At 42.9% G+C, this 125550-nt stretch overlaps 1 protein-coding gene across 1 annotated transcript; it reads left to right on the forward strand.

The window, feature by feature from the left end:
• Positions 1 to 8861: 8861 nt before the first annotated feature.
• LOC307143783 (uncharacterized protein) lies at positions 8862 to 93427 on the forward strand (the record flags this gene model as incomplete). The annotated part of the gene is made up of 16 exons (XM_079845544.1): positions 8862 to 9012; positions 11144 to 11227; positions 11439 to 11579; positions 66637 to 67050; positions 67841 to 68227; positions 78866 to 79258; positions 79385 to 79786; positions 79879 to 79968; positions 80247 to 80627; positions 88496 to 88615; positions 88708 to 88892; positions 89906 to 90063; positions 90626 to 90871; positions 91127 to 91289; positions 93117 to 93219; positions 93324 to 93427. 16 exons carry the CDS (start codon positions 8862 to 8864, stop codon positions 93425 to 93427), a joined length of 3522 nt encoding a protein of 1173 aa, XP_079701670.1.
• Between the last annotated feature and the right edge of the window lie 32123 nt (positions 93428 to 125550).

Consider the following 125550-nt stretch of genomic DNA (forward strand, 5'->3'; position numbering starts at 1 on the left):
AGCCTCCCTCGGGATCCGATCGAAGCTCTGCCGGAGGCAGGAGTTGAAGATCTCTCTGACAGGAGACTCGGCCAAACGTTCCCAGCAGACCCTCACAGTACGTTTGGGTCTACCGAGTCTATCCAGCTTCCTCCCCCGCCATCGGATCCAACTCACCACCAGGTGGTGATCAGTTGACAGCTCCGCCCCTCTCTTCACCCGAGTGTCCAAGACATACGGCCGCAGATCAGATGAAACGACCACAAAGTCGATCAATGACCTACGACCTAGGGTGTCCTGGTGCCATGTGCACTGATGGACACCCTTATGCTTGAACATGGTGTTCGTTAAGGACAAACTGTAACTAGCACAGAAGTCCAATAACTGAACACCACTCGGGTTCAGATCAGGGGGGCCGTTCCTCCCAATCACGCCCCTCCAGGTTTCACTGTCATTGCCCACGTGGGCGTTGAAGTCCCCCAGTAGAACGACGGAGTCCCCAGTCGGAGCACTCTCCAGCACCCCTCCCAGAGACTCCAAGAAGGTCGGGTACTCTGCACTGCCGTTCGGCCCGTAGGCACACACAACAGTGAGAGACCTATCCCCGAGCCGAAGCCGCAGGGAAACGACCCTCTCGTTCACCGGGGTATAACTGGTTTGTAAATAATGTAATACTTCATTTAGAAATGATAAATTGATCATTTATATTTATAAATATGAAAATACAATTATTAAACACATTACAGATATGCTTATAAATCAAGAATAAAGCATTTATAACTGCCTATTAATGTATGTTAATGCTTTATAAATGATGAATTAAATGTTTACTAATGCTTAACTAATGCTGCATAGCGTGCATTTATTATAAAGTGTCACCAAATACGGTAGTCATGACAATGCTTATGCCTCAAATTGCATGAAACTCAACACACACATCACACACATAGGCAAAGCCTTAGAAAATATAAGGGTTTCACTAACTTTATTAATTATTTTATTTTTTTACTGAACTGTACCATAAATGTGTCCTATGGTGTGACATAGTCAAAACTAAGAAAGAAAAAACTCCTAATAATATACAAATATAACAAATATAGCATTAGAGAGATGTATCTGCATTGCTAGATACTTATTTTCAAATATTGAAAATAATATATGAAATATATGGGTTGTGAGCGCGTTGTTTGTGTTTGAGCTCAGTCAAATTGATTCATAATCCTTGATTTTCTTCTTAATACTCGCTTACAAACGAATACTTTCTATTATTTACAGCGTGTGAACATATCTCCGATACGATTCTCTATAAAAAACAATCGGATTGCTTTGATATCGCTACTTATATCCGAACTTCCGCTACTAGCCGTAGCCCGCTAGCCTTGCACGCGTGGTAACTTGTTTAACGTTACACCCGGTAAACACTGATAGCTACAATTCGCCATCGTAACACTTCTGCTACAATGGCGAATAACTCGGATGTGTGTCTAATGTTACCTTTGAGTGCAGGTGAGGACACGTTCGAGCTGCATTCGGTGCAGTTGGAGTTGGAGTCGTTGGAGAAGCAGATTCGCGGCCTTCTAGACAGACAAGCTGTGCTGAGAGAGCGGCGAACGGCGCTTGAAACATCACACGCCGATGCGCACAAGTCAGTGGATACTAACATTTTGACTCCGACCTCGTCTACTCCGTGTGTTTCTCTGCACAGGACCCAAGCACCCAGGACGCGATCATCATCCCTGGTTTCGTTCACTCCGGCACCGACACAGCACCATGGACCCTGGGTGTTTCCACAGCGGAGCTGCGCAGGTTCCCGAGATCCTGAACAATGACGAGCACAACGGAGCTGTCGTGCTGCACGCGGGAACGAACAACACCAGACTGCGACAGACGGAGGTTCTGAAGAGGGACTACAGGAGCCTGATCGAGACGGTGCGCAGAACATCGCCTGAAGCAACAATCGTCGTTTCTGGACCGCTTCCCACGTACCGACTAGGACATGAAAAGTTCAGTAGATTATTTGCTCTAAATGAATGGTTAATGTCATGGTGTAATGAACAGAAGCTGCTCTTTGTAAATAATTGGAATCTGTTTTGGGAGCGACCTAGGCCCTTCCGTCCTGATGGCCTTCACCCCAGCAGAATCGGAGCGGCTCTTCTGTCGGACAACATCTCCAGAGCGCTGCACACCATCATATGACTAGTAAGTCAAAGTCCAAATCACAGTATTTGCTGTCCTAACTTAATTGACATAAGTACCAATGTAGAACATTATATAGAAACTGTGTCTATTCCTCGTTTAGTGAGATCAAACATTAAATCTACTGTAGGATCTAGGAAAAATCTAATTGTGATTAAACCAGAAAATCGCAATATTAGTGAACAAAAACAATTTCTAAAACTAGGTCTTCTAAACATTAGATCGCTCACACCTAAGGCGGTTATTGTAAATGAAATGGTCACAGATAATAGTTTCGATGTACTTTGCCTTACTGAAACCTGGCTTAAACCAAATGATTATTTCGGTCTTAATGAGTCCACTCCACCAGGATACTGTTATAAGCATGAGCCCCGTCTGATTGGTCGTGGCGGGGGTGTTGCAACAATCTATAGAGATATTCTAAATGTTACCCAGAAAACAGGTCAAAGGTTTAATTCATTTGAAGTACTAGTGCTAAATGTTACGCTCTTAGATGTAAGAAAGAAATCCGTATTATCTCTAGCCCCGGCTACTGTATATAGACCTCCAGGGCCCTATGCTGATTTCCTAAAAGAGTTTGCAGACTTTCTCTCAGATCTATTGGTCAACGTCGATAAAGCATTAATTGTTGGAGATTTTAACATACACGTAGATAACACAAATGATGCGTTACAGGCTGCGTTTACAGATCTATTAAATTCCTTTGGGGTCAAGCAAAACGTCACTGGTCCCACTCATCGTCTTAATCACACACTAGATTTAATTATATCACATGGAACGAACCCAACCGATATAGATATTATACCGCAAAGTGATGATGTCACTGACCATTACAACGTAACTTGCATACTGCGTACTGCTGAAATCTGTCATGTTGCGCCACGTTATCGACCAGGCAGAACAATCCTTCCAACCACTATAGATAGATTCTCAAATAGCTTACCTGATCTGTCTCAGCTGCTAAGTGAACCCAAACAAACAGATGAACTAGAGGAAATGACTAGCAGTATGAGCACCATTTTCTCTAGTACATTAGAAATTGTAGCACCAATTAGATTAAAAAAGGTTAGAGAGAAAACTAAAGCACCATGGTACAACAGTGCTACACATGTTATCAAGAGAGAAACTCGTAACTTAGAGCGTAAATGGAAACAAACTAATTTTAGAGGTCTTTAGAATCGCGTTGAAAGATAGTATGTCACGTTATAAAAAGGCCCTAAAAGCAGCCAGGGCTGAGCATCTCCGCAAACTAATAGAAAATAACCAAAATAATCCAAGGTTTTTATTTAACACTGTGGCTACACTAACAAATAAACAAGCATCGCCTGAACAAAATATTCCGTTACAGTTTAGTAGTAATGATTTTATGAACTTCTTCGCTGACAAAATAGAAAGCATCAGAAACAAAATGGTAAATGTACAATCATTAATAATGTCTTATGATTCAACCGCAATTATCGCCCCTCAAGAACTACTACACCGCTTTACAACTATAGGACAGGAAGAGCTAAATAAACTTATCATTGCATCTAAACCAACAACAACTTTATTAGATCCAATACCCACTAAACTAGTGAAAGAGTTGTTACCTGTAGTGGAAGAGCCTCTTCTCAATATTATTAACTCGTCTTTATCTTTAGGTCATGTTCCAAGAATATTCAAGTTGGCAGTCATAAAACCTCTCATTAAGAAGCCACAATTAGATCATAATAACCTAGCAAATTACAGACCAATTTCAAATCTTCCATTCATGTCTAAAATACTAGAAAAAGTTGTGTCCGCTCAATTGTGCTCTTTCTTGCAAGAAAATGATATCTATGAAAAATTTCAATCAGGATTCAGGCCGCATCACAGCACAGAAACCGCGCTCGTTAAAATCACAAATGATTTACTTCTAGCTTCTGACCAAGGCTGTATCTCAATACTAGTTCTACTCGATCTTAGTGCTGCGTTCGATACTATAGATCATAAAATACTATTAGATCGACTTCAAAATTGCACTGGTGTTCAGGGACAGGCATTAAACTGGTTTAGATCGTATTTATCAGGCCGCTACCATTTTGTCTGTCTAAATGGGGAAAAATCAAAGATAACATCAGTAGACTATGGGGTGCCGCAAGGATCCGTGCTAGGCCCTCTGCTATTCTCTATATATATGCTGCCACTTGGTAATATTATAAGAAAACATGGAATTAATTTCCACTGTTATGCTGATGACACTCAATTATATATTTCATCACGACCAGATTACTTATTGGTCCTAAAAAACTGCCCACAAAACCTCTCACAATACAACTTTAACTTGGAAGGATATCTTGTCACTTTATCCACTACAGTAAAAGACCTGGGTGTTATATAAGACCGCAACTTGTCTTTCGAAAATCATATTTCATATGTTACAAGAACGGCATTTTTCCACCTTAGAAACATTGCTAAGCTACGTAACATGCAATCTATCTCTGATGCAGAAAAGTTAGTTCATGCATTCATGACCTCGAGACTAGATTACTGTAATACTTTATTAGCTGGTTGTCCTGCATCATCAATAAACAAGCTACAGTTAGTCCAAAACGCAGCTGCTAGAGTTCTTACTAGGTCAAGAAAATATGATCATATAACACAAATTTTATCATCTCTACACTGGTTACCTATTAAGTTCCATATCAATTACAAAGTATTGCTACTGACCTATAAAGCCCTAAATGGTTTAGCTCCAGTGTATTTAACGGATCTTTTATCGCCCTACAATCCATCGCGCTCTTTAAGATCACTAAACTCGAGGCTTCTGGTCATTCCTAGGATATCTAAGTCCACTAAAGGAGGGAGGGCATTTTCACATTTAGCTCCTAAACTCTGGAATAGTCTTCCTGATATTGTTCGAGGTTCAGACTCGCTGTCCCAGTTTAAAACTAGATTAAAGACGCATCTCTTTAGCCAAGCATTCACATTATAAATACGTTTTATGCTACAGTTAAATCGCACCAACAGCATTAATATTCTGAACAGCAGCTATGCTAATAATTTCCCATCTGCTTTTCTGTTGTTATCTCCAGAGCCGGATTAACGCAAAGGCAAACTAGGCACGTGCCTAGGGCCCGATTGGCGGGATGGGGCCCAGACAGAGGGACAAAAAAAAAAAAAAATTAAAATGTACAAATGTCCTATCTACAATTTATTTCAATATTTATTAATTAACTAAAAATAGTGACGATGTTTATCTTAACCATAGACTGTTACATTACGTCACATTAACGCCAGCCCATGACTGTATTTATTATAATCAGGTCAGAGCAGGACAACAAAGCTAGCAGGCAGGTGTTTTGAGTAGGCTAACATTCAAGATGCTTTCGGTGCGGCAAAACGTAAAAAGAAAAAAATGAAGAGGAACAAAAGAAGAGACAGCGGGGGGCTTTATAGAAGTTTCCGTCCGCCATCTGTGAACCTGCTCGAGTCAGCAGAGCCAAATGCCGAGCCATGCCCGGAGACACGGCCCGAAGACGCGGTGGAAGATGCGGCGGAAAATAAGTAAAACAACATTTCCGTGTCAAGTTTTATGCTGCGTTCACACCAAACGCGAATAGAGCGTCTGGCGCGAGTGATTTCAATGTTAAGTCAATGGAAAGGCGCGTTTATGCGCGTCTGGAGGTCCCGCGGCGCGGAAGGCGCGTTTCGCGCGGAACGCAGCATTAAGTTACAAGAAAATCTAATTCAAAATGATAATAAAAGATAAAAACAAATGTAAAAAAAGAAATAAATCATTAAAAGAATAATGGCATGGCCCTACTTTACATATGATATAATAATCATGTATGGCTCCCATAATTGTACAAAGTCCTTTATTTTACTCTTGGAGATATAAGTCAGCCTTTCCAGTCCAATGCACTCTGAAAGTTCTTTTATCCATTGTTTTATAGAAGGTGCTTCCATGCTCTTCCAGTTCAGCAATGGCTCTTCTGGCAAGTAACAATCCAAAGTCCAATAGTCTAGTGTGTTTCTTTGTTTGTGAGAAACCTGTAGGATATATTCCCAGTACACAAAGTTTGGCACAATGTGGTATTTTAAGATTAAACCGTTCTGACAAACAGTTTATGACATCCTTCCAGAACTTCTGTATATCAGAACATTCCCATAGACAGTGAATTAGAGTTCCTTTATAATTTTGGCATTTTGTACATATATCAGGAATATTGCTAGACATATGATTGAGTTTTTCAGATGTTATATAAACCCTTGTCAACCATTTATACTGTAATAATTTAAGCCGCGTGTTTATGATTTGTTTTTGCGCTTTTAAACATGCTTCAGTCCATTCAAATTCCTCTATTTATTCTTGAATGGCTTTCCTCCATGCGTTTAATTTGTCTACAGCAGACTCTATATAGTTAGACATTATTAAATTATAATATTTTGACAATTGGCCCTTTTCACCTCTTTTTTCAATTATTTCCTTAATTAATGACAGTTTGGGAATGTACATAATATCTGTAGACCTGGAAGACATAAAACTTTTAAGCTGTGAATATTTTTTTTTTAAAATGTTTTGAGGGAATCTGGTGTTTATCACACAATTCTTGAAATGTAAGAAGTATACCATCCATATACAAGTCTTTAATAGTCTGAATACCTTTAGTTTTCCATAGTTTAAATCCTCCATCCTTATATTTATTATTATTTATTGTTAGACAGTTTCTAAATGGTCTTGATGAATGTGAAGGGGTCATGTTTGCCTTCTTGTTCTTAATTACAACATTTATAAATGTTGTAAGCTATTGCATTTTGCAGAAAATCTTAATTAAATGTGTTGATTAAATGTAAACAGAGCAAATAAGATAAACTTATATGCTCTGTTTACATAGTTTACTGATACCTATTGTTTATTTACTGGTACTACTGCCTTAACAATGACACCCCCAATGGATGAGGATAATTTAATAGCATTTAATAGAGCCATGTAATGACGTATAAATAATGAATATCAAAAAATAGTCTGATGGACTGTTTAATATACAACAATTTGTAACCAAAGACTAGGCTATGTAAAATGTGAATTCACTTTTATTAGTAACTTTGGTAAGTTTCAGATTTCAATTCATAAATAACATCGATGGAGGGGGGCCCAAAAAATGCAGCCTGCCTAGTGTAGTCCATTTATTTAATCCGGCTCTGGTTATCTCGGGACACTAGTCCCGAGGTAACTAGTTCGTCAGCTCCAGTTTGTATCCAGCCTCTCATGGAGACTTCAGATGCCCCAACACCTGTGATGAGACGACTCGACACCTGTGAAGAGACGACTCAACGCCAGCGTTGTTATGGCCTAAAATAATACATGATTGATTAACTTATCCTAACATTTTTCTTTAACATTCTCTTTCTAACATTTTTCAATGTACATTTATGAAATGCACTTTCTGTGAAGCTGCTTTGAAACAATGTGTATTGTGAAAAGCGCTATACAAATAAATTTGAATTCAATTGAATTCAATTGAATATACTGCTACTATTTATTTAATTTGAAATTATGAATAACATTATTTTTACCATGACTTGTTAGACATTTCCATTAAATACGAGACAAACATCGTGCCTCCTTCATTAGAGTTCCTCATCCTCACAGTTTGACTGTCAGCATATTCTTTAAGGCAGGGGTCCTCGAGGGCCACTGTCCTGCAGAGTTTAGCTCCAACCTTGTTCAAACTCACCTGCCTGTAGCTTTCTAGTAATCCCTACGAGTTTAATTAACTGCAGGTGTGCTTGATTAGGTTTGAAGCTAAAACAGGACCAGGTTTGAGGTGTTTTCTTTTGAGGAGGTTAAAAAGATTTGTAGTGTTGTCATCTGACGTGCAAATCTCATCATTGCAACATTTGCAAGTAACTGTTGCTTGCGCCGTGTCTGTTGTGGAAGATCCAAATCCTTTCCATATTAGCGATGTTGATTTTTTTTGTGTGTGTGTCACTGTGTTGCTAAAGCTCACCAGGAATGTATACGATCCTGTTAACACGCCGACATCTAGCGTGCCCCACCAGCCAATTTTTCATGTACTTGCATTGCATGTTGGGACGTAGGTGAAAGCCATAGAATAGCAATTGATAGAACGTCCTCTATAGCACGATACAACAATATTTCTCAAAACATGGATCTTGGAGACATTTTAAGCATTCATGATCAAATGTCGTCATATCGCACACCCAGAGTTCCAAAAGATCTGGTGGATGAATAAGCTGTCTGAATGATTCACAATCATGAACTGATTTGGATCTAACCCTTTAACTGATTTTTCTAAACTGATAGAAAAGAATGACAATTTAAAAACTTGATTAATTCACAAATTGTACATTGCTAGCTGTTAATAGAATCGCAAAAAAATCGCAGTACTACCATTAAGCTATATTTTGCAATGCTACTGCCCAACACTTCATGTCACAATGATCCAGCAGTATCTATATTGAACTTGACCGCAAATCATGGGTAAAAAGTATTTGTTGCTGCACATTTCATATGAAAATTAAATTACTAATTTAATTCACTAGAAAAAAATTGTTTATTACCTTGAGGAATACAGAGCAATAATCATTCAGGGGCCAGAATGTTAAGCTCTGGCTCTGTTAAAGCACAAGGTTCCATTTTGAACATGCAATTCAAATGTGTGATGGTTTACAGGAGATCACGTTTGTGTTGAATGTTTCAAATGAAAGAATTTGTCATTATTGATATTCTCAGGTGTCCCAATCCAAATGACGACACAGTGGAGCTGCTGCAGAACGGCGTCTCCACATCCAGCCGTTTCTCCTTCAGGATGTTTATCTTCACTGCAAACTCCACTAAGCTTTACCTGCACTGTGCTGTTCACCTTTGCCTTCTGTCAAGCAATCGATGCCCAACAGTCAGTTTACAAAATCTCTCATTATTTATAAATTGGTTATGTTACATATTCAAGATGCTTTAGTACTTTAGTTGGGAAAAAAATGGTCAATGTATGTGTTAAATATCAGTCTAATTTATCAATTATATTAGCCAGTGTCCCTTTCTGTGTGTTTTTCTGTCTGTGTATATGGAGTATCTATAGTAAAATATGATGGGTAAATGTAAAGGTTTACGAATCTGCAGTGTATAAACCCTTGTTGATCAAACACTAATATAACATACCTGCAAACTCACAAGTGGTGAAAAAGGTGACATGTTTCCGAATTAAATACTTGTAGGGGGATCTGGGGCATTGCCCACAGTAGAACGTTTTTGTGGTTTTAACATGTAAACGAAGCATTCTGGTGCACTTTGACAAGAACGTAAAGGGAAAAGACAACATTTGCATTAAAAAACAAACAAACAAAAAAAACGTTTACACTATTAAATTTTACGCTGGGCATTTAAACTAATTTCACAATTTGATTTGATATTGATTAACATGGGGCCTATCAGGTACAGTACATATCAAATTGTATGTACTGTACAATGTGTGGATTTTTGGTGGTGTAATTCTCATCAGTGTTATATTAGCGTTTACATGCTTAAATCTGCATATTTGTGATATTTACCCCAGGGAGTTATTTACTTTATAAACGCCATTTTTTTAACCTTATTAAATGTATGCATCATCTTTCATGTCAAATTCTTACATTTGATCAATAAATTCAGTTATAAAAATAAGACTCTATAGGGCTGTTTCCAATCAAATTAAATAATTTACACTGAAAAATGACACCGACAATGAATTATGTTATGAGATTGATGTTTTAAACGTTTGAATATATACAAATAAGAAAACATGCAATTATATTTTAAACTTGAAACTAAACCGCCAATAGGTGGCAGCAAGTGACCGTCTGAGAGAGTCATTGAGTCATTCATTCAAATGATTCATTCAAACCCTGAATCATTCAGTAACAAAACACCGCGCTGTGTGTTGCTTCCCTTTGGAACCATTTTCCTCAGTGAAATAGAACAAAAAAGTCAATGTTGCAAAACAGCTCCGTAAGGCCCTGATCACACAGAACGCGTTTTTGCAGCGAGAGGCGCCTCTTTGAATAGATTTCTGTTGGCAGAGAGCGTTATTCAAATAAATGACATATTTTGATTTAAAACGGCGCATTTCGCCGAACAGCGACTAGTTTGCAGGTATGATATAAGTAAAATTGGTATGTTTTAAGATTTAGGGCCAGATTTAGTAAATAGGACTAAATAGTGTGTGACAAATTGAAGAACACAGACGCAGCCAGATCATTTTCATAATGATCAACACAATCCATTAAGAGCAAATCTGTGTAGGGCCGCAAACAAGCAGAGCCGTTGATAATCGGGTGTGTGTGGTCTAACAACACTGGTGCAAAATGGGTTAAGAAGACATTTTTTGGAGCTGTAAATAATGACAAAAATACCAGTTAAGTGATTGACGCAAACCTCAGTAAATCACATTACATGCTTCATCTCATCAATTTTGCATCTAAATGACAAAATCCTACAAATGCATATGCAATTAAAGCTGCAAGCAGCCTCACGGGGCCAAGCCGTTTCAATGGTTCCATGGGTTCAAAAACTTTAAAAGTAACTTTAAAAACCAAAGTATTCTTACTAAGTATTCTGACTTTTTTAATGTAAGACACAAAGTTGGTCAGATTAATATTCATTACCATCACTACAAGTGTGTCGACTTTCATCATTTTCCTACTTACGGTTCATAGGGCTGCCATAGACTCCCACTGGGGAGGAATAATAAAAAAAAACTAACAATTAAGATTTTGTATATAAATGAAAGGCATGTTATATTTAATAGGAACAAAAATTAGTAATGCTTACCTGAATAATAAAGGAATTGAAATTACACATTATTACACAAAATGTATAAAGTTGCCGCTCACGGGACTTGAGCCCACGAGCCCTCTGGGTCAGATGACTGAAAATTAAGATTTTGTATATAAATGCAGAGCATGTTATATTCATATTTACATTTTATTCAGATATCATGACCTGTAGGTGGTGCTGTTCCCAAATTTGGCATGGACCCTCAGATCATGGATCCAATGAAGCGTACCAATTTCTGTGCGGTTCAGTCCAAAGGTAATTTGAGCCAAATTTTGAAGGATTAGTAGCAAAAAAAATGTATAATGTACTTTTCAAAATGGCCACTATTGTTATAGGCGGAGTCTTAATGTCAGATGTTTACTGTGATCAGCATGATGAGAGGAATCTGGTGTACCCTTAATGTTCAAGGCTGTCCTCTGCTGGAGACTTTGTGCACTCCTTTATCTTGTTCAGTGATATTTAACAGGGATTCACACAGCTGGATTTTGCTCTTTTCTCTATCAGGACTGTGACTCTGGACACCAGCGGAGAGAGGGCAGGTCTCTGGACTTCCATGACAGTGCTTCCATATCCATGGGTCCTCTGGTGTGGTCTGAAGGGAACACAGGTGAACATTTAATTTATTATAATCACTTGTAATAAAGGTGTATGATGATTTCTATTGTGAATACATGACATTTCAATGCATTGCATTATATTCCCTGTTCACAGATGAGTGGGTCCCAGACCAAGTGAAGGTATCTAAGGCTTCTTGTCTGTGTGCTTCTCTGATGCTGTTACTTGTTCCTCTGATGAGTGTCCTGACACACTTTTAGTTTAGCACCACAACATTTGACATGCATATTGTCTGATGCCATTTTAATTGGCCACAGTGGTTTGGGGTTTCTAAATGTTTCTTTTTTTCATAAATGTTATTTTATGTAGCATAATTCAAAGTGTTTTTCTTCTTTTTAAAGCAGAGGGTCTGTTCTTTCCTTTGATATATTGTATGTTCAGACATTCATACAACAACATATTCTTGGTGTGAGTCTATTTTACATACAAATGCATTACAACTTCTTTGTCAATAATAACACAATAAAGTTTCATTAACATATTTACATTGTGATCCTTGATTTTAGAGTTATTTTAATTTATTTTCTTTAAAAAAAAAAAAAATGTGTTTACTATTTAGGAATTTTTTATAAATGATGTATAAAAAAGGGATTTTAATTATCCAAAAGGTAAATATAGTACTTTCAGCAAAAGTATGAGAATGTTTTATGATCATAGTTATCTATACTCTGATTTGCAGTCGTTTTGCTTCTTTTCCCTAGTGATGTTATGATAATCTGCATGAGAAGAGTCTCGCTATTTTACTTCTAATTGTAAAGGTTTTGTTCTTTCTTAGAACACAAGATGAGGTTCAGTCAGTGGTCAGATTACCAAAAAGTATTCTTGTATCGTTCTGTTTTAGTTATTTGAAGGTGAAGAGAAACTGAAGTAAATGGACTGCATTCATGAAGTTGAAGAGCCAGTAGGACAGAGAGCATTCATTGTGACAGATATTTGCACAAGTTCAAATTCAGTCAATCCTCTGACACTGTCCTCGACTGAGAGCTTAAAATTAATAATTTAAGTTATTATTATTATTACCATATTGTTGAATGTTGTGTGAAAGTGATTTTATTACTAAAATGTACGACAAAATTTAACAGATCAAATACTTAGACAATTTCTACATTTGATCATAAATAATCAGCAATATGTCAGGACATAATGAGCATATTGTGTGATTTAGATTGCAAATTCCTGTCAAATGTGTTAAATTATGATAATTAGAAAGTAAGAATGCAAACGCTTTTGTATGTAGTTTTAACCTATAAAAGGTATTGATTGTGTTTCGGTTGGTCTCTAAGGGTTAACATGCTGAACATGTGAAAGACTCTTTGGCCTGGTATGTCATGTCTTAGTATAGCTGATATTCAGTATATTCAGGTTTTTGAATGACAGATTTACATGATCTTATTTTTCTTTGCACATCCATTTACCTTAGACACACATCAGCAAGCCTATGATGAACATTTGGGTCAAAGTTGTCTCCATTTCAATGCAATGAGACATTAATAAGAGTTTGTTTAGTGAATAATTAAGAATATTCATCTGTGTCTCTATAACACCTTTATACATGAGGTTTGAGCTTCACTGAGAGCCAATAGATACGATCAGCTCATAATAATGCTCAGGTTTCATGCTGTTTGTTCATAAAGGAGTGTCTGTTTGTCTCTATCGATCATTAGATAATCTCAACATAATTTTCAACCCTTTTACTATTAATCACATGATCATGATCTGCTGAATTCTTTATGACTGGTTTTAACATGATTATTTTGCCAATTTTTAATAATATTCAGAAACTGCAATCATCATATTTGCTATTGTGTGATGCTAAATAAAATAAAGGCTGTTAATGCAGTAATGACAGTTATGTAAGCAGTTCTGGGGAATCTTGATCAACTGCATTTTGCAAAACTGCACTTTGGTGACTTTTTTTCTTGTCTGGAATCCGTTCTTGTGGTTTTCCAAAAGCTCTGGAATGTGTTAGCAGTAATCCTGTAAATCTGGTTTGACTGCACAAACAATGAAACACACAGTACTTCACATGAGATCCTCAAACCAATTCAGAGGATGAAATGTAAACAATATTTAAAATATATCATAATACATCAACTAATGCTCATTTAATCAGCTTCTTAATATAAAAATAAATGTTAGTATTTCTACAGTTTAATACTAACCTGGATTTTCTGTAAAAATGCTGTAACTGATGATTCTCAGTTCATGTTCACATAATGCTTTAACCTCTTCCCTTTTTTACCAGGGAGAATGTAAAAGACATATTACAGTTTTTCCCCATTGCTAACACACTATGACTGATTCATTGGGCTCAATTTCCCACACCATTCATTCAGAGACAACACATTTCAATGTATTTTTCACAAAAATGCCCTAATTTTCCACGGGGTTAACCATGTTCTCATTCATAAGACACAAGTACAAACTATAATTAACTTAATCTGCCACAATGTGAACTCAAATAACACAAATGTAGCCATGCATAAACATTATAGCAAAACTGATGACATTAATCAGAATCTCAGGATAATATAAATATGGCCACATCTCATTATGTGCTTTGGAGCATTCACTGGTGGGAGTGTCACTGAACATTTGGCACTATTTTCTTTTTAGAGCTGCTTTACAGCAGAATTGATCTCTGTTTGCATCATTGAAACTGTAGGGTTCTGCCCTGGCAGCCTTGTCTGTGTTGTCATTGTTTCATGTGGCTATGTTTGTGTGTCAGCACATGGCTTTGTTTGTGTTTGCCATGTGCTCCTCTTGTCCAGTCTCCATGTTTCTGTTACCACGCCCCCTTGTTTAGTCATTGCCCAGTCCTCCTTTACTTAATTGTGTTCACCTGATCCTTTTGTGCTTTTCCCTTTATAATGAGCTCCTTTCCCTTTTCTTGGTTCGTTGTGTGCATTTGTTGTATGCATTGTGTCTGGCTAAGCTTACCCTGGTGATAGTGGTTTATTTTGTCTGGCTATAATTTTCATAGCCTTATTTTTGGACTTCTCTAGCTTTTTTTTTAGTTTTAAGTTGCTTCTCTCTCTAGGGAGCGAGGGTCTGTCCATGTAAACATACGTTGAAATGGTGGCAGGGATTCTCCAGAGGGGATAGGCTTGGGAAGTTTTCAAGTGCGTGTCTAAAAGTCAAGTCTGGTTCCCTGTGTCTGGGTCCTCCATCTTAGAGTCCTGACAGAATCATTATTTTCCTGTTTACCACTGTAAAGCTGGAGGAGAGAGGAAGAGGAAAATAAAGGGCAGGAGACTCAAAGAACATTTGTCAGTACAGTACTTTAGATGAGAGAATTTTAACTGTAGAATGTTCTACACACTCAAACTCATAACTGTAAAATTGATTTGTAGCCGTGTATTATGTGTTTTTGTAGCACTGAGAGGCGACTGCCTAGGACAAGAATAGACAATATCATTTTTGTTAGAGGACCAATGAACTGCTAATGTAAAATAAAATACCAATATTGCAATGCATTATGGCTGTGCCGACTGGAGTATTTTGTGTATCTGTTAGGTTTGTGTGTCATCTGAGGCCAAAGTTTTTGGCTGAAATATCTGAGTTTGATATGGTAGAGGTTTGTACAAAGTGGCATCCATCCAATCAATCTAATCAATCCAAGTCCCAGATTATTTACTTCAAATGGAATTATCAACCCATGGAATATTGTGTTGATTGAAACTATATACAGAATATATAATGTATTTATGACAATTATGACATGTTCTCGCTTTAGGGAAGTACCAACATTGTTTGGCCTTATTTTATGTGGTCTTTGTAAATTAGGTTCCATGATTAGTATTTCTTGCTGTTTCTTTTAGTTTTCATTTTCCCTTCCCTTCATTGTCGATATTCAAATATTAGACACCCATTTGTCGAATGTTAATCTGTAAACTAGCATGCCATTTCCCAGCCATTTTAAAATACATTTGAGTTTACTTCAGGGTTTAGGTTTGAGGTGTTGCATTTAAAAAAAAAAAAAAAAAAAAAAACATTTGATATGTATTTCTGCATTCCTGTTATGATCTTGCTAGTTTGCACATCTCACAAACCCGGTCTTATTTGCCACTGCCTGCATCCTTCAAGGTGTCTTATGAACTCTAAAGCTACTAATGTGACCTGTATTTAAACTAATAATGAATTACCATTGTTACATTAATTAACATGATTCCAGTGACACTTGAGTCACTCACTGGGTGTTTTAAAGTACTGTTTTTGTACATTTTTGGAAAAAGTGCTTAATAAATCAAACTGACCCGCCGACATTCCATCTAGATTCACATCTATTCAAGCACAGAGAGTTGATGTCTTTCTGAATGCAGGTATACACAAGGAAACTATCAGTTCAAATACCAAATATCTCGATGTCACATGAAAGATTAACACATCTCAATCTTGATGTCACATGAAAGCTTACTGCCTTAAGCTATTGTTGAGAAATTACTTATTTTTCCAGTAAAGATCACCCACAGTTAATAAAGGAACATGAGATTGTGAGAGCTGCAGTTCAGCATCACTGTATTGAGAATCTCCCTGAGTTTGCTCTGATCTCAGCATCTGACCTCAGGTAAATTTAATTCTGTTTCACCAGATTTTGATGGAGCTAAATCATTTAGTAAAGCTTGGCTGTTTCTTACATTTTGTAAAATGTGAATTTTATTTATTTATTTATTTTATTATTATCTGTGAATGTTATAGTTGTTTTAACAAATGTGCACAACAAAGAAAGAATAAAAATATGACAAAATGTAAGAAACATGTCTTGTGGGTGTATGTTGTATATGTGTGTGTGCAGGTGCCGTTCATCACAATGGGGTGTTGTGTGTCGCTGTGTGTGTCGGTACTGCTGATTATTGGTGAGTGTTTTATAACAATGTAAAATGATGTATTTATAATGTAAAATGACTGAATTTCAATCATGACAACTCTCGGAGTGAAATAGAATCAACCAGCATTTTATTAGCATAAAGCATAGAATTTACATAGGCTTGATTTTGGCGGACGAGATCTGCTACGCTGCTGCTGCTGCTGAGCAAATACATAATGTTCAGCTTAGTCAAAATAACAACAAGGAAGGCTGCTACAGAATGATGTAACCCCGAGCAGATCTCTACAGGTGGCGCTGGGGAGGAGGTGGGATTATCGGAGTTCTCATAATTGCGCAGCGTGCGGATAGCTGCTAGGATACGGAATAAGTAAACCACGATAATGAGGAAGTACCTCCGATTGGTTGGTGTCGTAGAACTGAAAGAACCAATCGGCGATTAACAGAGTTTCATGACTGAACCTTGTATATATTCACAATGAGAATAATCAATGGACAAACAACAGGTACAATCATTCTCTCACTTCATCTAATCTTCAATTAATCTTGAAATAATTCATATGGTGAAAGAGTTTACCTTAATATAAACCTACACTTTCAAATCCGTTAGTGATTCTACCTAACACTTTTTAGTTAACTTTACTTAATGTCTTAACTTAATTGTAAAAATCTAGTAATCTGTACTATGCAAACACTGTTCCTTGTTCACTCCAAAGTTAAGATTAATTGATTGGTTTGAGTGCCATTTTGTCAAGCAAAAAAAAAACCCTCACCATTATGGTGATTAGTGTTCACTTTGGTTGGGCACTTGAAACATTCATATTATTATAACTTTGTTCCTATTGATGCAGAGATGCAACAAGAAATCAGTTATTTGGATTCAAATACATAGGTTGCTTTTAAAAGTTGACCTAGCTTCTGACTGAATTAACTATATAGTTAAGGATTTAGTCAGAAATTAAGACACCTTTTAAAATTAACATGTGATATTTCCCTTTATGTCATATAATGATTGTTTACAATTGTATTGCTAACACTTGCGTCATAAACACCTTGTGAAATTTTTAATTGGGTTGATATAATCCCTCTATATTTTTGACAATATCTTGCAGTTAATAATGCTTGAGTCACACACAGACTTCAACATTCAGCATCAAAACACAACAATGGTAGCTATTCTAAGTCAAAAGTAAATATAAAGAAAAAGATCAAGTACTCTCTACAGTTCTTTTTTAATTTCTAGAACTCTTGTGTGAGTGAATTATAGTAACTAAGTTTTTTTAGCACAACATACTATTCCTATTTCACTATAGGCAATCGGTTTGCATGCTTTTTTTTAAGTAAGTCGAACTAATTCGATTTTACAATGTATTATATATGATATATACCTATTGCTATAAAACCTTACCATAATATTTTAGCACAAATAAATATTAGTGTAAAAAAATTGTCATTTTACAGATAAGAGATGTAAATATGTCACAGTAAAAATTTTCCTGTACTATATACAGGGAAAATGTTAGATCCAACCTTACATTTCAGTAAATACTGTTAAATATATACTATTTTTGGAAATAAAAATAACAAATCTTCATATAATTGACAGTTAACAACTGTAAACTATGATTCCCAGAATTCCCTCCATAGCAATTCACATTTTATGGTTTTTCATTTTAATAATAAATTTCCTTTTTCGTTTTTACAGTTTTATGTTACGTATGTTGTTAAATGAATGTCTATTGCATTATTTTAGTTTTCTGTGTTACCATGAAGGGGTTTTGTGTTTGACACGTGTGCGTCTTCTTTATATTAGTATTTACCAGTTAACGAGTTTGTTTGCCCATATAATCTTTAAGATATTAGATTAAACTTATTTGGCTTGCTGTCCACTGATGAGGGGCTCTATTCTGGCCTCTGCATGCGTGTGCGTTGGGCATGCATAAACAGATAGCTGCGTCAATGACCACACGGATGAAGTAGTACATTTTCCTCTTTACTTGACTTTCTTGAGTGCTATCATGTTGTTTCATCTCTGTTACATTATTTTTGTGAAACTGAAAAAGAAATACAAATATGCTTATGTAAATATAAATAAACAAAATACAATGACCAACATGACATCATGACTTTGCGTAAACATACACGCCACTTTCTAAAGCCAAATGACGTGTTATCTGTACGCATTTTGAGCTATCCACGTGTATGTGTACGCCAAAACGAACCATCATCTCCGCGTGTATGTCTACGCCGTGTGATTCCACGTGTATGTCTACGCGTGAATGTAAATGGATTTATAAACATACTAAATTATGTTTTATTGAAAATGTACAAATGCAGAATGTTTCTTGTGATGGGTAGGTTTAGGGGCAGGGGCAGTGTGTGTGTGTGTGTGTGTGTGTGTGTGTGTGTGTGTGTGTGTGTGTGTGTGTGTGTGTGTGTGTGTGTGTGTGCTTGTTTATGTGATTTATGAGGACACAAATTTGTATAATGACATGGGTATTACACTGGTATTACAACATCAAGGTGGTTTATGAGGACATTTCAAATGTCCCCGTAAATCAAATCGCTTTAAAAACATATTAAACAATGTTTTATTAAAAATGTAAAAATGCAGAATGTCTCCTGTGAGGGTTAGGTTTAGGGGCAGGGGCAGTGTAGGGGGATAGAATATACAGTTTATACAGTATAAAAACCATTACGCCTATGGAGAGTCCTCATAATGCTGTTGCACCAACATGTGTGTGTGTGTGTGTGTGTGATGGGTAGGTTTAGGGGTAGGGGCAGTGTAGGGGGATAGAATGAAACGGCATTGATAAACACGCTAAAAAGTGATTATGCGTCTTGATAGCACGCCAAAATGGCATAGCGAATTGGCGTGTCATGCACCATTTCATGAGATCAGTCTGTTAATACAATATTTACATTAACATCTGTAAATCACGGTAGTCATTACGTGATCACATGGCGATCTTTTGAAATGTCTGAATAACGCATGTGGAACCGATAACATGCTTCCAATATATACATCTCAAGTATGTAAAATAACAATAATAAGGGATAAATTGTTTGTGAAAATGCATACCTCTATTTACGTCTACTAACTATCATTACGTGCATTTATAACATCACATGCCTGCACGTTGAACGCGATTTTTCTCCAATGAGGGGGAGGAGGAGGCGGGATGTATGAGGACTAATTACTACAGCACTTGTATCGTTGCACTGAATGGCTATTAGCTGTTAGACGACAGTGTCAGCCAATGTATGGAACAAAACAGCAACCATAAATGTAAAGAAACAAAGTTGCTAATTATATTTTCCTAACAAGCAACCACGTTTTAAAAATAAGCTAAAAAAACGCAACCCGCGACTTTTTTTACTCAACTGTTGCCAAAAAAAGAAGCCCAAAGTTGCGTGTTATACATAGACTTGCAGAGGTGGACAGTAACTAAGTACATTTACTTGAGTACTGTACTTAAGTACACTTTTTGAGTATCTGTACTTTCCTTGAGTAGTATTTTTTCTGGAAACTTTTACTTTTACTTCACTACATTAGAAAGAGAAATATCATACTTTTTACTCCACTACATTTCTATCCAGGCCCTCGAAGTAGAAAGTCGTAGCCGCTTTGAAAGTCAGTGGATGATTTGTTTTCTTCTTTAAAACGTGATGCGTTTTTTGGGGTTTTTTTGCAGACAGCCCATCAGTAATCACTCTTGTAGGATCACATGAAGTTCAATGATTTCCAAGTATTTTTTGAACACCTATCAATTGATGGCAAAATAGAAGGCGGCAGTTCCCAGACGCTGTGCGTGCAAACATAGTCATACTGAGAAGTTACAATTCAGAAGAGCAGACGTGGATAAGTCTAAAAAAGTGCAACGACATGGGTAACACTTTATTTTAAGGGTCCAGAATAATGCATTAGTTAAGCATTAATTAAGGGTTAACTTGTGCACAACTAAGCATTAGTTAAGCACAAACACACTAGTAATTAATGATTAACTTTACATTTTAAGGGTCCGTAATTATGCATTAGTTAAACTAGTAATTAATGATTTGCTTGTTCACAATTATGCATTAGTTAAGCATGGACACAATAGTTATTAATGATTAACTTAACATTACAGTAAGGGCATATTAGACATTATTTACAACTTAATAAGCCATATATTATTTTTCTGTAGCTGTGTAATTATATGTCTGTATTTTCTGTTATGTTAACTGAACAATAAGCTAGTAATTATGTTTAATTACTGCTGATTTTGCCGTTATAAATTGCTAAAATAGAGTAATAAAGACAATTTGAGCCCCTATTCTGAAGTGAAAGTTTTATTCTCATTAATTATGGCACTTATTAAATGATACTTAAGTTTATTAACCAGAATAAGCCAATAATTAAGCCTAACTACCATTAATACAGTACTAATAAAGGCAATTTGACCCTCTATTCTAAAGTGAAAGTTTAATCCTCATTAATTATGGCACTTATTCAGTGATATTTAAGTTTATTAACCAGAATAAGCCAATAATAATTAAGCCTAACTACCATTAATACAGTACTAATAAAGGCAATTTGACCCCCTATTCTAAAGTGAAAGTTTAATCCTCATTAATTATGGCAATTATTCAGTGATATTTAAGTTTATTAACCAGAATAAGCCAATAATTAAGCCTAACTACCATTAATACAGTTCTAATAAAGGCAATTTGACCCCCTATTCTAAAGTGAAAGTTTAATCCTCATTAATTATGGCACTTATTCAGTGATATTTAAGTTTATTAACCAGAATAAGCGAATAATTAAGCCTAAATACCATTAACTGCCGTTTCCTCGCGTGTAGATCTGTTATTCTCTCACGGGGGTGATTTACTACGCATCAGTTGTGCGCTTGGTTATTATTGCCATTATAATGCCGCCATAGTTAATCCTCATCGGGACTTTCAAGCTACAAAAATTACTCAAAAAGGTCCATATGACTCCACATCTTCTGAAATTATGCAATAGCTTTGTGTAAGGAGCTTGACAATGTAAGGATTCTTGATTCATGATTTAATCATTCAGATCAGTTTTGTGAACTGGGTTCTTTGGAAAGATCCAACTCAATAGAGCACATCGGTCATCATTTCTTCTCTACTGAGCTCTGATAAACACACTAAAGAGAGCATAGTGCGGATTTCAAAATTGTCAGTGAATAATGTTGAAAAAATTGTCAACATTTTGAGTCAACTAATCCTTTAAGTGGAAGAATAAATGTGTAAACAAGAATATTTATGGTTTTCTCCTAAAGCAGAATTTTACCCATAGTTTTAACACAGATCTATCTATTATTTCTTCAGCCTTGTGCACAAGATCCTCCCCGATCCAGATGACGACACAGTGGAGCTGCTGCAGAACGGCGTCTCCACATCCAGCCGTTTCTCCTTCAGGATGTTTATCGTCACTGCAAACTCCACTAAGCTTTACCTGCACTGTGCTGTTCACCTTTGCCTTCTGTCAACCAATCGCTGCCCAACGGTCAGTTTACAAAACCTCTCACAATTTATATATTGGTGATGTTACATATTCAAGATGCGTTAGTACTGTAGTTGCGGGAAAAAATCAATGGATGCTTTAAATTTCGCGGTGGTCCCTCTTTTTAAGAAGGGGGACCGGAGGGTGTGTTCCAACTATAGGGGGATCACACTTCTCAGCCTCCCCGGGAAAGTCTATGCCAGGGTACTGGAGAGGAGAATTCGGCCGATAGTGGAACCTCGGATTCAGGAGGAACAGTGTGGTTTTCGTCCTGGTCGTGGAACACTGGACCAGCTCTATACCCTCTACAGGGTGCTGGAGGGTTCATGGGAGTTTGCCCAACCAGTCCACATTTGTTTTGTGGATTTGGAGAAGGCATTCGACTGTGTCCCTCGCGGCGTCCTGTGGAGGGTGCTGGGGGAATATGGGGTCCGGGGTCCTTTGCTGAGGGCTGTCCGGTCCCTGTATGACCGAAGCAGGAGTTTGGTCCGCATTGCCGGCAGTAAGTCAGACTTGTTCCCGGTGCATGTTGGACTCCGGCAGGGCTGCCCTTTGTCGCCGGTTCTGTTCATAATTTTTATGGACAGAATTTCTAGGCGCAGCCAAGGGCCGGAGGGTGTCAGGTTTGGGGACCACACGGTTTCGTCTCTGCTCTTTGCGGATGACGTTGTCGTGTTGGCCCCTTCTAACCAGGACCTTCAGCATGCACTGGGACGGTTTGCAGCCGAGTGTGAAGCGGCTGGGATGGGGATCAGCACCTCCAAATCCGAGGCCATGGTCCTCAGTCGGAAAAGGGTGGCTTGCCCACTTCAGGTTGGTGGAGAGTTCCTGCCCCAAGTGGAGGAGTTCAAGTATCTAGGGGTCTTGTTCACGAGTGAGGGGAGGATGGAACGGGAGATTGACAGACGGATCGGTGCAGCTTCTGCAGTAATGCGGTCGATGTACCGGTCTGTCGTGGTGAAGAAAGAGCTAAGCCGTAAGGCGAAGCTCTCGATTTACCGGTCAATCTACGTTCCTACTCTCACCTATGGTCATGAGCTTTGGGTCATGACCGAAAGGACAAGATCCCGGATACAGGCGGCCGAAATGAGCTTTCTCCGCAGGGTGGCTGGGCGCTCCCTTAGAGATAGGGTGAGAAGCTCAGTCACCCGGGAGGAACTCGGAGTAGAGCCGCTGCTCCTCCACATCGAGAGGGGACAGCTGAGGTGGCTCGGGCATCTGTTCCGGATGCCTCCTGAACGCCTTCCCGGGAAGTTTTTCGGGCATGTCCAACCGGGAGGAGGCCCCGGGGAAGACCAAGGACACGCTGGAGGGACTATGTCTCCCGGCTGGCCTTGGAACGCCTCGGTGTCCCCCCGGAAGAGCTAGAGGAAGTGTCTAGGGAAAGGGAAGTCTGGGCATCTCTGCTTAGACTGCTGCCCCCGCGACCCGGCCCCGGATAAGCGGAAGAAGATGGATGGATGGATGGATGGATGGATGAGATCATTCTCATGTCTGAATCAGGAGCAGCTTTTTCACCACTTCATGCGATCTGGGCACGTGCCACACAGGATTCAAACCCACGACCTAAGTGGTTCAGGGCTCGTGGCACAATGTTTTAGTGATTGTGCCACTCCATTGACGCAGACTCAACAAATAACTTCAGAGGAGAGCTTTCAGTGTGAGTGTGAGCAGACAAAAGCCTTATTTAGCATTTTAACCAGATTAGCATGCTAGATTAATGTAGCTTATCGTGAACCTGATAGCCGAAGAGCCACATTACAAAGAATGGCACTTGGTTAGCATGATAAGCAATTTGCGTACTAAGCTAACTAGCATAAGATTCAGATCTTATGACCTGTAGGTGGCGCTGTTCCCAAATTTGGCATGGACCCTTAGATCATGGATGCGATGAGGCGCACCAATTTCTGTGCGGTTCAGTCTAAAGCAGTTTTTAATAGTTTTTTTATCAACTGTGTTAGCAAATTAGGGAAAAAAATTGTTTCCGATTGATGTCGGGAGTAAAAGTTTTAATATTACCAAGACTAATGACATGCAAGTTAACAAAATTATTAGTTTATTAAAAAATTCAAAATGTAGAGATGTTCATCAATTGGACACCATGGGCCCTATCTTGCACCCAGCGCAATTGACTTTGTACACCGACGCATGTGTCATTCCTATTTTGCACCCGCGCAAAGCGCGCTTTTCCCTCCACAGAAGCACGTCGCTAAACTAGTGAATGAACTTGCGCTACCTGGGCGGTTCAGCGCAAAAAAGGAGGCGTGTTCCGGCGCAAACAATCCCTGGTGCTATTTTGCTGTTCCATTAAACAATTGCGCCACTGACCAGAAAAAACCTAGTCTAAAGTCAGTGGCGCGTTGCGCGTTGTTCATTATGCTATTTTAAGGGCGCATGCTTGACCATAATGTATAGCGTGCACAACGCGCATACACTTTGCTCATGTAATCTACACAGATGCAACAGTTATTTTTGCAAATCATAAATTGTTACACAAAAAAATATTAACACATGAGATGACGGAAATCATTGTGGTGTGCCACGAAGATGTGAAAAAATAGGCATAAATCTAGCTTACAAATGATTCAGGCTAATTGTAATAATTAAGGATAAGACCTGTTTGCCCAATAGTGGCAAGACATATATGTATATAAGGACATCTGACAAATTGGTTTGTCCGTCAAGAACCAGGAAAAAAAATCGACTGAAAAACTGAAAAAACTGAAAGACTGAAAAAAAAAAAGACTGTGAAATCACCTTTACCATAATGTACAACATTACAACTTCACTTCTCTGTCTTTCACTGCTCTTACAAGCATATCAGTCTCCTCGGCTGTGAACCGCTCCTGGCGTGCGCCTGGTAAATACGCCATAATAATAGCAATCCATAATGGAACTTGCGCACCTGCTTTTAAAGGGAATGTTGGATGACGCTCGGATTGGTTTATTCACGTTACGCCCAAACCACACCTATGAATAATGAAGCTACTTCAGACCAACCCATTTTAGATTTGCGCCGGGCGCAAGAGCCTTTTATCCCGCCGGGAGAATAGCAACAGCGCCGAGACCCGCCCACAAAGTTACTTGCGCTTCGCACTTTGACAGTTGCGTTTCAGATCGTTAAAATAGGGCCCCATGTTTGTAAAAACTCAAAGATATTTTAACCCTTGTTATTACTCATTTAATTAATTTGTCATTTGAATATAGTGTTTTTCCTAATGCATGGAAACAAGCTGTTGTTACTCCTTTTTTTAAATCTGGAGATCATTATGAAGTTAGCAATTATAGACCCATACACATATTGCCAGTACTCTCAAAGGTTGCAGAGAAGATTGTTTTTGAACAACTGACATCCTATCTGAAAACAGCTAAGTCTGGTTTACACTGTATGCAGTTTGGAGTTAATTATTCTGCTGAAACAGCTACTTTACATTTAATAGAGTAAATAAAATCTAAAGTTGACAAAGCAGGATTCGTTGGTGCTATATTTTTAGGTCTGCGTAAAGCCTTTGATACAGTTAACCATGAAGTTCTCCTTTCTAAATTGTCTAACTTCCAGTTTTCATCTGACGCTCTAGCGTGGATATCCTCATATTTATCAAATAGAGAACAATGTGTAACAATTAAAGGGGTTAAGTCATGTAACTTGCATTATACAATGGGTGTACCCCAAGGATCAGTGTTGGGCCCCTTATTATTCAGTCTTTATGTTAATGATCTCCCGAATCAGTGTGATGGGATACAACTGCAAATATATGCTGATGATTCTGTCATCTTTACACATTACACAAAAGCTACATGTTGCTATGGAAAGAATTACACAGTGGCTGCAGCAATCATGTCTTAGCTTGAATATTGGTAAAACAAAAGGAATGTTTATCTCAAAAACAAAGGTTCAATCTCCTGTTGATATTTTTATAAATGGTGAAAAGATAGAAATAGTCAATGAGTTCAATTATCTTGGTGTAATATTGGACTCAAATCTTAGTTTTAAAAAAAAATGTAAAGAAAATGGTGAGGAATATTAAATATAATTTAGCGAATTTTAGACAAATTAGACAATGGGCCCTATTTTAACGATCTGAAACGCAAGTGTCAAAGCGCGAAACGCAAGTAACTTTGTGGGCGGGTCTCGGCGCTGTTGCTATTTTCCCGGCGGGATAAATGGCTCTTGCGCCCGGCGCAAATCTAAAATGGGTTGGTCTGAAGTAGCTTCATTATTCATAGGTGTGGCTTGGGCGTAACGTGAATAAACCAATCAGAGCGTCATCCAACATTCCCTGTAAAAGCAGGTGCGCAAGTTCCATTATGGATTGCTATTATTATGGCGTATTTACCAGGCGCACGCCAGGAGCGGTTCACAGCCGAGGAGACTGATGTGCTTTTAAGAGCAGTGAAAGACAGAGAAGTTGTGTTGTATGGGGATGGGAGAAACCCACCCAAAATAGCTTCGGTTAAACAGGCGTGGGAGGAAATAGCCACAATTGTTTCATCAGCTGGCATCCCCAGGACGTCGCACCAGTGCCGCAAGCGCTACAATGACATCAGAAGACGGGGAAAGCATCAATCGGGCACGTCGTGTAACGGGAGGTGGATCTGCCTCTACTCAGGACCTGACGCCAGCAGAGGACATCGCTGCGTCCACCCTCACCGATTTTTTTTCCTGGTTCTTGACGGACAAACCAATTTGTTAGATGTCCTTATATACATATATGTCTTGCCAGAAGTTGCCACTATTGGGCAAACAGGTCTCCTTAATTATTAGACTACAATTAGCCTGAATAATTTGTAAGCTAGATTTTTTTTCACATCTTCGTGGCACACCACAATGATTTCCGTCATCTCATGTGTTAATATTTTTTTAGTGTAACAATTTATGATTTGCAAAAATAACTGTTGCATCTGTGTAGATTACATGAGCAAAGTGTATGCGCGTTGTGCACGCTATACATTATGGTCAAGCATGCGCCCTTAAAATAGCATAATGAACAACGCGCAACGCGCCACTGACTTTAGACTAGGTTTTTTCTGGTCAGTGGCGCAATTGTTTAATGGAACAGCAAAATAGCACCAGGGATTGTTTGCGCCGGAACACGCCTCCTTTTTTGCGCTGAACCGCCCAGGTAGCGCAAGTTCATTCACTAGTTTAGCGACGTGCTTCTGTGGAGGGAAAAGCGCGCTTTGCGCGGGTGCAAAATAGGAATGACACATGCGTCGGTGTACAAAGTCAATTGCGCTGGGTGCAAGATAGGGCCCAGAGTCTCTCTGTCGATGTAGCCAATACCTTTATGCATGCTACAATTCTTTACATGTAGGATCTTGGAGAAACATAAATTATTGAGTTTTGACAATTATGTGCTTTATTCAAATTTCTGTCAGGTCCATTAAGTCAAGAACACACATGACAATAAAATGATTTAGAATTTTTTATTGAATTGCAATCAGGTGATGAATTCTGAATTAAATTTGTTTTTGGCGGTATGGCTCTGTTCAGGGAGTCCTCTGACCTTTCATGAGCACCATGAAATAGCAGCATTAGGGAACGCTCACACAGTTTAGGACTGTGAGAGCTTAACTATTCCCCCTATGAACAGAGCAGCAACGATGACATAAACAAATGCCACGTTATACACGACAAGAGGAGGTGGGGAGGTGGCGGGTTGCAAAGCAGCGAGCAGCAAGTAGTAAGAGCGAACTGGATCTGCTTTAAATAGGCGCCCTGCTTTTAGCATAGCCATTAGCAGCGAGGGGAGTTGAAACAGCTGATGTAAATCAGCTGATGAGACAGTGTTGTTACCAATAGCGTTAGCAGCGTCTTGACTACTTGGCCTGCCAGAACTGACGCTGACGCTCAATTTGTGTATGGTTTATAAAATTTTAAATAGGCTGGCTCCTTCTGTACTCTGTGACTTTGTTAGTTTTCATCCTAATAATTCTGTGAGATCTACCGGATCATCTATAAATAATTATGTTTTTCCTTTTCACCGTTCTGTCTTTTACTGTAAAAGCTACGACTCACTGGAATGCTTTGCCACAGTTGATTTTAAATTGAATGAACTCTGTAGACATTGACATGGTTGCTGTTTAATTGTGTTGTTTTTTTGTTTTTTGATAGTATGTGTATCTTTTATTGTATATATGTATTGTGTATGTTACTTTATTGTTTATGTCGACCTGCCAGGGGACTGCGGGTGAAAATTAGCTTTTAACTAAATCCGGTAAAATGCATGGAATGGAAACATTTATGTTAAAAAATTTTACATGGTCCCTTTATAAATAAATAAAGTTAAGGGTCCATGCCAAGTAAGTAAGTAAGTAAGTAAGTAAGTAAAGATCATTTGAGCCAATTTTGGACACAATTGGACACATTTTTTTATACTTTTTTTATTACTAGCAAAAAAAAAATGTATAATGTACTTTTCAAAATGGCCACTACTGTTACGGGCAGAGTCTTAATGTCAGATGTTTACTGTGATCAGCATGATGAGAGGAATCAGGTGTACCCTTAATGTTCAAGTTTGTCCTCTGCTGGAGACTTTGTGCACTCCTTTATTTTGTTGTTCAGTGATATTTAACAGGGATTCACACAGCTGGATTTTGCTCTTTTCTCTATCAGGACTGTGATTCTGGACACCAGCGGAGAGAGGGCAGGTGAATATTTTATTCATTTTATTCTACTGTTGATACATTACATTTCACTGCTTTGCATTATATTCCCTGTTCACAGATGAGTGGGTCCCAGACCAAGTGAAGGTATCTGAGGCTTCTGTCTGTGTGCTTCTCTGATGCTGTTACTTGTTCCTCTGATGAGTGTCCTGACACACTTTTAGTTTAGCACCACAACATTTGACATGCATATTGTCTGATGCCATTTTAATTGGCCACAGTGGTTTGGGGTTTCTAAATGTTTCTTTTTTTCATAAATGTTATTTTATGTAGCATAATACATGAATTCAAAGTGTTTTTCTTCTTTTTAAAGCAGAGGGTCTGTTCTTTCCTTTGATATATTGTATGTTCAGACATTCATACAACAACATATTCTTGGTGTGAGTTTATTTTACATACAAATGCATTACAACTTCTTTGTCAATAATAACACAATAAAGTTTCATTAACATATTTACATTGTGATCCTTGATTTTAGAGTTATTTTAATTTATTTTCTTTAAAAAAAAACACACGTTTAATATTATTTAGGAATGTATTAAAATTATGTATGAAAAAGGTCTTATAATGATCCAAAAGGTAAATGTAATAATATTTTTTTTTCAGCAAAAGTATGGGAATGTTTAAAGATCATAGTTATCTTTTCACTGCTATATTTTCAGTCGTTTTGCTTCTTTTCCCTAGTGATGTTATGATAATATGCATGAGAAGAGTCTTGCTATTTTACTTCTAATTCTAAAGGCTTTAAATAATTCTACAGTTGAATTGTTGTTAGAACAAAAGATGAGGTTCAGTCAGTGGTCAGATTACCAAAAAGTATTCAATCAAACCATCTCCATTGACTTTGCATTGCGGGAGGCTGCCTCCTTGTCATTTCGGACTTATTACAAAAAACTGAACAATGTATAAAAGCTGATATGTGACAAAGTGTACTGGAAACAAGCTAAACAAAACCCAGAAGCAAAAACCCAGACGTTTTTATAAGCAAATAAACGAGCGTTTAAGGACAAAAAAGTGGATACATGCCATTGAGACAGAGCGCTACAGGTCATATTACACTGAGAACGTCTCGGTTACGGATGTAACCCTCGTTCCCTGAGGAGGGAACGGAGACGTAACGTTAGTGACTAACGAATGGGGGTTTCGCTTAGAAGCCTATCAACTTCGAGTTTTGAGAAAACGCCCAATGGCGTGCCAATGCCATGGGGCATGCGGAATTTGCATACATAGCTCCGCCTCACTGCGTGAGTATATAAGGAAGTACGAGGCAATATCGCATTATGTTACCTGCTTGAGGAGCCAAGACTGAACTCCTGCGTTCCAGGCAACACAGCTCGATGTGGCAAGGGGACGTTACGTCTCCGTTCCCTCCTCAGGGAACGAGGGTTACATCCGTAACCGAGACGTTCCCTTTCGTTCAGTCACTACGACGTAACGTTAGTGACTAACGAATGGGGGTCCCAATATAATCCCGCCACTCAGCTGTCTTCCAGTGCCCTGCGTAAGTGTGAGTACCCTGTCGTAAGACTAGTACGGACGAAGGACTCCCACTTAACACAGGATTACCAAGGTACACTGGGAAGCATATCCCAGTGAGGGAATGCCAAAGATGCCTACCCGTGGGGAGGACTTAAGAGACACATATGACCCGGAGGGGGTTGCATATGGAAGATCTCTAGGGTACCAGCCGAAGGTGGATTTTTAACCCTAGGGGTGGCGGGGACACGCCAAGGGAAGAAACCCGCTCACTGCGGAGACTTACGGTGAAATACACATGTGGGGGTCGCCAGAGGGAACCATGCACATGGGGCACCTGGCCGGACATGAGGGTCTGGGCTCGAAAGGGCAGACTGAACTGATGTCGGCGTCGACAGTGCTGGAGGAGCTCAGGGCTCTCGGGGAACTCACCTGAGGAAATATCGCACGTATCCAGTCCGTGGAGTGGAGTGGCGAGCAAGCGAAGACACCTGAACCTGGTCCATCACCGGCCCCTCGGGGGGGCGAGTACATAGTCGGACACTGGCTCCACTCGGAGATTATAGAATCTGGCGAATGTGTTGGGTGTCGCCCAGCCTGCAGCTCTGCAGATGTCTGCTAGCGAGGCGCCATGCGCTAGAGCCCAAGAGGAAGCCACACTCCGGGTGGAGTGTGCCTTCACACCAAGGGGACATGGTCGGCCTTGCTGCTGGTAAGCCAAAGCAATGGTGTCCACTATCCAGTGAGACAGCCTTTGCTTTGAGAGAGCACTTCCCTTCCGCTCTCCACCATAACAGACAAAGAGCTGGTCTGAGGTCCTGAAACACTGCGTCATGTCTACGTAGGCGCGAAGGGCGCGTACTGGACAGAGCAATGCCAAGGCTGGGTCTGCCTCCTCCAAAGGCAGCGCTTGCAGGTTCACCACCTGGTCCTTAAACGGAGTGGTGGGAACCTTGGGCACATATCCAGGCCGGGGTCTCAGGATCACGTGAGAGTTAGCCGGCCCGAATTCCAGGCACGCTTCGTCAACCGAAAATGCCTGCAGGTCCCCGACCCTCTTAACGGAGGCCAATGCGGTCAGCAGAGCTGTCTTCATGGACAGAAACTTAATATCAACCGACCGCAAAGGCTCAAAGGGAGGTCTCTGCAGAGCAGTTAACACTACTGCGAGGTCCCAAGAGGGTACGAGAGGAGAGCGAGGAGGATTCAGTCTCCTAGCTCCCCTCAGGAACCTGATGACCAGGTCGTGCTGACTTACCTTTTTGTTCTCCAAGAGATCGTGGTGGGCAGATATTGCGGCCACATATACCTTGAGGGTGGAGGGAGACAGCCTTCGCTCCAGCCCCTCTTGGAGAAACTCAAGCACGGACCCGATCGGGCATTTCCAGGGGTCTTCTTGGCGGGAAGAGCACCAGGTGACGAAGAGGTTCCACTTCAACGCATAGGCATGCCGAGTGGACTCTGCCCTAGCGGAAGTGATGGTGGCGACCACAGTAGGTGGTAGACCACTCAAACCTGCCGCGTCCCGTCTAGGAGCCACACGTGGAGGTTCCAGAGGTCGGGACGTGGGTGCCAATGGGTGCCCCGTCTCTGAGTAAGGAGGTCCGGTCTCAGAGGGATAGGCCAGGGAGGGGCTGTCGCAAGGAGTATGAGTTCGGGGAACCAAGTCCGGCCGTGCCAATACGGGGCGACCAAAAGGACCTGCTCCTTGTCCTCCCTGATCTTGCACAGGAGCTGTGCGAGTAGGCTCACTGGGGGGAACGCATATTTGCGAAGGACCCGCGGCCAGCTGTGCGCCAGTGCATCCGTGCCGAGCGTGCCCTCGGTCAGGGAATAATACAGGGCGCAGTGGGAAGAGTCGTGGGAGGCAAACAGGTCTACCTGTGCGTCGCCGAACTGTTCCCAAATCAGCTGAACCGTCCGGGGATGGAGTCTCCATTCTCCCGGGAGAGGCTGAAACCGCGAGAGCTCGTCGGCTGCGTGGTTCAGGACTCCCGGAATATGGACAGCACGAAGGGACCTCAGGCGCTTCTGACTCCATAAAATGAGATGGCGGGCGAGTTGAGACATGCGGCGGGAGCGTAGACCGCCCTGGTGGTTGATGTACGCTACTACGGCCGTGTTGTCTGTCCGGACAAGCACATGTTGACCCTTCAGCAGCGCTCGGAAACGGTGCAGGGCGAACCGTACTGCCAGCAACTCAAGGCAATTGACATGCAGGAGGCGCTGGGGTCCTGTCCAGGAGCCCGCGGCTGCTTGTCCATTGCACATGGCACCCCAGCCCGTGGCAGAGGCATCCGTCGATACGACAACATGCCTGGAAACTCGTTCTAAGGGCACACCTGCCCATAGAAAGCTGAGGTTCGACCACGGGGTGAGCGTCTGTAGGCAGGCCCGAGTCACTTGGACCCGGAGCGTGCCAGACTGCCATGCCCATCTCGGGACTCGATCGCGAAGCCAGTGCTGAAGAGGTCTCATATGAAGCAATCCGAGCGGCGTTACCGCGGCTGCAGATGCCATATGCCCCAGGAGCCTCTGAAATAGTTTCAGTGGAACCGCATTCTTGCTCTCGATTTGTCGGAGGCAAGTCAGCAGAGACTGCGCGCGCTCGCTCGAAAGCTGCGCGTACATGGCGACCGAGTCGATCTCCATACCGAGAAAAGAGATCCTCTGCACTGGGCAAAGTTTGCTCTTCTCCCAGTTGACCCGAAGACCCAGACGGGTTAAGTGGTGGAGAACCAGATCTCTGTGTCCGCAAACCTGCTCTCGAGAGTGGCCTAGTATGAGCCAGTCGTCGAGGTAGTTCAGGATGCGGACCCCGTGCTGCCAAAGGGGCGCAAGGGCTGCCTCGGCGATCTTCGTGAAGACGCGAGGGGACAGAGATAACCCGAATGGGAGAACTGCGTACTGGTATGCCCGCCCCTCGAAAGCAAACCGTAGGAACGGTCTGTGTCGAGGAAGGATGGAGACATGGAAGTAGGCGTCCTTCAGGTCGATCGCTGCAAACCAATCGTCCGGACGAACGCATTCGAAAAGGCGTTTCGCAGTCAACATCTTGAACGGAAGCCGGTGAAGGGATCGGTTCAAGATGCGAAGGTCCAGGATTGGCCGTAACCCACCGGTTTTCTTGGGTACAATGAAGTAGGGGCTGTAGAACCCCGACCTCATTTCGGCTGGAGGGACAGGCTCGATCGCACCCTTCGCCAGTAGAGTGGCAATCTCCGCACGCATGACGGGGGCATGGGCCCCGGTCACGGTATAGCGGACTCCCCTGTAGCGGGGAGGAGCCTGCGCGAACTGAATCGCGTAGCCGAGCCTGATGGTCCGGGCAACCCAGCGGGACAGCCCCGGAAGCTGAAGCCAGGCTTCCAGAGACTGCACCAACGGGGTCATATGGACGACAGACGTACCCTGGGTGGGGCAGCGAGGCAGCGTTACCGGCGCGGACAGGGGAGGCTGTTGGGCGTCCCCGGGTCGGAGCACGGTTAACGGCTGCGCCCTGACAGAGGAGAACAGGGAAGGACTCGCGTTCCGCTGGGGTCTGCTCTGCCAGGGGGCTGGCGACAGAGAGGGACGAGAGTGGCGAGACCCGAGGGTGGCGCGCACTGCCGTCACCGATCTCGGGGGGCTCAGGGATGGGGTTGTCAGTTCTTTCTTTAACCACATTAGGGTGCTGCTGACCCGGGGGCCAACAGCTGAACAAAAGATTCTCCCCCGGCCCTCCACCGGGGGAAGGAGCGGCCCTGCCGCCGTCTCCTGGAAAGAACTGCCCATCCCTGAGCCGTCCGCATCAGGAGCGCCGCTTAGCCTGGCGTTTCTTCGCGGGCTGCGGGGCTGGAGCGGACTGGGACGCCTTCCTGCGGCTGCCTCTGCGCGGCCCGGGTGGAGGCTGCTGCTTGGGTGGCGCAGAGGCGGAGGAAGCCGCGGGAGGGCGTCCTCGGCGGCGAGCAGGCTGAGGCACCTGCGCGGGCGGTGGGGTGGAGGCAGCAGCTGACCGCCGGGGCAGGATGTATTTTATTGCCTCAGTCTGCTTCTGAGCGGCCGAGAACTGTTGGGCGAAGCTCTCGACCGCTCCGCCGAATAGCCCATCCTGTGATATGGGGGCGTTGAGGAAACGTGTTCGCTCAGCGTCGCGCATATCAGACAGGGTGAGCCATAAGTGTCTCTCCTGGACCACATTTGTGGACATCACCTGACCCAGGGAGCGTGCGGTCACCTTCGTCGCCCGGAGAGCGAGGTCGGTGGCGGCACGCAACTCATTGCTGAGTCCTGGATCAGCCCCTCTCTCGTGCATATCGCACAGCAACTTGGCTTGGTAAACCTGAAGAGTTGCCATGGTATGCAAAGAAGCGGCGGCCTGCCCCGCAGCTCTATAGGACTTCGCCACCAGGGATGACGAAAACCTACAGGCCTTGGAGGGGTGCTTTGGGTCACCACGCCAGGACGAAGCGCTCTGTGGACACAGTTGCATCGCAACAGAACGTTCGACTGGGGGGACCCCAGTGTACCCATGAGCCGCGGCTCCATCGAGAGAGGTGAAGGCGGAAGAGGCCGCCAAACGTTCACGGGAAGACAACGGGGCCTTCCAGGAACGCGCGACCTCTTCATGCACCTCGGGGAAGAAAGGTATTGGAGGAGCGGCCGGACGGGTGTCCGGACGCGCCGCCCCCAAAAACCAATCATCCAACCGCGAACGCTCGGGCTGAGGCGGAGGGTTCCACTCCAGTCCAAGCGCTGCGGCGGCCCGAGACAGCATGGCTGTCAATTCTGGGTCCGACTCGGGCAATGCTGGCGCACCCGAAGGTGGCAGCACAGCCGAATCATAATCCTCAGATGACTCCAGCCCACCTTGTGATGCGGCGATAGACATCACTTCCTCCTCCGCCGCGCCAAACGCCACAGTCGGGACAGCAGGAGCCGGCCCCGATGTAGACGCCTGAGCGCGGACCGGGTCAAGTGCCTGAGAGGGGGGTGTGGGCCGAGGAACTAGCGTCGGAGCTTTGTTCCACACCGTCACCCTCAGATCACCCTGGTCACCAGCCAAAGTGCCGCCTCCAGAGGAGACCGCAGATTGGGGGGTGGCGGAGGGGACTCTCGTTCCGGCATCAGCACGGAATTCACGGAGTCTTGATCGAAGCACTGAGATGGCCAGGTTCCCGCAGAGAGAACATGAGTCATCCACGAGCGCTGCCTGAGCGTGCTGAAAGCCCAAACACGTCACACAGCGCTCGTGCCCGTCGAAAGAAAAAAGTGATCTACCGCACCCAGAAGTGCACGGACGAAACATCCTGAAAAGGACGTGTCACGTGCAAGCTCTTTTTGTGAGAGGAAACTTTGCAGTCGATGCCGAAGCGCCCAGGGAAACACACACCAGCTGGATGCAGACCACTGCACAGATCAGCAGGCAGGAAGTATGCGATCACTGGAACGCGCCGTCACACCAACACCGACTGGAAAGCTGCTCGTCTCGAAGAAGCTGACAGAGTCTCAGAAGGCTGTAGGAGTGAAGAGGTAGGTACTCTTGGCTCCGAAAGCAGAAACATAATGCGATATTGCCTCGTACTTCATTATATACTCACGCAGTGAGGCGGAGCTACGTATGCAAATTCCGCATGCCCCATGGCATTGGCACGCCATTGGGCGTTTTCTCAAAACTCGAAGTTGATAGGCTTCTAAGCGAAACCCCCATTCGTTAGTCACTAACGTTACGTCGTAGTGACTGAACGAAAGGGAACTATGGCGACTAGAGGGGAATGTAATCAACGACAGGAAATATCATATATAAAACGGACATTTGGATATTTGACTTAACAGTGACAACATTTTTACTGCACACATACACATACTGAGACATACTGAGTGTCAGGATTCCAAAATTGACCCATTCTTCCTGCTGAAGCTTCACTTCGTAGTGCCTGTATCCACTTTTATCTTCTTAAACGCTCGTTTTTTTGGGTCGACAGCTTATAAAAACGTATTTCTGTGTTTTTTTTAGCTTGTTTGCTGTAAACCTTGTCACATATCAGCTTTTAGACATTGTTCTGTTTTTTGTCTAAAGTCCGAAATGACAATGAGGCAGCCTCACGCAATGCAAAGTCAATGGAGAGCGTTGGATTGTTTTCCCCCCTGGTGTGGGCGTGGCCTAAATACGCTCTGTCTCTATAGTTGACATATTCAGTATAACAGGTTCCCATTCAGTCGGTCACGTTCGACGTACGTCGGACGTACCGACGAATTGGGATCACTTCTGGGAGCCCCTATCAGCTTTGAGCTATCTAGAACCGGCCAATGAACAATTGGCGTGCGAGATTTGCATCTCGCGCTCCGCCCCGCGCCGCGGGTATAAACAGGAAGCGAGAGCGAATGCACGCTGTCATTCACTTCGGAGCCACACAGGCGTATGAAGGACTCACTCTCTTCAATCAAGACGAGTATTTTTCGCTGCTATCAGCAAGACTGTCTACAGACACCGGAAAGCCAGAGGAGGACGCGTGTTGGAGAAACGGCACCTTTCAGTGGGATCGCGCTGAACTCATCGAGCTGCCTCTGAGTGCAGAAAAACTGCTGTTATCTAACAATCCCGTGCGCTGTCGCGTTTCCCCCTGAGTGCTTCAGCACAGAGCGTTTTCCTCACAAAAGAGCTTCACGGGTGACGTGCCGTCTTTTTCAAGATGTCTTACCACTCGTGTGTTTCTGGATGCGGTTGTTTCCTGTCCTGACGGCCACAATCCATCTCGCATAAATATGTTGAGACTGTGTCGTGGGTGATCCATGTTCTCCCAGGGGAACGGGATCACGTCGACGCGCTGGTCATCTCACCTTCCGCGTGAGGGTTTGAGTGTTCAGCGCGCCGTGTGCCGTCTGGCTGCCGGGACGGCAACTCCGCGCGCGTCACTCGGCGCCTCCGATGCGCGGTCGAGACTATGATGCCTCAAACGGGGTTGAGTCCCTTCGCTTATACCCCGATCTAGTCTCTTTTCTGGTGCACCAGAGGGGGGACTATTTTGGCTGATAAGCCTGGGTGGCCTGAGGATTACAGTGAGGCTTCCCTGCCGCGTACATCTCTGTGGGCCCCTCACTCCTCTATCGCATCGCAAGCATGTTGAGACTGTGTTCGTGGGTGGTCTATGCTCTCTCACGAGAGCATGGCCACGTCGGCGCGCTGTTCGTCTTGCCTTTTTCATAAGGGCTTGAGTGTTCAGCGCGCCGTGTGCCGTCTCACGGCCACGTCCACTGTCTCACGTGTCTGCTGGTAGCTTACAGATGGGATTGCTGGTCCTTGAAAGGGGACCTAGCATTTCATTTGGGGCTCTAGCAGAGGACAGATGTCAATCGCTGCATCGGAGAGAGGGCTGTTATGTGTTGAAAATGAAGATGATACTGAGATTCCCACCGTAATAGTGGGCGCTCGTGCTGAATCAGATTCATACTTGACAGCCATGCTTTCCCGGATGGCTGAGGCATAGTGCAACGCGTAAATCGCCTTGCCTGCCCCTTGCCTTTTTTCGGATGTGCATTGGAAGGCTTTGGCATTGTGGAACTATTGGTGCCAAAATATGGAACACCAATAGGGCCATAATCTGTATAAAGTTTTCCTCTCTCTCACTACCCTCATCGGTGGGGTGGCAGTGCCACTGGCAGGCCACCTCCGCCCTGCTTAGTGCACGAGGGTAGTTCTGAGCTGAGGTTGAGCTGCGCACAGCACTGGCCCTTGGCTAGACGATGTCCACCCTGGTCCAGAAGCACAATTGACCCGGATTTGGTCTGGAACTGTTCTTCCCCGGAGGAGGGCCGGGTGGAAAACCATTAGTAATTCTGTTCCGCCACTGATGTTAAAAACAGCCAGTGGTACCCAAAAAAAAAAAAAAAAAGAGCAGTTCCAATACCTCTGGGTCTCGGGAGTTCAGGAATGGCAGCGTGTGACGCTACAGAGCCTCGCCGCTTTCATTCCCCTCCCCACAAGAGGGCGAGAATGGCAGTGTGTGACGCTACAAAGCCTCGCCACTCTCATTCCCCTCTTCTCAGCGGTGCGTAGACAACAGTGCGCGACGCTATGCCTCGCCACTCTTGTTCCCCGCTGAGGAAGGAGGTGAGGCAGACCGTGTGCAACGCCACAAAGCCTTGCCACGCTCAGCCCCTCCTTCATTTGGGAGCGCGCTTGGCGGTGGTCGACGCTCCCATGCCTCGCCACCCTCAGACGCCTCTCCCTTCGCCAGCAGGGGGCGCCGGCTGTGGGAACGCACTCAAGAGGCCTCCCCACACTCGCACGCCCCCTCCGCGGACGCAGGTAAGTGTTGCACAGCACACTCAGATCCCACTTCGGGCCGCTCCATGCCGTCCGAGTCGGATCCCTGCATTCCGCGTCGCTGCCCCGCTGCGGGTACGTCTGTGGTTAATCCCCTTGCTCGGTGTCTGGAAGCCTGGCTAGAGCTTCCCAGCCCGTCTCGGGGCCGTACCATCAGACTCGGCTATGCGATTCAGTTCGCCAGGTGTCCCCCTAAGTTTGGGGGCGTTCACTTCCCAGTAGCGAAGGAGAACGCCCCCGTGCTCCGGGCGGAGATCGCAGTCCTACTGGCGAAGGACGCGATGGAGCCGGTCCCTCCAGCCGATATGAGGTCCGGGTTCTACAGCCCGTACTTCATTGTACCCAAGAAAGGCGGCGGGTTATGGCCGGTCTTGGACCTGCGGTTCTTGAACCGGTCCCTTCACAGGCTGCCGTTCAGAATGCTAACGCAGAAGCACATCTTCAGGTGCGTCCGTCCCCAAGATTGGTTTGCAGCGATCGACCTGAAGGACGCGTACCTTCATTCTCGTTTCCCCTCGACCGGCCCTTTCTGCGCTTCGCGTTCGAGGGACGGGCATGTCAGTACCGCGTCTTGCCCTTCGGCCTGTCCCTTTCGCCCCGCGTCTTTACGAAGGTTGCGGAGGCGGCCATTGCTCCCATGAGAGAGCATGGCGTTCGCATTCTCAACTACCTCGACGACTGGCTGATTCTTGCCCAGTCGCGAGAGCAGTTGTGCGAACACAGGGACAAGGTGCTCAGTCACCTCAGCCAGTTGGGACTTCGGGTCAACTGGGAGAAGAGCAAACTCTGTCCCACACAGAGGATCTCTTTTTTCTCGGTATGGAGTTAGACTCGGTCGCCATGACAGCGCGCCTCACCGAGGAGCGCGTCCAGTCAGTGTTGAACTGCCTGAATTCGTTCAAAGGCAGGACAGCGGTTCCACTGAAACATTTTCAGAGGCTCCTGGGGCATATGGCATCCGCAGCCGCAGTAACGCCGCTCGGGTTGCTTCATATGAGACCGCTTCAACGCTGGCTACACGATCGAGTCCCGAGGTGGGCGTGGCACAGCGGTTCCCTCCGTGTCCAAGTGACTCCGAGATGCCGCCAAACCTTCGGCCCGTGGTCGGACCCTTTGTTTCTCCGGGCGGGAGTTCCCCTAGAGCAAGTGTCCAGGCACTCCGTTGTCTCCACGGATGCCTCATCCACGGGTTGGGGTGCCACGTACAACGGGCTTGCAGCTTCAGGTCTGTGGACGGGGCCTCAGCTGCAATGGCATATCAAATGCCTCGAGTTGTTAGCAGTTCGTCTTGCACTCAGCCGCTTCAAAGTGCCGCTCAGAGGCAAGCACGTTCTGGTCCGGACGGACAACACTGCGGCCGTAGCGTACATCAACAAACAGGGTGGTCTACGCTCCCGTCGCATGTCGCAACTCGCCCGCCATCTCCTCTTATGGAGTCAGAAGCATCTGAGGTCGCTTCGTGCTGTTCACATTCCGGGCCTGCTCAATTGTGCGGCCGACGAGCTGTCACGTCAGCAGGAACTTCCGGGAGAATGGCGACTCCATCCCCAGGCGGTCCAGCTAATCTGGAGTCGTTTCGGGGCCGCACAGGTAGACCTGTTTGCCTCCCCAGAGACGACCCACTGTCAGTGGTTTTATTCCTTGACCGAGGGGACCCTCGGGTCGGATGCCCTGGCCCACAGCTGGCCCCGGGAAGAACGCAAGTATGCGTTTCCCCCAGTGAGCCTTCTTGCGCAGACACTGTGCAAAGTCAGGGAGGACGAGGAGCAGGTCCTGTTGGTTGCTCCGTATTGGCCCAACCAGACCTGGTTCCCGGAACTAGTGCTCCTTGCGACAGCACCTCCCTGGCCCATTCCTCTGAGACAGGACCTCCTGACTCAGAGACGGGGCACCCTATGGCACCCGCGTCCAGACCTCTGGAAACTCCATGTCTGGTCCCTGGACGGGACGCGGAGGTTCTAGGTGACCTACTACAAGCGGTAGTTGACACCATCACTTCCGCTAGAGCCCCCTCTACAAGACGCCTCTATGCGTTGAAGTGGAACCTGTTCGTCGATTGGTGCTCTTCCCGCCGAGAAGACCCCCGAAGATGTTCGATCGCTTCTGTGCTTACCTTTCTACAGGATGGGTTGGAGCGAAGGCTGTCTCCCTCCACCCTCAAGGTCTATGTCGCCGCTATCGCCGCTAATCATGAGTTCGTAGATGGAAAATCTCTAGGTAAGCACGATCTGATCGTCAGGTTCCTTAGGGGAGCGAGGAGATTAAATCCTCCTCGTCCTCCCTCTATACCCTCTTGGGACTTAGCTCTGGTGCTTACTGCACTACAGAGAGAACCATTTGAGCCTCTGCAGTCAGCCGAGTTGAAAATCCTGTCGTTAAAGACTATACTCCTGATTGCGTTGGCCTCCATCAAGAGGGTAGGGGACCTGCAGGCATTTTCGGTCGACGAATCGTGCCTGGTATTCGGGCCCGGTAACTCTCATGTGATCATGAGACCCCGGCCTGGATACGTGCCCAAGGTTCCCACTACTCCCTTCCGGGACCAAGTGGTGAGCCTGCAAGCGCTGCCTTCGGAGGAGGCAGACCCAGCCCTAGCTTTTCTTTGTCCCGTCCGTGCTCTCCGGACTTACGTGGACAGAACGCAAAGCTTCAGGACCTCAGAGTAGCTCTTCGTCTGTTACGGAGGACAGCAGAAGGGAAAGGCTGTCTCCAAGCAGAGGATGGCCCACTGGATAGTGGACGCCATCGTCTTGGCTTGTCAGTCCCAAGACGTGCCCTGCCCGCTCGGGTTAAGAGCCCACTCCACTAGGGGTGTTGCCTCTTCCTGGGCGCTGGCTCGTGGCGCCTCGCTGACAGATATTTGTAGAGCTGCGGGCTGGGCGGCACCTAACACGTTCGCTAGATTCTATAGCCTCCGTGTAGAGCCGGTCTCTTCCTGTGTGCTCACTTCCCATAGTCAGTAACACCGAAGTACCCGTTCTAGTGTCGGCTTGCTGCGCCATTCCCTCCCCTATGGTAGACGGATGCGTGCGCTTATTCTGCTCCAGTCGAGTTCCCCGGAACGGCGAACCCTGTTGAGTCCTCCGCAACCCGCGGCAGTCGGACGTGGCGGAGCGTTCGACGCCAGGTCTAACACTCGTATGCATTGGTGGAACTTGTGTTAGGCTGGGTTCCGTATGTAGTGACCCCCACGGCGGTCCCATATGTGTATTCTTCCACGGTACGGCTCCCTACGGCGAGCCCGTGTCTTTCCCTCGGCAGAGTTCCTCTGCCGTCCCAGGTACGTGTTGTTCCCCCTCCACGAATTGGCCGGGGCCACCCCTGGGACTTCCGTATGTTGTGCTGCCCACGGCCAGCCCATACGCGAATTCTCCACATGTTAACTCCCTCTGGGCATGATGTGGCTTCCGCAGCTGCCTTCACAGGCACGCTTTCCCAGCGTTATCCAATACAGTCAGCTGAGTGGGTCTTGCGAAACAGCAGCTTTGACTCTCCCTGCGTGAACCTACCCGCCCGCATCAGATCGGGGTCTGTGGGGCTCATCGCTGGGCGCTGGAAGTGGTAGTAACTATGGCGTTTTCCATAGGGGATCCCAATTCGTCGGTACGTCCGACGTACGTCGAACGTGACCGACTGAATGGGAACGTCTCGGTTACGTATGGTAACCCTCGTTCCCTGAAGGAGGGAACGGAGACGTACGTCCCGTCGCCACAGTTGCTGTACCATCACTGCAGGTCGAGCCACTACGTGTGCTCCTCAGTGAAAAACAGCGTGCATTCGCTCTCGCTTCCTGTTTATACCCGCGGCGCGGGGCGGAGCGGAGCGCGAGATGCAAATCTCGCACGCCAATTGTTCATTGGCCGGTTCTAGATAGCTCGAAGCTGATAGGGGCTCCCAGAAGTGATCCCAATTCGTCGGTACGTCCGACGTACGTCTCCGTTCCCTCCTTCAGGGAACGAGGGTTACCATACGTAACCGAGACGTTTTTGAATGTCAGATATACATGATCTTATTTGTTTTTTTTTACACATCCATTTACCTTAGACACACATCAGCAAGCTTATGATGAACATTTCATCATAAATGTTCATGCATTTATTTTATTTTAATGTTCATGCATTTATTTAACTCCTGTTCATTCATAAAGGAGTGTCTGTTTGTTCTATTAATCATTAGATTATCTTGTCATAATTTTCAACCCTTTTACATTTACGCATTTGGCAAACGCTTTTATCCAAAGCAAGTTACATTGCATTCAAGGTACACATTTTACATTTTGTCAGTTCTTGCTTTCCCTGGGAATCGAACCCATGACCATGGCGTTCTACTAGCCACGCTCTACTGTTTGAGCTACAGGAAAGCATGATTATTTTGACAATTATTTTATAATATCCAGAAACTGCAATCATCATATTTGCCATTGTGTGATAATGCAAAATAAAATAAAGGCTGTTAATACAGTGATGACAGTCATGTAAGCAGTTCTGGGGAATCTTGATAAACTGCATTTTGCAAAAATTACTGGAAAAAATTCACTGACAACTGCACTTTGGTGACTTTTTTTCTTGTCTGGAATCCATTCTTGTGGTTTCCCAAAAGCTCTGGAATGTGTAAAATAACAGTAAACCTGTCAATCTGGTTTGACTGCACAAACAATAAGTACAGTACTTCTCATGAGATCCTCAAACCATACAGTAGATCAGAGGATGACATGTAAATAATATTTAAAATATATCATAATACATCAACTAATGCTCATTTAATCAGCTTCTTAATATAAAAATAAATGTTAGTATTTCTACAGTTTAATACTAACCTGGATTTGCTGTAAAAATGCTGTAACTGATGATTCTCAGTTTATGTTCACATAATGCTTTAACCTCTTCCCTTTTTTACCAGGGAGAATGTAAAAGACATATTACAGTTCCCTTTCAGTCGGTCACGTACAACGTACGTCGGACGTCACCAACGAATTGGGATCACTTCAGGGAGCCCCTATCAGCTTCGAGATATAGAGAACGGGCCAATGGGCCATTGGTGTGCGAGATTTGCATCTCGCGCTCTGCCCCGCACCACGGGTATAAGCAGGAAGCTAGAGCAGCGCACTATTGTCATTCACTTCGGAGCCGAACAGCGTTTCAACCGAGTTATTTGACTGCCTGCTATTCAGCAAGAGTTATACAGAGAACCAGAGAAGAGGACGCTTGTGCTGGCGTGAAGGCACGGGACAGCGTGACCGCGATCTGCTGCATTAAAACAACTGCTGTTTTCACAGCAACCACTGTTGGTATCGGTGAGCGTGTGTCTTGAGTGCAAACACAGGCTGCACCATCCCCTGTGTGTTGCCGCGGTTTCCCTTGGTGCTTCAGCACTGATAAAAGAGCGTTTCCTCACAAAAGAGCAACACGGGTGTGACACTGCGTCTTTTTCAAGATGTCATTCCACCCGTGCGTTTCTGGATGCGGTCGTTCCCTCTCGCCCGTTGACGGTCACAATCTCTGTCTCACGTGTTTGGGATGTTCAGCACGCTGAGGCAGCTTTTGTGGATAGTTCATGTTCCCACTGCGGGAACATGACAATCGCGGAGCTTAGGTCGAGACTCGCCGACCTTCGGGAAGGTGGAGTCCCCCTCCTCATACTTCGATCTAGAGCTATTCCTGCCCAGCATAATAGTACTACTTCGACGGATGGCCGGGGAGACCTGAGGATTACGTTCAGGGCAAACCCACCGAGCCAGCCTCCGCAGGCCCCTGATCCCTCACAAGCTCCGCAGCCGGTGGTGCTTCCGGAAGAAACCGCTGGCCCCTCCCATGGGCGTCCGCCGGTGACTTTAAGGGCACCCGCGGACGAGCAGATGTCGATCGCTGCATCGGAGAGGGATTTCCGGTCCTCGGAGGATGAAGATTCGGCTGTACTACCTCCCTCTGGGAGAGTGGCAACGGTCGAGTCGGACCCCGAGTTGACCGCTATGCTTTCCCGGGCCGCCGAAAAGGTCAGGCTTGAGTGGAACCCTCCACCACGTCCCAAACCTTCTAGGCTGGACGATTGGATTCTCAGGGCGAGTCGCGCTGGTTCTCAGCGTCCCGCCCCGGAACCTTTCTTCCCGAAGGTGCATGAGGAGCTAACCAGGTCGTGGACAACACCTTTAGTGGCAGAAACAGACCTGGTGGCTCCTCTCTCCTCACTACCCTTAACGGTGGGCAAGCCAAGGGTTACGTGGGAATCCCACCAGTTGAGCGGGCCGTCGCAATGCAACTGTGTCCGGCGACCATTTCCAACTGGCGCGGTGACCCACGTCTCCCGTCCAAGGCCTGTAAGTTCTCTTCCAGTCTGACTGCGAAGGCTTACAGGTCCTGCGGACAGGCTGCGTCTGCCTTGCATGCCATGGCGTTGCTCCAGGGGCACCAGGCCCAGGCACTCATGGACATGCACGAGGGTAGACCTGACCCTCGACGGACCTCGACTGACCCTCGACGGACCTTGCCCTCCGGGCGATGAAAGTCACCGGCTGTTCCATTGGTCAGGAGATGTCCACCCTAGTGGTCCAGGAGCAACATCTCTGGCTTAACCTGGCCGACATGAGGGAGACCGATAAATATCGGTTCCTGTACTCCCCCATTTTGTCGGCCGGGTTTGTCGGCGTGGAGCCGGCCACGGGAAAGACGTCCAGCCTGCTCAGGCCGCTGCCAAGACAGGTGGCAAGCGCCGTCGGAAGAGACCCTGAGACGGGCCACCCAGAGATGGAGGAGTCTGCTCTTCAGGAGGTGGTAGCAGCACCACTCCTTCCCCCGGAAGAAGGCCGGGGGAGAATCTTTTGTTGTCCTTTGATTTCTGTCTTTTGATTTCTGTTCCGCCAGAAATCCCAATTTTTTTTATTGAGAAATCCCAAATTTCTCAATAAAAGAGCAGTTTCCAACATCTCTGGGTGCCAAGAGAGCGCGCTTGGCGGTGCTCGACGCTTCCATGCCTTGTCACCCTCAAGCGCCTCTCCAATCGCCAGCAAGGGGTGCCGGCTGTGGGGACGCACATAAGCGGCCTTCCCACACTCGCACACCCCCTCAGCGGAAGCAGGTAAGTGTCGCACAGCGCACTCAGACCCCACTTCGGGCCGCCACGCTGCCCCGCTGCGGGTACGTCTGTGGTGCCGTTGGTCCCGCTCGCTGGGAGCCTGGCTAGCGCTTCCCAGCCCGTCTCGCTGGCTCATCCGTACCATCAGACTCGGCTCGGCTGTACTGATTGCTTCCATGAGAGAGCGTGGTGTTCGCATCTTTAACTACATCGACGACTGGCTGATCCTTGCCCAACACAGGGACATGGTACTCAGTCACCTCAGCCGGTTGGGGCTTCGGGTCAACTGGGAGAAGAGCAAACTCTGCCCTACGCAGAGGATCTCTTTTCTCGGTATGGAGATGGATTCGGTCGCCCTGACTGTGCGCCTCATAGAGGAGCGCGTCCAGTCGGTGTTGGACTGCTTGAATTCGTTCAAATGCAGGACAGTGGTTCCACTGAAACATTTTCAGAGGCTCCTGGGGCATATGGCATCCACAGCCGCAGTAACGCCGTTCGGATTGCTTCATATGAGACCACTTCAACGCTGGCTACACGACCAAGTCCCGAGATGGGCGTGGCACAGACGCCGAGATGCCGCCATACCTTCAGCCGGTGGTCGGACCCTTCATTTCTACGGGAAGGAGTGCCTCTAGAACAAGTGTCCAGCTATGCTGTTGTCTCCACGGATGCCTCATCCACAGGCTGGGGTGCCACGTACAATAGGCTTGCAGTTTCGGGTCTGTGGACGGGGCCTCAACTGCAATGGCATATCAATTGCCTGGAGTTGTTGGCAGTTGGTCTTGCACTCAGCCACTTCAAAATGCCGTTCAGAGGCAAGCACGTTCTGGTCCATACAGACAGCACTGTGGCCGTTGCATACATCAACGAACAGGGTGGTCTACGCTCCCGTCGCATCTCACAACTCGCCCACCATCTCCTCTTATGGAGTCAGGAGGAGGAGGCAGACCCAGCCCTAGCTTTTCTCTGTCCAGTTCGCACCCTGCGGACTTACGAGGACAGAACGCAGAGCAAAGCTTCAGGACCTCAGAGCAGCTCTTTGTCTGTTACGGAGGACAGCAGAAGGGAAAGGCTGTCTCCAAGCAGAGGATGGCCCACTGGATAGTGGAAGCCATCGTCTTGGCATACAACACCCAAGATGTGGTTAAGAGCCCACTCCACTAGGGGTGTAGCTTCTTCCTGGGAATTGGCTCCTTGCGCCTCGCTGACAGATATTTGTAGAGCTGCGGGCTGGGCGACACCTAACACGTTCGCTAGATTTTATAGCCTCTGTGTAGAGCCGGTATCTTCCCGTGTGCTCACTTCCCATAGTCAGTAACACTGAAGTGCCCGTTCTAGTGTCGGCTTGCTGCGCCATTCCTTTCCCCTTGGAACGGATACGTGCGCTTATCTGCCCCAGTTGAGTTCCCCTAAGAAAGGCGAACCCTGTGAGTCCTCCGCAACCCTCAGCAGTCGGATATGGTGGATCGTCCGACACCAGGTCTAACACTCGTATGCATCGGTGTAACGGTGTGAGGCTGGGTTCCATATGTTGTGACCCCCATGACAGTCCCATATGTGTAATCTTCCACGGTACAGCTCCTTACGGCGAGCTTGTGTCTTTACCTCAGCAGAGCTTCCTCTGTCGTCTCAGTATGGTGTTGTCCCCCACCACAGATGGCCGGGGCCACCCCTGGGACTTCCATATGTTGTACTGCCCAAGACAAGTCCATTCGTGTTTTCTCCACATGGTAACTCCCTTTGGGCATGACGTGGCTTCCGCAGCGGCCCTCCGGGCACGCTTTCCCAGCGTTATCCAATAAAGTGTACTGAGTGGGTCTTGCGGAACAGCAGTGTGACTCTCCCTGCATGAGTTTTCCTGCCCGGTACAGACGGGGTCTGAGGGGCTTTCGCTGGGCGCTGGAAGTGGTAGTAACTGTGGCGTTTTCCAAAGGGATCCCAATTCGTCGGTGACATCCGACTTACGTTAAACGTGACCGACTGAAAGGGAACGTCTCGGTTACCTATGGTAACCCTCGTTCCCTGAAAGAGGGAATGGAGACGTATGTCCCGTCGCCACAGTTGATGTACCATCACTGCATGGCCGAGTCACCAATTCGGCTCCTCAGTGAAAAACAATAGTGCGCTGCTCTCGCTTCCTGTTTATACTTGCGGTGCGGGGCGGAGCGCGAGATGCAAATATCGCACGCCAATGGCCCATTGGCCCATTCTCTATATCTCGAAGCTGATAGGGGCTCCCTGAAGTGATCCCAATTCGTCGGTGACGTCTGGCGTACGTCTCCGTTCCCTCCTTCAGGGAACGAGGGTTATCATACGTAACCGAGACGTTTTTCTCCATTGCTAACACACTATTACTGATTCATTGGGCTCAATTTCCCAAACCATTCATTCAGAGACAACACATTTCACTTGTACTTTTCACAAAAATGCCCTAATTTTTCACAGGTTTAACCATGTTCTCATTCATAAGACACAAGTACAAACTCTAATTAACTTAATCTTTCACAATGTGAACTCAAATAACACAAATGTATCCATAAACATTATATTATAGCAAAACTGATGACATTAATCAGAATCTCAGGATAATATAACTATGGCCACAGCTCATTAAGTGCTTTGAAAAAATCACCCTAACACTGGTGGGAGTGTCACCGAACATTTGACACTATTTTCTTTTTAGAGCTGCTTTACAGCAGAATTTATCTCTGTTTGCATCATTGAAACTGTAGGGTTCTGCCCTGGCAGCCTTGTCTGTGTTGTCATTGTTTCATGTGGCTATGTTTGTGTGTCAGCACATGGCTTTGTTTGTGTTTGCCATGTGCTCCTCTTGTCCCGTCTCCCTGTTTCTGTTACCACGCCCCCTTGTTTAGTCATTGCCCAGTCCTCCTTTGCTTAATTGTGTTCACCTGATCCTCATGTGCTTTTCCCTTTATAATGAGCTTCTTTCCCTTTCCCTTTATTTATTTTAATTTTTTTTTGCTGGTTCGTTGTGTGCATTTGTTGTTTGCATTGTGTCTAAGCTTGCCCAGGGGCCTATACCATGAAGCCGGTTTAGCTGGCTAGCCAGATATGTTTAAGCTTAGTTTGTGCCAATCTTGGGTTTTAGGTACCATTAAATTGGTTTGGCTTTTAGCAGTGTTCATCTCCATAGTAACTTACGCTCCATGGCTAACCTGCTCCAGGGCAGGTTATGTTCTGGATAAGATATCTCAAACTGAAATTAGACCAATCAGCTGTGAGCAAAGTGACACACCTCTGATTCAATAAAGTCACTCCCCCTGTTTCTACTCCAAATTAAAGGTCACTACATAGCAAATGGTTTTTAAAGACTAAAGTGTCTGGCTTTTAACAATGCTTATTTATTATAATAATAATTTTGAATGACATAATCGATAATCGATTACACATGTATCATTTTAGTTAATCAATCATTAATAGGCACATAGTTAAAATTTATAAAAATAGCCTTTATACAGGTCATACAAATAAGCTTTAAAATCAATAAATAAAGCTATAAAAATGACTACATGTGAGTTTAAATGTTCAATTATCTTTATCAACTAAACTAACTTCATAACTTTTACTTGCACTGACTAAATAAGATTTTTCTTAAAGTTGTCCACTTTCATAGACAGCTCTTTTCTTCTTCCTGGGTAAATTTTTTTAAATTATTAATATTTTCAATCTTGTAATATGCTGCAGAAGGGAGAAATCAATTTCGCTGCTTCTCTCGCGAGAAGTAGATGTCAGTTTCACTGATCCACATTGTGTGATTGGCTGTTCACTAATGATGTCACAGCTAAAATCCTAAACTCAGGATCAAAGCCTGAGTTGACAGAGAAAGCTGATGATCAGCATCATGGGACCGACAAAACCTGAATAGATTGGTTTGGTTTTGTCAACTCGAAACTTATCCTGTAACCCTGAGTTTGTCAAACTACCATCATGGTAGAGGCCCATGGTGATAGTGGTTTATTTTGTCTGGTTATAGTTTTTTCCTAGCCTTATTTTTGGACTTCTCTAGTTTTTTTGTTTTTGTTTGTTTCTCTCTCTAGTTTCCTGCAAGGTTGTTTTTTTCCCCCTCATTTCTACTTCCAGTCATTTACTTCTAGTATCCATTTATTTTGCCTTTCTCTTGTATTTTATTTAGAATTTTATATTTCTCTTTATTTTGTTTAAAAATGATTAAAATGTAATAGAGTTGTTTGTGGTAGGGTAAGTTAAACACGATATGTGGTGATTATATGTTGCATTGTGATTTATGAAGCTGCCTGAAGTTCACATATGAGGAAAATCGAGGGAGCGAGGGTCTGTCCATTTAAACTTCCCTCATCCACTTCACAAAATGAAGCTACTACCTTCTGCGAAACAGGAAGAAATCACCCAAAAACTTACTGAATTCATCTGCAAATATATGCATGCACCCAATAAGTATCGTGGATGGCGAAGGCTTTCAAAACTTTGTTCGAGCACCCAACCCACGGTATAATTTACCTTCCCGGAATACAGTGAGCAATCGCATTGCAAAGCTTTATGATAGCACTGCCAAGAGCGTAAAAGCCTTACTGAACAGTCGATCTGTGGCCCTGAAAATGGATGGATGGACTTCTCTACACACTGACGCATATGTGACAGTCACTGCACATTTTATATCAGATGACTGGGAAATCAAAAACTATGTACTGAAAACAGAAGAGCTGAAAGAAAAGCATACCGCCAAAAATGTGAGTGAATGCATTTAGCAAATTCTTGGTGCATTTCAGTCTGTGATATCAGTGACTACTGACAATGCTGGGAATTACGTGAAGGCAGTTTAGATCCATATGAAAAGAGTGAACATTCCGTGTTTGACGCACACACTAAATCTAACCGTATGTAAGGTACTTTGTGGTGTATTCCTATGAAAGTTTAGCTTCCATATGCGATCTGAAAACGTGCCAGACTGGACACGCGCAGTGAATGACAGCCGCGCTCACCTCAGCTCTGCTCAGCTCTTCGCTCTTGTGATGAATGAAATCTGACTCCTGCTGCGTCTGTGACGTGACTTTCGTTCGGCTCACACACGTTATTGAAAAGACACGTTCAGTTTTTAATTGTAGTGTTTATTCTCGAACTGAACAAATGATTGTATTATTATGAAGATCAAAGCAACGGTGGGGGCGGTGTAGAGAGTGGCCTCGTAGGGCAGCTAAGCAAGTGCATTCTGGGAGTTGTTGTCTTTCATCCACATGAGTCAAAAATACATTTTCTGTCTTTTCTCAGTCTAGAAGGCACCAAATTCTACTACATAAATGACACAGTTTAAATACACATTCATCTTCCCAGCGCTGAAGTACCCCTTTAAGGACATTGTCATTTATGTGAGAACAGTTATTTGAAGAAGTGTGAACTTTAAAAAGTGAATGTCATTCAATTTCAATAAAATGTTGCTTATATTTCAGAATGAATTTAGCTTTTCAGCCATTTTGACAGCCCTAATTACCATCATTACATTAATTAACATGATTCTTTCCAGTGACACTTGAGTCACTCACTGGGTGTTTTAAAGTACTGTTTTTTTACATTTTTGGAAAAAGTGCTTAATAAATCAAACTGACCCGCCGACATTCCATCTAGATTCACATCTATTCAAGAACAGAGTGTTGATGTCTTTCTGAATGCAGGTATACACAAGGAAACTATCAGTTCAAATACCAAATATCTCGATGTCACACGAAAGATTAACACATCTCAATCTTGATGTCACATGAAAGCTTACTGCCTTAAGCTATTGTTGAGAAATGACTTATACTTCCAGTAAAGATCCACCCACAGTTAATAAAAGCACTGATGAGATTGTGAGAGCTGCAGTTCAGCATCACTGTATTGAGAATCTCCCTGAGTTTGCTCTGCAGCAGCATCTGACCTCAGGTAAAGTTAATTCTGTTTCACCAGATTTTGATGGAGCTAAATTATTTAGTAAAGCTTGGCTGTTTCTTAAATTTTGTGAAATGTGTATTTTATTTAAGCATCTGTGAATGTTATAGTTGTTTTACAAATGTGCACAACAAAGAAAGAATAAAATATAACAAAATGTAAGAAACATGTCTAGTGTGTGTGTATGTTGTATATGTGTGTGTGCAGGTGCCGTTCACAATGAGGTTGTGTGTGTCGCTGTGTGTGTCGCTACTGCTGATTATTGGTGAGTGTTTTATAATAAAGTAAAATAATGTATTTATAATGTAAAATGACTGAATATCTTCACAATGAGAATAATCAATGGACAAACAACAAGTACAATCATTATCTCACTTAATCTAATCTTAAATTCATCTTGTTTTCCATAAAAAAATAATATGGAAATAAAAGTACTAAAATAATTCATATGGTGAAAGTTTACCTATTGATATAAAACCTTACCATAATATTTTAGCACAAATTATTATTCAAATACTGTAAAAAATAAAAAAATAAAATAAAAACAATAAAATGAGTGTCGAAGAACCAAACAATCCAAGATCATGCCAAATCGTCAACAATCAAATCCAGCTAACTGAGTTAGCGACACACAAACAACGGACCCCAGCACATTAACCATTGGTTGGTGTTGTACATCCTGGTGTCACAGGATGTCCTGTATTGTCTGAACCTGTTCTCGTCAGTCCCTGATTAGTTTACCTTCCTCCAGCTGTGCCTGTTTAGCTCCCTCATATTCAGCACTCTGTGTACTTAATCTCCCCATTCTGTTCTTCCTTTGCCAGTTATTGAATGTGGTCACGCAGTTTGCTGCGTGCAAGTCTCCAGTAAACTTATTTGTATCCTGCATCTTTTGTCTTCTTTCCAAGGCCAAACCGGGACACCTGGACAAAAATATAATTAGGTTATGGTCAGTGTACACAAGAAGTGCTGCTAGCACCTAGTGTAGTCAAAAGAACCACCTGCGATACCAAGTCAGTACTGAAATTTAAAAAATGTGACTCTTTGAGCGCTGTTGAGCTGGAGTCGTAAACACTTCTGACTGGCCATTGTGCTCATGTGCTCATGTGTGTGTGTGCGTTCACAACTCACTGCTCCTAATGTGCAATTTGTCTCGGTTACTGATGGTCCAAAATTCAGCAGCCAGATTGTTAACAGGAATTTAGAAAAGGGATCATATCTCCTCTGTCCTAGCTGCTTTGCATTGGCTACCAATAAAATTGAGGGTCGACTTTAAGATCCTTCTTTTTGCATACTAGGTACTGCACAGTTTGTCCCCAGATTATATTTGTGATTAGGGATGTCACGATACCAAAATTCCTGTTGTCACTACTAATACCATAAAAAATGTACGCTACTCTGTACCAATTTTTTTTTTTACTATTTAAAAAAATTCAATTCAATAAGTTTATTATTTATGATGATAATCATTATTATAAGTAAATACATAAACATTTAAAGGCTGTATGCTGTTTAAAAGTAAACATTGTTTATAAAAAAGATCAAGTGAAAAATAAGCAACCATCTAGACATAATTATTATTAGTAGTAGAGATGTATTATTACATAATATATGTATTACACAGAGACGTAGCTAAATCTACTGTAGGCCACAACAGTAGCCTAATATTTTCGGTCAATTTCTTCACTTTAAACCAAACATTTGTTTTTTACAGGTTGCCGTGAAGACCTTTGAGTGTCTGTGTTCATTATATGACAGTTTTCGCAAATGAAACAGTACATTCTCATGAAGTGACGCTTTATGCGCTCATGTCCTCATATAATGACACACTGCAGGGACTACAAAGACAGCAAGCGTCACTCGTGTGTGTGTGTGTGTGTGTGTGTGTATATTCACAGACACTAGTAAGTATAAAATCGGCTACTGTCTGGAGCCCTGCGCTATAAACACAGAAGCGACTGAACGCAGCTGCGGGTACCGAATATACTCGGGAGTTGGTACTACCGGTACTACAGAAATGCTGGTATCGTCACATTTTTTTAAATTTCAGTACAGACTTGGTACCGAAATACCGGTACTTATGACATCCCTATTTGTGATCTTATTACACTATAGAGCTCCGGACGTCACATGACCCATTCTGTTTACAACACCATATTGGCAGGCAGGTAGCCAAGAAATGTAGACGCACCCTAGCGGCAGAAAATGTAATTTGCAGCCAGGGCGTCTAGTAACTCTCCGTTGGCTTGCGAGCTTGAAAAGCCAAACTCTAGTCAGGCCAATCACATCGTGTATAGAGTCGGTGGGCGGGCTTAACATAATGACGGCAGAGTTGCGGCAGTTTCCGCGTTCTACTTGTAAACAAAAAAGCTGGTGAACAGCAGTCTTTCGAATCGGCTTTGGCCGCAACTCTGGAAGATGAAGCTTTTATTTGAGAAAATAACAAAGAACGGCACTGAAGTCATTCTCAAAGGTCCCATGGCATGAAATTTTCATTTTATGAGGTATTTCGACATTAATATGAGTTCCCCTAGCCTGAATATTGTCCCCAAGTGGATAGAAATGTTGATCGGTGTAAACCCGAGTTCTGGCTGTCTTTCTCTGCCTTTGAGAAAATGACAGGCCAGACTAGCCAATCCTGAAGTTTCCTGGTTTGACGTCCTTTCAACGTTTGACATTACCTCCCTTTCCTCCGCCCAGAGAATCTGGCACGCCCATGCAAACGCTCGAGAGATCATTGCTTGTGAACGAGTGAACGCTGGCAGTTTCTCAGGGTTTGGATGTACAAATGAAAACAGAAGTCTTTTTTCAGTTCCTTCCGATCTGTGATTAGTGATTTCTTATGTGTAGCTAATTATTTATTATTCGTGCACACACAGCGGCTTTTCTCCCGACAGAACGGTGTTTTCGTGTTTTTGTACGTCCTCGTCGCGTCTATCTGTTCTACAATGTGCATACAGTCATGAGTTTCTGCTCAACATCGGCAGACTCACATCTCTTTAGAGATAAACCTCATGCACGCCGAGGCTCGGCCTTCAACATCCCCGACCCCCAGTACTGCATCTGGCCCACAGCGGAGGCACCAAACGCGGCGCGAGATTAAGCAGAGGGGGGGTAAGCGTGAGTGTATCCGGCTAGGCTAGCCAGCTATCGCCACAATAAACTGGATTACATTCGATTACTGCTGTTGTCTTTGTTTGCGCTGTGTACTCAATGCTCGCTTTTCATATGATTGGGACATATCTAAAAATAATGCTATAATCAACACTTACTAACTCGTTCATCTCGACAGCTGTAATGGTACATTGCTTGTGTTACAAAGTTGGTAGAATAATGTTGAAGACGGACTCGGCGTGACTGGGACTCGTGTTTATTCAGAACTCTCAGATACAAACACAATAAACTCGCGCTGATAGACAGCGCTCTCACAACTCAGTAGTTACTATAAATAACTTTGTTAGCAATCGCTCCGTTTCCGTGATGTCCGGTTTGCGAACGAATCATTCTTTTGAATCGGTTCTTTTTAGTGAACCGAATCAGTTCACCAAATCGGACTGAATCGTTCTAAACGGTTCGCGTCTCGAGTCAGCGCTGATCCATAATTTACTAACGTTACTAACTTTCTGACATGAGTGACAGCCCCTCCGACTAGAAATAAACTAATAACCTGAAGTATATTTTAGTAACGTCAACAGTTCACTCAAGTGAGACATGCTGAGAACTGATGTGAAGTGAACTCAGGTCTATCCATCTCTCTGGCAGCAGCTCGTGCGTCGTAGACCTCGTTAAACCACGCCCCTTCCGCTCATTTCATATGCAAAGATGTCAGCCAATCACAACAGTGGACGTTTTTACTGAAGTCTCACAGCAGACACGCCTCTTGAAACAGGGCATTCAGCCACAGGGCAAACAGCAGTATAGAAAAAAATCCTTTTATTTCTAAATTATGACATTTTATGATGTAAAAATCATACTAACAATATAAGTACACCTCAGGAAACATTATAAAATAATAGAAAAATGCCATGCCATGGGACCTTTAAGAAAGGAAGATGTGTTCTGAGTTTTTCCGACCGGATACGGCAAAAGTTTAATCTATCAACTAGCTCCGCTTCACCTCTTTCTTTACTCTGGTTGGTTGTAGCGCTATCCTATCGCGTGCAGAGGGAACTTGAAAGACGACCATTTATCCCGCCCCTCGGATTGAGCCCTGCCAATGGCATGTTCCCAGACCCAACATCTTGATGTGGGTCTGGCTTGTCAGGCTAGCAGGCAGGAACAGCCAGGAGCGAATATGAAATGAATGCCGCCAGCAGGGCCGGCCCGTGGCATAGGCGGAATAGGCAAATGCTAGGGGCGCCACACATCCATAGGGGCGCCAAAATGTACTGGTACTATTTTATTCAAATTAATTTGAAATATTACCAAATAAAGCGCAAAAAAACGTAACTAAGTCATCCGCATCTTCCCGGTCCGCCTCATCAATCTCCCCCGCCGAGCTACTTGAAGTGCGTCAGAAATATAACGCGCGATCAGTTTAACGTTGGGAACTTGTTGTGTCGCGTCGCCTCTCGCCACATCTGATGTAGACAGGATTGCTTTTATTTTTTAGGGTGCTTGGCCGCTCGCGCCAGTTGTAGACACGGTGAAAGTTTCCTGAAAATTTATGACGGATGGCCGAATTGAAGTGTCATAAAAAACAGAAGCCCTCTGATGCAGGCAAGATAAGGGAAACGCTGCAAAAATGCTCTTCTTATTTAGTATTTTTGTCTTGTTTCCAGTCTAAATATCTAAAAATTCTTAAACCAAGATGCATTTACTAGATAAGTAAAATAATATTTTTTCTTAAGTGAGTTTATGCTTAAAACAAGCTAAATTAACTGCCAATGGGGTGTGAAAAATAATCTTGTTTCTGATTGAAATCTTGTTTCTTGTTTCTGTCCCAAACAGAAATAAGAATTTTTCTCACCCCATTTGGCAGATAATTGTGCTAGTTTTAAGCTAAAACTCACTTAATTTTGATTTTTTTTCCCCCAGAAAACAAGGAAAAAATTATCTAATGTCATTTTACTAGTAAATACATCTTGATTTAAGAATTTTTTGATGTTTGGACTGGACACAAGAAATAATTACTAAATAAGAAGAGCATTTTTTGCAGTGTTAAGACAGAGGTCAAGTGATGTAATGAATGAACAGTTTATTTAATTGCATAGTAGTAAAATACTAATGTATGCTAATTAATTCCAGTTTTACCTTAAACTATATGCAAGCAGCTGTTCTGGGTTCTCCAGTGGCCACAGATAGTGTATTTAAAAAAAAAAAAAAAATCATATCTGTTTTTTTAAACGCATGTAATATCACTTTTTTAATAGCCTAATGTTTTTACTCTACAGTTGTGCAGTTTTAAGGGGACATATGGACATTTTAAAATGTAATTGCCGAAATTAGAAATGATATTTATATAAAGGTTTATTTAAAATAGCAACATTTTATGTAAATTTCACATTAAATATCTAAATTTCTCAGTTTAATTCATGGTGAAAACATGAATGTGCATATTAGTGGAAGTTTGCTGCCATCTACTGGAAAACAAACACTTTTGCTAGTTCTCAATGGTTTGTGCATGAATGCTAGATGCAATTACTTGTTATTTGTGTTTAGGCTGTAATGTGGCGTAGGTGCTATTTTTGTATAGTTTAACTATCATCAGCCTTTTAAAAAAATTAAATAATAATAATATCATGAACATAATGACGGGGTAGAATGGACTGGACATCAAATAAAACAACAACAATAAAAATTAAAAAACATCAATGCATTAAAAAAAACAGTACCAGTGTTTCCGCAACGTAGACTGAAAACATGTAGTGCTAAACCTTGATACAGGGGGCACCAAGTAAAATCTTGCCTAGGGCAGCAAATTGGTCAGGGCCGGCCCTGGCCGCCAGCATGAGTTTCAAGGCAACAGAGTTCACTGCACACTTTAATTCAAAAGACATAGACCTGTATATAGCAAATCTTAATAGATTAAACATAACAGATCCCTATAATGCGGAACGGAGAGCTTTTCCTGTCAGGACACCTGTTGCACCAGCTGTGCGCAAGTTACAACTAGCCTATTTTTTTAGTAAATGGGCACTAAGTTACAACTTATGCACTACTAAACATTTTTGCGTTGCACCATGAACTTAGGTAAAGCCTAAATCTACGTATAAACTAAATATTTATGAAAGCTTCTGATCAGGAGTAACGTTAACGGATAGAATAAAATAGCAGGCATACTGAACTTTTAAGAGATAAAACATGTGAATAGATTACTATGTTAGCGGTTAACACGAACCTGTCCAAAACAGTGCGCCGCTGTGTGCATCTGTCCCATCAGTCCGTGTTGTGCATGTCAAATACAATCAGTCATAATTTCTTGTTTTTTTGTTTCAGTATTTATTTATTGATCCTTAATTTTGTTTAAAATTGCTTACAGTTTCTGAATGTTATTTATATATATAAAATCACTTGTTATTCATGATTAAGTATCATATTTAATGGGAACATATTTTTACCATTAGTTACGTGAGCCAAAAGTAGTTCAGCTAAATAGTTCAGGAATGACCGGCTCCAATCCATCATCAAAATCCATAACGTTAGCTTGACTCTGATTCGTTAACTGACAGACAGCTGTTGATCAGTGACGTAGCCTTCGTGACTGACAGCTCGCCTACAGTATAAACAATTAAATGGTAAACGTTTTTTTAGTTAGCCTATTGAATCCTCTTTTTAAAAATATGTTTTTTGTTTTGATATTATCGTTAAATCACTGAGCAAACTCGGAGCACTTCTTCCTCGCGTTACATCCTGAGCTCGCGCAGCATCCTGGGCCGGGTTTCCCAATAACGATGTATCTTAGCTCTAAAGAGCATGTTCTACGAGCGAAGTTACGATCACTCGCAGCAATGCCACGTGCGTTTCCCAAAAATGTACTTAACATGAACGCGCGAGAACGCGCTCTAAGTGCTACTTAAGAGTCGCTGTCCATTTGCGAAGTACTGAAATATAACCTTATATGGAATCGTTTCCTCTGAACGTTTCACCTAATAATTGTCATCTGATGTGGATTAGCAATCAAAGCACGTCTATATAAAGCACCTACAGGCTGAGGCACTGACAAAAGGCTGAACAAAAAAAAACAAGAAAATATACCTTTCAAAAAGACGAAATAAATATCCTCATTTAATTCAGATGTGTATTTATAATTTTTTTTGTTTGTTACCTGCCCTCATAATTTTTTTTTTTAAATTCCAGTGATCATAAAGTCAGTTTCCACAAAAATATTAAGCAACAGAACTGTTTTTTTTAATCAACATTGATAATAATGAGAATATTAAAATAAAATAAATAATAAAACAAGTGTACAATAAAGTACAATCAAAACCTTATAGTATTATCACAATGCACTTGAATAAATTTAAAGGTTTAATCTGCCGGTTGTCCTGTAGGTGACCGCATAACTCTGTCTTCCTACGATAACCTTAGAGCTTTACGATTACTCCAGAGCACTCGTAGATCTACGATCATTTTCAAGTGCTACTTAAGTTACGATGCTTTTGGGAAACAGACCTTAATATTAAGATCACTCGTACGATCGTTTTTACGATCAACTTAGGCTTAAGATGCTTTTGGGAAACGCAGCCCTGGACGTTCTATATCGCACTTTGTAAAGAAACTGGGCTGGCGGATATCGCGTTTTGTGAAAAAATACATTTTGTAGTAGGCTTAAAATGTACATTTTTAAATCTTATTAATGGCAGCAATTCACACATAGATTAAGGTACATCTAGTGATTTCCAATAATAAAATCCAAATGTCAAAAAATGGCGTTTATCGCGTTTTGCAACCGAACTCTTCATCTGTATAATTTCCCTTTTACCATTTTATAGATTAATGTAAGATCCCTTAGCACGACCCCCAACCCTAAACATACCAATTTTATACAGAATATAGAGAATAAAATGTTATGGACAGAAATGTGTTGAGAAATTACGATTTTAGTAACAATTTAGCATTCAAAAGATATTTTGAACAGCTAATCCTACACCTACCCCTAAACCTACCCATAAGCATTTATTAAAACTACATAGTTATAAATAAAAACATAAAAGACAGACCAGTGCAATCACATTAATTAATTTATTGCAAATATGTCAAAAGTGGTACCAGAAGTAGTTCAAATGACGATGTGTTGAAGTCGCAGTCCTCTATGGTGGTATATAATAGTTTTGTATGAGGTACAGAGCAGAAGTTATTAATCAATGAAAATTCACTCCATGAAGGCGCGTGTTTCCCATTTCAAATACAAATTGACTGAAACACGGCATGTCACAATCTTTGACGAAGCAGGCGATAGCCAATGAGCATTCGATGGCACTGCCGTGAATCATGTCTAATGCTTCATGAAGGCGCAATTTTTTAATTTGAAAATTAGAATTCATCACAATCTCACAACGAGCTTTGACATTTACGGTCGCTGCTGACAATGAAGAGATGAAGATCATTGGATAAAGGGCTGAATTTGGATCTGTTCCTCGCAAACATATGGATTGTAAAGATTTGGATTACAGCGAACAAATAAAATGTATGTGTTTTGTGAATTTATGTTGTGTTTTGGTGTATCTTATGATCGTCAGTTGCTGAATAAGAGGAAACGCCTTTTTTGTCTTACTGCAAACAAGCTAAATACTACAAAATTGTTAAACGATTGCAGAAATGTTATTCATCTTAAGGTTTTAAAATGCTGTCTTCCTTAACATTATAGAATCATCCAAAATGAGTTTGCAGTGGAAGTCACAAACAGAGCAAAATGTTTTTTTTATATTAAGTTTTTTAGTAAAATGCATTTAATACATGTGACTGAAAGCATGTATTGATGTGACATTTGAATAGAAGCAAAACATTAATTCCACGATTTTAATATTCATATATGGGAGCTGGTACATGTACACACTTGGATACGTAAATAATTTACGTTTTAGTGCTGTCAATACGTACATTTTGTGCGTTTTAGTGTGTATGAAAACGTGTTAGAATCACACTTTACATAAAAATACACACGTATTCTCATGAGATCACGTAGGAATTTCCTTCTTTTTTTAGATGTCAGCACTATTTCACAGGCAGTTTCCACTGTGAGTCCAGATATATTCACTGGATCCTCCATTACCTTGAGTAAGTTGTAAATAATATATGAAAAAACACAAATGTTATTAAAAATGATCTCAATAGATAAAATGCTAGTTTTTTTACAATGAAGGTTTTATATTATACTTTAAATGGCAATTTGTATGCATAAATATTTCCACTAATACACAGTCGCATTGTGTATGAATGATTTAAGAATCTCATGATTATTATTGTGTTTCACTGGTTCAGATTTGCACTTGTTAAGGTCCTCAGTGAAATATAACTTAGAATGAATAATACTTTAAACAATTATTAATCTTAGTTAATGTTCATTTCAACATTTACTAATTAGGGATGTAACGGCAAAAGTATTCGTACCGAACCTTTTTGGTACAGGACTTCCGGTATGGTGCACGTGTGTACCGAACAGTATGATGGCAATCTTTAACAGTTAACAGTCGGCTTGTTTTATGCACAGAACACACTTAAATCCAAATTCCTACACAAACATATTAAAGAGCACCTATCATGGCATTTAAAATGTTCCAAATATTGTTTTAGAAGTCCCCAACAACAGTTTTGCATGCATGCAATGACAAAAAAGACTTTAGTTTTCTTATAATATGCATTTATTTTTACCTGTTTTGACAGCGATTCTCAAATGATTCCTTTAGTGATTCACTTTTCAAAACCCCGCCTTTACGTGACGCTAATCTGCGGTGATTGGTCCGATGACCCAGTCAGCTGTGATTGGTATAGTCTGTGCCGTCTATGGTCTGTGCAGATATTTTCGGAAACGGAACGCCCATCAAAGTCTTATAGTGACAGTAATTTGTTAATATGTGTCAGGAGTTATGAATATGAAAACCGCGTCGGAACCGTTTGATTGTAATATGAGCCTCAGCTGATCTTATTCATAAAAAAAACTCCTCTATTCTCCTCACGAAGACTCGCGACAAATCAACTTCCCTCAGGGCTTTTAGTTCAAAAGTGTGCAGATGAGGAGACATATTGATAGATTCTCATATGTCTGTGTCAAATTTCTAAACAGAGGAGTATTTTTTATTCAATACTTCCTCAAAATGGGCAGTTATAGCCTAATCATGAGCGATTGAGTCTCTTCTGTGTTGTTTTCAATTCATCCTGGCAGCCGGAGGGCGCTCTGAGCACATGTAGTCCATGTACAGACAGACGAAGAAGAACCATGTGCCATAATAGAAGTCCATCATAAAATCTTCCTGAGATCGCGAAACATACATTTGACGACTAATAAACACACAATCGCGACGATGTATGGTTTGTCTTCAAGCCACTTAGTCTTCAAATGCTCATCCTTGGGCAGATGAAAGAAGTTTGCTTTTGAGTGGCACTTCAGAACACCGCGTCTCGTGGCCATGATGTTTTCTAGTTTTCACTGGCGTCTTGGAGCGCAATAAGTGGGCGTATCGTATTCAAATAACTTGACAAGTTGATGTCATCTAGTCAGAGAAAAAGCTTCGGTCTTCTAACGATTCTTAAAAATGACTCCGAGTCGACTCTTACTTTTGAAAGAAAATAACTATATATACGGTGCACTGTCATATTTCAAGCAATCACAGGATGTTTTTGTTCACTTAGATCTATGTTACACACTACATGAAAGGTAAATTTCAAAATTCCATGATAGGTGCTCTTTAAGTATTCAGTCCATTTTATCATGAAATTCAAGTGATAAATGCCATTTTGGTGCTCTTTAATGTGACGTGACAGATCACTGTACAGGCACGTCACTTCAAGCGACAGCGCGGAACGAGTGAATGCAATCATCTCATCATAGTAAAAGAATAAACATGAATTAACATCAGAAGGTGTGTTGAGGATACATTACAACTTACTGAAACATCACATGTTGTGTAATCGCTCAATCAGTGTTTCAACGGCGGAAAGAAGTCAGTAAAACAGCTTGAGAACAATGTCACGCAGCATCACATTTACTAGAAGTCATTCAGTGTCCACAGCTGTTAGTTCACTAGAAAAATCAACTTTTTCACTAAATATATGACCTATATTAGCCTATATATTCATTATAGTCTACTGAACCTGTTAGTGATGTCTTGATTATTTAATGTATTGGAGTAATGTACGTAATGTTTAAATAATTCTGTCATGAAAATGACAGCCACTGTGTATAAATGATTATGTTTGCGTACTGTGCAAGTGCAAGTAAGGGCTTCCTATATAGTCTACACTTTACAGCATTAGCAGAGATATTTTTTTTGTCTTTAAGAAACTTTTAGTTATAATTGAATTAATTTCAGGACAATGACAATTTGTTCAGTAAACCACCTTTTAATTGAAAAAAAAAGCAATTTTATATTTAGTTTTCTCTCCCTGCTGTACCGAGCCCGTCAGTTTTGTGTACCGTTACACCCCTATTACTAATGCAATCTTAAAATCGAAAGCTGTATATGTTAATTAGTTAATGCACTGTTAACGTACATGAACAATGGCTATAAATGTCATTAACTAGCTTTGAACTATATTTTATTAACTAAGGTCAACAAATATTAATAAACACTGTAAAAAAAATATTGCTCATCACTGTTAGATCATGTTGGCTAATACATTAAATAATGTTAACAAATGAGATCTTATTGTAAAGTGTTACCGAACTTTTAAGCTCTTAAACCTTTACTAGCACCAAAGTTAGGACCAAAAGGTTTATTCTAAAATCTTATTCCAGCATTACGGTGAATGATAAAAATAAAAAAAAACCTGAAGAACTCCAAAGGCACAATTATATATTTTTTTAATTGTTCATCAACAACTATTTTGAAGTTGCTGGAAAGTGCTGTTTATGTCAATGTTCCAGAAGCTCTCCATCGGCAGAAAACTTGCGCAACATCTTGAGGAAAGAAAAAGAAAACAGAAAGAAAACAATTGTTTATAAAACAGATCTATCGATTATTATAATTGGCTCAATTAAATGAAAGCGATAGATGTACAGTTGCGCTCCAAAGTTTATATTCACACTGCTGTATCTGTTAAAAAAATTATAATTTTAGCAATAAGAGGGATCATAAAAATTAGCATGTTGTCTTTTTATTTAGTACTGCCCTGATGAAGCAGTTTATTCTGCAAGGTGTGTGTAAACTTTTGACCGCAACTGCATCACCTATGTGATGAATTACCTCAGTCATTAGGGCAACATCACAGTAGAATGCTGGGAGAGGTTCCTTCACGTTTCCCACAAACACCAGATCCCACGGACCAAATCATCTTCACTGACACTGGGCTTTAAAAATAGAGGACATTTTAATAATTGTTTTTTTTTCTACTTTACAGGGAATTAAACATAACTTAAATATATATAAATAACCCAAGACCCATGCAAATTGAGAAAGCTATTGAGAAAGCGCATTTTTCAAAATCATGACGCAGTATTTTGGCGCATGCGCATTCAAATATGAAATAGAAATAGATATTTCGTGCATGGTTAAATGTTGATTATAAATGTTTTCCATTTCTGTTCAAGTTGAAGATGACTCATTCACCTAACTAAAAGTCAATCATGTTTACAGTGTAGTGTAGTCTGATTAAAATTCAATGTTTTTTAACTGAATTTGAATGCAAATTAATTTTGTTTAGATTTGTTCAACTTTTGCTTGCAATTAATGCAATTAAATGTGTGTTTAATCAGCGTAGAACAACATAATGATATTGAAAGTATTCTGTACACAGATGTAAAGTACAGTACTACATTGCTATTACATTAAGCACAAATAGCTAGGCTACTCCTCTCATAAATTACACTTTATGTCAAATATTATGTAAAAAACTGACACTTGTAGTTTAGTTCATAGAGCAGGAGCTAGTGATACAAATTTTAAAAAGTGTATTGAAGCTAGAAGAAATACATTAATGCACACAGTATACATTATAGACTAAACACATTTAAAATACATTAACAAATGTAATTTTGGACATTTGTTTCAATGTGTTTTAGTATGTCAATATAAAAATAAGTGTACTTTATAAAATATAAATAACAATAATTATTTTAAATATGTTTAAGTAAAATATAGGTAGATATTATTACAAGGTGCATTTTTAAAAAAGTGCACTTAAGTGTGTTTATAAATGTTGTCATGAAAGTGTACTATTTAAGTAAAAATTTATGACATATTATTACAAAGTGCACTTATTAAAAGTGCACTTAAGTGTGTTTATAAATATTGCCATGAAAGTGTACTTTCCTTAAGTAAAAATGTATTAGATATTATTACAAAGTGCATTTATTAAAAGTGCGCTTAAGTGTTTTATAAATATTGTCATGAAAGTATACTTTCCTTAAGTAAAAATTAATTAGATATTATTACAAAGTGCATTTATTAAAAGTGCGCTTAAGTGTGTTTTTAAATATTGTCATGAAAGTGTACTTTCCTTAAGTAAAAATTAATTAGATAGTATTACAAAGTGCACTTATTAAAAGTGCGCTTAAGTGTGTTTATAAATATTTTCATGAAAGTATACTTTCCTTAAGTAAAAAATTATTAGATATTATTACAAAGTGCACTTATTAAAAGTGCACTTAAGTGTGTTTATAAATATTGTCATGAAAGTATACTTTCCTTTAGTAAAAATTAATTAGATATTATTTCAAAGTGCATTTTAAAAAAGTGCACTGAAGTGTGTTTATGAATATTGTCATTAAAGTGTATTCTCTTTAAGTACACTTAAGTGGCCTTTAATTTTAATTATATCATATTATCTGCAAGTGCACTTTTTAAAAAGTATACTTTTAAGATTTTAAGTACACAAAAAGTATAGTTTCAATACAATTAAGCACACTACTTTTTCACAAGGGTAGTTCCTTGTCATATTGGTCTAGAAAATCACAACTTTAAATTTTCCGTCGGTTTTAGTACACAATGTAACCAGACACATCACAACATGTAAATAGGAAAATGTTGCCGTTATTTTCACAATTATTAAGCTGTAGGCTAACTGGAGCCATTTACCTCCAGTCTTTGTGCTAAGCTAGGCTAGTGGTGGGTGCGTCAGACTGAGTTATGGCACACACGGAGATGAGAATGGTATGTATGGACTTATCTAACTCTGGGGGATATGGGAAATAAGATAAAGTCCCAAAAAGTCGGCGTGTTCCTTTAGATATCATAATTTCTGAATGGTGTGGAAGGATATTGCAAGTCTGATTCCAGCACAGCACAGTTATGGAGTTCTTTAGAAGTTTTGACATGCTTTGACATTTGTGCTTTTTTCAGTTGCTTATTAACATATTAATGGCAAAAGTGTCATTACGCTGTATTCATCACAAACTGGGCTACCATAATATGTGAGCAATATGTACACAGATTTTTTAAAGAATAATGTTTATGCATGGTTTAAAAAAAAAAAAAAAAAAGAAGACCAGAGAACACAATAGAAATGAGTCCACAATACTTTTGACTAATGGGTGTTGAGTTTTTGCTTCAAACTGATGTGAGAATCATTGCGCCTACTCATTCACATAAAACAATGTATTGATAAAATTTTGTAAGACACTTTTTCTTTACAAGGCTGTTTTGGCAGCAAAAGTGGGACCAACACAATATTAGGAAGGTGGTCATAATGTTATGCCCAATCGGTGTATATATTGTCTTATTGAGGGAATGCACTGAAGGTACAGTATTTTGCAGTCTGGATGGGGTAAAAGCATGAAATATATGATTAAAAAACATCTGTCCTTTATAATTGTAGTGTCATTTATTCAATTGTTGATAAGCTGTACAGCATCTCACTATTCTAATTTCTTCCCTTTTTGAACGTATTGTTTCAATGGTAAAATATTTTTTCTTAAATATTTGAAACTTACATTTATCATATAAGTTCCAAAAAACAGTAGAACTTTTTTATTTCTATTTGGTGAAAACATCTCTTTTCAAATGAGTGAGAGAGGGGTATAGAGGATACACTTGTAGGTTTAGTTAATTTAATCCATCTTCATTTTACATCCCATTATCTTCTCTTTCATACAGACACAGATGTTTAATGTTTAACTGTACTCTTGTTTTTGCCATCTCAGTAAGTGAGTGAAATGTCTTTTTTCTTTATTATCTCAGAACCTACAACTTCCATCTCTGATCCATGCTATGATTATAACACTCTTGATGAATACTGGAGAGACATACGGGAAAACCAGAACTCTGGATATGATGACACCCTTGTTGAATGGAGTGGCTGGTATCGGCTGTATTTGAATGGAGAAAGTGCCCAGATGTCTGTGAGTTGTGTGAGTGAAATGAGATGTGGTGGGCAAACTGGACTGTATCTCAACGGTTCTCATCCGACACTTGAGGATGGAGTGGTGACCCGTGAAGTCGTGGGAACTACTTCAAGGTGGTGGTTGGGGTATTCCAATCAGTGTGGTGCCTACAGTTCCACGCCCATCCAAGTCAAAGCCTGTCCAGGAGATTATTATGTCTATGAATTTGTTAAACCCATCATATCAGCCCCCCAGCCGATATACTGTGCAGGTACAATTTTAACCCATTTCTTTGGGATATTTATTCTTTTCTTTGATGAAAATAAGCATGTTTTAACTATTTAGAATCAGTGTGCAGTCCATTACCCATTACAAATTTTGACCCTTAAAGTACACTTCTGGTTAGAATATAATTGCTCAAGATTATTTAAATAACCATCATAATAGGTTTTAGGATATCGTCGCTGTCCGATGAAAACCACGTATATCCATTTTGCAGATTCTCATTGATAAGATTCAAACTTTTTTTTTCTTAGTCAAACTGATCAAATTATAGCCTGTAATGCTACTGTCATGATTGTCACTAGAACATGCCTCACTCATTCTGCTATCACCGCTTGCCAGAGGCTGAGAATGTCCAGCACGTATTCCTCTGTCAATATGAAACGCGACTTGGCCATTCTAATTAATGATCGGAAGAACGCGTATCGACCACCGTTACTGTAAAATATGCACGTATGACCATTTAAACTCAATTTTGGTCAAATGTGGATTATATCATTACACTGGCAAGAATATGGTTACATGTAAAGATGCCGTACCAAGTCTGACAACGCTACATTCAACTGCTTTTGAAATACGGTGTTTTTTTCACTTCCTGAAAAGCAACCGTTTTGGACATACGTGAGTTTCATCGGGCAGCGACGATATAATACTTGTGTGTGTATATATATATATATATATATATATATATATATATATATATATATATATATATATATAATTTTTTTTTTTTTTTTTTTTTTTTTTTTTTTACATTTCTATTGCCATCTCCATGACAGTTGCTTTCCAAAACATCAGCAGTGATCCCTGCTACAACTATGAGTCTCTGGATCGTCCCTGGAGAGCCAACAATGAAAGTGGAGATAACATTTGTGATGAATCTTTCTCCTGGAGTGGCTGGTACCGGCTCTTCTACTATGGAATGGACATCCGGATGCCAGAGACCTGTGTTAGTTCATACAGCTGTAACACAGACATGAGTCTATCACTCAATGATTTTCACCCTCAGATAGAGGATGGAGTGGTGATCAGGGAGGTCTGTGGTAGTTCTTGGGGAAGCTGCTGTGATTTCAAGTTAAACCCCATCAGAGTGAAAGCGTGTCCAGGCAATTACTATGTCTATGAACTTGTGAATCAAGCAGAGTGGTGTTCAGGATACTGCACAGGTACCGTGGTTTCCATTCAGTCGGTCACGTTTGATGTATGTCGGAACTGACCGGTGAATTGGGGATCACTTTATTGGGGAGACCAACCTTTAGCACAGATGCACTGGCACAAAGCTGGCACCGGGACTTACACAAATATGCGTTTCCCCCAGTGAGCATTCTTGCACAAATTTTGTGCAAAGTCAGGGAGGACAAGGAGCAGGTCTGGTTCCTGTTCCGGTTCCCCGAACTCTCCTCGAACACTCCTCACGACAGCCCCTCCCTGGCCCCTTCCTCTAAGGAAGGACCAGCTTTCCCAGAGATGGGGCACTCTATGGCACCCGCGTCCAGACCTCTGGAAAATCCATGTCTGGTCCCTGGACAGGATGCAGAGGTTCTAGGTGGCCTACCACAGGCTGCAAGGGCCAGCAGCAGTGGCATGTTGTTAGATCCCCAATTCGTCAGTCAGTTCTGACTTACATCGAACATGACGGACTGGAAGGGAATTTCTCGGTTATCTATGTAACCTTCGTTCCATGGAGGGAACGGAGACGTACGTTCCACCACAATTGTTGCTGCAACTAAACGACCGAGTCACTTAGTTCGGCTTCTCAATGGAAAAGCAAAGATGCGGTACATCCACTTCCTTATTTATACCCACATGGCGGGGAGGAGCGTGGAATGCACAAACCGCATGCCAATGTTCATTAACTCGTTTAGTTTACACTCGAAGTAGATTGGTCTCTTAAAGTTATCCCCAATTTGTCAGTCAGTTCCGACGTACATCTCCATTCCTTCATTCGGGGAACAGGGGTTACACACATAACCGAGACATTTTCTCATTTATTTAAGTATTTCAAAACTTTTAAAATGATTTCTGTAATGACATTAATTTTCTTCTTTTTAGATGTCAGCACTATTTCACAGGCAGTTTCCACTGTGAGTCCAAATATATTCACTGGATCCAGCATCACATTGAGTGAGTATAACATGTTAAAAGCAATTAGTCGGTGGCTGAAAGAGCTCAGCGTGCTGCAACTGAAGAAAACACATGCAAAAAGAAAAAAAAAAACACCAGAAAATTAAAACATCTTCAACAGTTTGACAACACATGTGCTACAAAAGTTCACAACACAACCAAATACAGAAATGTGCTGCAAACTTTCACATTGCAACCAAATACAGAATTGTTTTTCTCTCACTAGGCTACGGATCATTGAGAAATATTAAGAAAAATAAATTAAAGTTATAGACCATTATCAGAACATATTCAGCTCTCATTGCTCAGTTTTTAGTTTCACTTTCTGCAGTGAATAATTGACTGGGATTTCAGACTTAGTCACCAGCATAACTAACGCTAAGTTTGCATTGCTTGTGTGATATCCATTGACTTGACTTCATGGTTTAAAACGCAAACATTTCCAATATTGTGGCATGACATTTGTCTTTATCAACAATTCATACTTTTCACGTGGCGTCACACACTAATAGGAACGCCCACCTGGAGGGCAAAACAAGGCTTTCCTTCATTGCCCACCAGTCATTTTTACCAGGTTTGTAGTCAGTATTAATGCAGTAAGACGGTGATATTAAAATACCAAATTCAGTATACACCTTATTGATGATGCATACTTTGTACAGGAAAGCAGATGAACACAGAATATTAGTGCGACACAGGTTTATCGATAAACGTTTTTTTCCCCATTGAAACCCATTATATTCTGGGCTCAACTGTTCGTCTGTATATATTATGCGTCATAAAAAAATATTAAAACTGAATTTGATCTTTTAATATCACTGTTTTAGTACATTACAGTACTTTAAGGGTAGGTTGCACTAATAAGGATCATTAACCTGTGGTCAACCAAGACCCTCCGCCTGTGCTGCACTGCAGCTTGATCAGCTCTATAATTCGAACGGTTTTACTGCATAATTAATCTGTTTAAAATTAAGTGGGGCATACTCATACAGTATCAACAAATCCTAGATTAGCATTAAACTTTGCTTAATTGAATCCTTATTAGTGCAACTCAGGGTGAGTGTTTTTCACGTTAAATGTTTTAGAACTTGCCGCTGTTTTTAGTGATTGAAATACTGCAGCAGGTGTTGTTTATGGATCACAAGTGCCCAAAACGTGCATCTTGTTTACATTTTTTTTGTCTTAAAGTCCTCATGAAATCAAAATCGATCTTATTTATTTTGTTAGCACACATTACAGGTCTTAGGGTGAACAATAAATCCCTACAAGTTAATACACAGAAGAAGAAAAAAATAGTTTGCAGAAGAAAAAAAAATAGTTTGCCGTGGTAATCTTTAATCAAAATCTGAAAAGTAACTTCCAGTCTGGAATGGCGTTCCCTTTCCGATGACGGCAGTTTGACAGCCACTCCCTTCAACCGTTAGTCTGCTATGAGAGAGCGATGGAGAGGAGTGCTGAATTAAAACCCTGCCCTCTATTCAATATTTAGTTTTACTTGGAAATATGTCATAGCACTGAAATAAAATCAGTTGTAACTTCCGGTTCACTGGGACTGTATGATGGAAATTTTGACAGGCTTGTTCTGCAGTTCTATGGCGGTTTTGCCCTCCAAGGCTCCGCGACAGTCACGTGACTGAAAACAATAAATTGCTCGCAAAATGACGGACAACGATTCACAGCACACTTCATAGTCTGTGATAATAAAATGAAGCAAATTATTAAAAAAATTATTATTAATTTATTATTTAATGTATTATTATAATCCGGTTCGGAAGGAAGGATCTGCTCATAAATGCTCATATGACAAAAGTGCTGAATCTCTGTCCAGTAAAGAAATAACATGATGTCAGTGCTCTGAGACAACTTTATGATGAGTGTGAAGTTATGGAATTCCTGAAGAAAGAGATTCTGAGCTGAGAAAGAGTAATGCAACTGATTAAGCCTGGTAATTCCAAAGACATCCAGATATATCAAACCATTTAAAAGACCAGACACATCAATTGAAATGAAGCAGAAAAGGCATCACATGCCATCAGCTTCAGTACTGCAAACCCGAAGTCAGATAATACTTCTGTGCTGTAATGTGTGTGGATGCAGACATCATGGCGCTGTGTGTGAGAAAGGAGAAACACACATTTCAGAAACTGACAACAGAGACCATGTAGTTTCTTCATTTGCTTCACATTCAGTAAAGATACAGCCCACTAAACAGAACAACACTGTGCTGCTTCAGACTGTAAGAGCATTGGCAGACGGACCTGGTGGATGTAAAAGCATTCGCTGTCTACTCGATGGGGGAAGTGAGAGAAGCTTCATCAGCGAGAACACCGTAAGAGCTTTAAAATTACCTGTGCAATGCAATGTTTAATAGGGAGCCAGTGCAGTGTTGACAGAACCGGGCTAATATGGTCATACTTCCTGGTTCTACACTGCAAAAAATGCTCTTCTTACTTAGTAATTTTGTCTTGTTTCCAGTCTAAATATCTAAAAATTCTTAAATCAAGATACATTTACTAGATAAGTAAAATGACATAAGATATTTTTTATTGTTTTCTTGAAAATAAAATAAAAATGAAGTGAGTTTTTGCTTAAAACAAGCAAAATTATCTGCCAATGGGGTGAGAAAAATAATCTTGTTGCTGATTGAAATCTTGTTTTTGAAATCGATAAATCGAAATCCTTCCAGCGCGAGGACGATCTGTTTAAATCTGCTCTGACGGATAGATCTGTATAGCCTTGGTGGTAAGAGGAAGGACCGTGTAGATCCGCTCTGACGGTCGAACATGGAAATGTTTGAGGCTAAAGGCCAATTTATACTTCTGCGTCGAGTGTACGCCGTAGGCTACGCGCGTAGCCGACGCCGTCGTGAGCATTTATACTTCTGCGCTGTTGTCTGCGTCAATGTGCAATTACACATGCAGACGCTAGTAGGCAGTGTCCTCGGGCATGTTGGTGTAATCAAGAGAACAGCCGAAGAAGAAGCAGCTTGTTGTGTAGAATCTGTACATTCATGTCGGAGTATCAGCAGCAGTGAGAGAGCGGCTTTTCTTGCAGCTTGAGTTGTTGTATCTAATACAAATTAAGCATCTCTAGTTGATTAGTAAAGTTAAATAAGGCGATCTGGCGCTGGAATGTGTTTGTGAAACCATGCGGAGCTCGTGGCCGCTGTTTTCAGTATCGGTGGCTTGAGCAATCGATTGCTGTTGCGGAGACTTCATTCATGAAATATACCCTAATGTGTCCCTGTTCTTGATATACAATCACTGATTAACATCTTTGGTTTTAATGAGAAAATAAATAAACTATACTCAGTGGATCTATGTATTTATTTACTACCATAAAGAATCGCTGGACTGCAAAATATTGTGTTATAGCAGACATAAGGAACTATCATCCAATTTCTGGACACACACACACACACTCCTATCGCAGATTTTTTATTCATTTATTGACCTGAGGGAAGGGTTCTGGTAGACCAATCACAGCGCTTGCGGTCCGCGTAGAATTGACATGTTGTTACATTTTTGGAGAGGTGCGCGTCAGGCTACGGCGTAGGGTACGGCGTATCCAACGCGTCTATGCGTAGGGTACGCCGTACCCTCTGCGTGCACTCGACGCAGAAGTATAAATTGGCCTTTAGACGTACTGGATAAAAGGGACACAAGATGGCAGTTTTGGTCAGAGGATAAATTTGCTGAAAGCTGGTAAGCCCCTGAACTCAGATTAAAAAATCAGAGACCTAAAACCTTTCCTTGATGAAGATGATTTGCTCTGTGTTGTAGGCAGACTGCAACAGTCAGATTTTAGTTACAGAGAAAAACATCCATGGATTCTGCCCAACAAAGACATTGTGAGCTGCTGGTTCAGCACAAACATGAATTTATCATGCATTCTGGTCTGAGAGACACACTAGTACAAATCAGAAGCAAATACTGGATTTTGAGAGGCAGACAAATTGTGAAAAGTATCTGTTAAATGTACTGTGCGCAAAAGATTTAAAGCAAAGCTCGCCCCAACAGAACACTGCTCCATTACCACAAGACAGAATGACAGAGACCCCTCCATTTGAAATAACTGGCATAGACTTTGCAGGTCCACTGTATGTGAAGAATGATGATGTGATATGCAAGGCTTATATTTCTCTGTTCACATGTGCCATCACTAGAGCGGTTCAATTTGAGCTGGTTTCTAGTCAGTCAACTGAAAGTTTCCTGTTAGCACTCAAGCGATTTGTTTCCAGAAGAGGGCTGTGTTAAGTCATCTATTCAGACAATTCCAAAACTTTTAAAAGAGTGAACCAATGGCTTAGTGAGCTGTGGAAATCTGGCCTGGATGCCAGCCGAACTTAGCCCCGCCCACAACATTTGAGGTTGTGCAGTTCGGTCTGGAATTGATCCGTTGTGGAGCAACTATGCCTGAACAGGAGCTGTTCGGACCAATTACATTTTCAGGGCGGGCTTTAGACGATGATGGACAGATGATCAACAGTAACGTAAATATCCACATCACCAAAAAGCGCTTGGGTTGATTTTGTTCTAATCCTAAACGGAGAACTTGTTCATATATGCATTCACCTTTACTATTTCTCTCAGAAATGAAGATCACTTACACTCATCATCTTCTTCTTCTACTTCTTCCAGCATGCATGCAGAGAGGGTTGCCAAGTTTTCACAACAAAACCCGCCCAATTCCTACTCAAAACTAGCCCTAAACTAGCCCAAAATAAGCCCAATAGCTTTCCGGGGCAGATCTCTGGAAAAAAATGGAGTTTGGGGGTAAAATATGTATTTTTTGGCTGGGTTGCATGCTAAAATTCGCATTCCTGGGTCTAAATATCACTTAATTGCGGTCACTTCAACCCGCGGAAAAACCATGGACTTGGCAACACTGTGTGCAGTTGAGTTCTGTTGACATTTAACGTTATGCGTCGCTCCGTTGCTCTGATTGAGTTCAGTTGAAACACACCCCATAATCATAGCCCAATGGAGCTGTATCAGACTCATATTCTGACTAGAATTGAGTTCTGACGTCAGGCTAGTGAAAATCCATAAAAGACCCACAAATTCTGGATTATTTCTCAGGGGAAAGGCATCACTTGGTGTTTCATAGTAGAACGAGCAGCCTGGTGGGGTGGATTTTGGGAGAGGTTTGTAAGGTCTGTGAAAACGAGCCTGAGGAAGGTGCTAGGAAAGAGCATCATTCACATTTGAAGAAAATGTCTACGCTCCTTGCCGAAGTAGAGGTCACACTGAATTCCAGACCCCTTACCTTTGTCCACATTGAGCTTGACGAGCCACAGCCACTAACACCTGCACACTTCTTGGTTGGTGACCGACTCACTTCACTTCCCCCAAAACCATTTCCTGCAGACAATGACCATACCACTGTGAGTAAGGAAGATATGACAAGAAGGTGGCGATACAGGAAATGACTTATGACCAACCTGTGGAATCGCTGGAGAAAGGACTATCTACTGGACCTGAAAAATTGAACACCTTTTCCAGGTCGAGATGGCAAAGTTAGATCCTGTGCTTTTCACACATCCCCAGGGACTGTGTTGAAGAGACCCATTTAGTTGCTTTATGCATTAGAGATTTGATGCATTAGAAAGTTGATGAACAGTTGTTCATGGGGGGAGGATGTTGTTAATTAATTAGAGTAATAATATAATGTTTAATTGTTTTCAATAATAACAGAAACTGTTTAAATTGCTGTTTATAAGGTTGTTCAGCTTTAAGAAAAGTCTACCCATATAGTGGCAGAGCGAGAGCAATCAGAAGCAAAGAAGAGAGAATTGAGAATTATTCAATGTGTGTGCACTGCAACAGTTGTTAATCCTGTTAAGAAACTTCAGTAAACAGTTTGTTTGATTTTATTTCAAATCGTCAGTGGTCATTATTGCTTTGCTAAGAAAAGACAACATTCTGTATTTGGTTGTGTTGTGAATGTTTGCAGCATGTGTTGTCAAACTGATGAAGATGTTTTCTTTACTTGCTGGTGTTTTTTTGTTAAAGTCATATGAAATGTGTGTACACAATATCCATCCATCCATCCATCTTCTTCCGCTTATCCGGGGCCGGGTCGCGGGAGCAGCAGTCTAAGCAGAGATGCCCAGACTTCCCTCTCCCTAGACACTTCCTCTAGCACTTCCGGGGGGACACCGAGGCGTTCCAAGGCCAGCCGGGAGACATAGTCCCTCCAGCGTGTCCTCGGTCTTCCCCGGGGTCTCCTCCCGGTTGGACATGCCCGAAACACCTTCCCGGGAAGGCGTTCAGGAGGCATCCGGAACAGATGCCAGAGCCACCTCAGCTGTCCCCTCTCGATGTGGAGGAGCAGCGGCTCTACTCCGAGTTCCTCCCGAGTGACTGAGCTTCTCACCCTATCTCTAAGGGAGCGCCCAGCCACCCTGCGAAGAAAGCTCATTTCGGCCGCCTGTATCCGGGATCTTGTCCTTTCGGTCATGACCCAAAGCTCATGACCATAGGTGAGAGTAGGAACGTAGATTGACCGGTAAATCGAGAGCTTCGCCTTACGGCTTAGCTCTTTCTTCACCACGACAGACCGGTACATCGACCGCATTACTGCAGAAGCTGCACCGATCCGTCTGTCAATCTCCCGTTCCATCCTCCCCTCCCTCGTGAACAAGACCCCTAGATACTTGAACTCCTCCACTTGGGGCAGGAACTCTCCACCAACCTGAAGTGGGCAAGCCACCCTTTTCCGACTGAGGACCATGGCCTCGGATTTGGAGGTGCTGATCCCCATCCCAGCCGCTTCACACTCGGCTGCAAACCGTCCCAGTGCATGCTGAAGGTCCTGGTTAGAAGGGGCCAACACGACAACGTCATCCGCAAAGAGCAGAGACGAAACCGTGTGGTCCCCAAACCTGACACCCTCCGGCCCTTGGCTGCGCCTAGAAATTCTGTCCATAAAAATTATGAACAGAACCTGCGACAAAGGGCAGCCCTGCCGGAGTCCAACATGCACCGGGAACAAGTCTGACTTACTGCCGGCAATGCGGACCAAACTCCTGCTTCGGTCATACAGGGACCGGACAGCCCTCAGCAAAGGACCCCGGACCCCATATTCCCCCAGCACCCTCCACAGGATGCCGCGAGGGACACAGTCGAATGCCTTCTCCAAATCCACAAAACAAATGTGGACTGGTTGGGCAAACTCCCATGAACCCTCCAGCACCCTGTAGAGGGTATAGAGCTGATCCAGTGTTCCACGACCAGGACGAAAACCACACTGTTCCTCCTGAATCCGAGGTTCCACTATCGGCCGAATTCTCCTCTCCAGTACCCTGGCATAGACTTTCCCGGGGAGGCTGAGAAGTGTGATCCCCCTATAGTTGGAACACACCCTCCGGTCCCCCTTCTTAAAAAGAGGGACCACCACCCCGGTCTGCCATACCAGAGGCACTGTCCCCGACCGCCACGCGATGCTGCAGAGGCGTGTCAGCCAAGACAGCCCCACAACATCCAGAGACTTGAGGTACTCAGGGCGGATCTCATCCACCCCCGGTGCCTTGCCACCGAGGAGTTTCTTGACCACCTCGGTGACTTCAGCTTGGGTGATGGACGAGTCCTCCTCTGAGCCCCCAGCCTCTGCTTCCCCAATGGAAGACGTGACGGCGGGATTGAGGAGATCCTCGAAGTACTCCTTCCACCGTCCGACAACATCCCCAGTTGAGGTCAACAGCCGCCCATCGCCACTGTAAACAGCGTTGGTAGGGCACTGCTTCCCCCTCCTGAGGCGCCGGACGGTTTGCCAGAATCTCTTCGAGGCCAGCCGATAGTCCTTTTCCATGGCCTCACCGAACTCCTCCCAGGCCCGAGTTTTTGCCTCCACAACCACCCGGGCTGCAGTCCGTTTAGCCTGTCGGTACCTGTCAGCTGCTTCAGGAGTCCCACAAGCCAGCCCGGCCCGATAGGACTCCTTCTTCAGCTTGACGGCATCCCTTACTTCCGGTGTCCACCACCGGGTTCGGGGATTGCCGCCTCGACAGGCACCGGAGACCTTGCGTCCACAGCTCCGAGCGGCCGCTTTGACAATGGAGGTGGAGAACATGGTCCACTCGGACTCAATATCTCCAGCCTCCCTCGGGATCTGGTCGAAGCTCTGCCGGAGGCAGGAGTTGAAGATCTCTCTGACAGGAGACTCGGCCAAACGTTCCCAGCAGACCCTCACAGTACGTTTGGGTCTACCGAGTCTATCCAGCTTCCTCCCCCGCCATCGGATCCAACTCACCACCAGGTGGTGATCAGTTGACAGCTCCGCCCCTCTCTTCACCCGAGTGTCCAAGACATACGGCCGCAGGTCAGATGAAACGACCACAAAGTCGATCATTGACCTACGACCTAGGGTGTCCTGGTGCCATGTGCACTGATGGACACCCTTATGCTTGAACATGGTGTTCGTTATGGACAAACTGTAACTAGCACAGAAGTCCAATAACTGAACACCACTCGGGTTCAGATCAGGGGGGCCGTTCCTCCCAATCACGCCCCTCCAGGTTTCACTGTCATTGCCCACGTGGGCATTGAAGTCCCCCAGTAGAACGACGGAGTCCCCAGTCGGAGCACTCTCCAGCACCCCTCCCAGGGACACCAAGAAGGTCGGGTACTCTGCACTGCTGTTTGGCCCGTAGGCACACACAACAGTGAGAGACCTATCCCCGAGCCGAAGCCGCAGGGAAACGACCCTCTCGTTCACCGGGGTGAACTCCAACACATGGCGGCAGAGCTGGGGGGCTATAAGCAAACCCACACCAGCCCGCCGCCTCTCACCATGGGCAACTCCAGAGTGGTAAAGAGTCCATCCCCTCTCGAGGAGTGTGGTTCCAGAGCCCAAGCCGTGCGTGGAGGTGATTCCGACTATCTGTAGTCGGAACCTCTCAACCTCACGCACAATCTCAGGCTCTTTCCCCGCCAGCGAGGTGACATTCCATGTCCCAAGAGCCAGATTCTGTGTCCAGGGATCGGGTCGTCTAGGCCTCCGCCTTCGACTGCCGCCCGATTCTCTTCGCACCGGCCCCTTATGGTCCCTCCGGTGAGTGGTGGGCCCACGGGAAGGTGTCCCCACGTCGCTCCTTTGGGCTGAGCCCGGCCGGACCCCGTGGGGGAAGGCCCGGCCACCAGGCGCTCGCATACGAGACCCAACCCCAGGCCTGGCTCCAGGGTGGGGCCCCGGCTGCGCCATACCGGGCGACGTCACGGTCCTCGTTTTATTTGTCATCATAAGGGTTTTGGAACAAGGGTGTACACAATATCAGTATATTTTATATATTACAACATTATTATGTATAAGTATTATCACATGTATTGAAAAGCTGCGTCTCTTTTTCATTTCATTTATCTCTTTTTTTAAATTATTATTATTAGTAACTTCGGCTTCTTTTCATTTAATGTTCTAACCAAACCTACTGAAAATATCACATGTTAAAAGCAATGTCATAACAAACATGTATTTACTATATTTGCATAAAATATACTGTATATTACAACTGTATAATATTACTAACATTATTATATACTATTATTATATTTTATTATTATAAAATAGTTTAAGAATCTCATGATGATTCCTGTTTTTCACTGATTCAGATTTGCACTTGTGAAGATCTTCATTGAAATCTAAATGTTTTTTGTTTTAATCTAATCATCTCTCACTAACAGATGACGATCCGTGCAATAACTACAACATACTCGACAACTACTGGAGAAGCACACTCAATTACTGGTCTGTGTATGGATCTATATCTGATCATGATGACACTCGTGTAGAATGGGATGGCTGGTATCGACTCTTCATGAATGGCTTGAGTGCTCAGATGCCTGAGTGGTGTGCGTCTTACATGTCATGTGGAGGTTATAGTTCTCTGTATCTTGGTGACTCTCATCCTCGGCTTGAAGATGGAGTTGTTACTCGTGAAATTTACGGCTCCCACTATTATCAGTGCAGTCGCTACAGATCCGACCCAATCCAAGTCAAAGCTTGTCCTGGAAATTATTATGTCTACAAATTTACCAGACCGACTCTTTCAATCCCAGCTCCTGTATATTGTGCAGGTACATTCATTCATATTTGTATGTAATGTGCTAATCATGAATTGTATTGATTTATATTCAAGTTATTAATTTGATTATATTTAATCTGCAATATATAATGCTCTCTTTCTATTATTTCCTCAATAGTGCCTTTCTCCACCCCAAGTGTTGACCCCTGCTACAACTATACCAGTCTGGATGAGCCTTGGAGAGCCACTGACAACCCTTACTATAATAACTATTACTACTATGGCATGTGTGATTATAATGTGCAGTGGAATGGCTGGTACAGGCTGTTCTACAATGGTCAAAATGCTCAGATGCCAGAATCATGTGTAAATGAAGGCATGTGTGGCACTAGTGAACCACTGTGGCTCAACGGCCCTCACCCACAGCTGGAAGATGGAGTGGTCACCCGTCAGGTCTGTGTCTCCTCATGGAATGGCTGCTGTGCTTACACATCTCACCCCATAAGAGTCAAAGCCTGTCCAGGAAATTACTATGTTTATGAGTTTGTCAAGCCAATATTTTGTGGAGTTTACTGCACAGGTGATCATTTACTCACATGATCTTCAGCCATTTACTTTTCTGGATTCTGTTTGAAAATGATTGATGTTGATTTAAAATGTTCCTAATACCAGATGCCTCAGACCAGTCCATCTCATCAGTGTCTACAACAACAGAGACAATCACACCCATTGAATCCATTACTCCACCAATCACAAACACTGGTAAAGTATTGTCTGCATCCTTCATAAACTCTCATGAGTGTCTTTTTTGGACATTTTTACATGATCTTTTGGAATGTTCCTGTTAATTACAGCTAAATTAGCTAAATTATTTCTGCAGAAAATACGAGGAAAGATCACATTAGGAAGAACCCGTAAAGCTCAAAAATGATTATGCAAATCAAACTCTGTATATTAAAATGAAAAAAAAAAAATAATAATCACAAGATCCATTTATTAATTCAGCAAAATGTATATTTGTAATGTTTCCATAACAACAGCTCCCCCTGTTGACCCATGCTACAACTACAATGTTCTGGATGATTCATGGAGAGCCACCAACAATCAACATTCCTCTCAAATAATGTGTGACACTGCGGTCAGCTGGAACGGCTGGTACCGTCTCTTCATTCAGGGTCAGAGCGTTCAGATGCCAGACACATGTGTTGATCAGTTTAGTTGTGGCACTTATGCTCCACTGTGGCTGAACGGAGGACATCCAACAGTTGAGGATGGAGTGGTCACTCGAGACGTCTGCGGTCACTGGATCAATAACTGCTGCTTTTTCCAATCCAATCCCATTAAAGTCAAAGCCTGTCCAGGAGATTATTATGTCTATGAGTTTGTGAGCCCAATTACCTGCAATGTGGTATACTGTGCAGGTAAATATATTTACATGTGCACATTGTTTATGTAAGAGATAATTTTTTTTAAATGTAATATTTATAATTTATTTCAGATTCAAGCAACATAAACAATACCACTACTACTGTCACGCCAGAGACAACCATAACGGAAACTACAACAACAGAAACTATGACTGGTAATATAATGTACTGTATTACAATCTGGAGGATTACTGTTTGTCATGAGCAAATCAGATTCATGTCATGTGTTTTTGATACAAGTATATGATTTAAAATAATTTATAAAGTCATATAAGCTATTATATTATGAGTTATATTAAGGTGATTCAGCCATAGGCACAAGGTCAAAGGTAATCACAGCCATGCTTATATACTATGGGGTGCCGTTTGTAAAGCGGCTCATGCTGAAAATAACAGCAACATTTTGACACATTTAGCTTCAAACAATGTTTAAAAAACTGGTATGAATTTTTGGCGGTCACTTTTTTAGCACATTTACAACAATATTTATCAACTTAGAGATATTTTAAATAGTTAAATCTAAATGTTAAATCTAAATCTAAATGTTAAATCTAAATCTAAATGTTAAATCTAAATGTTAAATCTAAATCTAAATGCTAAATCTAAATCTAAATGTTAAATCTAAATCTAAATGTTAAATCTAAATCTAAATCTAAATGTTGAATCTAAATCTAAATGTTAAATCTAAACGTTAAATCTAAATGTTACATCTAAATCTAAATGTAAAATATAAATGTTAAATCTAAATGTTAAATCTAAATACAAAATCTAAATCTAAATGTTAAATCTAAATGTTAAATCTAAATATAAATGTTGAATCTAAATGTTTCGGGTGAAACTAAATATTTAACTAATATGCAAATTCAGAATGCAGATAACCGGTTTTAACATTTAGATTTAACATTTAGATTTTACATTTAGATTTAGATGTAACATTTAGATTTAACGTTTAGATTTAACATTTAGATTTAGATTTAACATTTAGATTTAGATTTAGCATTTAGATTTAGATTTAACATTTAGATTTAACATTTAGATTTAGATTTAACATTTAGATTTAGATTTAACATTTAGATTTAACAATTAACATTTAGATTTAACATTTAACATTTAGATTTAACTATTTAAAATATCTCTAAGTTGACAAATATTGTTGTAAATGTGCTAAAAAAGTGACCGCCAGAAATTCATACCAGTTTTTTAAACATTGTTTGAAGCTAAATGTGTCAAAATGTTGCTGTTATTTTCAGCATGAGCCGCTTTACAAACGGCGCCCCATAATATACGGCCACAGTGCTGTATCATATGTATTTCATTATGCATAGAATATAAATATTATGATGGGGACTCTAAGGTAAATTATATAGAATTTTTCAATACTACGTTAGCGATATTGTTTTTATTGTAAGTAAATACCTTTCCGATGTGATATGTGATAGGAAAAGGGTGAAGACCGAACTCGGCAAAAGGCGGATTCGAAACCGGGTTGATCGCGTCAAAACCTTGATCCTTGAGCCTTACACTTTACAGTGACGTACGGACATAATGACTTGTCCTGTCATACGGAGTTCCCTTCTCAAATGCCTCCTTCATTAGAGTTGTTTGTTTAAGCCTTGTAGCCTCTGGCCGCATGGTTATACCTGATGCACTTGTGCGGGCTCCCCTCACAATTTGATTGTCAGCGGGGCCAGACTGGGACACAATTTCATACCGAGAAATCCTACATCCATCCAGGCCATCCTATGCACCCAAATAAAATTTAGAAACACGGACAACCCTATTTTTTCCCTAAATAGTTTTCCTTTTCTTAGTTTTCCCTAATATCTAGTTAATAGCCTACTAGTGTCTCCCTTCCACCAGGATCATCAGCCTCATACACTAAGTAAAGAGGAGTACTAGTGTTATTGGAAATTTAAACTATAACATTAATGGTGACACTTTACAATAAGGTTGTATTAGTTAACATTAGTTACTGCATTAGTTAACATGACCATGAACAACACCTCTGTTCAGCATTAGTTAATCTTTGTTAAGGTTAGTTAATACAAATACAGCTGTTCATGGTTTGTTCATGTTAGTTCACAGTAGAGCCCTGCGCGGGACTGTTTTCTTCATCCCGCTCCCGCCCGCACCCGCCGAATTTCTGACCATTACCGCCCGCTCCCGCAACGTATGTGTTACACTCCCGCCCGCTCCCGCAATATGTAGGCTATGTCCACTCCCGCCCGCACCCGCAAAACTCTGAGAATTTATTCCCGCACAATAATAGAGATGCATTGATTTTGTGTCTTCTCCCGTCCCGCAGGAAAAAAAAACACGTATTTGTATTGATATTATTAAAGAGATTCATGGGGTTGTTTGTTTCGTTTCCCTGGCCTGCATGTAAAAAAAAAAAAAAAAAGACAAATACATTCATATATAATTTCGTTTTTATCAAAAACTTTGCATATAAAAATAGACTGCTTTGCAAAACAGAAAACAGAAAAACAGATTGAGAAACAAAAAACAGATCCCAATTCGTCGGTCAGTTCCGACGTACGTCGAACGTGACCGACTGAAAGGAAACCTGAGAAAACATGCTTCAACAGAACGTAATGTGAACACAAAATAGCAAACGGACATTTAGAAACAATCCATTTCCACTCACTAAACTTCTATGTATTGTTTGTCAAAAACACCAAACAGTCAACTTGACCTGCAGGGAGTGCTGAGCGTTTTTGGTGAGGTATGATCAAGTAGCTATGTATTTGCCAGCTGCGCAATATGTGGATACATATAACGTTATACCGCATGATTTTGCCTACCAAAACAATTGAGAAACTTCTCCAAATGTCAGACTTTCCTTGCTTAGCTTTTGTGCTGTAAATACCTCGTTTGAGGTTCTTTTCTACATCATCTGTATGTTTTTTTTAGCCGCCCATTCCCGCCCGCAGCAAAATTCAAACCGCCCACTCCCGCGAGATTTGCGTTGGGTCCCGTGGGACCCGGCGGGACTCAATCCCAATGCAGCCCTCTAGTTCACAGTGCATTAACTAATGTTATAAAAAGATTTAAATAATGCATTAGTAAATGTTGAAATTAACACGAACACGGGGCAGTTGTGGCCTACTGGTTAGAGAGTCGGACTTGCAACCCAAAGGTTGCGGGTTCGATTCTCAGGTCCGGCAGGAATTGTCGGTGGGAGTGAATACCAGCGCTCTCCTCCACCCTCAATATCACGACTGAGGTGACCCATGAGCAAGGCACCAAACCCCCAATTGCTCCCCGGGCGCCGCAGCAATATGGCTGCCCACTGCTCCGGGTGTCACTACTGTGTGTGTGTGCACTTGGATGGGTTAAATGCAGAGCACAAATTCCAAGTATGGGTCACCATACTTGGCCACATGTGACTTCACTTTCACTTTCACTTTCAAAGATAAATAAATGCTTTATATGTGCAGTTCATTATTAGTTCATGTTAACTAATGTAGTTAACTAATGTACCTTATTGTAAAGTGTTACCACATTATTATATATTAATATGTATGCATTTATAACATGCGTGTATTTTTGTCGTACCTGTCTATTCTTCACCTGTCACTTTTCTAGCCTCATGTTACAAACAGATCTGTCTCCACCTAGGTGCAAATCATCCACCTTATTGTAATTTGTTTGCCCAGAATCTATTTAAGTAAAAATCAAAGTACTATATTTATGACAAAATGTTGTTTTTATGTTAACATTACTTAAATATCCAAAATTAGCAACACTATTTTGCATACAATATGTAAAAAAAGAAAAAGGTGTATTATTTTGCTTCTCCTCCCTCCCTGCCTGGCTGAATCTGATGTGTGATCACTGCACCACAGCTAGTGCTAGGTGGATTATCTCCACCTTCATTTGATTAAAAAAAGGGGTGAAGGTTTTAAACCTCACAAATGGGCAGACATAGGGTGAAAAAAATGATGGGTGTATCTCAATCAGCTCCCTTCAGTAGTCAGCCCACGGACTGATTCCCGGATCAGTGCACTGACTACTGAACTAGGGAGCTGATTGAGATACACCTATAATTTTCTAAATAGTCTAAAATTTAAAAATGTATTCAATAATAAACTACATTATGACAGTAGCCTATCTATTTTAAAAAAATCACATTTTGCCTCCCTGCTCCCAATACCTACCATATAAATACACTAAATAATATTGATCTCCTTTAGCATACAGTTGTAAGGCCCGCTCAATCGTCCCAATGAAGGCTAACAATCTGCGGTTGAAGGTCTATTGCACGTACTGTTTTTCAGCTGGGCAAAGGGATTTAATTCCAATTCATCTTTATCTGACTCCATTTTATCATAATCTCGATTTTAGGTTAGAATGCCAATTGGCTATTTGGTCATTTATATTTAATAGTAACCACACATTTTACTATTCTGTTTAACCTTTTGTTGAAATTATACTTGTTCATAATCTACTAGAGATTATGAGTTGAATAATTCCAGAGTAAATCAGAATAAATCCAAATGTAACTATTTATTAACAGTCAGGTAAATGTATAACGCCAATTACATAGTCATTTCAAAGATAACCAATACATAACATCAAATGCTCTGAAGTAAAGAGTAAAAGATGCATACCTGACATCTGAAAATGTGTGTCTCAGCGTAATGGGCTGAACTGGTTACAGTATCGCGAAAACATCCCCTTTAATGCTCAGACCAAGACGGAAACCTCTTTCAAATGGAATCGTGTCAACAATGGGAATTTACATTAATCACTGTCCCAGGCCTGTATTGACAAAAGACCAAATGGCCGAAGGCACACTCAACATAATAAGCTAAATATCTCTAAACTCTTAAAACCTTTATTAATTTTTGTTTTACTTCTGTGGGGATGAGATCTTTTTACCAGCCGCACTGAGAAATTTCAAATGATATCAAACCAAATGTATAACACTGTAGGCCTATAGTGAGAATTGACATTAAACCATATTTATGTTGCGTGAATTCTGGAGGAGGTATGGGGAAGATACATGTGAAAAGTAAAGGCATGTAAATTAAAGTAATTCTTAGATGGTTCATTCAGCGTGATGTCGTCTCGGGGACGCTAAAGTTAGTTCAGAACGCTAGTTCAGATGCTAATTTCCTCTATTTTCTCAGAGAGTCCTCGTTCCTTAATCAGACTTTCTGGCATTTGCTAGTTTTTTCCAGTCTTACAGTATTTTGAGTAACAATAGTAATAGCTACTGCTAACATTTGCTGGCAGTTCAATACTAATTTTACAAAGAAAAAAAGCACAGTATTTATTGCTTAATCTGACCTGCACTTGAAGCCCTGAACAGGTCAGTTATTTTGCAACATTTTGCTGCTTCTTCTTGAAGTGCTTTCTTTGCCCTTTCCCTCTCTGCTCGACCTGGCCGCTTTTTCTCCTTCATTGGGTGCTGCTGTTCCATTTGGCTGAGGTGTAAAGTCAAATCTTAGCCTTGCCAGTCAGGTCAAGACTAACAGATTCATGATTTATTTGTATTATTTATAATCATTTTATTGAATTCCAAATTCAAAAATTATCACTTTAGTAAAGGCAATAATATAAAAATAATTATATATATATATATATATATATATATATAAAAAAGCGGGCCAAATTAGTCACCAGGCCATCAGGAATTCTCCTGGTGCTCCCGCTGGCCAGTCCGGGCCTGGCTGTCAGCATATTCTTTCAGGTGTTTTATTTTGTAGTGGTTAAAAAGATGTTGTGTTGTCATCCAACTGTTTTTGCGGCGTGAAAATTCGGGAAAATCAGAATTTTTTCCATATTACCGATATGATACATTTTTAGCATTACTGTGTTGCTAAAGTTCACAAGCAATGTATACAATCCTGTTAACACACCGACATCTAGTGCACCCTAATTTATCACGTCCTAGCATAGCATGACGTTGGTGAAAGCCATAGAACAGCAGCTGATAGAACGTCCACTGTAGCATGATACAACGATATTTCCCAAAAAGTGGATCTTGGAGACATTTTAATCATTCACAATCAATCAAATATCTTCATATCGCACACACCTATTTCCAAATGATTCGGTGGATGAATGAGCTGTCTGAATGATTCACAATCATGAACTGATTTTTATATAACCTTTAACTGATTGTTCTAAACTGATAGAAAATAAGGGCAATTTAAAAACTTGATTAATTCACAAATTGGACATTGCTAGCTCTTAATAGACTATGATTTTAATAGCTTTGTTTAAAAATAAATAAATAAATAAAAAATATAAAACATTGCAGCACTACCATTAAGCTATACACTCACCTAAAGTATTATCAGGAGCACCTGTTCAATTTCTCATTAATGCAATTATCTAATCAACCAATCACATGGCAGTTGCTTCAATGCATTTAGGGGTGTGGTCCTGGTCAAGACAATCTCCTGAACTCCAAACTGAATGTCAGAATGGAAAAGAAAGGTGATTTAAGCAATTTTGAACGTGGCATGGTTGTTGGTGCCAGACGGGCCGGTCTGAGTATTTCACAATCTGCTCAGTTACTGGGATTTTCATGCACAACCATTTCTAGGGTTTACAAAGAATGGTGTGAAAAGGGAAAAACATCCAGTATGCGGCAGTCCTGTGGGCGAAAATGCCTTGTTGATGCTAGAGGTTAGAGGAGAATGGGCCGCTGATTCAAGCTGATAGAAGAGCAACTTTGACTGAAATAACCACTCGTTACATCCGAGGTATGCAGCAAAGCATTTGTGAAGCCACAACACGCACAACCTTGAGGCGGATGGGCTACAACAGCAGAAGACCCCACCGGGTACCACTCATCTCCACTACAAATAGAAAAAAGAGGCTACAATTTGCACAAGCTCACCAAAATTGGACAGTTGAAGACTGGAAAAATGTTGCCTGGTCTGATGAGTCTCGATTTCTGTTGAGACATTCAGATGGTAGAGTCAGAATATGGCGTAAAAAGAGAACATGGATCCATCATGCCTTGTTACCACTGTGCAGGCTGGTGGTGGTGGTGTAATGGTGTGGGGGATGTTTTCTTGGCACACTTTAGGCCCCTTAGTGCCAATTGGGCATTGTTTAAATGCCACGGCCTACCTGAACATTGTTTCTGACCATGTCCATCCCTTTATGACCACCATGTACTCATCCTCTGATGGCTACTTCCAGCAGGATAATGCACCATGTCACAAAGCTCGAATCATTTCAAATTGGTTTCTTGAACATGACAATGAGTTCACTGAACTAAAATGGCCCCCACAGTCGCCAGATCTCAACTCAATAGAGCATTTTTGAGATGTGGTGGAACGGGAGCTTCGTGCCCTGGATGTGCATCCCACAAATCTCCATCAACTGCAAGATGCTATCCTATCAATATGGGCCAACATTTCTAAAGAATGCTTTCAGCACCTTGTTGAATCAATGCCACATAGAATTAAGGCAGTTCTGAAGGCGAAAGGGGGTCAAACACAGTATTAGTATGTGTTCCTAATAATCCTTTAGGTGAGTGTATTTAGCAATGCTACTGCCCAACACTGCAAGTCACAATGAGCCAACAGTATCTATATTGGACTTGACCGCAAATCATGGGTAAAAAGTATTTGTTGCTACACATTTCACATGCAGAAAACTTAGAGCGTATATGGACTCCCCCCGAAAATTTAATTGTTATGGTCAGGTAGATGGAAAGTGTACTATCTGTGGATCTCAAGCAGAAATCATTAAAAATTAAATGACTAATTTAATTCACTAGAAAAAAAATATTGTATTACTTTTAGGAATACAGAGCAATAATCATTCAGGGGGCAGAATATTAAGAATGTTACTCAGTGTGTCTTTATTTCATATATCTGTGCTTTTTCTCTTAGATGTGAGAGATCTCTGTGCTGAGCTCGGCTGCTCTGAGGAGGAATGGTGTGGGAAGAAAAATGGTGTTTATGGCTGTTTATGTAACAATGACCATCCCAGACCACATCCTGACTCGTTTGGTAAATATATATGAAATATAATTTCTTTCTGTAATTACTTGCCTTTTCCTTTTTAAAAAATTCTGACAATCTTTTGTTTCTCTCTCTCTCAGATTTCTCAGAAACCTGTGAAAGCAGCTCTGGCTCCATGTCTGTGTCTCGCTGTCAGCTCTTTGAGGCTGGTTTTCCAGCTGATGTCTTACACCTCAATGATCCCAGCTGCAAAGGAACGGTCCGGAATGGCAGAGTGGAATTCCATTTTGATAATGAAGAACATATCTGTGGTACAAATCTCATGGTAGGACTAACTATGTGATAGAACCAATACAGTTTGATCTGACCACTTGGGGAATCTCTATGAGACTTTGAGAAGTCTGTAGAGATGTCTCTGTAAGGGTTCTGAATATGTAACAAAAAAACAAAGGGCCCAAACAGACCTCCCTATAGACGTCTCAAAATCTCAAAGAGATTCAGAGGGGACACAACATTGCCACAAAAGAGTGTCTATTTACACCAAGTGCAAATAGCCCACCTGGTTGGCAAAGGCTATTTTTTATACTAACTCTGCCCACCGTTGTCTGATTGAGCCAGACTAGAAGAAACACATCCAGCGGATAGCGTTAATTCTGGCAGGGCACGTTAGTCAAGCTTGCTTCAGTTGACTGTCAGCTGATCACGTCTACCTATAGGGATACGATGCCTATCACAGCATGCATATAAAAGCTCCTTCAGTATCATCAGCTGCTATCGCGTTCTTCGGAGCTAATTACCCTCCTCCATCCCAGCTCCTCCACTCGTCAGTCAGGATTTGGCATTCTGATTTCCCCTGAATCAGACTACATTCCTGAATTGGGTTGTACTTTTTAATATGAAATTAATGCTATCTGCAATACATCGTTGCTTCTGTTCTGTTTACCCTAAGGGGGGGGGGGGGGGGGGGGTTATCACTGCTCTCTCTGCTCTTATCCATGCTAGACTGCATGAATTAGCAGGGAGTTCTTGCCCAGAACAGAACCATACCGCTAATCTAAACTATGCTAATTGTCTATCACTTTGACGATAGTGATCCTGACCGAATTGAAAACATCTAGCTTTTGACGCGACTGACCCTAGTTTGAATCAGCGTTTTTCCAAACTCATTCTTCTCCATTTTCCAATAAAAGCTCCGAGAGGTGTTTAGCATAGCATCAAAATACTTTTTTTACTTAGTACATAGAAAATACTGTTATAGTGCAAATAGCTTCTGCCTTTTTTAAATACCTTGAATTAAATCTAGGCTAAATTACAAAATGTTATATTTGTTGTCCACAGGCTAACGGCACCCACTTCATCTATGATAACTTTATTCTGGGGGCACCGATGTCAGAAGGTCTCATCAGCAGAAAGAAAATCCTGAAGCTTTCTTTCAGCTGTGTTTATCCTCAAACACAAACACTTTCAATGAATGTGGAGATCAACCCACTGGAGAGGTGCGAGTCAAGCATCACTATTTTATTAAAGGAGTAGCTCACCAAAAAAAAAAAAAACTTATTTTTTTCACCCTCATGTTGTTCAAACCCTAATGTTCTTATTTATCCAAAAAAAATCTGAATTGTTCTTGTCTCACCTTTTAAATGCAGTAAATCCTCATGGGGACTTTCAAGCTTTCAAAACTTTCATCACAAAATGGTCCAAATGACTCCTGCTGTATATTCTAAATCTTCTAAAATTATGTGTTAGCTTTGTGTAAGGAGCTTGAGAAGATTCTTGATTCATAAATTAATCATTCAGATCAGTTTTGTGAACCGGGTTCTTTGGAAAGATCCAACTCAATAGAGCACATCGAACATCATTACTTCTCTACTGATCTCTGATGAACACTAAAGAGAGCATAATGCGGATTGTCAGTGAATAATGTTGAAGGAATTGTCAACATTTGGGGTGAACTAATCCTTTCAGCGGAAAAATAAATGTGTAACCAAGAATATGGTTTACTCCTAAAGCAGAATTTTACCCATAGTTTTAACACAGACCTATTCATTATTTCATCAGCATTGTGCCAAAGATCCTCCCCGCTGGTGAAGGCAGATATCAGGTCCGGATGATTCCATATGAGGATGATGAGTTTACCCGGCCCTTCACTGGTAGAGTGGATGCAGAGCTCGACCAGGAGATGCATGTGGAAGTTCGTGTTGAGGGGGTCGACAGCCGCCAGTTTGCCCTGGTGATGGACACGTGTTGGGCTACACCTGTGAATGATCCTGATTACAACCTCCGCTGGGATCTCATCCTTTCAGAGTAAAGCTGTGCTTTTTTTATTCTTTTAAGCTTAGCCTTAACTCACTGTAACATTTTAGTGCATAAATAATATTCATATCACTTTTAGGATTGCCTTAAATTTTTTTGTCTTTCAGTATTTCAGAACTAAAGCACAAGATTCCATTTATTTATTTATTTTTGAACATGGAATGCAAATGTGTGATGATTTACAGGAGATTACTTTTGTATTGAAAGTTTCAAAAATAAATAAATTGTCATTATTGATATTCTCAGGTGTCCCAATCCAAATGACGACACAGTGGAGCTGCTGCAGAACGGCGTCTCCACATCCAGCCGTTTCTCCTTCAGGATGTTTATCTTCACTGCAAACTCCACTAAGCTTTACCTGCACTGTGCTGTTCACCTTTGCCTTCTGTCAAGCAATCGCTGCTCAATGGTCAGTTTTCAAAATTTAGTACTGTAGTTTAAAGGTCTTCACGGGTCCAAAAATTCATACCCGAACCTGAAGAGACCCGTAATGTGCTTAACGAAACCGACCCGGACCCGTCTATTATTTCAAAAGCTGGACCCGGACCCGTGCAGATCCGAGAAATGCCAAAAATGTAGTACCCGGAACCGACCTGGACCCGTCTATTATTTAAAAGCTGGAACCGAACCCGGCGCGAAGACACAGACCCGAATGAACCCGATTGTCACATATTCCACAATAACTGATACTAACAAGTCAATAAACAAGTTATGAAAAATATAACTTTTTGTCTTACCTATAGCCGTCGTCTCCCTTGTAACGTTACTTGATTGTGATGCATTAATCCTTGCCAAAAAGTTAAATCCATGTTATTTCTCTCTTGTTATTCCAAGCATGCTTAATTCACTCATCATTTCAGCTTTAAAAGTCCACTTTATGTTACGGTGATGGATGACAAATGCGTCTTTGCAGATTTGCATTTATCCAAGTTAACTCGCATAATAACTTTGACTGTTTGCCTTTTTGAACTATAATAACGATTGCTCGTTCGGTGGCCGCTGACGTCCGCATTATTTATTTGCTATCATCTCTGTGAGCTGAGTCTGACCACCAAAACTTTAAGATTAAACAAGACGGTTCATTAAAGTCAATCACAGAGGAAGCTCGGGTTGCCATAGAAACATGACACGCGCTTGAGACTGCACATGCGCGGTGGCTGGAGCAACCTGAATTATGAGCTTTTTTACGCAATTTGAGCATCATAGAAAATATTTGTGACAGTTCACCTGAGATTTTGTTGCTGATTTGAAATATATTATTTAAATATAAGTTCAAATCAAACTTCAACGTCACACGTAGGCTAATACACTTGACAGCACTGACTTTTTTCTCATGTTTGTCCACAATATGCATGAAGGATGCCCAGACAGAAGAGGTGCCCGTGGGTTTAACTTCTTTATATTCGTTGTTTTTTAGCTTTTTTCGCACATCACTCATGAAGGTATTACACACAATGTTAAACAGACCCGGGACCCGTAGTAATAGATTGGGACCCGACCCGGACCCGGCTGATCATTTAAAATATAGACCCGAACCCGTACGGGTCCACGGGTCTCGAGGGCTCCATGAAGACCTCTACTGTAGTTGTGAATTTTTTTTCATTTGAATATTAATCTAATAGCCAGTGTCCCTGTCTGTGTGTTTTTCTGCCTGTGTATATGGAGTATCTATAGTAAAATATGATGGGTAAATGTAAAGCTTTATCAATCTGCAGTGTATAAACCCTTGTTGAGTGTGTGACACATTGAAGAACACACAAACAGCTGGAACATTTGCATAATGATCAACACAATCTATTAAGAGCAAATCTGTTTAGGGCCGCAAACAAGCAGAGCCGCTGATAATCAGGTGTGTGTGATCTACTAACAACACTGGTGCAAAATGAGTTAAGAATACAGTAAATGGAGCAGTAAATAATGACAAAAATACCATTAAAGTGATTGGTGCACACCTCAGTAAATCACATTACATGCTTAATCTCATCAATTTTGCCTCTGAACGAGAAACTCCTAGTGTCCACACCTTTTCATCACTAATTCTTCACTGTGAGTCTTAAGTAAATCTTGACAGTAATTTTGTAATGTCAAAAAAGTTTTGTGCTGGTGCTGTTAGTAAATCTGGCTCTTAATGTTCATGGCTGTCCTCTGCTGGAGACTTTGTGCACTCCTTTATCTTGTTGTTCAGTGATATTTAACAGGGATTCACACAGCTGGATTTTGCTCTTTTCTCTATCAGGACTGTGACTCTGGACACCAGCGGAGAGAGGGCAGGTCTCTGGACTTCCATGACAGTGCTTCCATATCCATGGGTCCTCTGGTGTGGTCTGAAGCGAACACAGGTGAACATTTAATTTATTATAATCACTTGTAATAAAGGTGTATGATGATTTCTATTGTGAATACATGACATTTCAATGCATTGCATTATATTCCCTCTTCACAGATGAGTGGGTCCCAGACAAAGTGAAGGTATCTGAGGCTTCTTGTCTGTGTGCTTCTCTGATGCTGTTACTTGTTCCTCTGATGAGTGTCCTGACACACTTTTAGTTAAGTCCCACAACATTTGACATGCATATTGTCTAATGCCATTTTAATTGGCCACAGTGGTTTGGGGTTTCTAAATGTTTCTTCATTTCATAGCTGTTATTTTATGTAGCATAATACATGAATTCTTCAAAGTTTTTTTTTCTTTGTTTTAAAGCAGTGGGTCTGATCTTTCCTTTGATATTTTGTATGTTCAGACATTCATAGAACAGCATATTCTGGGTGTGAGTTTATTTGACATTCAACTGAATTACAACTTCTTTGTCAAGAATAACACAATAAAGTTGCATTAACATATTCCCATTGTGGTCCATGATTTTAGAGTCAGTCTCATGTATTCTCTTAAAAAAACTAGAAAAAATTTATTACAAATTATGTATGAAAAAGTATGAGAATGTTTAAAGGGGCAATATGCGTTTTTCTGAAATTTAAACTCGCGACTGACACCTGTGGCCAAAAAACAGAACTGCTCTTATTTTCTGCTCGCTCTCGCAGCGGTGAAACGACCCGACAGAAAATAGGAAAAATAGGATACAGGCTTATAGGTGCACCCACTGTGAGCGGACAAGGTGTCAGTATGCTCATCAGGAGATGTTTGAGTCATAAATGGTAAAATAAAAAGGCTATTTTTACGTTTATTTTGGGGAAAAAGTTGCATATAGCCCCTTTAATGATCATGGTTATCTTTTCACTGCTATAGTTGCAGTCGTTTTGCTTCTTTTCCCTAGTGATGTTATGATAATATGCATGAGAAGAGTCTCGCTATTTTACTTCTAATTCTAAAGGCTTTAAATAATTCTACAGTTGAATTGTTGTTAGAACACAAGATGGGGTGAGGTTCAGTCAGTGGTCAGATTACCAAAAAGTATCCTTGTATTGTTCTATGTTTTAGTTATAGAAGGTAAAGAGAAACTGAAGTTGAAGAGCCAGTAGGACAGAGAGCAGAGATTCAGTCAGTCCTCTGATGCTGTCCTCGACTGAGAGCTTAACATTAATAGCTGTTGACCACTAAGATCCACTGCTAAATTTATGAAACGTTTAGTTATTATTAATATTATTAATAATACCTTATTGCTGAATGTTGTGAAAGATTTCTACATGTTGTCATAAACAATCAACAATATGTCAGTAGTCAATGACCATATTGTGTGATTCAGATTGCAAATTCCTGTCAATATATATATATGAGCTATTAGATAAAGTAATAATAATAATAATAAAAATAATAATTGTAAGGTGGAAAATAATCAAAGATATTTGAAATGGAACAAAATCCTCTGCTTTGCTGTTAACTGCCATCGTCGTGATCAAGATATTGAAATTGACTCTTCCCCCTTAACGCCATCAGAAGGGCCAGGTTGAGTTAGAAAGACAAAAGAATGGTTGGCCGGCTGGCCAACAGGTTTTCGCACCTTTGATACAATGGGGGAAGTTTTGTCTGATTGGTTATTTTCAAATGTCTCACGGGTTGGTCTGATTGGTCAGTTTTACAAGAGTAAGTTTTGAATTTGGTGACATCAGGAAGAGGATAAAAGAAGGATTGCATTCTGTAGCTCGCGCTCTTTTAATTCTCTGCCTTCTCTTGAGAGGGCTCTCTTTGGTTTCTCTGGCTTTCTCTGGAGAGAGCTGTTCTTTAGCTCTCTCTCTCTTTCTCTCTCTCTCTCTCTCTTCCTATCTCTCTCTCTCACAGGTAACATTCTAGGCAGAGGCCTACAGAGCATAATTAAGGGTTTATGTTTTACATTTATTTGAAACGATTTTAAGTGTAACCATAACCAGTATTTGTGTTTCCTTTTAGAAGAGATTTATGTCTATGATGTAATTGACATTTTACATTTACTTGATTGTTAATAAATTGTTACATTTTGATCCTTTCTGAATTAATCTGTAATTATTAACTATCTCCAATGTGGAACGGTATAATTGCAACAAAGGGTTAAAACGGAACGATTAAATGTATGATTAACTATCAAATATAGATGACCAAACATTCGATTGGGATTCTCTTCTAAATGCGACCACTTTGATAAATGGAGTCAGATAAAGAATATTATAATCAAATCCATTCTTCCAGCTGAAGCACTGAACGCGTGCGGCCTTCACCGCGGTTCGCTACCGATCATTGGAGCGAATTCGTGCGGTCTTACAGTTGGTGACCTCGACGTGATGTTGCGAGCAGACGAGCAACGTGTTTTCAGCGAAGTATTGATTTAAAATCAACAAGAGATTTGAGCTTCTCTTTCCTCAGCTGTTCTGTTGATCTTGTGAATGGATTAAAGCGGACCCTCCGACCAGAATGAGTAAGTAAACCTTCTTTGCCTTTTAGAATTGTTGAGGGAAAGTTTTATTTGCAACTCACACATATAGACACATTTCTAGAACGGGTCGGTATGCCCACTATAGATCGGAACCGTAGAAATCCGATATTGTGTAAGAATTAGACGTGAAACATGACTTTTCAGGGAAATAACAGCAGCAGTGTAGATGAGGAAATTATGGCAATCTTAGGCGTACAATTACAAGATCTCCTCGTTCGATTAAGCGATAAAGGATTGAACCTGAAATGGAGTAACACCGAAATTATATCCTGGTATTCTGCTACGGGCGCACAGCTCAAATCTGAATCAAAATACAAGAAAATCCCCGCCGCAATTGTTTATTTGCTTCGTCGTAACGATCTCAAGACAATGGTCGAGAACGAACGAACGATAGCAAATATCAAAGAAATTGAAAGATTGCGATCTGACGAATTACAAAAGTTAAGATCAAAAGTCGAAGCGGTCGCATACGAGCAACTAGAGTGGGCTAGACAGCGTGACGAAATGGCGACAAAAATTGATCAGTTACAAAGAAAACTTCAAACCGGCAGTAATTACATATCTGCTCTCGAAGATTGTTGTGATAATGCAGGATTTCCTGTGGCCGCAGTAAAACAAGCAGCACTGGATGAAACTTTTGAGCTAACTGCAGTGTTCATGCAAGGGCTTCAGCTATTAACTTCACTTGCGAGCGGGTTAGCAGCCTCTCAGCAAGGAGTTTAATAGTAAAACATCCAGATTACAATGATCCTGTTTGTATTTTCAAATTTGTAATTGTATAACACATTGCGCGCATTGATTACACATAGTTGTTTGTGCTACAAGATACACATAGACTAGTCAAGTTTATTCTTTAAAACACAAGATTGCTTTACTATAAGTGATGAAACACTTAGGATAAAGGCCGTAGATGCTACGCATTCTAGGCCATGTATCTTGTGTAAATTGGAATAACTTTAATACTGGAATTGTACAGCAATTTCAAGTTGCATGTGTGTCTATGTTGAATTTGTTTGTCTCCTCTAATGCAAGCTCTGCTATTTCCCATATAGCTGCAGTAAACCATAAACAGGAACATAGAATTGCCATCTGGCTACAGTGTGAATTACAATTGCATTAACCATGAAAATGTCTTCATCGCAACAGGACTCAATAACTCTGACCTTTGCTATTTCTAATTTGAGCAAGTTATAATACTTTTCATTGGTTCAATTCCCAGTGCCAAAAAGGAGGGGAATTGTGCTGTTAAATGTGGCACAGATAATAGAAAACCAATTCATAGTTAAATGTGGCACAGACAATAGAAAACCAATTCATAACCAATTCATCCTTCACTCAAAATGACTGTAATGAAGTCTCAGATTGTGAAGGCTCGACTGCCAGAACAGTCTTAAGTGTTAATACACAGAAACAACAGCAGCAATTAACTGTGTTTCTCTCTAAATTTGTTTCTCTTTAAATTTTAAATTTGTTTCTATCTCAGGATGACAATTGCAATTCCTTGGAGGACGGACGGCCAAAAGGCCCCCCTCCCCCTGCATCTCAAAACTTGAGATGTGAGAGATGGGTGCGAATATCTTTATATATATTTGATGGGGTCAATCACACCTCACAATATGTCTACATGACCTCCCAGTGAAAAAACTGGAATTAAATTATGCAACACAGATTGATATTGATTAGATTCCACCCATCTCCAAAACATTAACACAGAACACACCCTACACTCACGACAACATCACCTGGAATAGACCAAATCTATTCAGGCTGAGCACTACACATCATAAACGACAAAGATGACATAGAGTCTAAAAGTGTTACTTCACTAAAGATCTATTGTTCATCTTTTCACACTAACAGATCCAGATAGCTACACACACACACACACACACACACACACACACACACACACACACACTTACCAGGAATACCCATTATTGTATGACTAATCATATTTAGATCTACATTAATTACATTGGAAGTTTCCTGAACAAACACAGTGGTTATTATATATGTATGCTTTCATAAATGTGATTGATTTGTTGTTTTTCTTTTATGGTTTATTGATGCGTACCATCTTTTTTAATGTATCAATTGCACTGACTTTTGCTACATTTCCTTTGAGAAATTCAAACCAAAATGCTCAAATTCCACTACCACCAAAATAGTGGAAAGTTAGATGAACTTTGAGTTTGATTTCCGAGTCTTGGTTACACTGAATATTTTGCTAATACTCCTCATGAAAAGGGGGACTTAAAATCAACAATGATTTGTTTTGTTATAATGCATTTTATTTCAATGTTCCGAGAAACAATGTACGAGCTTGTGGAATCTTCTTTTATTCTCAAACCTTGACCACTTTATTAAGTATTTCGATTTAAGGGCTTATTGCCGGAGACCATTTTGATATGACCACATCAGACTTCTGACCACTGAAAAATACCATGTATGCTTTTGTTCTTTGTTGTGCTAAATGATCTTTTAACCACAGAATACCTGCAGCAAGAATTCACCTCCTGTGTTCTGCCTCAGAAAGAGAGACAAGCATTTGTTCTCATCTTCAGTGACTGTTCTTGAGGTGTGAAGTATTCAATGGACGTTTTGCATATCAATGATGAAGTTCTCATGCAGGGCTACAAGGACAACAAAGGCTGAAAACTGACCAGCTGCTTTTGCAACAAGTCTGGACGAGAAGTCTGAAGAATAACACCTACACACAACAGAAAGCATATCTTTGTGGACAATGCCACCTTTGGACTCAATGGTTGTGGCCAATGGTGCCAAACGGGGAACTGTAAGGTGGAAAATAATCAAAGATATTTGAAATGGAACAAAATCCTCTGCTTTGCTGTTAACTGCCATCGTCGTGATCAAGATATTGAAATTGACTCTTCCCCCTTAACGCCATCAGAAGGGCCAGGTTGAGTTAGAAAGACAAAAGAATGGTTGGCCGGCTGGCCAACAGGTTTTCGCACCTTTGATACAATGGGGGAAGTTTTGTCTGATTGGTTATTTTCAAATGTCTCACGGGTTGGTCTGATTGGTCAGTTTTACAAGAGTAAGTTTTGAATTTGGTGACATCAGGAAGAGGATAAAAGAAGGATTGCATTCTGTAGCTCGCGCTCTTTTAATTCTCTGCCTTCTCTTGAGAGGGCTCTCTTTGGTTTCTCTGGCTTTCTCTGGAGAGAGCTGTTCTTTAGCTCTCTCTCTCTTTCTCTCTCTCTCTCTCTCTTCCTATCTCTCTCTCTCACAGGTAACATTCTAGGCAGAGGCCTACAGAGCATAATTAAGGGTTTATGTTTTACATTTATTTGAAACGATTTTAAGTGTAACCATAACCAGTATTTGTGTTTCCTTTTAGAAGAGATTTATGTCTATGATGTAATTGACATTTTACATTTACTTGATTGTTAATAAATTGTTACATTTTGATCCTTTCTGAATTAATCTGTAATTATTAACTATCTCCAATGTGGAACGGTATAATTGCAACAAAGGGTTAAAACGGAACGATTAAATGTATGATTAACTATCAAATATAGATGACCAAACATTCGATTGGGATTCTCTTCTAAATGCGACCACTTTGATAAATGGAGTCAGATAAAGAATATTATAATCAAATCCATTCTTCCAGCTGAAGCACTGAACGCGTGCGGCCTTCACCGCGGTTCGCTACCGATCATTGGAGCGAATTCGTGCGGTCTTACATAATAATCTTTATTTCATATAACATCTTTAAAAGGAGAATCTCAAAGCGCTTTACAAGCATATACAAATAAAAAGCACAAGATGCATATAACACACAAAAACAAAACAGAACAAAAATTTCAAGAATAAAAATCATATAGAAGCCATTCTGAAAAAATGTGTTTTGAGAGCAGATTTAAAAACAGTAAGAGAATCCGCCTGTCGGATCATCATCGGAAGAGAATTCCAGAGTTTAGGTGCACAAGGGGAGAAGGCCCGGTCACCCATAGAGCGTAGACGGGTAGAAGGAACAACTAAAAGGCCCGCATCAGAGGAGCGGAGATTACGTCTAGGCGTGTAAACAGTTAAAAGTTCGGATAAGTATTGATGCGCCAAGCCGTGAAGGGCCTTGTAAGTCAGCATGAGAATTTTTAAATCAATCCGAAACCTGACAGGAATCCAGTGCAGTGACTCTAAAACTGGAGTGATGTGTTCGCTAGTCCTGGTGCGTGTGAGAATTCTAGCGGTTCTAAAATTTATTTAAGGTAGTTTTAGAGACCCCAGCCAGAAGAGCATTGCAATGCGAGAAAATACGAAAGTATTAGTAAATTTTTCCGCAACAGAAACAGATAACATGGGGCTTAGTTTTGCAATGTTTCTGAGGTGAAAAAATATATTTTTGACTGTATTTTGGACATGAGGGTCAAATGATACATTTTTGTCAAATATCATCCCCAAGTTTTTTAATTTAGTTTGAAACTCCAGAGCAGAGCCGTCAATTTTTAGAGCAAAATGACTGGATTTATTGATTTGCTAGTAGTAATATAAAATGTGAACTGCTTGTGTATGTAGTTTTAACCTATAAAAGGTATTGATTGTGATCCAGCAGGTCTCTAAGGGTTAACATGCTGAACATAGCTGATATATTCAGTATAACAGGTTTCTGAATGTGTTGAGATAAACATCCCTTATGAAAATGAACCATGGTTTTACTACAAATAAAACCCAAAAAATATGGTTATCATAGTTCAACCATGGTAACCACAAATTAACCATGGCTTTGCTACTCTAACCGTTTAACCATGGTATATGTGGTAAAACTGTGGTTATATAAATGGTAATCAATTACTATAATAAATATGTTATGAAATGGACTGCATTTATAAAGCGCTTTTAACAGACCTACGGCCATCCAAAGCGCTTTACATTTTTGCCTCACATTCACCCATTCACACACTTGTAACAACAATAAGTTCTGGGGAATAATTAATTCAAATGGTATGAATATTCATGAGTCTATGAATATGATTTGCTTGTTGTACAGACAAAAATTAACATATAACGGAACCTTTAATCATGTAAAAGTAACCTTTATCCAAATTGATTTCTTCATCAATTAACATCAATCTTACAAACCTTAAAAAACATTGATCTGTTTGATCAGGACAAATAATCTCTTATGTTTGCAAAATTTGTATTACTGAAGTAGTAATACAGGAAAATCAAGCTTAAATGGGTAGCTAAGATCTTACGCTTCAGTGACTTCGAGATTTGTGAGCAAAACAATACAGATTCAATTTAATGCAATTATTGGGTTTTAATAAAACAACTACAGAATACAAAGCTACGAATCACACAGGGGTAAATATGCATATATATATAGGAGAAACAAACGATATGGTACAAACAAGGGAAAATCAAACTTAACAAATAAAATTAAAGGGAAAGAATGATGGAAAGAGAGAATCCACGCGGGAGAGAGAGATAGAGAGAGAGAGAGAGAGAGAGAGAGAGAGAGATGAGAGAGAGAGAGACAGACAGTTCAATCACTTCACCAAAGCCCTTCAGACATTTATGATTTTGTGAATCAGGATTAATTAAGACAACCTCGTACAAGCAGTTAAAGGTGAAATATAATACTTGCATTAGGCTCTCTCGTGTATGTGTCTGAGTTCGAATCGTCATGGAAGTTCGCTACGGAGGTGAGTCGGGAGAATTTCTGTGAAGTTCAGGAAAGTCGCTCCAGAAGTTTGCAGGTCTCTCTCTCTCTTGGCTGGCGGCCAAAGGGATCCTTCTCTCAAGGGGGGGCGAAGGCCAGGGTGGTCTTTCCTCGGGATGGCGGAGTGCAAGGAGTTAATGATAAACTTCTGTTCTTTATAGACGGAGTGGCCGAGCCCGACAGATGGAAGGATCCAATCACATCCGTGGAGAGAAGGCGCGAGTGTTTCATTGTTCTCTGAACCCCCTCCTCTTCAGTTCATCAATAGGGTGGCAATTTTAAGCCTCTATTTCTTTAGAAAGCTGGTATTTCTGAAATAAGGCATCTTGTTGTGATTTTTGAACAAGATTTAGCACCGTCAGGTTTTTGCGATAACAGAGATACTAAGAACGGTCATTCTGCGACTTGCGCGTACAGATATACAAGATTATCACAGTTACTGGCATACAGGTTTTGATTTACATACAGTAATCTTCCTAGTTATTCTAATACATTGTATAAAGACGTGAAATCAACGGATTATATATATTTGAACATTATTGAGACAGTTCTTTTAGTCCACATGTTTTAAGTAACACGTGTGGATGTGGAAGTCTTCTTTCAGCATTCTCCACTATGTATGTGTGTTTTTGCGGACGTGAAGTCATGTGAATGCCTTTAGGCTATACCATCCGCTAGACATCATGTCTCCATTCTTTTGGACAGACTCCATTCTTTGTTGGAGTTGTTACAAAGAATGGGTTGTCAATTAACTTGGTATCCCTAATCACACACAAAAGTTATTTGTTTGTGGTTGATTTGATTAGGAAAGTCACGAGAGACTGTGCAAAGGCCCATCGGTGACGTATGCATTCGGCCAAAATCTGATTGAATCGAGTCATTGTTGCTACACACTCATTCATACGCAGACGGCGGTGTCAGCCATGCAAGGCGCCATCCAGCTCGTCGGGAGCAGCTGGGGTTAGGTGTCTTGCTCATGGACACCTCGACACTTGGTCAGGTGGAACCGGGGATCGAACCACCAACCTTCCGGTTTGTAGACAACCTACATGAACCACTGAGCCAACGCCCGCCCTATATTAGGGATATTAGCTTATTTTTCATTCAAGGGCCCCGTTCATAGTAGCCTATCTTGGTGCTACAACATTTTCTACCTCCGAAATTAACAGTATTTTAAAAAAGTAATTTAATTAATACAGAGATACAATATTTTTAACATAAAATATGAAAATAGTCCAGGCTGCAACACATTAAAAACATTAACAGCAAATATGAGGTCAAAGCAAACAGATTTCCAGAGACATCACCGTACACTGAACAAAATTATAAACGCAACACTTTTGTTCCCTTTCAGTCGGTCACGTTCGACGTACGTCGGAACTGACCGACGAATTGGGATCTGATCTCAGAGACCAATCTACTTCGAGTGTATTAAAAACGAGCCAATGGAGATTGGCATGCGATCCACGCATTCCACGCACCGCCCCGCAGCGCGGGTATAAATAAGGAAGTGGAATGCTTGATCATTGCCTTTTTTTTTCGGAGCCGAACAGCGTCATTGCTGTGTCTACGAAGAGTGTTATTCGAGTCTCGTGAGAAGGATTGCTGTTCCAGTGCGGGTGTGACGGCGCTTTTCAGCGGGTGGCCGCTTCAGAGGAGATAAAGAGCTGGTTTTGTTGGTTGGCTGGGCGTTTCCATTTCTGAGTGCTCACGCAGGCTTGCACTATCTGAACTGCGTGAGCCGCGGTCATTTCCCTGAGTGCTTCAGCACTGAAAGAGCGGTTTTCCTTTTCTAAAAGAGCAACACGGTTTGACCCTGCGTCTTTTTCAAGATGTCATTCAAACCGTGTGTTTCTGGATGCGGTTGTTTCCTGTCCTCATTTGACGGCCACGATCTCTCTCACATATAAACATGTGTGATTGCGTTCGTGGGTGATTCATGCTCTCTCAGGAGAGCATGGTCACGTCAGCGCGTTGTTCGTCTCACCTTTCTCGTAAAGGCTCGAGCGTTCAGCGCGCCGTGTGCCGTCGAGCGCCGGCTGACAGCGGGGGTTGCCACGGCAACCCAGCGCGTCACTCGGCACTCTCTAGATGCGCGGTCCAGACTATGAAACCTCAAATGGGGTTGAGTCCCTTTCCTTATTCCCTGATCTAGTTTCTTTTCTGGTGCATCAGAAAAGGACTACTTTAGCTAATAAGCTTTGGTGGACCTGAGGATTACAGTGGGGCATCCCCGCCGGGTACATCTCTTCGGGCCCCCACTCCTCTATCGCATCATGAGCATGCTGAGACTTTGTTCGTGGGTGGTTCATGTTCTCTCATGAGAACATGACCACGTCGGTGCGGTGTTCGTCTTGCCTTTTCATAGGGCTTGAGCGTTCAGCGCACCGTGTGCCGCCGAGTTTGACGGCCACGTTCACTGTTTTACATGCCTGCTAGTAGCTTACAGATGGGATTGCTGGTTTTAAGACAAGGAGACCTAATGTTTCATTTGTGGCTCTGGCAGAGGACAGATGTCAATTGCTGCATCGGAGAGAGGGCTGTTATGCACTGGAAATGATGATGCTGAGTTTCCCACTATAATGGTGTGTGCTCTTGCTGAATCAGATTCAGAGTTGACAGCCATGCTTTCCCGGGTGGCTGAGGCGTAGTGCAACGCTTAAATCGCCTTGCCTACCCACGTGCCTTTTTTCCCCGGATGGGCATTGGAAAAATTAGCAGTATGGAACTATTTGGTGTCAAAATATGGAACACCAAAAGGGCCGAAATCTGTATAAATTTTTCCCTCTCTCACTACCCTCTGTCCTGCATGTACGAGGGTAGTCCCGACCCAGGGGTTATGCAGGAACTGCGTGCGGCGGTGGACCTCGCTCTCTGGGCGACGGAAGTCACTGCACGCTCCCTGGGTCAGGCGATGTCCACACTAGTGGTCCAGGAACCTGGGGCTAAACCTGGCAGATATGCGTGAGTCCGACTAAGTTCGGTTCCTTAACGCCCCTGTCTGTCAGGCTGGCCTATTCGGCGACGCCGTCGAGTACTTTGCCCAGCAGTTCTCGATGGCCTAGAAGCAGACAGAGGTGGTTTAAAAAAAAAAAAAAAAAAAAATTCCTAATTCGCAGCGCCTCTGCCTGCTTGTCGCCGAGGGCGCCCCCCCTGCGTCCGCCCCTGCGAAACCCAGGGTGCCGGACGTAGGGGAGGCGCCCAACCCACTCAGGGCTTGCTAGTCTACAAGCAAGCGTAAGGGCAAGCGGCCCTGAGATGGGCAGCCCAGGGAGAACAGGAGCTGCTCCGAGGGAGTTGGTGTCCGCACCCCTCCCTCACCCCCCCAGAGGAGGACCGGGGGCCCTGACTGGTGTCAATACTCTGCCGCTGGCTCTCCGGAGTCCAGCGGTACCCACATTTTCAGAGCAGTTTCCTCTCTCTCTGGGCCCCAAGAGGGCCAGGTTGGCAGTGTGCGACGCCCCCGGGCCTTGTCACTTCTTTCCTCCCCTCCCTTCGCCAGGGGGCAGCAGTGTGGGCACCGAGAACGCCCCCGGGCCTTCTCACCCACACTCTGCCCCACCCTGGAATACTCAGACAACACTCCGGGCCGCCTCCGGGCCTCCCGAGTCGGGTCTGTCTATTCCGCCTCGCTGCCCCACCCCGGGTACGTCTGTGGTGCCGTTGGTCCAGCTTGTGCGGTCTCTGGGCTGCTGCCCCCAGGCCATCTCGCTGGCTCATCCGTACCATCAGACTCGGCTACGCGATTCAGTTCGCTCACCGGCCTCCCAAGTACAAGGGCATCCTCTTCACCTCCGTGCGAAGCAGCGATGCTCAGGTCTTGCGGTCAGAGATCGATGTCCTACTGGCGAAGGACGCGGTCGAGCCGGTTCCTCCAGCCGATATGAAGGCGGGGTTCTACAGCCCCTACTTCATTGTACCCAAGAAAGGGGGTGGGTTACGGCCAATCTTGGACCTGCGTATCCTGAATCGGGCCCTGCACAAGCTCCCGTTCCGGATGCTAACGCAGAAACGCATCTTCGAATGCATCCGTCCCCAAGATTGGTTCGCAGCGATCGACCTGAAGGATGCGTACTTTCATGTCTCTATCCTTCCTCGACACAGACGTTCCTACGTTTTGCGTTCGAGGGGAAGGCATATCAGTACAAAGTCCTGCCCTTCGGGCTGTCCCTGTCGCCTCGCGTCTTCACGAAAGTCGCAGAGGCAGCCATTGTTCCGCTCAGAGAACGCGGCGTTCGCGTCCTCAACTATCTCGACGACTGGCTTATACTCGCCCAGTCTCGGGAGCAGTTGTGCGAACACAGGGACATGGTGCTCAGTCACCTCAGCCTGTTGGGCCTTCGGGTCAACCGAGAGAAGAGCAAACTCTGTCCCGCACAGAGGATCTCTTATCTCGGTATGGAGCTGGATTCGGTCAGCCAGACTGCGCGCCTCACGGAAGAGCGGGTCCGGTCGGTGTTGAACTGCTTGAATTCGTTCAAGAACAGGACGGCGGTCCCACTGAAATTTTTTCAGAGGCTCCTGGGGCATATGGCATCTGCAGCCGCGGTAACGCCGCTCGGATTGCTTCATATGAGACCGCTTCAACACTGGCTCCATGGCCGAGTCCCGAGGTGGGCGTGGCAGAGCGGCCAGTACCGGGTTCCAGTGACTCCTTACTGCCGCCAAACTTTCAGCCCATGGTCCGACGCTTCGTTTCTCCGGGCCGGAGTGCCCTTAGAACAAGTGTCCAGGCATGCTGTGCTCTTCACGGATGCCTCCTCCATGGGCTGGGGGGCCACGTACAACGGGCATGCAGTTTCAGGTCTGTGGACGGGACCTCAATTGCATTGGCATATCAATTGCCTCGAGTTGTTAGCGGTACACTTGGCACTGCGCCGCCTCAAGGGGCCGCTACGTGGCAAGCATGTACTGGTCCATACGGACAGCACTGCGGCCGTTGCGTACATCAACCGTCAGGGTGGTCTACGCTCCCGTTGCATGTTCCAACTCGCCCGCCACCTCCTCCTTTGGAGTCAGAAGCATCTGAGGTTGCTTCGTGCCATTCACATCCCAGGTGCGCTGAACCAGACAGCCGACGAGCTCTCTCGCCAGTCGACACCTCCGGGGGAGTGGCGACTCCATCCCCAGGCGGTCCAGCTGATATGGGACCTCTTCGGAGCCGCACAGGTAGACCTGTTTGCCTCTCCGGACTCGACCCATTGCCAGTGGTACTATTCCCTGTCCGGGGGCACCCTCGGCACGGATGCACTGGCGCACAGCTGGCCCCGGGACCTGCGCAAATATGCGTTTCCCCCAGTGAGCCTTCTTGCACAGACCCTGTGCAAGGTCAGGGAGGACGAGGAGCAGGTCTTGTTAGTTGCGCCCCACTGGCCCAACCGGACCTGGTTCCCAGAACTAACTCTCCTCGCGACAGCCCCTCCTTGGCCGATCCCCCTGAGGAGGGACCTTCTTTCTCAGGGACGGGGCACTCTATGGCACCCGCGTCCAGACCTCTGGAAACTCCATGTCTGGTCCCTGGACGGGACGCGGAGGTTCTAGGTGGTCTACCACAGGCAGTGGTGGACACCATCTCTTCTGCTAGAGCCCCCTCTACGAGGCGCCTCTACGCTTTGAAGTGGAACCTGTTCGTTGAATGGTGCTCTTCCCACCGGGAAGACCCCCGAAGGTGTTCGGTTAGTGTCGTGCTTTCTTTCCTGCAAGATGGGCTGGAGCGAAGGCTGTCTCCCTCCACCCTCAAAGTGTACGTCGCAGCAATAGCGGCGTATCACTACGCAGTCGAAGGTAAGTCTTTAGGAAAGCACGACCTAATCGTCAGGTTCCTCAGAGGTGCGAGGAGGCTAAATCCTCCTCGTCCAAACTCGTTACCCTCTTGGGACTTAGCTCTAGTGCTCAGCACTTCAGAGCCCTCCCTTTGAGCCTTTGCAGTCTGTGGAGCTTAAAATCCTGTCAATGAAGACAGTGCTTCTGATGGCATTGGCCTCCATCAAGAGGGTAGGGGACCTGCATGCACTTTCGGTCAACGAATCGTGCCTAGAATTCGGGCCGGCCAACTCTCACGTTGTCCTGAGACCCCGGCCTGGATACGTGCCCAAGGTTCCTACCACTCCCTTCCGGGACCAGGTAGTGAACCTGCAAGCGCTGCCTTCGGAGGAGGCAGACCCAGCCCAGGCTTTGTTATGTCCCGTCCGCGCTCTCCGCGCTTACGTCGACCGGACTCAAAGCTTTCGGACCTCAGAGCAACTCTTCGTCTGTTACGGAGGCCAGCAGAAGGGAAAGGCTGTCTCCAAGCAGAGGTTAGCCCACTGGATAGTGGATGCTATCGTCTTGGCTTACCAGTCCCAAGACGTGCCTTGCCCGTTCGGGTTGTGAGCACACTCAACAAGGAGTGTTGCTTCTTCCTGGGCGCTGGCTCAAGGCGCCTCGCTGACAGATATATGTAGAGCTGCGGGCTGGGCGACACCTAACACGTTCGCTAGATTCTATAGCCTCCGTGTAGAGCCGGTATCTTCCCGCATCCTCGCCCCCAGTGGCCAGTAGCGCTAAGTGCCCGTTCTAAGTGTCGGCTTGCAACGCCACTCCCGCCCTCTGGGCCGGATACGTGCGTCTATTTCTCTCCAGTTGTGTTCCCCGGAAATGGCTAACCCTGTCAAGCTCCTCCGTCACCCCTGCGGTGCCAGACGTTGCGGCCGTCTGACGCCAGGCCTGCACCCGTATGCTTGTGAAACGTGTGTGTAGGCTGGGTTCCATATGTAGCGGTCCCCTCACGGCTACCCCATATGTGTATTCTTCCACGGTACCAGCTACCCTACTCGGCTAGCCCCGTGTCTTTCCCTTTACAGAGCTCGCTCTGTCGTCTCTGGGCGTGTTCTTTCCCCCCTGGGACCAGGCTGGAACCACCCCAGAGACTGCCATATGTTGCACTACCCTGCCAGGTTAGTCCTTATGTGTATTCTGCCACCTAGCCTTCTACTGAAGGACGTGGCTCCGCAGCGTACCATCTCCCGAGACGGGCACGCTTCCCAGCGTTATCCAATAGTCACACTGAGTGGGTCTTGCAGAAACAGCAGTGACTGACCTCCCTGCTTGGAGCCCTGACTTCCGTACCATCTAAGACGGTCCAGTGCGCTCAAGCAGGACGCTGGAAGGGCCAGCGCCCTGGCGTTTTGGTAGGGATCCCAATTCGTCGGTCAGTTCCGACGTACGTCGAACGTGACCGACTGAAAGGGAACGTCTCGGTTACGTATGTAACCCTCGTTCCCTGAAGGAGGGAACAGAGACGTACGTCCCGTCGCCAGGTGCTGTGCTTCCGCTAGGGGGCCGAGTCACTAGTTCGGCTCCTCAGCAGAAAAAAAGCAATGATCAAGCATTCCACTTCCTTATTTATACCCGCGCTGCGGGGCGGTGCGTGGAATGCGTGGATCGCATGCCAATCTCCATTGGCTCGTTTTTAATACACTCGAAGTAGATTGGTCTCTGAGATCAGATCCCAATTCGTCGGTCAGTTCCGACGTACGTCTCCGTTCCCTCCTTCAGGGAACGAGGGTTACATACGTAACCGAGACGTTTTTGCCCCCATTTTTCATAAGCTGAACTCAAAGATCAAAGACTTTTTCTATGTACACAAAAGGCCTATTTCTCACAAATATCCCTCAAAACTTGCAGAATCTGTGGCAGTGTGCTGTGTGATAAAACAATTCCAATTCGTCAGTACGTCCGACGTACATCTCCGTTCCCTCCTTCAGGGAACGAGGGTTACCATACGTAACCGAGACGTACGTCGGATGTACTGACGAATTGGGATCACTTCTGTTGAGGCCCCGTCCACAGACCCGAAACTGCAAGCCCGTTGTACATGGCACCCCAGCCGGTGGATGAGGCATCCGTGGAGACAACGGAGTGTCTGGACACTTGTTCTAGGAGAACTCCCGCCCGTAGAAACGAAGGGTCCGACCAGGGGCTGAAGGTTTGGCGGCACCTCGGAGTCACTTGGACGCGGAGGGACCGCTGCGCCACGCCCATCTCGGGACTCGGTCGTGTAGCCAGTGTTGAAGCAGACTCATATAAAGCTCATATCCTCGGTGAGGCGCGCTGTCATGGCTACCAAGTCTATCTCCATACCGAGAAAAGAGATCCTCTGTGTGGGACAGTTTGCTCTTCTCCCAGTTGACCCGAAGTCCCAACTGGCTGAGGTGACTGAGCACCTTGTCCATGTGTTTGCATAACTGCTCTCGCGACTGGTCAAGGATCAGCCAGTCGTCGAGGTAGTTGAGAACGCCTGTGCAATAATCATGCAGTATAATAATAAAACATATAGGCCCAGTTATATGACACATGCAACGTTCTTACTGTAAACTCTAATGCTCAAAATAATTAAATGGTTTGAGTAAATTTAAATTAAACAAATTAGTTCAACCAAATTCACTTTTATGATTATTTCGAACTTTATTTTCAAAACTGACACATTTTAAAGTAATCTGAATTGTTTCATGTTTCATTGTTTTGTGAACTTGTTTCTTTTCATTTAGACCAACTTAAATTTAATTGCCATCATGAAATGTATTAACATGAACCTTTCCAGTGACACTTAGGTCACTCACTGGGTTTTAAGGTACTATCTATAGATTGTTTGTACATTTACAACAGTACTTAACAGATCAAACTGAACCACTATAATTCCATTTCACATTAAAGCACAGAGTTAAAGAATGTCCTTCTGAACGCAGGTGCACACAAGGAAACAATTGGTTCAAACAAAAAATATCTCATTGTCACATAAAAATTGACAAACTGGTTTAAGCTATTGTTAATACATTTATATGAGTTCCAGTAAAGATCCACCCACAGTTATTAAGGCATTGATAAGATAGTGAGAGCTGCAGTTCAGCATCACTGTATTGAGAATCTCCCTGAGTTTGCTCTGCAGCAGCATCTGACCTCAGGTAAAGGCACTTCTGTTTTATCCCATTGGACTCTAATAATTTTGGCTGTTTGGTATATTATGTAAAATGTGTGTGTTATTTGATCAGCTGTGAATGATATAGTTGTTTTACAAAATGTGCACAACCAAGAAAGAATAAAATATAACAAAATTTAAGAAACATATGTGTGTGTGTGTGTGTGTGTGTGTGTGTGTGTGTGTGTGTGTGTGTGTGTGTGTGTGTGTGTGTGTGTGTGTGTGTGTGTGTGTGTGTGTGTGTGTGTGTATGTGGTATATGTGTGTGTGCAGGTGCCGTTCATCACAATGAGGTTTCTGATCTTACTGTGTGTGTCACTGCTGCTCGTTAATGGTGAGTGTTTTATAATCTGTCATGTAAAGTGACCAAATATTTTCTCAATAATAAATAATTATGCCTTAATTGTGTATTTAACAGGTGGAATAATCAATGGGGAAACAACAACAGGTACAATCATTCTTTCACTTCATCTAATCTTCAATTCATCCTTTATTTTCCATTACAAATCTTCGACATACAAGCCATAGAGATAATTCATATGGTGAGAGAGTTTTCCTATTGATATAAATCATCATATTTTAGCACTTGCTTACACATTGATATTCACAGAAGAATAATAAAAAAAAGTCTTTGTTGTTCTTTTTGGTCACAGGAGATTATTACTAAATGGGGATAAAGTGAACTTTATTTATTTATTCGTTTAAAAGCGACTGCAGTTCTATTGTATTAAACAAAGCGTTTGAGACAAAAAAACCAAGCCAGGCACAATGTGCTTGGAATTTGTGACATTTATGAATGGAAAATAAGTGTTTTTTTTTCTAAATGTATATTGTTTTATATTTTTATCTTACCTAATGTGTCATGTAAGAGTTGTTTTTTTATGTTATAGTCTATTCTTTTTTTTTTTTTTCCAGTTGAAAGCACTACTGAAGGTACTACTATGGAAACTACAACCCCGGACATTACAACAGGTAATATAATGTGCTATTAGTCTGGAAGATTATATGTTTATGTAAGAGTTGTTTTTTTATGCAATAGTCTATTCATTTTTTTTTTTCAGTTGAAAGTACTACCACGGAAACGTCTCGGTTACGTATGTAACCCTCGTTCCCTGAGGAGGGAACGGAGACGTACGTTAGTGACTAACGAATGGGGGTTTCGCTTAGAAGCCAATCATCTTCATCGTGTTCAACAGCGCCCAATGGCAGTGCCAATGCCATGGGCATGCGGAATTTGCATGCGTAACTCCGCCCCACCTCGTGGGTATATAAGGAAGTACGCTGCCAACATCGCATTATGTTACTGCTGCAGGAGCCAAGACTGAACTCCCGCGTTCCAGGCAGCACAGCTGACGTGGCTAAGGAAACGTACGTCTCCGTTCCCTCCTCAGGGAACGAGGGTTACATACGTAACCGAGACGTTCCCTTTCGTTCAGTCACTACGACGTACGTTAGTGACTAACGAATGGGGGATCCTATTCAACAACGCCACTCAACCGTCATCCAGTGCCCTGCGTAAGTGTGAGACCTGCCACTTAAGGCCGTAGGACTCCCACTTATCACAGGATTACCAAGGTACACTGGGAAGCATATCCCAGTGAGGGAATGCCAAGATGCCTACCGTAGGGAGGACTTAGAGAATACACATATGACCCGCTGAGGGCTGCATATGGAAGATCTCTAGGGTACCAGCCGAAGGTGGATTTTTAACCCTAGGGGTGGCAGGGACTTGCCAAGGGAAAGACACCTGCTCACTGAGGAGGCTTACGGTGGGAATACTCGTGTGGGGGTCGCCGGAGGGGAACCATGCACACGGAGCACCTGGACGGACATGAGGGTCTGGGCTCGAAAGGGCAGACTGAACTGATGTCGGCGTAAGCAGTGCTGGAGGAGCTCAGGGCTCTCGGGGAGCTCACCTGAGGAAAATATCGCACGTATCCAGTCCGTGGAGTGGAATGGCGAGCAAGCGAAGACACCTGAGCGTGGTCCATTACCGGCCACCCATAGGGGCGAGTACAAAGTCGGACACTGGCTCCACTCGGAGATTGTAGAATCTGGCGAATGTGTTGGGTGTCGCCCAGCCTGCAGCTCTGCAGATGTCTGTTAGCGAGGCGCCATGCGCTAGAGCCCAAGAGGAGGCCACACTCCGGGTGGAGTGTGCCCTCACACCAAGGGGACATGGTCGGCCTTGCTGCTGGTAAGCCAAAACAATGGTGTCCACTATCCAGTGAGACAACCTCTGCTTTGAGAGAGCGCTTCCCTTCCGCTCTCCACCATAACAGACAAAGAGCTGGTCTGAGGTCCTGAAACACTGCGTCATGTCTACGTAGGCGCGGAGAGCGCGTACTGGACAGAGCAATGCCAAGGCTGGGTCTGCCTCCTCCAAAGGCAGCGCTTGCAGGTTCACCACCTGGTCTCGGAACGGAGTGGTGGGAACCTTGGGCACATATCCGGGCCGGGGTCTCAGGATCACGTGAGAGTTAGCCGGCCCGAACTCAAGGCACGCTTCGTCAACCGAAAATGCTTGCAGGTCCCCGACCCTCTTAAGCGAGGCCAATACGGTCAGCAGAGCCGTCTTCATAGACAAGAACTTAATCTCGGCCGACCGCAAAGGCTCAAAGGGAGGCCTCTGCAGAGCACTTAAGACTACTGAGAGGTCCCAAGAGGGAACGAGAGGAGAGCGAGGAGGATTCAGTCTCCTCGCCCCCCTCAGGAACCTGATGATCAGGTCGTGCTGACTTACCTTTTTGTCTCCCAGGAGATCGTGGTAGGCAGATATTGCGGCCACGTACACTTTAAGGGTGGAGGGAGACAGCCTTCGCTCCACCCCCTCCTGGAGAAACGATAGCACGGACCCGATCGGGCATTTCCAGGGGTCTTCTTGGCGGGAAGAGCACCATGTGACGAAGAGGTTCCACTTCAACGCGTAGAGACGTCGTGTAGACTCAGCTCTAGCGGAAGTGATGGTAGCGACCACCGCAGGTGGAAGGCTACTCAAACCTACCGTGTCCCGTCCAGAAGCCACACGTGGAGCTTCCAGAACGCTGGACGCGGGTGCCAAAAGGTGCCCCGTCTCTGAGTAAGGAGGTCCGGTCTCAGAGGAATAGGCCAGGGAGGGGCTGTCGCAAGGAGTAAGAGTTCTGGGAACCAGGTCTGGCCGTGCCAAAGCGGGGCGACCAAGACGACCTGCTCCTTGTCCTCCCTGATCTTGCACAGTACCCGTGCAAGAAGGCTCACTGGGGGAAACGCATACTTGCGTAGCCCTGACGGCCAGCTGTGCGCCAGTGCATCCGTGCCGAGGGTGCCCTCGGTCAGGGAATAATACAGGGAGCAATGGGAAGAGTCCTGGGAGGCAAACAGATCTACCTGTGCGTCGCCGAACCGTTCCCATATCAGCTGGATCGTCTGGGGGTGGAGTCTCCACTCTCACGGTTCAGGACCCCCGGGATGTGGATAGCACGAAGGGACCTCAGGTGCTTCTGACTCCATAAGACGAGATGGCGGGCGAGTTGAGACATACAGCGGGAGCGTAGACCGCCCTGGTGGTTGATGTACGCTACTGTGGCCGTGTTGTCTGTCCGGACAAGTACGTGTTGACCCCTCAGCAACGCTCGGAAGCAGTGCAGGGCGAACCGTACTGCCAGCAACTCGAGGCAATTGACATGCAGGAGGCGCTGGGGTCCTGTCCAGGAGCCCGCGGCTGCTTGTCCATTGCACATGGCACCCCAGCCCGTGGCGGAGGCATCTGTTGATAAAACAACATGCCTGGAAACTCGTTCTAAGGACACTCCGGCCCGTAGAAAGCTGAGGTTCGACCACGGAGTGAGTGTCTGTAAGCAGGCCCGGGTCACTTGGACCTGGAGCGTGCCAGACCGCCATGCCCATCTCGGGACTCGATCGCGAAGCCAGTGCTGAAGCGGTCTCATATGTAGCAAACCGAGCGGCGTTACCGCGGCTACCGATGCCATATGCCCCAGGAGCCTCTGAAAATGTTTCAGTGGAACCGCACTCTTGCTCTCGATTTGACGGAGGCAAGTCAGCAGAGACTGCGCGCGCTCGCTCGTAAGCTGCGCGCACATGGCGACCGAGTCGATCTCCATACCGAGAAAAGAGATCCTCTGCACTGGGCAGAGTTTGCTCTTCTCCCAGTTGACCCGAAGGCCCAGACAGGCTAAATGGTGGAGAACCAGATCTCTGTGTTCGCAAACCTGCTCTCGAGAGTGACTCAGTATGAGCCAGTCGTCGAGGTAGTTCAGGATACGAACCCCGTGCTGCCGAAGGGGCGCAAGGGCTGCCTCGGCAATCTTCGTAAAGACGCGAGGGGACAGAGATAGCCCGAATGGGAGGACCGCGTACTGGTATGCCCGCCCCTCGAAAGCAAACCGTAGGAACGGTCTGTGTCGAGGTAAGATGGAGACATGAAAGTAGGCGTCCTTCAGGTCGATCGCTGCAAACCAATCGCCGGGACGAACGCATTCGAAAAGACGTTTCGCTGTCAACATCTTGAACGGAAACTTGTGAAGGTAACGGTTCAAGATGCGCAGGTCCAGGATTGGTCTCAACCCACCGGTCTTTTTGGGTACAATGAAGTACGGGCTGTAGAACCCGGACTTCATCTCGGCTGGAGGGACAGGTTCGATCGCACCCTTCGCCAGTAGGGTGGCAACCTCCGCTCGCATGACGGGCATTGGCCCCGACCATAGTAAAGCGGACTCCCCGGAAACAGGGAGGAACCTGCGCCAAACTGAATCGCGTAGCCGCGCCAGATCTTCTTCTCGACCCAGCCGGACAGCCCTGGAATCTGAAGTCAGGCTCCCAGGGACTGTACGAGCGGGGTCATTCGGACTACAGACGTACCCGATGTGGGGCAGCGATGCAGCGTTACCGACCCGGACAAGGGAGGCTGTTGGGCGTCCCGGTGTGGGGGTGCGGTTAACGGCTGCGTCCTGACAGAGGAGACCAGGGAAGGACGCGCGTTCCACTGGGGTCTGCTCTGCCAGGGGGCTGGCAACAGAGTGGGATGCGAGTGGCGGGACCCGTGGGTGGCGCGCACTGGCATCGCCAGACTCTGGGGGCTCAGGGATGGGAGTGTTAATTCTTTCTTTGACCGTAATAGGGTGCTGCTGACCCGGGGGCCAGCAGCTAAACAAAGGATTCTCCCCCGGCCCTCCACCGGGGGAAGGAGTGGTCCTAATACCATCTCCTGGAAAGAATATCCCATCCCTGAGCCGTCCGTCTCAGGAGCGCCGCTTGGCCTGGCGTTTAGCGGGGCGCGGGGCGGCCTGAGGGGACTTGGACGCCTTCCTACGGCTTCCTCCGCGACCCGGCCCGGGTGAAGGCTGCTGCTGGGACCGGGTGGGAGGGGCGGGAGCCTTAGGAGGGCGTCCTCGGCGGCGAGCAGGCTGAGGCGACTGTGCCGGCGGCTGGGTGGAGGCAGCAGCTGGCCGCCGGGGCAGTACATGTTTGAGAGCCTCAGTCTGCTTCTGGGCCTCCGCCGAAGAGGCCAGCCTGGGATATGGGGGCATCGAGGAAACGTGTCCGCTCGGTGTCCCGCATATCGGCCAGGTTTAGCCACAAATGTCGCTCCTGGACCACATTTGTGGACATCACTTGACCCAGGGAGCGTGCGGTCACCTTCGTCGCCCGGAGAGCGAGGTCGGTGGCGGCACGCAGCTCATTTAAGAGCCCCGGATCAACTCCACCCTCGTGCATGTCCCTGAGGATCCTGGCCTGGTAGACCTGTAGGATCGCCATGGCATGCAAAGAGGCGGCAGCCTGCCCCGCAGCTCTGTGCGATTTCGCCACCAAGGTTGATGTGAATCGACAGGCTTTGGAGGGGTGCTTAGGATCGCCACGCCAGGTCGAAGCGCTCTGAGGACACAGTTGCATCGCAACAGAACATTCAACCTGGGGGACCCCAGTGTACCCTTTGGCCGCGGCCCCATCAAGGATGGAGAAGGCGGAGGAGACTGCAGACCGATCACGGGAAGACAACGGGGACTTCCAGGACCGGGCAATCTCCTCATGCAGCTCGGGAAAGAAAGGTATTGAGGGCGGGGACTGACGTGAGTCAGCGCGGGCCCCCAGATACCAATCATCGAGCCGCGAGCGTTCGGGACAGGGCGGAGGGTTCCACTCTATCCCTAGACTCGCGGCTGCCCGAGACAACATGGCTGTCAGCTCTGTTTGTTCCACACCGTAACCCTCAGGTCACCCTGACCACCAGCCGAAGTACCGGCCACGGGGGGCGCGGTAGATCGGGGTGTGGTTGAGGGGACTCTCACTTCTGTACGAAGGTCTTTGAGTCTAGACCGCAGCACCGCGATGGTCATGTTCCCGCAGTGGGAACATGACTCATACACGAACGCTGCTTGAGCTTGCTGAACGCCCAAGCATACCAAGCAGAGATCGTGCCCATCGAAGGAAGTCAACGACCGGCCACACCCAGAAGTACACGGGCGAGACATCCTGAAAAGGACGTGCCACGTGTAAGCTCTTTTAGAGAGGAAGCTTCGCAGAGACGCCGAAGCGCCCAGGGACCACACACCAGCTGTCAGACGGACCACTGCGCAGATCAGCAGGCAGGCAGTATACGATCACTGGAACGCGCCGTAGATCCAACGCCTCTGGAAAGCTGCTCGTCTCGAAGGCTGACAAAGACTCAGTTGAAGGCTTGAAGGAGTGAAGAGGTACTCTTGGCTCCAAAGCAGAAACATAATGCGATGTTGCCACCGTACTTCCTTATATACCCACGCGGTGGGGCGGAGTTACGTATGCAAATTCCGCATTGCCCATGGCATTGGCACGCCATTGGGCGCTGTTAAACACCTCGAAGGTAATTAGCTTCTAGGCGAAACCCCCATTCGTCAGTACTTCAGAGCCTTTGATGTTATGTATGGATTATCTTTGAATTGATTATGTAATTGGCATGATACATTTATCTGACTAATAATAAATTGTTACATTGATTTATTCTGATTTACTCTTGAATTAGTAACTACTAGATTACGTTTCATATAAGGCAATACATTATTAGCACATATATACATCCTCGTTTTATATGGGTTAAAAGATAGCCCAATCACAGCGAGTTCTGCGATAAAGTCACAGCCAATGACAACGCAGCAGAACAGAGGCGTCACACTTACTTGTCCATTTATGGTAAATGATGACAGATCTCATCCGGTTTCAACTGAAGGGCTAGATTCCTTAAATATTTACTATTTAGGCTGCTAAATATTTATTTCTTAAATATTTATAAGCTACAACAGCACGGGTAGTTGCAGTTTTTGTAACTAAAGATAATTGCATCTACTAATATACATTTATTGTGTGTGTGTGTGTGTGTATTATATGTGAATAAATAAGAAGTGATTATATATATATATATTAAATCATTTCTTTATGCCATTCTTCATCTGAACTGAATTAAAATAAATGTAAAAAAAGCATAATGAATGCACACAATTTTATAAGCATATTCCAATATTTAATGTCAATCATTTCAAAGACAAATGTAGTGCCCAAACTACTCCACAAGAGTATAAAGAAGATCAGTTTTATATATATATATATATATATATATATATATATATATATATATATATATATATATACACACACACAGAGAGAGAGAGAGAGAGAGAGAGAGAGAGAGAGAGAGAGAAATATATTGAAGCATAACTTTTCAAAAAAATAACCATTATGAAGTACAAACCAAGACATGAGGTGCGACTTTATTATCTGAAAATATATTTGTTTCTTCCCTTAAAAAAATAAATAGGCAAAAAAAAAATGTACATTCTCAACTTTAATACTATTTCCTTGTGATTATTGTTCACTTTTATTGTAAATAAATGAAAGGCCAATTCAAATAGTTAATGATTATTATAAATGTTAACCATTTTCAGTAAGAAAATTCTTCTATAAAATACATTAATATTACATTTACATTAACAAGGTAGTGATTTACTATAGTGACCACTGTAATAAAAGGTTTAATGAATAAACATTGATTTCAAAAGGTATTCACTCTCACTATCTTCATTTGTTCGAACAAACACCCGCTATATACAAATGCAGATATATACATTGGACTATAGCATCATGAAGTCGCTGCATGACTAGAACTAGTGGATGGCAATAAATATGTCCTTTACTAAAACTCCTGATGAGCACTGATGCTTTTTTGATAAAGGCATAGGCAGACATTGAGTACAGTTTATGAATATTGATTCTGCATATATCGAAGAGATCATGAGGAGGAGTGGTACTCCACGTGAAGACTTTGAGAAACTGTGACATAGCAAAGGGTGCACCTCACTGGACATATCCTACGCATGCCCAAACAACAACACCCCAAAACAGTTATGAAGTGGACACCACCAGGAAGACACAGGAGACAGGGAAGACCAAGGAAGACATGAGACGGATGTTTCGCCAAGACCTGAAGAATGCAGGTGTTCCATGAGAAGATGTGAAGAACGTGGCCACAGATCGAATATGTTGGAGGACACATGTTGCCCAGTGTGCCCAGGACAGGACATGATGATGATGTTGTCAGTTTACATAACTGTAGGATTTCTTTCTGTAAAAAGTGTTGCATAATTAAATGTTAAATACAGTTCACTGATATGTGTGCATTTCCATTATTGAAAGTATATCTTTAATAGCACATATGAATTTGTTTAAAAATGTTGATTATTCATGATTATTCACTTGATCTTTTGATCACGTAAATGATTTACATGCAAACAGGACATTATCAGCAGTACGCTATGGGGCAGTCGTGGCCTAATGTTTAGAGAGTTGGACTTGCAACCCAAATGTTGCGGGTTCGAGTCTCAGGTCCGGCAGGAATTGTCGGTGGGGGGAGTGAATACCAGCGCTCTGGGTGTGTGTTCACGGTGTGTGTGTGTGTGTGTGTGTGTGTGTGTGTGTGTGTGTGTGTTCACTACTGTGTGTGTGCACTTGGATGGGTTAAATGCAGAGCACAAATTCCAAGTATGGGTCACCATACTTGGCCACACGTCACTTCACACTTTTCAGTACAACTGATCTGATTATGACAAAATAATCGAATATCTGATGTCATGTGAGCATTTCTACTCTTGCAAACAGAGGTAGGTCATGAGGTCTGAAGAGACATCTAATATTACATGAACAGACAGGGCCCAATTTGTAATAAATTTAAAGAAAACATTGGACTTAATATAAACTTTCTGACAGTGTGTGGGACATCCGACTACTTTCCAAGAAGGGGCGCAACTGATTACAAAAATCATGATAAATATGTACAGGAATTGAGGCAGTAGCCAATGGCAGGAGTCGGAGTAAAAGCTGCAGGATTATGTACGAGTATATGTACGAGTATCATATGAATTTGACAACTTGTTAAATCTTGTGAATTATTAAGTCTTAGAGAATATGTTCTTACTAATTGAGCCATGCAGTTTTTAAGAATATGTTTAAGTAACCACAAATGCTTGATAAAGAGTTCAAACCAACACTTACTTACCATTGCAAATATTTGCTGTTGCTTCTTTCGGTCTTCTCTGTTACTTCTCCATGAACAAGAATGGGCTGACTGAGTCCGAAAGGCCCTTTTGTTCTTTCCAGGTAAAAAAAAGAAAGAGAGAAAAAAAGTCATAATATATAATACATATATTATATACAGTAAAAAGTACTATTACATTACAATATTTGGATTTAACATTAAAAGGCATTTAAAGCATGGTAAGTGTTGTGTTTACTGTCTATTTACAACAAACATCACATTAAAACTACCAATACTGTGGTAAAAGCATTGCAAGTGTTTTATTGTGCTTCTACTACAAATGCCACGTTGGAACTACACTAGTAGTTATTATTAAATATTAAAAATATGAAATATGTTTAACGGTCTATAGCACGTCACGTGACAGTGTTTAATCACCCTAAGGTGTGTTGATTTAGAAAGCAAAGAAATGTGAAGCCTGAGTGGAGATGAAAGATATGATGCAGTGACTGAACATAATCTGATCAATAACAACAAGCAGAAAATACTTTATATCAAACATTAGGACATAATTTATGACTACTCACCAACACGTGGGACACGTGAACTGATGCCAAGCATCGCGATGTGTTCTGAACGAGACTTCAGGTGTGTTCGACATCGGCTGCGGCTGGATGCACCTGATCGGCGAGAGTAGCCGCGTGCAGGCGGGGAGGAGCTGCAAACACAGACGTGAAGTCGGACACTTTCTGCTTCCCGTTCCCGCGGTGACGCTCGCGCTGTGTTTGCACACATTAGGCTTGTTTGAGATGCGCCTCGCCTCGCCTGAAATTCAGCCGAGACTAGGCGGCTGCAGTGAGGGGAGGAGTGAAAAAAGTGCAGGCAAGCCGGACAGTTCTCTCTTCTCGTAGTGGATCAGACACCCGCGAGATCAAAGGCGGATATCGCGGGATTCACACTCGTGCGCTTTGTTGCTGATAAACTGGATGTAATTTAAGTTCTGTTACTTTTATATGAAAATAAATATTATGAACAAGACACCCAAAGTTTTTGTTATTTATTTCCATTCGAAAGACGTGTTTATCAATCATTTTTACTTTAATTAGGCCTACATACATGTTTGTATATATATTGTTTTTTTTATAAATATGACAACAATCACATAACCCACAGAGAGATCACCTTTGTTAGAGAGTTTGGGAATATTCACACATAAAAACATGATATCAGAGTTTTAAAATCAAACATTTTGAAAAAGAACCATACATCACGGTTGTTTAAACCAATAAGCATTAAGCTGTGTCGTCAGCAAGTCGTTTCCCATCATGCTTTTGCTCCGTGCAGTCTGTGGAGAGCAACTGCGCTCGACTGCAAAATCCGACACATCCGCCTTTCGCTCGCGAGAGTTTTTTGACATACGTCGGCATGACATCAGAGCAAGGCGGACCGCCCTCGGACACTTTTCTAACCGGCATGCATCTCGCGCTGATCACCGGTGATCGGTTCTGCGCAGATTTCGCTCATCTCAAACAAGCCTTTTATCAGCTGAAGTGAAATAAATGCAATATTTGGCAATACACAGATGTTTCAGAGACATTATTGTCATGTAATACTTTATGCACTGCTTAATACAGCGTGTGTTTTTACAAGAATAAAGTTCAACATATAAGCCTACACTATCAATGAAGTGGGGTCTATGTTTTTAATCAGTTATATTTTGATAAACATGACAATATAACATCGCGACTACATGAAAGGAGGTTTTACTGTTATAAAAAACAGATTTGTGCGCATTAGTGAAGCTGAAGGTTTTAGAATAAACACGAAACACACGTGATCGCTGTCATGCGGTGAATCTGGCCAATCGTGGAACGGCTGTGTCGTCATCAGAGCCCGTGCAGCCTCATGCAGTCGCACTCGAGAAACTGCACCGGCTGTAATCGCCGGCTGCTCTCGAATCGCTCTCGCGGCACTTTGTTGACATACGTCACTGTCACGTGGCGTCGGCGCTGCCTCAAGTCGGACAAAATTTCTAACCGGCATGCACTGCTTCAAGTCAGCCGCCGATCGGTCTGCGCATCGCTGGGTGAAGTCGAACAAGCCTTTCTTCAGCGCGATTTCATAACGCCGAGGGGTAAGCCCATAGAAATGTATACGTAGATACCCCATTAGCGACTGTTTCTATGGCGGCGCGTCGACGTGACTGGAGCGGTTGAATGAGACATCTATGTGTACATATCTATGGGTTTAACTTGCAGCCGGCCTGTGACCGTGACGCCGGGGCGCGTCTTTTAATCACACAAATCAATCGTTTGACCTCGGAACAGTTGGAATACTTTAACTTTTTCAATAAAGTGTGCCCGTTGTCTGTAATATTCTGTGTTGTATCTCATATAACGCACATGGGCAGGTTTAGGGGTGGGGTTTGGCTACTGTTTGTGTCTGAATAGCATAAATAAAAATAAATAAATGTAAATAAAACTATGCTGGCTGATTAAATTGAGAATCATACTCCAACATGTCATAATGGAAAAATGATAACCCAATAAATAATTTAATCATGATAACATTCACGTTGATAGCAGCGATAGCAACCAAAACGTTACAATTTCACATTTTTCTGGAGAGATCTGAAAAATCTTCGCAACAACGAGCAAGCGAGTGATTATGTACATTCACTGAGTGAATATTATGAAAATAAAATATATATTTCTCGCTAGAAATGTAATCAAAACTTATTTTTATGCAGAAACTAACTCAAAATACTGATTTTTTCCACTAAAATGAGAGAAATGTCCGCCATGTTTTTTGTTCTCACGGCTGGAATCTTGAAAGTCACGTGACTTGGACGCAAAACAAGAGGAAAAGAATAGGCAAAAAAAATGTAACAGTCATACAATTCAAGGGCCATTATTGTAACCCCTCTACGTTTTGCACTTTGGACCAATGTAGTCAGGGTACGTTTTTATATGAGACTGGGTTGCACATTACATGATTCATCTCATAAATTTTGCATCTGAAAAGTTCAGCAGCAAAAATAACAGTGTCCACACCTTTTCATCACTAATTCTTCACTGTAAGTCTTTAATAAATCCTGTCTGTAAGTAAATCTGTCCCTTTATGTTCAAGGCTGTCCTCTGCTGGAGACTTTGTGCACTCCTTTATCTTGTTCAGTGATATTTAACAGGGATTCACACAGCTGGATTTTGCTCTTTTCTCTATCAGGACTGTGACTCTGGACACCAGCGGAGAGAGGGCAGGTCTCTGGACTTCCATGACAGTGCTTCCATATCCATGGGTCCTCTGGTGTGGTCTGAAGGAAACACAGGTGAACATTTCATTTGTTTTAATCATTTGTAATAAAGCTTTCTGATGATTTCTGTCATGAATACATGACATTTCACTGCATTGCATTATATTCCCTGTTCACAGATGAGTGGGTCTCAGACCAAGTGAAGGTATCTGAGGCTTCTTGTCTGTGTGCTTCTCTGATGCTGTTACTTGTTCCTCTGATGAGTGTCCTGACACACTTTTAGTTTAGTCCCACAACATTTTACATTCATATTGTCTAATGCCATTTTAATTGGCCACAGTGGTTTTGGGTTTCTAAATATTTCTTTATTTCATAACTGTTATTTTAAGTAGCATAATACATGAATTCTTCAAAGTTTATTTCTTCTTCTTTTTAAAGCAGAGGGTCTGTTATTTCCTTTGATATATCGTATGTTCAGACATTCATACAACAACATATTCTGGGTGTGAGTTTATTTGACATACAACTGCATTACAACTTTAACACAATAAAGTTGCATTAACATATTCCCATTGTGGTCCTTGATTTTAGAGTCATTCTCATTACTTTTCTTTGAAAAACTGTGTTTAATATTTTATTTAGGAATTTATTATAAATTATGTATGAAAAAGGTCTTATAATGATCCAAAAGGTAAATGTAGTAACCATTTTCTTTCAGCAAAAGTATGAGAATGTTTAATGATCATGGCTGGATTTCCCGAAACCTTCTTAACACTACGTCGTTCTTAAGTTATACCTTAAGGTGTACCTTAACGTTAATACGTGTTTCCCAAAACTATCTTAGTTAAGAATACCTTCTGTAAGTATTACTTTCGTAAGGTTGGTCTGGACCACTCTTAGCTATACCTTATCACTATTGACAGTTCATTCCACTAGTGGCCACCACTGTGCAAAAAGCTTCTTTACATGTCCGTCTATACGAATATAATTCTGAAGTTGTAATATACACCCAATGTTCAATCAGGCACATTTTTTTTTAATGCAAGGATTACAATTGTCATTACACTAATTTTAGCTTTTTAATTATATTATCCAAAGGTAGGATACATCAGCTGGCAAACCATTAGACAGGAAAAGTTTAGGAGCCTATTTAAAGGGAATGATTGTGGAGGGGAGTTTGGTCAAACTATGGCAGCGAGACAGCAAATAGTTGTGCTAAATCAAAGACGGCGCCGTCCGCGGAGCCATTTAGTGTATGTGCACTATTTCATACGTGAAAACTTTAGTCCCCTGGCTAACATGTCAGAAGCCGCTATTCCAAATAAATTTCGCCTGCCACGACAGCAAATTGAGCAGCTTTTAGATCTTGTTGGTCCAACTTTGTCGAGACAAACTGGACGGAGCTACCCTCTCAGCCCTGAAATCCAGCTGCTGGCGGCTCTCCGTTTTTATGCCGTGGGGAGTTTTCTGGAGGTGGTTGGGGATGGATATGGGCTGAGTAACACCTCGGTGTGGCGGTGCGTTCATTCAGTAAGGAACATCCTGCTTCGTCATGCCATGAGTATATCCGCATGCCTTCCGCCAGGCACAAAGTGATGGAGGTGCACCAAGGCTTCCATGCCATTGCTGGTATCCCGCAAATAATAGGCCTTGTCGACGGGACACTTTTACCCATCACCAACCCTTCTGCACTAGACCAGGCCTTCATTTGCCGTAAGGGCTTTGCGGCCATCAATGTCCAGGTGGTGGTGGACCACAGGGGGAGGTTCGTGGACGTGGTGGCAAAGTGGCCTGGTAGCACACACGACAGCTTTGTGTGGGCCAATTCAGCGGTGGGTGAAGATGCAGAAATAGGGGTTTTCGGCCAGAGCATTTTTTTAGGAGACAGTGGCTACCCTCTCTGAACCTATCTTTTAAATCCAGTCACCAACCCCACCACACAAGCCGAGCACGATTACAACATCCGTACCCGCAACTTGGTGGAGCGCTCAATCGGGCGCTGGAAGATGCGTTTTCGGTGCCTGGAGGGTTGCGTCTGAAGCCAGAAAGATGCTGTACAGTAGCAGTAGTTACAGCCATGCTACACAACATTGCAGTCAGTGGAGGTGCAGCCTTGCCAGAAGAGGAGGAAGAAAAGGAGGAGGAGGAGGAGGAAGAAGAAGAAGTCCACAACCCACCTCAACTAAGAGATGCCCGACACGCTGCTGGTGTACAAACAAGGCAGCAAATCATTCACACTGTTTTTGGTTGATGTATTTTTCACCCTATATTTCTTTTTATGCAACCACACAACATTCATTCTTTTTTGTGGACATACACACTTTCTCCCTGCCATTTTTTGTTCGCATAAAGCAGTGAAACAGCCCCTGCATAGAGTAAATAATCGATTCTTGAGCTATCGATATAAGCCACTT

This window comes from Gobio gobio (genome assembly GCF_949357685.1).
Source record: "Gobio gobio genome assembly, chromosome: 20".
Taxonomy (NCBI): domain Eukaryota; kingdom Metazoa; phylum Chordata; class Actinopteri; order Cypriniformes; family Gobionidae; genus Gobio; species Gobio gobio.